At 46.0% G+C, this 144,179-nt stretch overlaps 2 protein-coding genes and 1 long non-coding RNA gene across 4 annotated transcripts; 1 reads left to right on the top strand and 2 right to left on the bottom strand.

Moving 5' to 3' along the window:
- Window positions 1–30,711: 30,711 nt before the first annotated feature.
- Klhl38 (kelch like family member 38) lies at window positions 30,712–42,470 on the bottom strand. Of its 2 annotated transcripts, none has more exons than XM_006990670.4 (4): window positions 42,242–42,470; window positions 40,291–41,603; window positions 33,982–34,087; window positions 30,712–32,947 (listed from the first exon to the last, which is right to left on the bottom strand). In XM_006990670.4, exons 2-4 carry the CDS (start codon window positions 41,600–41,602, stop codon window positions 32,791–32,793), a joined length of 1,575 nt encoding a protein of 524 aa, XP_006990732.1. In that variant the 5' UTR covers window position 41,603; window positions 42,242–42,470; the 3' UTR covers window positions 30,712–32,790. The 2 variants fall into 2 exon arrangements, with proteins under 2 accessions (XP_006990732.1, XP_006990731.1); XM_006990669.4 differs by having other exon boundaries at window positions 30,723–32,947; window positions 40,253–41,603; window positions 42,242–42,464.
- Window positions 42,471–54,561: 12,091 nt separating this feature from the next.
- On the top strand, window positions 54,562–85,100 carry LOC143269711 (uncharacterized). The gene is made up of 2 exons (XR_013046307.1): window positions 54,562–54,665; window positions 84,224–85,100. It is a non-coding gene; the product is annotated as an uncharacterized LOC143269711 (long non-coding RNA).
- Window positions 64,229–119,888, bottom strand: Anxa13 (annexin A13). Its single transcript, XM_006990668.3, has 11 exons — window positions 119,859–119,888; window positions 93,144–93,219; window positions 84,265–84,359; window positions 82,393–82,563; window positions 78,456–78,489; window positions 78,264–78,343; window positions 77,008–77,076; window positions 75,918–76,019; window positions 71,408–71,483; window positions 67,423–67,535; window positions 64,229–64,782 (listed from the first exon to the last, which is right to left on the bottom strand). The coding sequence occupies exons 1-11, from the start codon at window positions 119,871–119,873 to the stop codon at window positions 64,663–64,665; spliced, it is 951 nt and encodes a 316-aa protein (XP_006990730.1). The 5' UTR covers window positions 119,874–119,888; the 3' UTR covers window positions 64,229–64,662.
- Between the last annotated feature and the right edge of the window lie 24,291 nt (window positions 119,889–144,179).

Here is a 144,179-nt window from a genome sequence, read left to right as displayed (position 1 = left end):
GTTTTATCAATCCAGACTCGTTCTCAGCACATTAGCCCCTTCTGAAATCCTTTGAACTCTGCTGCAACCTATTTAGCCTGTATTTATTCTGTAACCTATAAACACACACACATACACACACTCATGCACGCTCACACACATGTGTGAGAGAGAAAGAGACAGAGAGATATTTACTACGTGCTGTGTGATATGAAAACTAATATTAGTAACTACAATTAAATTAAAAAAAAATCTTGCATTTACCTCAGCAAGGCTACCAAGATAGGTGGACTATATGTCAAGTTTCTATCGTCGAAGCCACCAGACCTTGTGAATTTATTGCTATCCAATAAACGTTGACATTGTGGAAAGACACAGCTGTGTTTTTGGCATAGTACACTCATGACCCTTCTTCATCCAGTTAGTTTTCTTCGGTGTTAGCATATTACATGGCCTTAGTACTACTCTAGGCTTGAGGAATCAGGGACTCCTCCCCCAGGACTACATTCTTTTGACTCAGACCCTCTTTAACCATAAAACACTGACTCCTCACTTGAGCCTACAAAGGTAAATTAATGCCAGACATTTTGAATCTGGCACATCGGGAGACTCCTGCTTTGCTCTGCATGCCAGCATGCTAATCACTCGAGAGGTGTCTAAGAACTGCTATCTACCCTAGCTCATCCCCTGCCCAGGACACAGATAAAGGCAGCAGGCATCTTACTGCCGGCCCTTCCAGTGTCCTGTCCCAGACACCCAGGAGGCATCAGAGTCCCCAGGGATTGTCCTAAAGCTGCAAGGATGTCACCTTGGTCTCCAGGAAAAGCAGAGCTTTGCTCAGGGCACTCCCACAAGCAGGAGCAGTCATCTCCTAGGAACTTGCTTATCTCCTGGAGCAGCAGGAGACTTCTGATCACCTTGCAGACCCAGAGTGACCGAGACTGCTTAGTTATTCACACCTCCTGCCAGCTGCCTCGTTTAAATCTAGAGCTCAAGTCAGCACTGGGAAGACGGTTGAAATGTGTACAATTTCTGTCTTCATGATAGAGTTTAGCTGTGTTGATTAAAATCCTTTCCTGCCTCTTCGCCATAGCTTTGTGTTTTCTTTCTCTGGGGCAAGTGGCTAGACCTCAAAAATTGAATTCCCTGGAGCTGGCATGTCTCAGAAAACTATGGGTAGTGATGGATCAGGTTTAGAGGCCTCAGATCTATCCTTTTTATTGGTTGTAGACATGTGGGCTTGTCTGGAGGTTAATAACACCAACCTCCTAGAAGACGGAAAATGGCAGTTGCTGAGATCAGGCTGTGCCACGCTCTAAGTTGTACCGTTTGTGTCAAATAGTGATCTTCTTAGACTGTGGCTTGCCTTGCGAGACTCCACTTTATGAGCGGCTTTTGACTCCTCATTGAGGATAGAAGATGACTCCTGTCTGGTCGTGGTAATCTGGAGCATGCCTGTCAACATCATATACTGTTAACCCTGGAATTCGTCAGGAAAAAACAAAACAAAACAAAACAAAAAAAAACAATTCCACCATTTCGGCCAAATTAAAGCAACCTTTTATTAATATTTTAAATATTGACCGAGATGGAATTTGGTCAGGACCACCACCTGGAAACTTTCCAGTTGAGTGGCCTTGAGACAAATATTGGCTTATATCGACAAAACCCATAGGCCACCATACTTTCCCATGAGGCGTTTTTTGTTTTTGTTTTGTTTGTTTTGTTATTTTCCAAGAACTACAACTCCCAGAATCCCAGGAAGTTACCTGTCCTTGGGAAGGCGGGGTTTACAGATTAATTTAGGGTCTAACAATACCTGAGATGAAACAGCCTGGGCCCAGAGCCAGAACAATCTGATTCCGGAAGTGAACTCTGGCGACACCACTGTAGCAGGAGACATAATCAATACAACAACCCCAAAGACAATGCTCTCGGCATGTGATCACTTTCTAGCGAGAGATGAGAAAAGAGGTGGAGACCATATTGTGAGGAATTACAAGTTGCTCCCGCTCTGTGTTGTTGCTATCACTGGATCCCTGCTGTACTTTTAAGGTAGGGGTGTGTGGGTAAATATGAATGGCATATTGGGCTCTAGATACCTAAAAATATTACAGCCTCATCTCATCACTTCTCCGGTGAAGGAGAAGTGTGCAGAGGCCATGACTCAAGGATCCAAGTGTTACTGGCGGCTCCTCAAAGATGCAGGCCATCCAGTGGATACCTGAAGGGACATTTACAGACACCAAAGTCTGACCCTAGGGCTTTCTGGCTGAGAAAAGAGACCTAATGAAGAGGGAGGGTCCTATGCCCTGTCTGGGGAAGTTCAGGAGATGAGAAATTTGATGAGTGCCACCCCTAGGAATAAAAGTACAGTTTTTTGTTTTGTTTTGTTTTTTAATGTCCAGAGGAACCTCCAATTCCCCAAACTCCAAAGGCAGTCCAAATATCCAGAAATGAGCTCAACATGGACTATAGGAAGACTTCCAGTAGTTAGATAAAAGCCAGCATTCCTCAAGAACTTGTCAAACTGGTTCCCATCTGTCAAAAGCAGGAGTCCCTCTGGCAGAAGGCCACCTGTGATGCCTATTAGTTACCAAAGCCCATGCTTGTGGGGGCCCACAAAGGTTTCCTAGTGAGATCTGAGCTTAGTTTACCCAGCAGAGCTGCATTAGAGGATTGCTTGACCATGTGCATGGTTACCAGGGGACTGGAAAGGGTCTGCACTTGGCTGTGTGCTGGGGGAGGTCTTTTGCTCCACCCCTTGGCATTCCTATAAAAATAGTCCTTTAGAAGAGACAGAAGGGGCCGGTGGATAAGGATCCAGGCCCTCTTGAGGCTATCCTGTGCTTCTATCTGTTTCTCTCCAATCTGTCCTTCTATCTAAATCTCTTATCCCTCACTCTTCAAGAGTACCCTGGGGTAAAATGTGGGAGCCAGTTGGCCTCCCACACATGCTGGCCTCCAGGCTTCCTCAGAATCTCAAGTACCTGTTGTCCATTTCAAAGCCCATGCTAGCGTCCTAACCTTCTCACCTCCTCCCCTACACTAAACTCGCTCCATCTCTCTGGCTTTCCTTATGCAGCTCCTCTTCCTTTTCCCCCATCTCACTTCTCTCTGCTTTCCCAGTACACAGCCATGGCAGTTTGGAATAAACTTTTCCTTTTCCAGGAACGGAGCAGCCATTTCTTTACGGCACCCCTTGCATACCGAGTGGAAAAGCATTAAGAAGATTCGGTGGACAATTACGGAGAGAAGCTGGAATGCTCAAGAATGCCCAAGAGCTTTGTGGCATTTTCTGTGTATTTTGGAAGATTGCTCTTGTTATCTGTTGCTTATTATTGGGGGGGGGGCAGCCAAGTGTTAGAACACAAAGTCATTCCCAGCCTTTGAAAGACATTCCCAGAACAAAAGAAAGGAAGTTCCTGGGTTAGGTAGGAAACACCAAGTTAGGTGAAGAGCTGACCTTGGGAAGTCTCCCTTGGTAAAGGAGGGCCTTGTTGGTCTGTCTGTAGCAACTCAGGCGGTACTCCCAACCTATTAATTCTAACTGTCTCTCACAGCTTGGTTGAAGACATCATTCTCTCTTAATATCCCAGGTAAGAAAGCCAAGTCATTTTTGAGATGTGCTTTGGTCCACAATGAATAAACTTATGGAGAGTCAGGGGACTGTATTAGAGGATTTTCAGATATTTTTACATATAACTTTTTAAAAATTTTATATGCATTTGTGTCTTGCCACGAGTGTTGGGTTCCTTGAAACTAGTTACAGACAGTTGTGAGCTGCCATGAGGATGCTGGGAATTGAACCCAGGTCCTCTGGAAGAGCAGTCAGTGCTCTTACCCACTGAGCCCTCTCTCCAGTGCCCCCATGTAATAACTTTTTAATAATTCCATAAGACAGGCCTTGTTACTCTATAATCTATATACTCTATCTATACTCTATAGTATAGTGATGAAGTCAATATTTTACGAAGGATGCAGCTCATGCTGAGATGAAATAACTGGTTCAAACTCAGGCTGTCTCCGCTGTCAGAGGCTGCGTTCTTCCCATAATGCACTTGGCTTCTTAGAGTGCTCTGTCATCCTGCAAGGTCACCCTGTAAGTCATCCTGTAAGGTCAGTGTTTCTCTAGGTGTGGCTCCGCAGCTGCCTGGCTCTTTGTGAAGAAGACTCATGGGCTGAGTCCAGATCTGCGGAGTCAGTCTACGGGAGCAGAGCCACCCCGGCTGTCCTCTGTGACAAATTCTATAGGTGGTTCCGAAGTTATTTATACCTGGCCGATGGGTATCTCAAATGCTCTAAAGGACTCCAAATATCGTTCCGGATATTGGAGTGCTGCTCTCTAGACCTGATCTTGACATGTTTGCCTCCTGCTCTGGATCCTGTGGTAACGAGGGATGGAAACCAGTGAGCCCAGACTGACTGACTAATCATGACTGCTTGTTATTATTTTTAAAAACTATCTTATTTTTAATTAGGTGTATATGCTTGTATCTGTGTGTAGTTTTGTGCACACGAGTGCAGTGCCCTTGGCTTCTAGAGGAGGGCTTTGGATCTTCTGAAACTGGAATAATGGTTGTGAGCCACGTTATATGAGTGCTGGGAACCAAACTCTGATCCTCTGCAAGAACAGCGTATTCTTTTAATCACTGATTCTTTTCAGGTGACAATAATCAGAGTGGGAGGGACAAGGTGACCCAGACAGGAGCATGGGTTCTCAGCGGCAAACACGGAGTAGTGGGCCTTTTAACTCCTCATCCTCACTAAGTAATCCTAGTCACTGTTTAGAAAAGATGAAACATGTGATTGAATTGGGCTTTGGGGGGCGTTAGAAGTTTTAGAGCAAACTTTGGTCCTTAGCAGTGACTAGTGAGAGAAGCCGACTGGCTGTCAGGCAACTTTGCTTTTGTTATCTAAAGCCTTATGAATTGGATCTATATTATTCTCATTTTGTTGGTATAGAAACAGATGTGAATAAAGGTTTCTTTTCCTTTCCTTTCTTTTTTTTTCCCCCTGAGGCAAGGTTTCATTGTGTACCCCTGGCTGTCCTGGAACTTACTCTGTAGCCCAGGCTGGTCTCGAACTCACAGAGATCCACCTGCCTCTGCTTCCCAAGTGCTGGGATTAAAGGTGTGCGCCACCACCGCCCGGCTAAACTATAAAAAGGTTTTAAGCAGTAAATTTAAAGTCACATAGCTTCTATGAACAGCATCACATGCCTTCCCAGCACTTGGGAGGTGGAAGCAAGGATAATCACGTGTTCAGGGCTAGCTTTGGCTATATAATGAGTTTCAGAATGTCATGGGCTATCCTAGAGCCTGTCTCCAAACAAGCAAACACATTGTAAGTGTGATGCTTTATATCAGGGTCTAATCACAGGGGCACATCAGGTCTTGAATCTATCTTCTTACAGTTTTAACTAAATGAATCAACCAACAGGTTTTTATGCAACAGTGCGTATATTGAACTGGATACTGCTAGATGCTTCAAGAACCTCCACAGTGTAAGCCAATCTGCTCCCCAGACTCATGGTGTGGTTAGGAAAATGCCTTGTATTTAAGAAACTTCAGTGGGTTAGATGAGCTTGCTGTGACACTTGCTCTGTGGGTCTGAGTTTGAGTATGAGAGGATATGAGTGTGTGTGCATGCATCTAATGAGGATGAGCAAGTTCAAGGCCAGCTTCAGCAACACAGTGACAAGAAAAGAAGGAAGATGGCAGGCTGGGGGCATGGGGACCTCAGTGTCCTGCCTGCCTGGAGAGATAAGAAACTTCCCTGAAACTCATTTTCAAAGTCAAGCACACAGTGCATTTGTCTGAGAAGCTTTTAAAAATAATGCTCAAGTCCTGTCTAAAGTCACTGATCTTATTGGGCTGAGGGCGGAAGATATAGGAGGCATGCTTGGAAGCCCCTTCTATGATACTTATGAGTATTTGGACTAAGAGCCAAGTGGGCACATGCTTGCTTTCCCCACACCCCTGTGCCCTCCCCTGCCAGTTTTGAATGCTAGCCACAGCGCTTTCAACAGACGTCTTGGTGCTGGGTCTCCCTGTTCTCTCTGCAGTGTGTACAAGAGGCCAGATGACCACGTCTACGCCTTCTCAGAGGCTACCACCTGTTGCTGTAAATCTGAGTCGATTTCATCATGCCTTTGCTCCATGTACTTTCAGTATCTTGTAACTACATCTGGATGAACAATCTGTTGTTTTCTGTCTTGTGGCAACTTGAACAGTCACAAGGGGATGTTTCCTGTGCTGTCACTGGGGGTTTGTGAATCCAAGCAGGGAGTTTATAGATGGGAAATTACAGTGATTAGCTTTGCTTGTTGTTGACTTGCTCATCTCTCCTTAATTTGTTTTTCTGGGAAAGACCTTAAAATAAATCACTGTTGTGAAGGCCACACAGATCCTCAGCACCTCAGGACACTTGCTTCTATGTGGGGTCTTTAGTGAGATCAACCCAGATGAATGATCAATCCCATCCCTAAAGTAATGGAGGATTTGGAAGGAAGAGCTTCGTGGATATATGCTTTACTTCCTCCTCCCTCTCTCTTTCTATAGATATGCATAATTTTTTATAACCACTTGAGGGTTAAGGGCAGATATCCCTTTACCCATAAACACTTTGGAGTATATTTCCTATAAGCAACGTAGGAGAGAAGTGGTTCTTAATCTCAATTGCATACATTAGAATGATTAAGAATCCTGGAGGTGGGGGAAGGCACTAAAAGGCAAGCAACCAAACCAAACATACAAGAACTCCCAGGCATTACCCCGGAACAGTTAAGTGTCTGGGGTTTAGGATCAGCACGAGTACTCTGTCAAGCTTCTTAGATAGCTCAGTGTACAGCCAAGGCAAGGAACTGAGGCACTAATAAGAGGAGCTCACACATAATAGAACAACTTAATATGTTGCAAGGTAGGAGGAAGGATCTGAAGGCCAGGTTATGGAATACATAGGTAACAACTCTGGAGGATGACAGTTATACTAGCTAGTTCCTAGAACTCATTTTTGTAGCTGGGGTTATCTCCTGGTCCTGCCTGGCCCATGGTCAGGACAAATCTCCCTCACCCACCAATCTCACAGCTACTTGGACCCAAATAAACACACAGATGCTTATATTATTTATAAACTGTATGGCTGTGTTGCTCAGGCTTTTTGCTATCTAGTTCTTATATCTTAAATTAACCCATTTCTATAAATCTATACCTTGCCATGTGCCTTGTGGCTTACTGATACTTTACATCTTGCTCCTCATGGCGGGAATTGGCAGTGGCTCCTGACCCAGGCTTCCACTTCCCAGAATTCTCCTCTTTCCTTATCCTGCCTACACTATACTTCCTGCCTGGCTACTGGCCAATCAGCATTTTATTTATCAATCAATCAGAGCAACACATTCACAGCATCCCCAGCACATTTTAACATTAACAAACTGATGGCCAGCCTCCAGATATCCTTGAAATGCCTAGTCTTCGAGATTTATGCATCACATAGTTTATGGCACACATGAGAGCTAATAATAAGAACAGCACCCTGGTGATTCTGTACCACAATGCTTTTGCACCCTTGGCCCAGAGAGAAAGGAGAAAAGGCTTGGAGATTCTCTATATCACTGGTTCTCAACTTGCTCAATGCTGCGGCCCTTTAATACAGTTCCTCATGTTGTGCTGACCCCCAACCATAAAATTATTTCATTGCTACTTCATAACTAATTGTGGTATTGTTATGAATCATAATGTCTAATATGCGGGATATCTGATATATGACCCCAAAGGGGTAGTGACCCACAGGTGGAGAAACATTGCTCTATGTGCTCAAAATATGAACAAATAACCAGCAAAGAGGTCAAGGCTTGCTGTGTGTAGGTGCTAGGATTGTACAAAGAGGTTTCATACCATTGGCCCAGATACATGAGTTGTTAGTCCATTGTCATACCTGCTTTATTTCTGTCTGTATAGACATATTTCTTTTCCTGAATAATTTGAGACTCTTTACAACCAATGCTTTGGCTCATGTTTCCAATAAACAGGGGTATTCCCATGGCATGGTGATGAGGCCATAAAAAAGGACCAGACAAGCCAGCAAAGCTAGGGCTACCTATTGTGTGGCAAGAGAGTGAAGCCCCATCATTTGGCAGAGACTACTTTGCACTGGAAAAAAGGGCAGATGGGATGAGATGGGGGAGCTGCAGGTGGCTCTGTCTGGTTGATCCTAAATGGGAACTAAGGCTTAAATCTAGGCAAGCTGTCAGTGATTCATCAAGACCTGGCCATTTGGGGCTCTTACGATTGCAGAAGCTACTTACTGTTTCATTTCTGTTGTGAGGGGTGGCCATGTGGCTCTGACAAGGTTGCATTGCGTGATTATATGACATCCCGGGCTGATGGTATGGGGTTGGTTTCCTGGGTAGACTGGGCTTGCAGTTTGGGGTTAAATTTCTGTTTTTATGCATGGTTTGGCCATTGCCATTTTGAACAGTCTTTCAGCATAATGTTCAAGCTGAGATTTAGCTTTGGGCTAACGCTGTTAGCTAACACTCCGTATTCAATTTTGCAATTGCCCGTCATATCCTCATAGGAATTCTCTCTTCCTCCTCCCCTCCTGGCCCAACTGCATCGAAGACCATCATGCATTTTGCATAGTGGCCATGCCTTTTAGGTTGGCACACCCCTTCCAGCTTTGTTTATTTCTCATAACCTTAGCTTGTGTGTGTATGTGTGTATTTGTATTCCTGTGTTTGTGTATGAACAAGCAGGTGTGTGCTAGAGCCTGTGTGTGTAGACACGTATGTGGAGGTCAGAGGTCCACATCAGGTATCTTCTTCAATTGCTCTCCATTTTATTTTATTTTGTTTTGTTTTTTTTTTGAGACAGGGTCTCACTGAATCGAAGTCTTGCTGATTGGATAGGCCGGCCGGCCAGCAAACCGAGCACAAGGATTACAGATGATCACTATTGTGCCATTTTATTTTGACATGGGTGCTGGGCATCTGAACTCAGGTCCTCATGCTTTACTGACTGGGCCCTCTTCCTAGTCCCTACATTAGCAGTTTGCAGCATACAGGCCAGCACTTTATGCTGGGCACACCCTGGCATGCTTGTATATACAAGTGGATGTGAAAGTCTACCCACAGACGGTCTCCTGTGGGCCTTCTTCCTAAAGTCTTGTCCTGGAGACTCGGGATTGTTTGGGTTTCTGCAGCCCAGGTAACAAGATCATCAGGTCTCATCTTGGATACAGAAAGTCACGTCTACATGGAGGGTAATGGGCAAACCTGTAAACAGAGTGGTACCCATAGCCCTGCTCCTTAACAGCTGACCCATCTCAAGGCCAAGAGAACTTCTGAAAAGTTTTGGTTCCAATTTTAGAATTAAGTCCTTTCACGAGTCCAGCTTCCTGCTGCACTGTCTATATGTAAACATTTGCATGCCAGCCCCCATCTCCCTCCTCCATTTTCTCATCTCTGCCAAGATGCCAGAAACATTTTCCAGGCCCCAAGCGGAGAGAGCCAGGGTGTTGTTCTTGTAGGAAAGGGTCCTGCGGCAGCCGTAGTCACGGGAGGCTTGAAATAGCATTGTGTCCTTTAAGAACATCAGAGATGATTGACCAGGAGCAGTTCATGATGACTGATTGCATTTTGGGGCCATGGGAGGAAACTGGGGGGGGGGGGAATGACATGTTGGTCTGTGTCACTGTAGAGCTTACCCCTTGGTAACCTCCAGATGCTGGCCAAGAGGCACCTCTCAGTTTATCAACCCCCTGGATTGCAGCTAAACTCTCCTGTCTCTGTCCTTCTTAGCACACTGAGCGAGAACAGGTTTTTATTTATGGCTGATTGAACTAAAATAAGTTTGCGATGTGCAGCGCTTAAGTCTCTGGTGTTGGGTATCAGATTGTCTGGCTTAAACCTTCGCTGCCTCCTCACTGGCTGTCCCCCAGGCAATAGGCTTAACTTCAGGTTCCTCCTAGTGAACCCAGGACAGTATTCGCTGTTTACAGCGTCGGAGTGAGGACTGAATGCCACAGTCAGTGACAGCTTTAGTTCAATGGCTGAGAAATCATAAACCTCCACTGAATGCTAACGTAATTAGTACTTTGCTTATCACTGAAGTAACAAGCTAAAACTTATTTTTGGTTTTTGGTGGCTATGACGGAAGGAGCATGGAGTTTGGTTTCCACCAGAGGGGAATTTAAACCCATCAGTTTCTGGCTGATATTGAGCGAGTGTTCTGAACATGTAGAATGGGAATGGTTAACGTCTTTGTAGCTTGTCTGAGAAGCTGACAGGAGCATCCATTCCATGTGTCCAGTACAGCGCCTTGTCCTGAGTGGGTGCCGAGTAAAAGCATCCCCTAGTCATTTGCTCCTTTTTCTCCCTCTCAACCCTGCCTGGCCCCACATGGGTTAGTATCGATTTTGGAACAGAAAGAGAGCAGTTATGATAACTGGTATCAAGGATTAACATTTTTTAGAATCATTATCACTGTGCCTATTTACCAACTAATGACTATCCATAAAGGTCTAGAAAGCTCTTATCAGGACAGACTCCTTGGAAGTTTTCTTAAGGCTTAGCCAAAGAGAGAGGAAACATTGTAGTATTTCCTCCCCTCGCTGCCTTCCCTTCTCATCTTCATCCCTCTTTTCCTTTCCCATTCCTTTCTTCTCTTTTCTCTCCTCCTCCCTTCCCCTCTCTTTCCCCTCTCCTCTTCTCTCATTTCCTCCCTGTACCTTCTTTTTCTCTCCATCCCCTCCACCCGTGTTAATTGGCATTGTTGATGCAGCCTCAGGCCTTAGATCCCCCTGCCTCCGAATAAAATAAAAACTTCAAGCTTGTCACTAGAGACACATCAAAAGCCTCCTAAATAGTGTTTGCTTCTTTGGACTGACTGTGGGAAGTGGTCAATAGACCACCAATTAACTCTTAGGTTTTTTTCTTTTCCTTGTTCCCAAATAAGTGCTTAAGCAGGAGAGAACACACAGACTGTGACCCTGTTCGTGTGTAACTTCACCAGAGCTGGGGCAGTCCCGTGCTTATAAATCAGTTTCCCTGTCTGAGTTCCTCAAAGCAAACCTCCCGAAACCTTCAGCCCCCACCAGAGTTCCCCCACACGGACAAGCCCTTTGAAATCTTATCTGCAGATAATGGCCGAGTCCCAGCAGCTCTGCCTTCCAGAAAGGCCCTGTTGTCTGTGACAGAATCCAGAAAAATCCCCAAGGTGTCTGAAGAGATTTGCCTTTTGGAGGAAGAATTATAATGAGGATTATAAAAGTTTTCATACTGTGTCTTAGACAGAGATCTTTAATCTTGCAGTCGTGGATATTTTAAGATTCTAAAATTAGAAGACAATTAAGTCTTCAGGTTCAATTTAGATTAAACTACCGGTTCATGAGGATCCAGGCTTTACCATCTCCTTTGGTGAGGTTTTTATTGACACAGGATTTTCTTAACTCTGAGACCTAACCAGACTGGAGGCTACAAATAGCCCACACTGAATTACTAGGGCTCAAGTCAAAGGCAGATTGGAGATATAGGATAAGAGAAATGTGAATGTGTGTGTGTTGGGTTTCCCTGTTGAATACGAAAATAGGAGTTTTAGTTCATGAAATCAGAATCATAGGACACTTGTTTACTAAGTGACTGCTGGGCTCACTCTAATCCTACTACAAGAGAGATTTGAGTGGGAGGTGGTCTAGAACTTTCCATCTTGCATAGATTGTCCATGCAATTCTAATGTACGGCAATGGCTTCTTTGAATGACATGTAGCTTCTAATATTTCTAATGGTTATTTATCTCCAACAAAACTGAAGAAAAAAAATTGTTTGGCTTCATGTTCCTGTCATCCACCACTGAGTGACAAAGTGTCCTGGAATAGTGATTTAAAGCAACAATTTCATTTTATTTATAATTTGTGGGCCCTGTGTTTGGACAGGACTTAGCTAGGTTAATCATCTCTGCTCCACACAGAATCGCTGGGCACTGTTGATTTGGGGGTCAAAGGATCCATTTCCAAATGATGCCTTCATATGACTAGCAGTTGTTGCATGGCCGGGTGGGAGCACTCAACTGGACAGTTGGTGCTCCCCAGCTGACTACTCCGTGGAGCTTCCTCATAGTGTGAGGCTAGTGTCCCATAGCCAGTATTTACTTGTAGTTTAGTTAAAGCAGCACTCAGCACTGTGGCCCCAGGTTAAAGCTTGCCTGCCACTTGATTTTATACATACATTTTTATTAGGACACAACTATGCTAATTCATCCCTTATTATCAGTGTCCTGAAGCAGCAGTGGTGAGCATGTGCAGCAGAGACTATGAAACAACCATAGGCTATTTGCTTCCTGGCTCTTTGCAGAAAATGTTTGCCGACCTGTAGTCAAGAGGTTGATCTGTGTAGACTTATCTCTTCCTTCTTGATTATTTCAGTGGGCAAGTTGAAGGCGTCTTATTTCCATATTTCTATGGTTTTAGATATTTCTCTCAACCAACGAGGTTCTCCCTTAGCTTGTCCATGGTGGAGACTCGAAGCATGCTGAACTTCTTATGCTGAGAAGGTTAACATCCTTGATTTTATTTGAGCAACTAGTAGAACAGATGATGGCCCAGTGTAAAGAGGCAAGAACTTTTAATTCAATGAAAAGATTAGAGGTTTGGGAACCATCAGATTTAAGTCCCAAGCAGACATTTATTGTTCTTTAGTTGTCTAGGACCTATTCTACCTTTCTGTAACAGCGATTTATTTCCTTCCCCCCATGACTAAGTGTTGTCTTGTGTTGTGTTGTCTTGGTTGACTCAAGGGACCTCTTCCTGTACCACCCTACACAAAATTAGACACGTGACCAAGGGGATGGACGGGTGGACTATTAAAGCGATTAATGGCAGTGGCAGTAGCCCGCAAGGCCACCATCTGTCCTGTCCTGTTGCCTAGAGCCCTGCGGATGCTTTGACCGTGGCTCATTTTCAGACATATTTTCTAATATTTCCTTTAACTTCCATGAGCTATCTGGCATGCTTTCAGTTCTGTAATTTACAACAAAAAGTAGTTAATTGGATTATTTCTAATGGAGAATCTTCTCTGTGGCCAAGAGAACAATCTACATCACTAAGAGACACCATGGAGAGTGGGGAGGAACACTTGTGAGCTCTCTGTCTGACAGGGGATTCATATCCAGAATATACGGAGAGAAAAAAAATCTTAGCGCAAGCATCCAGAGGAAGGAAAAAAATCCAATTAAAAATAGCCTAGAGATTTGAATAGACATTTCTCAGAAAAAGATAACTGAGTAGGAATATGGGAAAATGTTTAGTATCATTGATCCTTAGGGAAATGCAAATGAAAACCTATAGTGCGATATAACTTCAGCCTGGTTGGAATGGCTAGCATCAAAAGACAAAAGACAGCCAACCAAGAACCTAGACAAAAAAAAAAGTGCTGGCGAGATGCAGAGAAAAGGGAACCCAGACAGTGTTTATGAGAAGGTAGATTAGTATAGGAAACAGTATGGGAATCCCTTAAAAACAAAGATACAGTTATCATATGACCCAGCAATCCAGCTAATGAGTGAGTGTATATCCAAATGAAATAATATTTTTATGTTGAGAAAATGTTTGCATGCCTGTATTTATTGCAGCACCACTCACAATAGTCAATATATAATCAATCACGGTGCCTATTGGTAGATAAATGAGTAAGGAAAATGTGATACGCACACAAAATTGAATGTCATTTGCTACAAAAAGAAAGAAATACTGCATTTAATTTACATTAACATGGATGGATTTGGATGTTATCATGTTAAGTGCGATGAGTCAGACCCCAATACCACACATTTTTATTAATTTGTAGGGACTAATGTGTCCAACTCATAGAGGAGTGGAATGGAATTGTGGTCACTGGACTGGGGATGGCAGTAAAGGGGAGGCTAGAAGATCAGATGAGGGCCCCGAGACAAAGAGGAGGAGTTAGGGCTGGTGTTTCTAGCACACTAAAGCAACTATTATGTATGACAATCTATGATAGATTTAGAAGGAACTAGAAAGGAGCACGAAAGTTCCCAACATTGAAAAAAAAAATGCTTCCTACCCTAACAATAGAAGAGATAGATATAAATGGAGGATCTTCTTATCCTGATTTGCCTACCACACACTGTACACACATATAAAATTGTCATTCTGTCCTCCATCAACATGTACAAATATGTCTCAGTAAAAAGAGAAAAATTGGCTTCTTTTCCTTGTAATTGGTGCTCTTAAATGATTCCACTGTGTAAAATAAGCAAATGAAGAAATATTCAAAATGAAAATCAAAACAAGGGTTCGTAACCTATAAAATCCGTAGAAATTTGCCCAGAGATAATATCCACTGTGTGAGCTAGATGGGAGTCCACGTGGATTTTCGCTAAGGTTGTCTTTAGTGCTTCCTTTTTGGGGATTATATTTTTTTACAGTGTGTATCAACAGCATTAAAAAGGTCCACACAATTTGACCTAGCAATTGTGTCCTGCATGTTTGCTTGGGGCAATAACAAGAGATTAAGGAGGTCATATCAAGCTATATATAGCTAGAGTATGGGCTCTGGGGTTTGCCAGCCTGGCTACAGTCCTTGTTGGCAGTTGGTAAGGCACATAACCTCTGGCCAGTTCCTCGGACATCCAACCCAGATGTGGTTGCCATTCTTCCAAGGTTGTTCTTCACGTTGTGACTTATTTCCTGAAGTTCATGTCTGCTGGTCCACTTTCTGTTGTTATGACAAAATGCCCAAGGCTAGACACTGTTTAAAAAATGTCTATTTAGCTTTTGGAGATTGAAAGTCGAAGATGGGAAGAGTCTTGTTTGTCTCACCCAAGGGATCTGATATCATGGCAATGACAAGAAGAGGACATCGTGTGGAGGAGAGGTTGAACTTCGCGGTGGCTTTACTTTATAATCAACTCTTGAGAGAAGTAACTTACCCTGGGAGATTGGCACGACTTCTTTCCAAGGGCCGCCTCCTCCAGTGACTTAGTGACCTCGCTCTCCGTCTTACCTCTTCAAACCACCAAGCATCTAGCACAGGAATGCTTTGGGGGCAAACCACCTCCAGACTTTGGCATGTTCTGGTGTGGTTTCCTCCCATCTTAGAGAGGGTGACCTGTATTGCTAGTAAGATACTATGAATATGCTGGAATACGACCCTTGAGTGCAGGTGCATACTGTGGCTTCTGCTTCATTCTCTCTAACATTCTTCTATATGGGAGAGCCCAGGCACGCGGCTGGGATGGCACTCTAGCAGTTGTATGGAAGTATCCAAGAAGCTGGGATCCCCTGCGGTGTGGGGGAGTTGTCTTAGAAGCTCAGTTCAGTTGAATGTGGAGGCCCCAGATTGGTTTCTTCTCAAATAGCCACCCCTTCTCCTTTCTAGTTGGTTTCTGTTTCCACTTTCAATTATTTAGATTGACAGGAAGAGACTAACATGTCTTCCATTAGTCCCCAGAAACCCAAAGAGTTGGTAGGTTGGACCACTGGGAAAGCCGGAGTTCCAGTTACAGGAGCTCTTTCCCCTTAAGAATTTAGCTCTCATTTCTAGGGCAGCACCTGATAGTCATGACCCCAAAGATCAGTGACTCATGCAGTCATGGGGTCTGGAGATGATTCAGTAAGACTGAAAGTGGTGTCAGGAGTGCTTTGGCTGACATTCTCCGAGGTACTGATTACTCCTCCAATTATGCAACCAGCCCCTAGACCCGCACTGTGGTGAGATCTGAGTCTCACCCAAATTAAGCATGTGAGATCGGACTCTCACCTGGCACGGCGTGGTCTCCTGAAAGATCTCAGGTTCTTGTAGCCCAGGGAAATTATTCCAGCCAAGATGGTTCTCTTTGCTTTCTTCAGAGGAGGGACAATGAACCTATATCCACTCTTTCAATTACCCTCTTTTTCTGAACTAAGGTCAAGGATGGTTTGGGAGACCCATAATTGATTTCGTCTCATAGCTTATTGCTGTGTTGTTGGCCTTCATGGTACAGGAAAGTTGTCCTCAGGATTAATCAGCCACCAATGCCCTACATTCAGTAACTGTGGACACATAATATACAGAGTAAGATTTTGTCTCCTATTCTTGTAGGCAATGTAGGACACTAGAATAGAAGTAATGAACTTGGTTTCAGACCCCACCTCTGTAAAGAACATGTCATGAATATGGCCAAGTTATTATATCTTTCTGAGCTTAATTTTTATCAGCTGAGTGGGAGGATGGACGGTGTGGTGGTCTGAATGAGCATGGTCCCTATAGGCTTCTATGTTTGAATCCTTGGTCCCCAGTTAATGGAACTGTTTGGGAAGGATTAGGAGGTGTGGCCCACTGGAGGTGGGCTTTGGGGTTTGAAAAGCACACTCTAGGTCCAGTTTCTCTCTCCCTGCCCACTGCTTGTGGATCTGGATGTAAGCTCTCAGCCTCGTGTCTGCCCACCTGCCTCCATGCTTCCTGCCATGGTGACCATAGACTAATCCATGGTGTCTCTTCATAGCAATAGAACAGTAAGATGGAAGGGGTTCCCTTAGCTTTACTGTTTTGTAATTTTCTTTGCAAATGCTATCTACCAATGTTTTCCCTTCCACTCAACATCTTCCAACGAAGATTTTTTTTTGAATATTTTTGTGTCCAGCATTTTAGACATTAATAAATATATGAGCTCTGTTGTTAGCTTGTATTTTAGTACAAGGAGGAAGAAAGCACATCCTTTCCATGTATATACGTGTGTCTGTGTGAATGTCTGCCACATGCGTGTGGGTGTCCTCAGAGGCTAGAAGTGAGCGTCCAATCCCTGAGAGCTAGAATTACAGAGGGTTGTGAACTGCCTGGTGTGGGTGCTGGGATCCAAACTGGCTTCCTCTGGAAGGGCAGTACACACTCTTAACTGCTTCGCTGTTCTCCAGCCTCCCAGAAAACACATCTCAAGAGAGGAAGTGGGAGGGAACATGGGTGCTACAAGGGGCTGCCATGACTATACTCCCTGATGACTAAGAAAAGATCCTGATTTATTAGTAAAAGGGGGACCTGTAGGGTCCTAGCCCCTGTTTTGTGTAACTGTTGCCTTGCTTGCTGACCTTGACCTTGATATCCTCCCTATGCTAATTCCCTGCCAGGTTCCACCCTCCTGAATGCTTAAGGGAAGTTCCTTGTCTGTGTATCCTGCATAATGGGCGTTAACAGCTTAGATGCAAGATTGTAAAACATTGGTAGTGAACTTCTGCCCTCCGGGGTTCTCCCATTGTGCTGTAAGCCTGTATTTAAGACCTCCTCCCTCCTTCAATAAATGGCATTCAGCATTAACGGGAGGTAACATCTGAGAGGGAACCTGGTCACCCATGATAGTTCTTGATTGTATGGATGAACAGGAAGGAGTTTGCCACAGGAGTAACTAGAGAGAGAACATTTTAGGCAGGAAACAGGGAGCACAAAAATCTCAAGACAAGGGAGAACTTGAGCTTTGAACACTAGGAAGGAGTCAATAGGCTGGAGCACAGTGCTGTACAAGGAACACTTGGAGAGGAGGTCAGACATAATCTGCCCCTGCAGATGAGGTTTGGGAAGTTGGCTGTACAGTGTAGTGGCAGAACCACCTAATCTGATTTATATTTAAAAGTAAAACACTTTGCAATGTGATACCACTCCCGACCACCAAAATGGCCAGATAATACAAACGCTGAAGGTGTGGGGCAATGGTAACTCTCACACACTGCTGGTGGGAGTGTGGGCAACTGATTGGCTGATCTGTAAAGCTGAATCCCTGTATGCTTTCTGAGTCAGCCCTTTCATTCCCCATTTGGTACCGAATAGATCCACACACACACACCATTAAAGTTCTGCACGAGAGTGCTGTACTAACTCCAAATAAGAAACTGCATGAGTGCTTACTAAGATTAACACATGGATCTACAGTGCTGAGTTGCAAAGTTCAATGCTATAAGCAACAAGAATGAAGGAGCTTTAAGTGCATGCATACAACAACGTTAGTGAATTCTACAACTTAACGTTGAGCAAACTATGACAGGATGACAAACTCAAACCAACTCTGTACAGAATCCAGCACTTCTAACAAGCAAGAATTCAGGGCAGTAGTTACCTTTGGAGAACCTAGGGGCTCTCCCTAGGGGAGATATGGGGCCTGGGATCCCATATTGTCTTACTTCTTGATCTGGATGCTGGTCACAGGAATGTGTTTGGTGGATTTCTCTAAATATCCCCTTGTTCTTGGCATGCCTGAGCTACGTGGACTTTGACCTGGGAGATACAGAGTGATAAATATGGAGGAATATTTATTTGGAGCCATTGTTGCCCATCATGTACTTTTATGTTTATGATTAGAACTTCCTCAAGGGTTGTGGGCAGAGGAGATACATACATGAGGAGATCATAGCTTAGGGATCTTCTCAGGGTCCCATTCTTATTCCAGGGGGAGATGGATTTCAAACTCAAGGACTTCTTCTGAGGCTCCCTGGTGTTCCTATTTCTCCATGATGCCTCTCTGGACTGGAACAACTGGTCCCTCAGGCCCCCATCAGCTCCATGACTCAGAAAAGGCTACATTTGCATTTGAGCATTCCAGTCTTGAAACTAATCCAGGGCACTATGGAGTTCTGACCGCTATCTTTATTTATACAGCCTTATCTCTAATTACCTTTAAAAAACAAAAACAGTGTTTTTGATTAAGAGGGTAAAAATATTGTTAAGACGAAATCAGGTCGGAGGCCCACTAAACTCTCAGGGAGAAATGGTTATTTTTTCTGTCAGCTCTCCTCAGTTCCATTGCATGGACGTATGAAATTGTGTGTGACACATTTTTTTGCTGTAACCACAAAATTTCGTGAATTTCCAGTCACTGAATAATGGAATAAATCGTCATTCCAGACAAAGAGAAGGGGGCAATTTTGAGGGCAAAAGCATTTCCTTGAAGACTTATTGAGAAACAGAAGCCTTGGCCACATCCACAGGGAGCAAGCCTTTATGGAACCAGTGTCCTGTGCCTTAGGCATGAATGTGAAGGTCACATTGTCCCCTTTGGATGAAGAGCTGGAGGCCAAGTGTCAGACCTATTTAGCCTCTGTTTCTAGTTATCTATAGCTGCAGCTAATAGCTAAATGCTGTTTGTTGGTAGATAAGTAGGAAAGCATTTTGACCAGTTGAAGATTGTGGGGTCAGCTAGGAAAACTGCCTTCACTGAGTAATTATAGGGTGGGTCCTTTGCTACCATTTTATTTGGAATCTGTATCAATTACTATCATTTCGTTGATAAAATACCATGACCAAAAGGGATTTATGGAAGACAAGTTTACTTTGACTGACAGTTCCAGATGTGCAATCCATACCCTCAGGGTAGGCATGGCGGCAAGTTGGTGACCAGAGCTGGAAGCTGATAGGTCACATCTTCAACCTCCAAAAGGATAAAGAGAGAGCAAGCTAGAAGTGGAGTGAGACAGAAAACCCCGAAATCCACCCCCCTGTGACATTCATACTTCCTCCAGCAAGTCTCAACCTCCTAAAGGTTTGCAAACAGAGCAACCGACCAGGCACCAAGTGCTTACATGAGCTTATGGGGGACGTTTCTTACTCAGCCCACCACAGGATCGAATCCAGTGGAGACTGCTTCTTCTTCCACACATAAAAGGACTCATGGGTCTAGAAGCAGAGCCAGGATCTTTGAGGTAGGAAACCACTGAGGGGCTTAGACAGGGAGGAGATCATTAGATACATAAGTGGGTTTATTTTTTCGCCATCCCCAGTGGAATTGCCTGGCTGATCCTAGTGCCGGGAAAGAATGAGGAGAAGGGAGATGGAGCTGTGTTAGTTCCGGTGGTGTCGGTATGACTCAGTTACAGAAACAACGTATGGAAGGAAAGATTCTGACTCATGGGTTCATGGGGTTGAAGTCCACTGTAGTGGGAGATGTGGCTGTAGGGCAGTGCTGCCCATCACGGTTAGAGCATGTGGTGGAGATAAGTCATGTGTCTGCAGATGAGAGAGGAGAGGAAGCCGGCTGGAAACACAGAATGGGTTATCCCTTAAAGCCTTGCCCTTAGGGACCCACTTCTGCCACCCAGATCCTAACCTCCCAAAGGCCCCCAAAGCCTTCAAAAGAATACCATAAGCACCAAAGTGCGCAAACTCTGAGTTTCTTAGTTGCTTTTCAACTGCTGTGATAAACATGATGATTGAAACAACTTATGAAAGAGAGTGTTTAATTTGGAGCTTGTGGTTTCCAAGGTCCGTGATCATCATGGCAGAGAGAATGGCAGGCAGGCAGGCAGGCAGGCATGGTGCTGGAGCTGGAGCTGAAAGCTCACATCTTAATCCGTGAGCACGAGGCAGAGAGAGCTCATGGGGAGGGGTGTGGGCTTTTGAAACCTAAGTGACACACCTCCTCCAATAAGGCCACACCTTCTAGTCCTTCCCAAGCAGTCCACCAACTGGGGACCGAGTATTCAAATGTTTGAGGGAGCTTATGGAGGCCATTCTCATTCAGACTGCTGCAGTAAGCTTCCGAAGGATATTTCAAACCATAACATTCCAGGAGGGAAGAGTTAGGAGGCGACTGTGTGGTGTGGGTGAGAGACGGTGCACTTCTGCAACACCACCGTGAACCATTCATTTCTCCTCCCTCCCATTCTTTCTGCTACCTTCCCTATGCATTTCATGTGTGTATCTGCCGCCATTCATAGTTTGTTTTGTTTTGTTTTTGTTTTGCTAGTTGAGAGAGGATTTCATTATGTAGTTCAGGCTGGCCTGGTACTCTCCATATAGCCCGAGCTGGACTTGAACCCCAAACAGTCCTCCTGTTGCAGTCTCCTGGGTACTGAGGCTGGAGACATGCACCACCATAAGCCTAACCCCATAGCTACTACTTTGGTTTTCAATGTTCATATGAAGTTTCCCTCATGAGCCCCCGAGTAGGAGGGAGAGAATCTCATAATCCCTAAAATATTACTTTGGCAATTATGTATTTAGGGGTTGAAGGACTTGCCCAGGGACCTCTTTCACATTGGAAGACCGAGGGAGAGACTGTCCAGTGTGGTGCATTTTGTCTCCTCCAGTGAGGACCCGATGACAAGGACAGGTACCCACCATCCTCTGTGACAGATGGAGACATTTGAAGACCTGGGGACTCAGAGGAGTCTGTCTCAGAACTCAGCAAAGTGTGGAAAAGTTGGACAATGGCGCAGTCCTGTTTCTGGGAAGGATTTGAGTGGTGAAAGAGCTTGTGTGAGGGAACGAAAACTCTGGTGTCTTTGTCCTACATCCCACCCCACGGTGAGAAGAAAGATGGAGGCACAGGTAGGGGAAGGGAGTGGTACTCAACGCTACAGGGGTGGGGTGCTGGCTGCCGAAGCACAGGCTCTCTTTCAGCTCCCACAGACGTCCTGTGACGTGTGTGTGTGTGTGTGTGTGTGTGTGTGTGTGTGTGTGTGTGAGAGAGAGAGAGAGAGAGAGAGAGAGAGAGAGAGAGAGAGAGAGAGAGAGAGATTTCTGTGGCTGCTGTAATAAATCACCACAAGCTGGGCTTAGGACAACAGGGATGTACCTACTTACAGGAGTCCACAAGTCCAAACTGCAGGTGTCAGCAGGACCACATTCCCTCCAGAGTCGGTAAGGAGAGAATCGGTTGCCTCTTCCTGCTGTCTTCCAGTGGCTCCAGCATTCCCACACATCTCTGCTTCAGCTGTCTGTCACTCATACTGTGTCTCTTATCAAATATCTTCATTGGAACTGAGTTTCCCCCGGAGGGCTCCAGATGCTTTCTTCTTGAGGTCCTTCACTTGTTGTGTTCTAGTCTTAGGTATGCGTATGTGTGTACGTGGTGAGTGTGTATATGTGGTGTATGTGTGTGAGGAGGCCGGAAGTTGTGTTGGGTGTCTTCCTTGATCACTTTCTACCTTATTTCTTGAAATAGGGGTCTCTCACTGAACTAGAACTTGTCGTTGGCTGCACTGGCTGGACACCCAACCCCAAGTGTGGTGGCAGTTCTTGGTTGCCAACCTGACTACATCTGTATTAACTAAACCTGAAGTTACTGGATGTACATACCTTTGAGGGAGTTTTCTTAACTAAATCATTTGAGATTCGAGACCCACCCTAAATCTGGGCCACACCTTCTGGTGACAGCCTGTATAAAGAACACGGAAGAAAGGAGCTTTTGATCATTGCCTGTTGGCCTTGGCTCTTACTGCCAAGTTCATGCCTTCACAGGTACCAGAGTCTACATTTTCAGGATTCCAGAGAATACTGAAGACCAGCAGAGACATCCACCCTTATGGACTGAACAATTAATTATTGAATTCTTGGACTTTACTTTGAGAAACAGCCTTTGTTGGGGCAATCAAACCATAAACTGTAAGCCACTCTAATAAATCCTATTAATAAACATATGTATATGTATATATATATATATATATAAAACATACATCCCAGGAACTTCCTGTCTCTGCTTGTGTTTGAATTATTGGCATACACTACTTCTTTGGGCTTTTATGTGGCTGCTAGAGATTGAACCAAAGGCTCAACAGAGTTCCAACACTTCTCTCCACTGCTTTCAGCCTCCTTTCTCAATTGGGCTGTACCCTGGATGTTTGGTGAATTATTTACTTCAAGTCTCTGTGATCAAAATATCTGACAGAATCAACTCAAGGGAGGGTAGGTGAATCTTGGCGCACGGTTTCCTAGAGATTTCAGCCCATCATGGTGGGCAGAAAGCAGAGATGATGGCAGGAACCTTCAGGGCCCCGCGCCCTGTGACTCACTTCCTCCAGTTGCATCCCATCTCCCAAGAGCCCCACAGTCTTCAAAAGCAGATTTCACGAGTAGGGAACTAGGAACTCAAACCACGAGCTTACGAGGGACATTCACATTCAACTCACAGCGTCTGCACTGGTGTGCCTGCATGCATTTGGCTCTTGCTTCCTGATGGCTGGCTCTGTCTCTGGAGCCCCAGAAACAGACTTGCGAACATAGCAGGTCTGCTCCGCTTGACGTGAGGTGACCATTTGGGTCGCATGTCAACTACCTAAAGTCAGGGAAGAAAACAGATTCGTAAATAATTGTAATAAAAGGTCTGCAGGGAGGGAAGGAAGGTTGAGGGGGAATAATGCAGAGACAGGGCTGCTGCCCACAGGGCAGCCAGGGACAGGTGAGTGTGGGGTGCCGGAAGGCTGTCCTGTGACGTCCCATGCCTGGTCGAGCTAAATGAACAGTGATGTTTTCCGTTATCACTCTCTGATTTATTCACTCAGCAAGGTGTCCTCAGGGCAGATCGCCATAACTGTCACTCCTGTGTTGAGATTCTAGGTGTAGAGTCATGACCCCCTCAAACACATTAGCATTCTTCCTCCCCAGACAAGCAAGCCAAATAAAACACACCCAAATGGGGATTCATTCTGGTTTTTTTCTGTTGTTGTTGTTTGTTTGTTTGTTTGTTTTTCAAGACAGGATTTCTCTGTAGCTTTGCACCTTTCCTGGAACTCATTCTGTAGCCCAGGCTGGCTTCGAACTCACAGAGATCCACCTGGCTCTGCCTCCCGAGTGCTGGGATTAAAGGCGTGTGCCACCACTGCCTAGCTCATTCTGTTTTCTTGGCCAGCACTGGACAAAAGGTCCCACCTCTGAGGTCCTGCTAAGGACATGCCTGCTTTGCCCTGTGGTTCCACTTTCAGCCTGGACAGGACTCCTCTCCAGCTCCCTACACAGCCCTTTCCACGGGCCTTGATTTTTTTCATTGTCTGGAGGTGACTTTGTGGGTAGGGATGATGGGTCTTTTGGGGGAACTGCCAAGACAGCCTCTGGTTTTGAACAAGGCAGACCTCCAGGCTCATGTCTTCTTGAGTTATCATCTTTGTGGAGTCTTCCCTTCCCGGCTGTGTCCCGAAAGCTCCATTTTCTGGACCACTGACTTATTATGGGAAGGTGACTGGGGAATTGGAGTTCATAGGCCTTGACATTTTAATTCAGTCAAATAAATAGAACAAAAATGAAAAGAGACTCATGGAGATCTTTAGGGAAAACAGAAACCAAATTCCCCACATGAAGAGAGTGGAATGGCATTGGAACGGGTTTCTGCAATTTCTGAGCTTGCAGGGGAGCCAGCACTCCAGAAGCTGATCCCACCCCTTGCATCCCCCTGGACTAAGTTCTACTCTAGCATGCGATCACCCCAAAGGGTCACAGCGGAAAGACAAGAGCAGGCTGTGGTGGGCAACACTGTGAAAACGGAAGAGTCATCTCAGATAATTCCATGTGCCTGACCCTGTAACTTCTCACAGACCCCTACCTCTTCTTTATAAACAATGTTTTTATTGTATCTATCTATCTATCTATCTATCTATCTATCTATCTATCTATCTATCTATCTATCTATCTATCTTTCTATCATCCATCCATCCTTCCATCTATTGTGTGTGTGTGTGTGTGTGTGTGTGTGTGTGTGTGTGTGTGTGTGTGTGCATGTTTCCATGTGTGTAGTTGCAGGTGTGTGCGGGGCAGAGGGCAAACTGTTGGAATCAGTTCTCTCTATTATGTGGGTTCTGGGGATTGAACTCAGGTCACTGGACTTGGCAGCAAGTGCCTCTCCCTGCGGAAGCATCTCACTGTCCCTATACTCCCTTCTTGATGGACATTTGGCAGGTACTGGGGTTGTAGGAAGTTACTAAAAAGCTATGTCTTGTGCTCACATCCTCTCTGTCCTCTCAGTCTGTAAAATGACACTTGCTGAGTGTCTTCTTGGTGTCAGGCTCTATGCTAGGGGTGGAGGATCCAGAAAAGATGCCCCCGATGATCATGGAGATGTTGGGATGACTTAGTGTGCTAGTGGCCCTGCAGGGACAGAGTGGGATGAAGACCATTAAGAATTCTTGGAGCACAGGGTATCTGCAGTGGGTCAAGTTGTGCCTTCTCCCAAATTCATGTTCACACAGAAGCCCAGAATCTGGTCCTATTTGGAAGTAGAGACATAAAAGAGGCAAGCAGGCATAAAAGAGGAAACAGATGATGCCAGGCTGCATTTAGGCCCCTAAACCTGATGAGAAATCTTCCTAAAGATGGTTCAAGAGGAGAAAGCCATGTATATGAGGCAGGGGGCAGAGGCCAGAGAGAGTGAGGCATCTGCAGCCCTGGAACACTGAGCGTTCCTGGAGTCACAGAAAGAGAAGAAGCAGGAAAGACCTGGGCAGGGAGCATTGCCCCATCACACCTTAGTTTGGGACTTCCTTCTCCAGAACCATGAAGAATACACTCAATTCTTCTAAAATTCTCAACTGGTGTACCTTGTAAATGTAGCCCTAGGTAATGAGTGTCAACCCCAAGGACCCAAGACAGCCCTGAAGAAGAGCCACCAGGCTTCGGTCCCTGCTTCCTTGTCCCTTTTTATCTGAACAAGACGTGCTGGATAAACTCCATTGCTCTGTGGGCCCTGTATACGGATCAGTGGCTGGGATGGGGGAGGGTACTCCTCCTTGTTCACTCTGTGGTTCCCAGATAAGCATGATGCATGGAACACAGGTGATTCTGGGTACTATTTGCTGAGTTCCTAAATGAGTGTTTGAGTAGAACACCTGAGCAGAGGGGTAATATAGGCAGAGGTGGACCAGTCAGTGAGAGGAACTGTAGTGTGGACAGCCGTGGAAATGGAGTGGGAGAACTTTCCATCCGCAGGGCTAATTTCTGGCCCTTGGTAAAAGCAATTAGGGAGGTTTTTGTCATTGAGATCGTATAGATTAACCAGTAGCAAGGGCAGGCAGACAGATGAATTAACAAGAAGAAAAAGCCTGAGCTGTGTGCCCATTGCCCTTCTATGGCAGACACTCGATGGTCCAGGAAGACTCATTATCTGCTCAGGGGTTAAACACTCCATTTCCAGATGTGTACAGTGAGGCTTAGAGAGAGAAGGCAGCTGGGAAACTACTATCCCGCCAGCGAGGAACAGAACTGGAATCTGAGCCCCGGTCTTCTGCTCCCAAGTTCCTGTCCTCTACACTACATTGTCTGCTTACATCACCAGCTGTTTGGGAGAAGGGGTAGTCAGGGTCCCCGAGGCTGACATAGACGTTAATGCCTTCCAAAGTCTTAGATAACTAGAGGAGGAATTCTCTGGGAAAATGACCCGAGAAAAGAGTGAGCTGGTGGAGCACTGGGGTTCAGGGGACCAGTAGTGTTCGGGGCCAGTAGCTGTGTACCTCCAGCTGGCTTCCAGCAGGATTCTCTGGGCGAAGCTGTCGTTGTCTTCCTATTAGATTCCACTCCATTGCACAATGATGTTCATTATCCTCAGATCTTCAGTATCTGAAAACTTATTTTGATTTTATGTGTATGGGTGTTTTGCCTGCACGTATCCATGCACTAGCAAGTGTTCCTAACTCCTGAGCTCTCTCTCTAGCCCCATCTTTGATCAGTTTTAAAGGTCAGGCATCATCTGGGTTCCTACCTCCTTTAAGCCAGGCAGCCTGGTAATTAAGTCCTTGTTGCTACAGAGTTGCATGGACAATCCAAGGCCCTAGAGGCCAGTGCACTTCTTCATCTGCTCACTTATTCCACCAAACTGGTTGCCAAGGACTTAGTGAGCGTGACCCTGGGGTCTCCAAGGACTAAGACGCTGCTTTGCCCCCATGAAGAGCTTCTGTTCCAACTCATGTCAAGAAGATCTTGTGATGGGAGGGTTGGGAAGGTGGGTCAGTTGGTAAAATGCTTGCCATGCAAGGATGGGGATCTGAGTTCAATCCCCAGTGCCCATGTGAAAGGCTGGGCATGGCGGCTTGTGCTTGTAATCCTCGAACAGAGAATGAGATGGGGGCTGGGGGCGGTGCTGGGGACAGGAGGATCCCTGCAGCTTGTTAGCTGGCCACTCTAGGAATAGTCGAGCTCCAGGTCAGCGAGAGATCCTGTCTCAGAAAACAAGGTTATTCGGAGGTTTGAGGAAGAATGGCATTCACACACACACACACACACACACACACACACACACACACACACACACAAGTGTGCACTCCGACTTGTACATTTGCATGAATATCTGCATGCATGCATATGCACACACACAGAGACAAATAAAAGAAATAAGTTCCTGCGATGGTACCGTGTGGAAACGACTAGAACCAAGGAGGAAAGGCTGGGTAGGAAGGTTGGAGAAGGTGTCACAGAACAGAGGAGACGGAGGTGGAGAAAAGGCCCGCTAGGAAAGTCATCATGGCAGACGGAGCCATGGGTGCTAAGACACAGGGGCATGATGGGTATGGCATGGTGGGCATGGCATGATGGGGCTGGGGGAGATTTTAGATGCGGGAAAAATACAATGTGTGAGCAAATCCAGTCACAGGGTGTCCTCTGGGACATGCATATTTTGTTGGAGATGGTAAAGTCAGTCTGTCCTGTTTGGGGATTTGGTTGTAAGGGATAGGTACTTAAGACTCTATGTTCTTGGCCAGAGAGAGTAGCTGCAGAGGAGTAGTCACCTTCTGGAAGACGCTGGAGGTGAGTGTCACTTGGAACCCCTGGTGCTTATGAACAGAGAATCAGGCAGGGTCTGTGTGGGATGGGCCCATGACAGTGTCTGGTGGGTGCCCGACTCAGTATCTGGGTAGTCACTGCTGTGTGTGTCATGGTGACCCCGGGACAGCCAGACCTCCTTTCCAGACATCTACTGGGAATTGGGCTGTGTAGACCTTGCCCAGCCCTGAGGGCTGGCCTCCCCTCCAAGCCCGCTCCCTTTGCCCACACTCCCTGACTCAGTTTCTTCCTCTGCCACTGCCTTCTCTCTCCTGCTGGCTCTCTCATCATGGGATGGGCTGTTTGATATTTTCTTTGGTGTTTTCTTTGCTGGCCCTCGATCAGTTTCTTCTCCTACCCCTTCTCTTGCTGTCTGTGGAGATGATTAGTCAAGCCACTTGACTTTTTTTTTTTTTTTTTTTTTTTTACTTAAAACTTTTAGTGTAACTGCTGCTAGCTAAATATACTTTGACCTCAGCGGTGGCCTTCGAGGCTGTGCTCAGCCAGTGAGACCAAGGAAGACTCGTGCCAAAACCATCTTTCTCTTTCGCTTTGGACAGAGATTATCCTCTGCAGACTGGAAAGGATTGTTTGCACGCTGAGGGTTGCTTTGCAATGCAATCTGGATTTGGGGTTTGGTCAGCAGGGGGCTTAGAGGTGTAGGCGTGGAGACGCCCCTTCTCCACGAAGGCACCCTGGACTCACAGAGTTGGCCTGTGGCGGACCACCTTTCTTTATGAACCCTAGGAAGTGGTTCACATAGTTCTTCTGTACCCCAGGGAGACTTGGATGAACTTTAAATAACCACAGCTCAGGGCAGCTTATTAATGATTGGACTGAGAGGGGAGGGGAAGAAAGCCATGTCTCCTACAGGCTATTACAGACAGCATGACTTCCCCATCCCAGAAAACAGACATGTATAAAAGTATTTCAGTCTCTAGGCTCCTGGCCATGTCATGTCATGCCCACCTGGACCTACCAAATCCAGCTCTGGGTGAGAAAGGGGGCCAGAGGGAAGGACAGAATGATGCTTAGCTGAGGAGCTTGGGACTTTATCCAGTACTTATATGTCCTTTCCTCTGAGTCAGAGAGATCTCAGAGACGATGTGGATCTAACATCTTTCTTCACTTACCAAAATTTCAGTTTATTTATTGTATGTTTATGGAGGATCTACAATGTACATGACAGCCACTGAGAGAGCCCTGGGGAGGCAGAAGACAGCGGGACAGGTGTTGGGAGTGGGGGTGGGGGCAGGGAGTGTGGGAAGGTTCATCAACTCATTACAAATAAGATGAGGGTCTTTATTATTTACTTTTCTTGTTTTAATGACAACACATCTGGCCGAAACAACTTAAGGGAGAAGGGTTTGTTCTGGCTCACAGTCTGAAGGTGCAGTCCATTACGGTAGGGAAGTCACAGCAGCAGGAACATGAGGTACAGGTCACATGGTACCCACCATCAGGGACATGAGGTGCTGGTCACAGAGTACCCACCATCAGGGACATGAGTTACTGGTCACATGGTACCCACCATCAGGAACATGAGGTACTGGTCACACAGTACCCACCATCAGGGACATGAGTTACTGGTCACATGGTACCCACCATCAGGGACATGAGGTACTAGTCACATGGTACCCACCATCAGGGACATGAGGTACTGGTCACATGGTACCCACCATCAGGAACATGAGGTACTGGTCACACAGTACCCACCATCAGGAACATGACGTACTGGTCACACAGTATTTGCCATCAGGAAGCAGGAAGGAGTGAAGGCTGGTACTCAGTTGGCATTCTCCTTTTTAGTCAGTCCAGGACTCCAGCCCATGGACCACTGGTGTCCACACTTAGGATGAGTCTTCCCATTTCAATGAATCCAAGCTAGAAACTCCTTCACATACATGCCCAGAGGTTTGTCTACCAGATGATTCTAGATCCCATCAAGTTGACCATCAGCATTAAGTACCGTGGGGGTCTCAAGGAGAAGTATAAGAGACAATGGAGGCATTTAGAGAGTTGACCCCAGCCCCAGAGGGCCTCCTTGATTCAGAGCCTCTTAGTCTGCTGGGTAAAGTACGGATTGAAATCACAGCAGGTGAAGTTAGGAGCCTCTTTATCAGTGGAGGCAACTTCACATACAAAGACCTGGGGTTGGGGTGGAGGGTGTCCGTGGGGGGGGTACGGTAGGAAGGAAGGGAAGGAAAGACAGAGGGAGGTGGGGAAACAGAGGCAACCGCAGTGACGGACATGGCAAAGGCCGAAGCAGGCACCGTAGGATTCTTGAAGGCTATCGAGGACGGATAAAAGATTGGGAAATCTGAAGCATGTTAAGCTGGACAGTAACATGACCGGGAAAACAGAGCTGAACACATTCTTCAAGGAAAGATATAGGGAGGACTGGGAGGCTCCTGTCCCTCTAGGAGACGGGCCGGGAGATGAGGAAGGATGGATTGCCCCAGAGAAGCCACAAGGCGGGCACAGGGACTGGGGTATTTTTATCTGTTTTAGGGATGTCACCGGGAGGATGAATTGGTAGAGGGATGAAGGACAGTCAGGAAATGAAGACACTCTGAACAGAGATCTGGGGACATGGAAGTGAACCATGAAGGCTGAAGTCTGAGAGAAGGAAGAGGAACAGCAAGTGTGAGCGTGGGGAAGGGATGCCTGGGATGTACAACCCTGAAGAATAGATGCCTGGGATGTACAACCCTGAAGAGCAGATGCCTGGGATGTACAACCCTGAAGAGCAGATGCATGGGATGTACAACCCTGAAGAGCAGATGCCTGGGATGTACAACCCTGAAGAGCAGATGCCTGGGATGTACAACCCTGAAGAGCAGTATGGCTGCTGCTAAGTGAAAGATGAACCATGATGGCGGCGAGGTCTGAAACAAGAGTGGAGAGCCTGCACTGAGGTTTGAGGAATCTTACCAGTCTCTGGGGCTCACCTGCGTGAACTGGGAGGGCTTGGGGAAATTCTAAACAGGGGAATGACCTATTTTCAACACACACATGCATGCACTACACACACACACACACACACACACACACACACACACACACACACACACCCCACACACACCAAATACACCCACCTGCACCCCACACCCCACACACACCAAATACACCCACCTGCACCCACCCACACACACACCACACCATACCAAATACACCTACACACCCCCACACACAGCACATACAACACACACACACACACACACACACACACACACACACACATTTTATATGTATGCATGTTTTAGTTGCACATGTATGTGTATGAGCATCATGTACATGTCTGGTGCCTGCAGAGGTCAGAAGAGAATAATACACAATTACCTGTATTTTACGAATTTGGCCATCCAAGGAGAGAGGGGATGTGAGAAAGGGACTAAGAACTGAAACTTTCGTCATATCCCCATTTAACAGTCATGAAAATGAGGAGACAAAACTGAGTCACCGTGGGGAGAAGCAAGAGCAAGAGGCGTCGTGGAAGTCGGAAGACAGAAGCAGCTCAAGGTGGAGGATGGGCAGTGATGTGCTGTGTGGTCAGCCAACATGGGCAGGACATGAAATCGGACTGTATGGACAGCGTTTTGTCACTGGGTACCTTACCAAGTCCATGTTCAGGAAGAGATGGGACCAGGAGCCCGACTAAAGACTTCAAGGAGAATGGCTGGATTAGGGCCAGGGCTGTGGTTGGTAGAATGCTTGTCTAGCATGTGCGGTGCTTTGGGTTTGATCCCCAGTGAAGCATAGCCCAGGAATGGTGGCACGTACCTGTAATCTCAGAACTTGGGAGCTGAAGGCAGGAGGGTTAGAAGGTCAAGGCTACACAGTGTGTTTGAGGTCAACCTGGGTTACATGAAACCTTGTCTCAAAACGGGGGAGGGTCTAGAGAAAGGGGCAGCGTGTAGGCTGAGGGGCAGGGTCAATGGTGCTGGCAGAGTCCCTGGACCACAGTATTATCTCATGAAGAGAGCCTGAGGTGAACGCGGGAAGAAAGGAGAAGCCTTAGCAACACTGGGAAGGGAGAGAGACTCCAGCATGTACCACAGAATGGCCAATTTATTCCAGATGCTTCCGTGGGTGGGAAACAACTTTGCTTATACACTGAGATCGCCTAGCATTGGTCAGGACGGGATGGGAAAGAGTAGCCATGGTGGTCTTCAGTGCACACAGCAGAGCAGGGCTTCAATTCTCCACCACAGCTGAGTGACAGGGTCACCTTAGGATGCCTTTCGGAACTACAGAATTCTGGACCTCACCTCAGAGAACCCCTGTGCATCCATCTTGAATGGGACTCAGCGATGTTTCCAAACGTCTTCCCTGTGATCATGCCATCGGGGCCTCACTGAGAGCCTCTGATGCACTTCAGCTTTTCCGTGGGCCTGACATTGAGTGAGGGTGAGGGGCACTTGGACTTGAAGGGGCCACAGGGAGGGTCAGCCCTGATATCCGGAGGGAAGAGTTGCTGTTGCTGCTGAGGAATCTGTTGGCTTTCCCCAGAAAAGCCATTTTCCTAACACGTTGCTGAAATGAAACCCCAGCTTAATCCCGCAGCTTTAAAGGTCGTCTGGCACCGGCTGGCACGAGAAGCAGACACGGTTCTGTTCGTATGTTTTTCGTTGCAGGATAATTTTGTAGACCCTAGGTAGATACCGAACTGAACCCACTTTCAATGTGCTGTACCCATGAAACGTAGGGTCACAATCACAACAGTTTCACAAGCTGTCACCTGGCCTGAGTGATTGTAAGGCTCCTCTTGGGCTAACCCTCCCACTCTGGATGCAAAGGATGACGTGTGTGTGTGTGTGTGTGTGTGTGTGTGTGTGTGTGTGTGTGTGTGTGTGTGTCCATCCGTGTCCAGAATTCTTTCTTCCTCTGGGAAACATCTTCTGTCTGATTCCATGCAGTATGGGCCATCAATCAAGTCGTTAACCCTGCCTCCATCTGAAGGGGTGTGATGCAGACCTATCCAGTTATAATAGTGCAATTTCTGGCATTGGTTCAAGAGGTAGGGATGGAATCAAAAAAGCACCCACTGGCATTTTTTTAAAAAAGACTACTGTGTAGAGAGTGGAAGTTTTGACTTCCTTCAACTCTAGGCCTTTGGAACTGTTTTCCAATCTTTTGTGTTACACAGCATTTTGACCAACAAAGGTTCTTGTGGCCTTCATGTGAGGCTGGCCATGTGGGGTATGCACTGGAGTGTCAGGCAGGCGTGGTCAAAGAGTCTGTGAGGTAGCTGTCCCTGCGATGTCCAGGTGTCCGTCTCAGGGTCATAGCAGTCAAAGGAGGCTGAGTCCTCAATGTTGCAGTCTGTGGTCAGTCTCCGCCCACCTGTCACATACAGCTTGTTCCCCATCACTGTGGCCCCGTGGTGCATCCTTCGGTCTTTCATGTCCGCACATTTGACAAATTTGTTGGACCGAGGGTCGTAAGCAAGAATCCTCCTTGTGTAACCTGAAAATTGAATACCATATAAAACAGATGTGGGTGGCTTCCCCTGGGGCTGTGGGTGAGTGGTTGAAGCATGCTTCTGCTCCCTGCCCACACGAGGCTGGGACTCTGAACTAAAGCAGGCATGCCCAGGTTACCCTGCTGCAGCCTGGCATGTGGCAGAGCTGGGGCTGGCATCTGGATCTCTCTGGCTCCGGCCCAAATGTAGGCAGCCATGCAAGCCATTTGTAGAGGAGGGGCAGACTCTGCCTTCCAGTAGCCTTGGCAGCCCCGTTGGCCTGTTCAGCTCCCCTGTGTGACCCAAGAGCCATAGCATTCAAGGAAGGAGACCTTCTTTGGGAACACAGAAATGGATTCCCATGGCAGGCTACTGGGCAGTTATTTTAAAGGTCACTATTTTACTGACAGGCAAACCAAGACATAGAAAGTTGAATAACTTGCAAAAAGTATATAACCACTAAATGGTAGAGTTGGGATTTGAACCAAGGTCTCTTTGACCCCTAAACTAGCCCTCTTAACCATAATATATCATGCATTTACAGAGAAATGATACATTAGTTACCATTGTTGTTGTTGTTGGTAGTAGTATCATTATCATTATTATTCTGAGATGGGGTCTCACACTAGTCTGGTCTGGAACTCACTATGTAACACAGACTGACTTCAAACTAGTGACAATCCTCCTGTCTCAGCCTCCCAAGTGCTCAAATTTTAGGTGTGAGCCACCACACCTAGCTAGGGTTAACGGCAGGAAACATCTCTTCTTCATGTGTCTGAACAATCCCGCCGGCTTTAGCCACATAATACATTTTATCACACAACAGCTCTGCAGAACTCGTACAGTTCCATCCCTTGTTTATATAGAGAGACAGGAAGAAGCTTCCAGGTAAATAGCTTTTCCGGTTTTCCACGCTCTCCTCAGAGGATGGATGTGCTTTTCAGAAGACCTGCCCGTAGAGTAACACTCGCCTGCCAGCAGCCATTTTCCCCAGAAGCTGACAAGTTTGTTCCCGGCCAGTCATTCTCCGTTCACTCACCTCCCACAATGACAATCCTCTCCCCCAACACCACTGCGGGGGCACACACATTCTTTATCATCCTTGTCTCCATCTTGAACCACGTGTTTCTGGAAATGTGGTACACCTGGGGGGGAAACAGAATCATGGCATCAAATTTTAAAGTTAAATTCTTTAAAAGAGAAAAAACGTAGTTGTTTATTACAGAGAGAGAGAGGAGGGAGAGGGAGAGAGACCCTGTGGTGTGTGTGGTGTGTGTGGTGTGTGTGTGTGTGTGTTTATGTGTGGTGAATGTGTAGTGTGGTGTGTATGTGTGGTATATGTATAGTGGTGTGTGTGTGTGTGTGGTGTGTAGTATGTGTGGTATGTGGTGTGTGTGTGTGTCTGTATAGAATGTGGTGTGTGTGTATGTGTGGTATGTGGTGTGGTATGGTGTGTGCGTGTGTATGTGTTATGGTGTGGGTGTGGTATGTATATGTGTGTATGTGGTGCGGGGTGTGTGTGTGTGTGTGTGTGTGTGGTATGTGGTGTGGTGGTGTGTGTGTGTGTGTGGTATGTGGTGTGGTGTGTATGTGTGGTATGTGGTGTGGTGTGTATGTGTGGTATGTGGTATGGTGGATGTGGTGTGTGTGTGTGTGTGTGTGTGTGTGTGTGTGTGGTATGTGGTGTGGTGGTGTGTGTGTGTGTGTGGTATGTGGTGTGGTGTGTATGTGTGGTATGTGGTATGGTGGATGTGGTGTGTGTGTGTGTGTGTGTGTGTGTGTGTGGTATGTGGTGTGGTGGTGTGTGTGTGTGTATGTGTGGTATGTGGTGTGGTGTGTATGTGTGGTATGTGGTGTGGTGTGTATGTGTGGTATGTGGTATGGTGGATGTGGTGTGTGTGTGTGTGTGTGTGTGTGTGTGTGTGTGTGTGTGTGTGTGTAAGTGTGGAGTTCAGAGGACAACGTTTGGGTTTCTGTTCTCTTCTTCCGCCATGTGAGTTCCAGGGATTGAACTTAGGTCAACAGTCTTGGTGACAAACACCTTTACCTGCTGAGCCGTCTCACTGGCCCAAGTAGTCATTTACAAGGTGAATCAGAAATGAAATTTTTCTTTCTGTTTCTTTTTAGGTTTTAAAGTGTAGGTATTACTATCAATAAAAGAGCTCTGGCTGGCAGAAAGAAGGATGTATCGGAAATTACTCATGTGATCTCCATGAAACTAATGACTATATTTCCATTAACTGGACCAAGAGTTCTGCACTGGGGTAGGCATTTCACTTACCTTCTTGGGATATTTTATTATTTCAATGAGAAATGGAGCAACTTGGATATTTAGGAAACCAATCATTTTTTCCAATAGTTTTTATTTCTAGGTCATGTTTATATTTCTAAATGTCCCTGTGTAGCTAAGAGGGCCAAAGCACCAAGAATAAGTTTGAGGCTATGTAAGGAAGGCTTTGGAACAGTTTATGCCTGAGAGGAACTGGAGTTCTTGTGAAAGAAGATTAACAAGAGAAGAAGACAAACCAAAGAGAAGACTCATTAGCCATACTCTGAAATGCGGATCCAATCATGATTCTGTGGATTTCCTCAGTTTAAAATGCAAATATCAAATATAAGTTGGTTGATAATAGGCAAAATTTAGCACAGGAGCTGAAGGATGGACTCCACGTAGGAAAAGAAGAATCAAGATAGTCGTCTCTAGATAAAAATGACATAGTAGTTGTCACTGAAATCTTTTCCATATAAAATATAATTTCTAGCCTTATCAAAGACCTTATTCTTACCATTTGATAACAGTTTGGGGCTGAGGATGTAAGGAGGTTGGTAGAGTGCTTGCCTGGCATGTATGAGGCCTGTGTTGATCCCAGAACCCCATAAACTGGGTGTGGTGGGTGCTGTCTGTCATCCTAGCCATCAAGAGGTGGAGGCAGAAGATCTGAAGGTCAAGGTCAAGGTCATTCTTGACTACACAGGGAGGTCTGCCTGGGCTACATGAGACTTTGTCTCTAAAATAATAAACGGGAGCTGGAAAGGTGGCTCAGTGGTTAAGAGAACTGGCTATACTTCCCGAGGTTCTGGGTTCAATTCCCAGCAACTCACTTGGAGGCTCACAAATGTCTTGAACTCCAGTTCCAGAGAATTAGATGCCCTCTTCTGACCCCCAAGGCCACAGCATCCATGTGATACACTGATATCTATGTAGGCAGAACACCCATCGGCATAAAAATAAATACATCTTTAAAAGAAATCAGTAAGTATCATGAAGAAGTTGACATTCACAAACAAGTTATCAGGTAGCCACTATTTCTTCCTCGATTTTCAGATTAGACTGTTGAGGCTCACAGAAACTGACTTGCGCAGCTAGACTGAGTGGAAACGGTAGTTTCTGGTTCAATCCAGACCAACTTGATCACCAGTGTCATGGGTCTGTTGAGGGAGTGTGACATTTCCTGATAGTTTAAAAATTATTATGTTATTGTGGGTATGCATGTGTATATGTGTGTACACTCGTGCCGTGGCACATGTGGAGGCCAGGGATCAACGTTATGGAGTCTATTCTCTCCCTCCACTTTTCTTGGGTTCTGGGAGTCAAACTTAGTGTGGCTTTCATGGCAAGTCTCTTTACCTGTTGAGCTGTCTTAGGGTGCCCTGACGGACGCTTTTGAGACCGAGATTCCCCCCTGGGGTCTACATCAATTCCTTCTTCCTGTTGAAGCCTGGAGGAGGCTGAGTATAGTCACAATGGCTGGGAAGCCCCATGGCTTCATCTGAAAATACATTGGTGACACACTCCTTGAGAAGCAGCATCCTCGGTAGGAAGGCAAATGCTGGCTGCCTCCCGACCTTTCTGTTCTCTCAGCTTGGGGTTTGGTTTCAAAGACAGAGTTATCATTTCCTCTCGACCCTCACAGTACCTCAGAGAGACTGTGGCCAGGTAACAAAGGATGTGTTTGACCCAGGTAGGAAGTGATACTCCCTCATGGTATGGGATTTGTTTTACATCATCCAGCAGCAGAGGTGGAACAAAGGCCAGGTAGAAAGGGACTCTATATGTCCACCTTGTCTGGTGACACCGTTGAAAGACAGCTCTGGAAAGAACACTGGTTCCACTGACTCTGCCTGAAAACTCAACCTGCTCCGTAAGTGACTCTCAGCACTCATATTAAACTGTATTTAAGTGAGTAGAACGTCCACTTCAAAGCTAATGCTAGACCAGTAGGAAAAGCATGCAAATGAATGCATTCACCCACTTCCAGCTTTCCTTAGCTGTATTACAAAAGGATCACTCACAAAGTCTGTATTTGTTTGGCTTTGTGAAGATCTTGGTTTGGTTGCACTATGGATTTCTTGATCTGCTAGCTGGAAGTGTGTTTGTGCTTTGCGTTTTATTCTTAGGAAATTGGTGACCGTTTTGCCGTGTGAAGTCACCAGCCTATTTGTTGATGCTATTTGGGAAAACAGTCAAGAGAGGTGGGAGGAGGTCTAGCTTTCCACAGAAGCGCTCTGGCGGATCTCTTCTGGGCATCAGAGTCGAGCCTCTCCCAGTTCAAGTCAATGGGTGGGACTGAGATTGGTACTTCCGGGGGGAGTGAGGCTCTTCTTGATGGTCACGGGGAGTATGGGCTGCAGAAAGAAGGCGTGAAGGTACCCTCCCGTGCCACTCAATGTGCCTAAGCCACCAGCATCCTTTGCCTGGGCTTCTGGAAGCTCTCCTCCCTGGATCTCCTCCTCCGGTCCCTTCTCTAAAGCATCTAGGGCAGTGGTTCTCAACCTTCCTAATGCTGTGGCCCTTTAATACAGTTTCTCATGTTGTGGTGACCCCCCAACCATATTATTTCATTGCTGCTACTATATAACTATAATTTTGCTACTGTTATAAACTGTAATGTAAGTGTCTGATATGCAGGCTATCTGATATATGCCCCCTGTGAAAGGGTTGTTCAATACCCCCGAAGGAGTCATGACCCACGGGTTGAGAACCATGTGTCTGGAGGGGGTTAAAAATGCAAATCCGATTGCTTCTCCGCCATGCATGAAAAGCTTTGATGCTCTCTCTGGCCCTTCCTCTTAGGTTACCATCTCAGTCTCTTGACAAGATTTGCAAAGTCCAGCTGTAACGGCTTTGTCTTCAGTGGCCATTCTGGAACGTTCCAGAATTTTCATAGGAGGAGCTTGGAGGCAGCGTCTGGGTGGAGGAGGTTGCTGGGGTAGCTAGCATGGGGAGGGAATGATGAGGATTGCACGGGACTCACACCTGTTCGCTCCCCAGCTACCGTCTGACATGCAGCCTTCCTCCTCCTCGCTCTGCCTGGCAACTGTATGCCACGCTCTCAGTTCCTCCGGCAGCGCGCTGTGCCTCCTCCTTTTCTTCTGGGTCTTTCTACAAAGGACCCTTACCCAGGATCCGTCTCTCCCTCTGCAGATAACTGACTTCTTCAGCTGCCAGCTCTTTCGCGCCCAGTCAGGCCCTCTGCTACTTCCTGGTTCTAGCTTCTTACCATCTACTCTGCCGTCTCCCTCCTCTATCACCCTCTTCTTATCCGTCAGCTCTTCTCTGTGCTCAAATTAGCCAAACACAGCGTCCTCTGGACCCCCATGTTCTTTGCGATTCCCTCTGGTCCCCTTTAGGACACCCCCCCCCCAAGCGCTGAGCACCCATATCTTCAGATTCTGAACTGCAGCTGTCTTGGAAGCGGCTTGAAGATTAAATGTAATTTTCTGTTTCCTCCCAGGTCTCCAGAGCCTTTACAGCAGCCAGTGTTCAGTATAAGCATGTGGACGGACAGAATCCGCACCGTGGGGTCTTCTGCACAGCAGGAGAAGCTTGCCGCTTATGGAGCAGTTGTTAGACGCTCGCGCGAAGTGGGCAGCATCCGGGATTCTGAAGTCAGCCTCTGACGAACTTCTCAGGGACTGTGTGAGTGAGATGAATTTCTTCTGTCGGTTAAGGCCCAGGCTCCCAGACCCAGCCACGCTTTAGAGTCTCCTGAGGTTTTCAGAAAGCACAGATGCCGGCATCCCAAGCAGTGATCCGAGGTCAGGCTCCAGGGGATTTGTTGGCAGAGGCGTGGAGTAGGCGTGGAGTTGGGGGCTAATGGCGCCACTCCAGGACTGCTGTATGATTTTCAATGTTTCAGCCTGAACTTCTAGGTTATTTTTCCTTCAAGCGAAGACAAGGTCTTTGTGATGGGGAGTGTCCTTGACGTGACTTTGCGTTAGTCTCACAACAAAAATTCATAAATAAAAAAAACACTGAAAAGTTCCTTCCTCTCTTCATTCCCTGCACAAGGCAAATATGTGCATGTGTGTATGCATGCTATGTGCATGCTCATGTGTATGTGTGTGTGCCTGTGTGGGCATATACATGTACACATATGCGGGCATGTACATGTACACATATGCACATGCAAGCATAAATGTATTTGTTCTCATATACATATACTATTATATATGTCATGTGCATGCATATATGCACATGTGCATATTCCCTTATATATCTGCATGCATGCATATGTACAAAGGTATATATATAGTGTGCATAGATGTGTATATATATATATATGCATCTGTGCATAGATGTGTGTATACCATGATAAATAAGAGTGTATGGATATACACACAGATGCATACAGTTATGTATATGTATATGAATATATAAGAATGCATATATTCACAAACATATTTATGACATCTGTGCATACGTATGTGCCATTATGTATGTGCACATGAATGCATGTATACACAAGTATACACATACACATGCAAGTGTATAAACATATATAATATGCATGCACATGTGTGTACCCATGAATGTATACATGCATATGTATGTGTGCACATATATTTGTCATTATATGTGTGTATATGTGTATGTCTGCATATGAATGTCATGATATATGTGCATATATAATGTGCCATATAGTTATGTATATGCATATGTATGTATATATGCATATTTATACTGTTTGTTATACATGTTCATGTGGATAAATGTACACGGGACTGAATACATGCACATGTATGTGTGCATATGCATATATGTACATGTGCCTGTATGTGTGTATCTGTATATGATTATGTGTATGCATATATGTATATGTGTGCATGCTTATGCTGTTATATATGTGCATGTAAATGTATGTTCACATGACTGAAGACACACATATGAATATGTGTGTATATATGCCATTATATCAGGCATGTGTATTTATGTGTGTGTGTGTGCGCGTGCGTGCGAGCGTGCGTGCGTGCGTGCATGTGCACAAAGATACTTGGTACTAACACGGTAAGAAGGACCAGTCAATTACCTGGATAAGGCGCACAGGGTTCTGCATGATGTCCTCACCTCCAAAAAGATAGAGCCTTTGGTCCTTCACTGCAACAGCGGGATGGAGCACGGCCACGGGCATGTCAGCCATGCTCTCCCAGACGTCACGGATGCTGTCATACCTCTCCATGGACCCCAGGAGCTCCTGCCCTTCTCCAGTGCCCCCGATGGAGAAGATGAAGTTCCTGTGGCTGGTGCTCCTGTGGGAGTAGCGGGCTGCCAGCATGGGCTCCCCCGGCCTCCACTGGTTGAGTTTCAGAGAGAAGACATAGACTCCGCGGCTGAGGAGACTCTTGCCCTCGCTGACAGCCATGCCCCCGAGCACATACACACTGCGGTGCAAGGTGACAGCCGAGGCCTTGTACAGCCGGGCAGGGAGTTTGGCCAGGCTCTGCCACCGGCCAGTCTGTAGGCTGTAGAGCAAGACATCCCTGGTGGTCTGCTGGTTGTCCTTCCGGCCCCCCAGGAGGAGGAGGAAGTCTTGGTAGGAGCTCCTTGGGGGGATATGCCACAGGAGTTTGCAGTCCTGGGCACTGGGACCATACGAGGAGAAGATCTGCCTCCCGGCCACCTCCAGGATGGCCTGGCATGCAGGCGAGGACTGGAGGAGGGCGTCGTTGGCGATGAAGTGGTGGAAGAAGGCTGGGTGGATGTACGGCAGGCGGACCTGCTCCAGCAGCCCCTGCAGGTACGGCCACCGGGCCTTGAGGTCATGCTTGACCCAGGCCATGAGGGCCTCGAACACCGTTTCCTCCTCTCCGCAGAGCCTGTCATCTCCTAGGTAGCCTCTCAGCTCCACGGCACAGAGCTCCTTCAGGTCAGCCGAGGCCGCCACCTCTGGGAAGCGAGTCAGGGCCACCTCCCTGGCTTTCTTCTTCAGGCTTTCGCAGCTTAAGACTTCTGCGAGTCTGACCAGGCCCAGGCAGTTGCTGGGGTCCAGCTGACTCTGCAGGTATGATGAGCAGGCCTCAAACACCCTGGGGTACTGCAGCATGGCAGCCGCCTCCATCAGCGGGAGGACATTGGCCGCGGAGATGTGCACCTCTCCCGTGTATGCGTACGTGATGACCTGCTCGAGGGTGGTGGCGCTGATGCCTTTCAACTGTACCTTGGCCTCTCTGCTCTCCCGGAAGTGGCTGCAAAACATGGCCTTGAAGTAGGGGCTGCTGGAGGCCAGCACGTTGCGGTGGCAAGGGACCTCCCAGGCTCCGGAGCAGATGCTCACATCAGTCAGGAACTTGCTTTGCCTTAAGCCATTGAGCTGTCTCAACAAGTCAGAGGAGAAGTCGTGGTCTTTGAAGACAACCCCATCTGGTGACTCCTCATCCATCCTACAAAGAAGGAGGGAAGCCCCAAATGGAAGCAAGGTCAAGGCTTTCTGGCGGTGTCTACCGAAGGGGTTAGCTGTGGGGGCTCCAAGCCTCATTCTCCACTCATTTCCCACCACTATCTATTTTCCAAGTCCGTGGGCTCACAAACAGAGCACACTGAAGGCAGAAGAGGGAACCATCCTCACCCCAGACCACAAAGTGATCTACTTCAGACTGTGATTATCCTCAGAGATAAGAGACACATAGCATCTCCAGCAAATTTTAGGCATCTTTCACCTAAAGTTGATGGCCAGGGACTCACAGATTAGCCCGACACAAGAAAACAGTCCATGCATTTGGCAAGAAATATTTGCCTTTGTCCAGATCCTCAGCAGATTTGTCAGTAAATTCATCTATGAATCCCTTTCTGGGGGTGAGTTCTTCCCCAAGGCTGACATTCTGGGGGTGTGGTCTTCTGGTCACTGGACAGAAGTGAGGGGTCACAGTGGGCTGTTGCGAGATCTAGAGAGAAGGCTGCATGGTCTTTGGGCTTTGTTTTAAATATATAATTTATAGGGAACAAGGACCAAACACTTCTGTGGTTCTTTGGTGGCACAGGCAGTCTGCCTGCCGAGGAATGAAGTGTTAGGGACACTTACCTTGTTTGGCTGCAGTGACATCCACAGATGCTGGGTCTGTCTCGTCCCTTCAGGAGGTTTCTACCTTAGGCTCTGAATAAAATTTTTCCTTCTATTGGCAAATGCTCTGTCCTAGGAGAGTTCTGGATTTGTTTATGCTGCAGGCACTTTCACGGCTCTAGAGCGCTGTGCGAGGGCTGCCGGGCAGGCAGACAGTGTATACATTCCAAGCCTAAGAATAGCTGCATATGTACTTTCCAATGTTATGACATGTGACTTTCCAGTTGCCTTTTGCAGCCACCCCAGGGCCCGCAGGGCTGCGCATGCCCACATGCCTTGTTTCCCTGGCGAGTGTTTACACCGGCATAAATAGAAAGGGAGGAACGAATTCTCTGACCAAGGCTTTGCTGTCCATTTGGACGCATCCCGAGTCCCTTGTCCTGAGAGCGCCTTGGAACTCTAGCTGTCTGTAAACAGGTTGCTGTGACCTGTGCAGCATCACGGAAGACAGCTCCTGCTCACAGTACAGGTGGCAGATGGCCATAGGAGAGGCAGAGAATGGATGGGAGCCTGGGTGCTATTCAGTAGGTGTTCACCCACCACCTCCTGCCTGGCAGGATTGCTGTCAGGGCTGTAGTTTCCCTTCCAGGCCCAAGGCAAAGGAATCCAGAGCAAAGGCTGTAGTTTTCTTTTTTCAATTTGTCAGGCATTCTGGAGTTTTCTAGACTTGTGAAAGTCCTGACTATAATTGAGCCTTCTGTCTCTATGGTTCTCTCTCTCTCTCTCTCTCTCTCTCTCTCTCTCTCTCTCTCTCTCTCTCTCTCTCTCTCTCTCTCTCTCTCCTTGTGTGGGTGCATGCTCTGACTTGTAATAGCTGTTTCTCCCTGTCACCTGCCCCTTCTGGACATCTGGCAGCTGCTCTTCACCTGGGCTCTCTCAGACCCCAGACTTCCTTTTCTGTCTCCTCTCACCAGAGGGACGTGAGTTCGAAGCAGGAGGCAAGGCACATTGGTCCAGGGAGAAAGAGAACAATGAAGAATAGGATGAGGAGAAAGAAGAAGAAAAACAGGAGGAGGAGGGATAGAGGATAGTGAAGAGGAGAGAAGAAGGGAGGGTGGAGAAAGAAGGAAGAGGAAGAGAGCAAGAGGGAGGGGGAAGAGAAGATGAGAAGGAGGATATGGAGGAGGAAGAGAGGGAAGAGATACGGAGGAAGGGAGGGAGGAGGAAGAGAAGACAAGTTGGAGGGAGACAGAGAGAGACAGAAGGAAGAAGAGGATGAGGGGAGAGAAAAGGCAATATGGAGAGAAAGAGGGTAGGAAGAAAAGGAGGGGGAGGAAGAGGCGGACACGAAGGAAGGAGAGAAGTCCTGGCGGTGAGGGTGATGATGACGGTGACGGGGCAGGAGGCAGTCAGGTCCACTGTGATGAGCTTCCAAACACCGGAAGGATTGGGGGGAGGTATCGCCTCTCTCCTCACTGCTGGCCATTACTGCTCTGGCCATGTGTGGCAGCGAGGTCTCACTTCCTCTCCCCACACTGCTCAGACTTTCGCAGCAGCCTCTCGGGCTGGTTTTAGCCCTTGTTTGTAGTACCACCTCTACCATGTTACCACCGGGTAACCTGCCAGGCTCCAAAGCACAGCGCCGCTGGCTCTCCGTGTCAGAAGTGCTTCTTAGCAGGAGTCAGGTTGGTCTCTGGTTCTTTCATGTCTCCCACTTACGTGTTTTTATACTTGCTCCAGTAGACAATTTATAGATCCATGTACATGTCTGTCAGTGTCTCTGTTTGGGGCCTGGCTTTTAGGGGTACTCAGGGCCAGGGTAGAAGGAGTGTTCTCACTCTGTTATAGGTCACGCCCTCAAAGAATTCAGGTGGCCAAGGTCACGGCGTACATCCAAGAGACCAGGAGTAGTAGCAGCAGAGAGCCTATGCCAAAGGGGTCAGGACCCAAGAGACAGAGTGAAGGTTAGAGCTGAGGGCAGGGTGGGGGGGTGCTGCTTACTCCCTGGCTTCTGAGCCACGTACGATGATGTGTGATCAGGTGCAACTCTCAAAGGGGCCTGGGGACCCTCTGCTCCGTCCTCGGTGCTTTCATATGCATCCTTCGCCCGGCCCCCTCTCCTCTTCTCACTGCTCCCATCCATCCTTCAACCTACAGTCTGCGCGCCAGCTTTTCTGAAATTCTTCCCTGTCTGCACTGTCCTCACGCCTTCTGCACCTGGGAACAGCTGTGCCTCAGACTTCACGGCAGTCTGCTGGTCCACCTGTGTCCCTCCCCTCAGGGTGGAATCTCTGAAGGCAGAAAGCCTGATCTCGCCCCTCCCCCTCCCCAGAGTCCAGTGCAGGATGTGGCGTCTAGTGGGTGGGTTCTGTTCCGTTCCTGAACTGAGCGGGACTGAACAGAAGCAGGATGGAGAACAGGGGAGAGGGGAGCCCCCTGGAGAGTGTGAGGGTTAGCACTTGCAGCTTGTGTGTAGACAGCAATGTGACCCCGATGCCCTTTACTTTAATCAAATCCAATGATGCCGATAATGTGATACACTGGAGAGTCAAATAATCGCTGTGTATAATAGAATGAAAGTTGAATGTGGGTTAAGGCCAGGACTTTGGAAGCTTGAACAACGGAAACATCGCTTCCTCAGGGCTTTGGATGCCTGCATCACAGTTCTTCCAGCTGCTGAGCAAGCCGAGGATGTTCTGAGGGCAAGGAGCAGAGTGAATTTACTCAGCACTGGCCCCTGGAAAGGCTCCTCGGATTTCCCCTGCACCTTCTAATTAGCTAGGCCTTCCAGAACCCGTCCTGTCAAGTGTTTGGATGAGCCTGGGTATATATGGACGGTGTCTGACCAGCTACAATAAATCTTTTAGTTTCTAACACTTAGGAAAAAGCAAGCTCTATTCTGTCAGCCTGGCCAAGTCAAATTTGGGAAAAGACACAGAGCTGAGCTGTTTAACACATAGCAAACACACACACACACACACACACACACACACACACACACACACACACACACACACACACGAGTTTTCCCCCACCCACGAGTAATCTCAGCCAACTAGTTCATACATCAGTTTCTCTCTGACAACTTTTTCCTTTTTGTCTTAAATTTCCTTGAGAAGATATCTTAGTTTGGGGTTTGAGCATATGGTGACCCAAAATAAATGAGGACACCCAGCTCTGTGTCCTTCCTGAGGAAAGCCAGTGTCACAGTGAATCAAGGCCTAGATTTGGGGAGCAGGAGGGCTGGGGACCATCTTCTCACAGAATCCATGCAATCTCGGGCATATTATTTATGTTCTTCCAGCCTTGACTTCCCATGTGTTAAATGGGGCTCGGCATCCCTGTCACACACCAGTTACATGTGTGTAGTGCTGGCAATGTACCCGGCCTAATTAATATTATCTTATTGTTCTGAAGATAATATTACCAGAGTCTGGCAGATCACGGTGTCTGGCTTGCAGTTATGATTTGGTTTTCTGTTCACTGGAGCTGTTTATTTCAGTCCTGAGCAAAGAATCGATATGTTGCTCATCCTCTAGAGACTCAGCCTTTGGGGGTCTTGGAGTCTAGTCAGAGCTCTGTCATGAACTGGTTGCACGTCACTTGTAACTGGTAAGTCACAAGTCTCTGTATCCTTTTCCCCATCTGGCCTTGAAGGTGTGAACCCTGACCCTTCCAGCTTGAGCCGCTATGGTTTGTGCTTCAAGAATCCTCTTCGAGGTGAGGTACAGAAAAGGAACGGTGAAAGGCTGAGCCTCAGTGCTGAGGCCTCATCGGAGTTCTGGCTCCTCTCTGGCCCGAAGCCAAGGGTAGAGCAGAATGTCAGCCAGTCAGTGCCTTTTATAACCGTGCCCTTCTAAGTGAATCCAGGAGGCCTTTGCTTCCTGGTAGACTTCTGTACTGACTCTGGAGGGCTTTCTTTCTCATCTGTGTGTGCAGGGACTGGATTCCTGTGGGAAGGGTAGGCCAGTGCACCATCAGTAGGCTTTACTACTAGGACCTAGAACCAAGCAAGTACATACACGTACACATATGACCACAGGGACATGCATACATGTGCATACATGTACATATGTATATACACATGCACATGCCCTCTGGGTGTGTGCCATGCCTGCCTTTGGAGAACCCTGGTGGCAGTGACTTCAGGGAACTGTGGCTTTAGGACAGGCATTCTGCATGTGAAGACATTCACAGCAGCTACCCTCGCTGGAAGGGTGCTCCCAAGCGGTATTAGGGCACTTCCTGGTTCCACTAAGGGCAAGGAGAGGAGAGATGTGATGAGCAGATGTGGAGGCTTTGGACAACTGGACCTATAAGAGCTGCAGGATGAAACCTACCTTGCAGTGTGAGGCCAGCCACCCATAGCCACGGGTTCCACTCTGTGGGCCAACCACCTGCCATTAAAACACTGAGGAACAATTGCAGCTGTATTCACAGGGTGTGTGCGTATTTCTTCTCAAAGGCTGTGTGCAAATACTGCACAACTGTGTCTGAGGGACCTGAGCATTGGTGGATGTTGATATCCAGAAGGTCCTAGAACCAATCCCTAGCAGGTCCTGAGGGATGGCTATGTATGTAAGTCTGTCTATAGTAGTCTGTATTTCTCGTGCTCTGATTTGTTTTATACCTCCCAGCTTGTGGCAAGTTGAACAAGGACTTTGTAGTCACAACAATAGCTAAAGGAGAATATGTTCCTTGATCAGGGACATATTCTCTATGCATGCATGCACCCACACATCCATCCTTGACTCCTGTCCTCCGGGATCAAAGACCTGGTGTTGCTGTCACCGGCCCCAACTCTTCCTCCACGCCTCTCTCCTATTGCCAGAAATGGCTTCATATTTCCCTCCATGTGGAGGACAAGGGGAGAAAAGACTCAGAGAGATGACTTCAGCTCTGTGCGCAGACGTTATAGCCCGTACGCCTGGACCCATTCTTCTTGTAAACTGAAGTCTGACCTCACACATCTCTTATGCCACAGGACAGCTCTCCTGGCTTCCATTAAGGCAGCAAAGAAGAACGCACGTAAGCAAGGATGTGTCTTAAACTCTCCTGGCTTAGCTCTGTGAATAGAACGTGAAACATGCTGCTTGGGCTCTCTGTCTCCCACCAGGTACCCCCAGTGGTAAGACAGACACTTAGGCAGGTAAACTGCTTTCCTGCCAGTCGGCTCTTTACTCTCATGAGACTGAAGGCAAATGGCCTGAAAAAGAGGTCTGACTTGGAAAGTGAACTTTCTGATCTTAGAAATAGGATTAGGCTCCTTGGAGGAATTGGGAATTGACCAAGAATCTGACTAACCAAGAGTTGTGCATCCATCCATGCATCCATGCATCCATGCATCCATGCATCCATGCATCCACCCATCCATCCATCCATCCATCCATCCATCCATCCATCCATCCATCCATCCATCCATCCATCCAAGAAGACACTGGGGAGACAGAGATGATCTCTGTCCTCATAGCATCTGGTAGGGACCATAGAAAAATAATTCAAGAGCCCAAAGTGTTCTGAGAGGAAGCCTTTCCAACTCTCCTCCTCCTCACATGACTATCCTCCCTCACACCGATGAATTCTGGCTCCCTCTAGGAAAACTCACACACACACACACACACACACACACACACACACACACACACACACACACATCCTTGGTAAGCTCTCACAGCAGCCTGTTTTCAATCAATCAAGTCTTTCTTTACACACACACACACACACACACACACACACACTAATTTGGAGCCCCTTGAAGGCAAGGGTACTTCTGTCACTCCACCCACCATCGAGAAGTACACTGGAACTGTTAGCATGTGCTGATGCAGGAGATTGCTTACTTTGTTCCTTTAGACTGTTTATATTTTTACTATGTCTCTAAGATGTTCCAAAAACACTTTTTACTGATTAATTTCATTTTTGTCAATTTCATGCACACACGTATGTAGTATGTTCACATTTCTTGTCCTTTTGCACCCTTGTCCCTTCAATCTCTACCAATCCTGCCTCTTCCCTACCAGTCCCTTTGCCAGGTTCATGAGCTTTGGTTTTGTTTGGTGACTCATTAGGCCATCTGTGTGAGCACTGGATTGGGGCTATTCATTGGAGCCTGGTGAGCTCACTAGTGGGTACACAACCACCCCTCTCTGAATCTGTCCGTAGCAAATAGTTCAGTAGGGAGAGGTGGAACTCCTGAGCCCTTCCTCCATCCATGCCTGATTGTTGACGGGACTATTTGTTTAGAACCCAGAATATTTTTAATCTGTGCAACCTTTGTTTTTAAATTAAAAACCCTGCATTCACTCATTTATTTTTGTGTGTGTGTATCATATATGTGTGTGGAGTGTAATATATGTGCAAATGCGTATGTGTGTACAGGTGTGCATACCTCTGAATGTTCACTTAGATGCAAGAGGAGGATGTCCAGTGTCTTTCTCTATCACTCTACTTTGTTTTTTGACCTAGATTGTCTCACTGAGCCTGAAGCTTGTTGTTTCAGCTAGGCTGGCTGGCTAGGGAGCTCCTGAGATCTATGCCTCTGCCGAGAGAGAGAGAGAGAGAGAGAGAGAGAGAGAGAGAGAGAGAGAGAGAGAGAGAGAGAGAGAGAGAGAGAGAGAGATTGTAATCTGACTTCTTCCAAAGACTGGACAGTTTTAAAACTGTTGTGGCCATTTTGTCTCTGAGCCAAGGGGTACCCACATAGAAGAAATGAACTCTTCTTGTCCTGATTTAAGAGACGCAGAATTCCTCTTTTCTGTAAGGCAAAGCCTGATGGGGGTCACCCAGTAGTTTTCTCAAACCAGCCGCGACTTCTTTGTCATTATTTAATTGCTCCCAGATACAGGCTCTGGGGTGTGGTGAATACTCACCGTTCCTTGTAAATCATTTTTTATGGACAATGGAAACTATTATGAAATATATATATATATATATATAACTTTGTACTAGAACACAGCTTTACACACTGCTCCTGAGGTTGAGTCCGCAGGACCTACCAGGTTTTCAGGCTCCCCTGGGACAGGTAAAGGCTTCTCTTGTCGTCTCTTCACTTTCTCTTACACCTGAACAATCAAAAGGTAGGAGGAGTGGGCAAAGCCAAACATAGTTGATTTGGTAACCTCCATTCCGAGGAAAACTTGCCAAAGGCCCCAGGGCTTTGGATAAGGAAGCAGGAAACACCTTCGTGTGTTTTCACCCTAGCGGACAGGCTAGCACAGGCAGGGACTTTCAGGCATGAGCTGGAGGTCGGAGAGTCTGCTGTTTAAACTCTCCATCACACCCGGGGCTTTGACAGCTGCCCAGAGACATTGCACAACACCGGTGGTTATGCTTGCAACCAGGAATCTGCGATTCCACCTGGGACATTTGTGCATCATTCCTACGGTCATGTCCAGGGTTTTCTTTAATGCAACCCAAGTGACAGTCGGGGCATGGTCTCTGTTTGTGGCTGCTGACGTGGGACATTATGGAGTGAGTATAAGCTTCCAGTTGTCAGAGAATTCTTTAGTAATGGTAGTCACGGGAGGGCTATGTCCGAAAACTGGGGCACCACTATCCCCGATTCCGTCCCAAGCGATGTCATGGAATGCACACATACCATATTCACTGACCATGGAGTAGGTTTGGAGAAACAAAGATCCTACTTTTGGCAGGCCATGCAGTCAGTCACCTCTCTTTAATTCCCTTGGGAATCATCTGTTCCCCAAGTCAGATCAGATAATGACTTATACAACAACCGAGAGAAGTTCCAGGGATAAAGAAAAAAAAAAAAAGGTCGTTCCAAGAGGCATTATTAGGATGTGAAGTATCCCTAGAAAGAACATTCCAGACACATTCTTTGCTGGTCAGAAGAGCTGGTTGGGGTCTGGAAGGGAAATCCCTAGACAGGTAAACCAAGCAAAACCAAACCTTGGCTTCACAGATGCTCCTGGGGTTGTCTGGGGGCCTTTGAGGACCTTCTCCCTCCTTCCAGCTCACCACACAAGGTGCCCAGATGGTCCCATTTAGGCCGAACAGACCTTCCCCGCCTGACATTTCCCTCCACAGTTTCTTCATGCTTTCTCTCCCTAGGCACTGTTCTCCACTCCGCCCCTCTCTTATCTCCCCATCTCATTTTCTCCTTTTGCTCAGCCAAGTTCTTTTTCACTGGCAAAAGCAGTATGCACTTCTGTCTTTCATTGCCATTTCTTACGAGGAATTTTTAGGGACTTATGTGACGTGACCACCAGACTCAACCCCCCCTCCTTCTCCTTAGGTGCCCTCAATTACCCCTAAGTGCTGTGGACCTATGGAAAGGGCCACTGCTCTAACTGTAGGTTCTGCAGTGAAAGCTGTCTCTGGCCAACACAGAGAAACTCAAGGGGACAGAACAGTACTTTGGAGGCAAGGAGAGGGCAGTCCCACATAACACAGGTGTCATGTTTTCTTGAGCAAGTTCGCTTATTAAACTGAGAGTTAATATGCCATTTAAAAACCTACATAAGGAGTGTTTTGTAGATCTATCCATTAGGAACTATACCCATGAAGTCTCACCAACATGACTGCCCAAGTGTGAGCTAAACAAGGATGACAGCCATGGGCACCCCAGATTGGATGGAGAAAAGTCCACGAGGCCACAACTCTACACAAAGGACCACAGGCAACTGAGGAGAGCTGGGAGCAGGAGAGGCAGTCCTCCCTGGAGAAGAGCACACCGATGAGCTGTCCAGTGCCAAGCGGTCAGCCCTGAAAACACTCGTACAAGTGACATTATACAGACTGAACAGATTATATATAAGAATATGTGCACATATTATGGATTATATATGTATATGCATGCAATAACAATTAGTGCAAAAAGAGGCTATGAATATGAAGGAGAGTGGGGAGGGGTGTATGAGAAGGTTTGGAGTGAGGAAAGAGAAGAGGGAAATGTAATTATATTATAATCTCAAAAAAACCCTTAAAAAATGTCTATATGTATCCCGAATCATCCTCTTCTAGCTATCATATAGAGGAAGAAATAGTCTCTTTGAACAGGTCTAGCCTTGTTCAACCAAGCATGGTCAGCTGCTTGTCGTGTACCCGAGTTCTTGACAGTTAAGTTCTCATGATGATCCCGTGTGGTAGGTCACATTCACTAGGGTATTTAGTACGAGAAAGTTCTAAATAGCGTTCAGGATACACTTAGGTCCAGAATTTTCTGGAGTTTCACCGTGAGAGCATGTGTTCTGTATTTTGGTTTTCTAAACCTGCCTTAAACCTACTCTGTAGATGGCTGTGGGGTTTGCTCGGGCGCTCGATGCAGGTGGAGGGCAAGTTCTCGGTTGTCTCTTTCCCTTGTTTCTGCCACTCCAACAATCACGGAGAGAATGAGAAGGGTGAGACAAGGAGAAGGGGTGGATTACTAGAAATGAGCGGACATACTCTGACCTTCTGCCGCCTGGCATTTCCACGAGCATTTTCGGCCACCGTCAGGAGAAGTGTGAGTTTTGGACCCTCACTGCCCCACACCGTATAACCTCAATCCATGTCCATTCTCTTTCAAATTTTTGTTTCTTTATTTTAAAATCTAGAACAGGAGTACTAACCTTTGCTCTTTGTGAGCCTGGGTCATATAGTTTGGTATAGAATCTGATCCAAGACATATGTGGATTCAAATCTTAGCTGTGTGACCTGTGGCCAAGAGGCAGGATCTTCTTCAGACTTGGTTTCCTCATCTATAAAATGGAGATAATGATAGGCCGTGTGGTTTTGAGGCAAGGCTTGCTAATGAGCTCTTTCACTTAAACAAGCTCTTATTGACAACCTGGTCAAGCCCTCCTGTAAATAGCTTTGTTGGGGAGCTGGGAATGAATGCTTGGCCTGTTCTAGGAGAGACTGGAACTTCCAAAGGAGCCGGGAATCAGATCTATGTCCTGAAGGACCAGCAATCCGGAGACTAGTGCCCAGGTGAAACAACAAGACAGTAGAGTCGAGGGTGTGATGATTCACAACAAATTCAGGACATTGCCAAGGGGGCAAAACCGGCGGCGGCAATTACGTCTTCCGCGTCTATGCCCACTGTGGTTCACAGACGCTGCAGGTGGATTGGAACGGGCAGAGTGAGGAGCGGCTGCTTATGGAAAGCTTCTGGGGTGGGGTGGGGACAGATGTGGACAAGACAATGAATGGCCCCTGTGGTGGAGCAAATCACAAAGGCAGAGGCAGGGGATCCAGAGAAACCCTAACAGCAGAAGGAGAGCCGAAGGGAGGGCAAGGAGACACTCTGGAGGCTCTCGCGCTGTTCCTTCCGACTGGATGACATTTCTCTTAGCCGAGGCTAAGGCTGTCTCCTCCATGCTCAGGACTCAGTCTAGATAGTTTTATCCAGCGTTCTGAGCTGGAGGCAGCAGGAGCCTCACACCTGCCTCTCTATACCCATCACCCTTCTGCTTCATTACCCTTTGGGGTTTTGAAATGACTCAGGTATAATGTCTTACTGTTTATTCTCTGTGTCCCTTAACAGAAGAAAAACTCCGTGCAGACGGGAGTAGTAGGCCCATAGTGGGCACTCAGGACTATCTGATGGGTGAATACGTAGCAGACAGACAGACACCTCAAACCCTAACCTAAGGGATTAGGATTTTATAGAAAAAAGCATCAATGAAACCCAAGTGGGGAAATGCCGTAGGTCCTTCTGGACAACAGTTCCCTTCTTTGATTTACAGGAGTCTAGGCTGGGATGAAGGAGTGACAGGGGATCTTCTTGGAAAACTGCCGCCTGGGTTTTAGAACCTTCTCAACCCGAGCCTGTCAGGGCAGCAGTTACACGTGAAACTCCTCAGTTCTCAGGCTGTACCACATCCCAAATCTGAATCTTTGGGGGTGCAGTTGAGGCCTCAGCATTTTCTGAGCATCCCAGGAAGTCACTATGTAGCCAAGGGTAGGAACCTCTTTGCTGAGTACCACATGCATTTCCTAGCTACTGTAGGTGTGATTCATTGCTTCTCTGAGTTACATTAAGACAAGGAGTAAAAGCCATTGCCTTTTGGGATGCTTTCCACAGGTGTTTGAACATTTGGTCCTCATCTGGGAAATCTCTTTTGGGGAAGGTTATAGAGCCTCTGATACAGTAAGGATGGATGACAGACATGGGTCACAGGGGTCAAACAGTGAGAGTTGTAGCCTGGCTTACTTCTGGCCTGACCTCTATAAAGTCACCTGATCCACCAAGATGGAACAAACCACATTGCTGACAACTACTGCCACCGGCAGATTTCCCCCAGTTCTCTACCTTGATGAACTTGACCCTCTGAACTATGAGACCAAATAAGCCCCTCTTCCCTTAAGCTGATTCTATCAGGAGTTCTTTATAACGAGGAGGGGGCTAACTTCCCTTCTTGTCTTTGGCACGAAGACCTTATCCGGTGGTAAAGACCGTGAGTTAAGTCCTTGAATGCATTTCCAGATTTAACAGCCTGTTTTGGGAATCAGTCAGACACTTCCTTCTCCTCACATGGACCTATGACAGGCCACATGGCATCTTAATGAAACATTGGTTTGGGGACCAGCTATTGGCAGCCCTGAGCTAGCCTCTATTCTGATAACCCTGTGGGTTGGCTCAGGCCCAGTCTCTGTGTTGACTGTTCTTTGTGGCTTCCACGTTGTCAACTTGTATTGATCGTCCCTTCAGCAATACTGTGGATCCATATGACTGATATCATTGTGTGTGTTACATGCCATACGAGAGGCGCTAACCTGAGGCCACTGACAGATCTCACCTACTTGATAACCCACTGACCTGGATGAAGGCAGTTGCGGGGGCTCCCTCCCTGGAAGAGGCTGTTAAAAGCCCTCTGTTATTCTTGGAATCTGCATTGGAAACCTGTTTTCTGGATGTCCTCCCTCCTTCCTCTGCCTGCCAGCAATTTTGTTCATCTTCTTGGGGCAACTGCAGTGTACCCTCTGTTGAAACCAACAGCTAGGTGACTCCCTTAGGCCGATGGCTAAATGGTCTCATTGGACTGGAATTAAAAGAATAGTGGAGAGATTGAGGGATGCCTCTGCTCAGGCTCCTTTCTGCCAAATAAAAGAAGCAAGCATTCAGTAAGTCAGGCAGTAGGTGCCCCAGAGCCCCCCAAAACACATTTTCCTCATTAGCTACCTCTCTTCTTACCCTTTCTCTAATGTCTGTTTCGGAATGTGATTTTTATGACTCATGTTCCTGTGTCTTGTTTTGAAAAACATGAGTAATGACTGTAAGCATGACATTGAGTCTCCTGGCTTTTTGGGTACATTGTGGAGACTAATCAATTAATTATCCCTGTATTTAACAAATATGTCTGGTGATTCATTTATCCACCAGTGTGCCGTGAGTAACTACTACATCTCGGCTACTGTTCTAGGCACCAGGGAGACAGTGAAGGAGGCAGAGGAAAGATGAGTGAATGAAGTCAACCCGTCAGTGAGAACGTTGTGATTGAAGGTAAGTGCTGTGAAGTCAGCCTGTGAAGGAGAAGGGGCTGGAGGGGCCTGCTGTTTAATATTTGTATACTGTTCTGTTGCTCCAATTGTGACCAAACTATGACCAAAAGCAACTTAAGAAAAAAGGAGTTTATCTTGGCTTATGGTTCTAGAGGGATATGACAGGAAGGCATCAGGCATCAGACAGCTGGCTGATTACATTTCATTCATCTATAGGAGTCAGGAGAGAGAGAGAGAGAGAGAGAGAGAGAGAGAGAGAGAGAGGAAGGTAGAGAAGGAGAGAGAAAGGGATTTGAGGCTATAAACCCTCAAATCCCACTTGCAATGATGCATGTCCTTCAGCAAGGCTGCAACTTTTGAAGGTTTCATAATCGCCCCCAACAGCATCACTGGGTATCAAGGGTTCAAATCCATGAGCCAATGGGGAACATTTCTCATTCAAACCACCACAATTATCTTGTAGTTAAAGAAGGTAAGAAGGTGAGGTGAGAGATGGATGGAGAGAGTTGGTGTGTGCACTGGGGTAGAAAGGCTGAGTAACACACAGTCCTTACTGAGCCTTCAGTTACTTGGGCAAATGGATACAGATAGCGATGGAGAATTAAGAAGTAAGGACTATGATGGAGCTAGCTAAAAGGAAGCACACAGAGGGACTGAGGAAATTCATGGCAATGGGGAGGAAAGGCTTGTCTTCTGGGATCCTGGTGCTTGACCCATGACAGGAAGGCAAGGGATAAAGGATGGAGGAAGGGAAGATACACTATCCTGTGGGGGTTTATTTGGCCAACCACAGTTCACTGAACACCTATTCTATGTAAGTCAGCATTGTTCTAGGTGTGGGAGTTAAAGCCAGCCTTCTGGTGTTTATGTTCTAATAGTGGGGGCGGTAGACAATGAATAAGTGAAATGGGTGATAATTTCGAATGGTGACAGCTTCCAAGATAATATAAGATAATGTGTTGTTGTTGGTTTTTCCTTTTTTGGAGGGCCCACCACCCAGCTCCCAAATAAATCACATATTGAGGCTTGTTCTTAATTATAAATGCCTGGCATTAGCTTGGCTTGTTTCTTGCCAGCGTTTCTTAACTTTAAATTATCCTGGCTACCTTTTGCCTCTGGCTTTCCTTTTCTTACTTCTGTAATCTTACTTTCACTCTTACTCGGTGGTGGCTGTGTGGCTGGCCCCTAGCGTCTTCCTCCTTTTCTGGACACTTCTTCTCCTCCCATATTTCTCCTTTTATTAATTCTTTCTGCCTGCCAGCTCTGTATATCCTTTCTCCTGCCTTGCTTTAAGCCATTCAGTGCTTTATTAGATCATCAGGTGTTTTAGGCAGGCAAAGTAACACAGCTTTACAGAGTTAAACAAATGCAACATAAACAAAGGTAACACACCTTACAATAATATTCCCCAACAATAATGATGAAGGGAGAGTTGGGATGTGCTCTGAGAGCAGTCATGGGATGGGACTGGGCTTGGAAGAGGTGACATGTATGCTGAGATGGGACTGTGGGAATGCCTAGGAGAGGGGGGATACTAGGTAGAAGGACCCTCAAGCTCTGAATACTGGAGGCAGGAAGAAATGAACTAAGTTGGAACAAGAAGAAAATGCCCAAGGTGGCTTGTGCCTGATAGGGGAGAGAGAGACTGGCATTCCAGAAGAATCTAGAGATGATACACCTGGTGAAACAGGAAGCCTGGTCTTGAAGCCATAGTGGAATCCGGGCCTAGAGAGGATTCCATAGTCTCTCTGATTAAAGTAGTGGTTGCTATGGAGATCTGAAACATGGGAGCTCTAAGATATTCGGAGCAATAGAATAAATGACACTTTTGAAGAATCAAAGCTGATCCCTGAGCAATTGTTTGAGAAGATAACTCTCCATCGCTAAAAATGGTGACTGGGTGGGAAAGAGAGGGCAAGGAGCTGGTTTTGGAGACTGAGTTTTCCACTGGACCTGCGCACATATATAGGATGCTGACTGGACACTCTGGAGGAACGGAAACAACGATTTTTCATGAAAGCTTGAGATCTGAGAGTGGCAATCTCTCCTCATGGGAGGGATGCAGTTAGGCACCTGGCTGTGAGGTGGGAGATAGCCTGGAGGCAGGAGGTAACTAGGAAGGAAGAACAAGCTGGTCTGTTGAGTGAGTGGAGGAGGAAAGGACAAGGATCAGCACTCACCTGGCACCTGCTCCCTCCATGTGCCTCCTCCTGCAGTGGACTGATTCATGATTCCCATACCAGCGTTGGCTACCCAAGACCAAGGACGGGATGGCTTGGGTAGATAATAGTATGCCTAACACAGTAGATTCTTCATGACATGACTGCAGCCATCTTGAGTCATAACCACCGTGATCACCCCTGAATGACGCTAGTTGATTTTTGCTGCATGGTTTCCCAGGAAACTGTAACTATTTGTAAATAAAACCATTAGCGTGGCATGTGGGGCTTCACAACCCAAGCCTGGCTCCACGGATTCATCTGACTCTTTGGTGTTAAGATAAGCCAGGTGCATTCCAGCTAGGATGAAGTCATTGTTCCTGGACTTAGTATGCCTTTCTTTCTGACCCAGATTGCGAGGATGCAACTGGTTTGATGTCATCTAGGACCACACTTTTGTCAGGAAGTCTTCCAATAAATGACATTCTGTCAATCTCAGGTCTGCCTGCCTCTTTGCCTTTGGGCTGGTCTTCATTTACTAGGACTCAGTCGGTGAAGAGTGAAGGTATATGAAGTTCCTGGACCGTGTTTACCTCTGCAAAGTGCTTCCGCCTCTTTTTGCCATTTAGTCCACACAAAGATTCTAGACAAGGTGGGTGCAACTCATCTATCTAGCATCAGTGTGGTTGTTCTTGCTGTTGTTTTGTTAAATGCTAATGTGGTGGTATTGTGTTCCCCCAAAATATTGTGCACCCTAATAAACTTATCTGGGGTCAGAGACAGAACAGCCACTAGATACAAAGGCTAGAAAATGGTGGCACTCACACCTTTAATCCTAGCATATCAGAGGTAGAAATCCCTCTGGATCTCTGTGAGTTCAAGGCCACATTGGAAACAGCCAGGCATGGTGACACACGCCTTTAATCCCAGAAAGCGAGCCTTTAATCCCAGGGAGTGATGGTAGAAAGGAAAGATATATAAGGCGTGAAGACCAGAAACTAGAAGCATTTGGATGGTTAAGCTTTCAGGCTTTTGAGCAGCAGGTCAGCTGAGATTCATTCTGGATGAGGACTCAGAGGCATCCAGTCTGAGGAAACAGGACCAGCTGAGAAGTTGGCGAGGTGAGGTAGCTGTGGCTTGTTCTGTCTCTCTGATCTTCCAGCTTCACCCCAATAACTGGCCTCAGGTTTGATTTCATTAACAAGAACTTTTAAGATTCCCGCTACATGCCAAGAGACACTATGTGGGCTAGAGTGAGAGCTGAGTTGGTAGAGTGCTTGCCTTGTAGCTTGAGGATGTGAGTTCAATCCCTAGAGTCCACATTACACACACACACACACACACACACACACACACACACACACACACACACACAATCCAGGCATAGTGATATATGCTTGTTGTTCTAGACAGAGCTGGGGAGGGAGATGAAAGTGGATCTCTGGGACCAGCTTAGTCTATTTGCTCAACCCCAGGCCACAGAGTAATGATGTATCAAGGTAGATGGTGTTTGAAGAACAAGAGCTGAGGTTGTGCTCTGACCTCCACGCACATGCGTACCTGCACGTACATGCATATACACGAATACACAATACAACAAAAGGACATTAAATATTTATCTTATAAAGATATCTGTTGTCAGCCAAGAGAGTTGCCCTGTTTTCTCCGGAGGTTGTTTGTTCTCATCGATGAAGGTTCTTTTGCTTTGGACGCTTACGTAGGGGAGCTTCTGGAGTGTTCATCCCCACGTTACAGATAAGGAAGTTGGCTCTCAGAAGGGCAAGGTGTGTGGACAGACAGGTCCCTCTCCATGTCTTCTCATTCCTCCTCTGTTCTCACTCCAGTCAGGGCTAGGATGGGAGAGGGGGACCTGGTGACAGGGTCATGAGATCTTTGACCAGAAAAGGAGCTGGGGTGGCAATCACAGAGGAATTAATGTTTCAGGAGGATGAAAAGATGTGCACACAGTAGAAGCCTTCCCATCTAGCACAGGTAGATGAGGGGGGAATCTTTGTATTTTAGTGTATATCAGTGACTCAGGATAGAATATCAATAATTTTGTGTTTGAGATAAAAAAAAGTATATTGATTTATTGAGGGTTTTCATTGAAGAACAAGCTGCATATGGGCATGCAGTGTTTTTATTTCTTCTTTCTTGTGGTGACAGAAAAAATCAACTGAAGGAAGAGAGGGATTTAGGAAGGTTCACAGTTTGAGGGCATATTCCATCGTAGCGGTGAAGGCATAAAGGAAGGTGTGTGACCTAGCTGGCCACATTGTATACATAGTCAGGAAGCAGGGAGAGACGATTCTGGCACTCAGCCCGCTTCCTTCTTTGTACCCAGTCTGGGTCCCCAGCCTGTGGAATGCTGTGGCCCATATTCAGGGCAGGTCTCCCCTCCCTAGTTAAGACATCTCTGAAAATCCTCACACAGACATGTCTAGAGATGTGTTTCCTAGGTGATTTTCAATCTAGTCAAGTTGATCTCCATCATCCCCTCCTTCTCTTCCTCAGCGTATTCAATTTGGCTTTCTCAGGAACAAAACAGATCTTTCTCTTCATAGCTGATCAGCTTGTTTAAGAATTAATGACATTATTTTACAACAATGGCGAACACAGAAGGTATAAATAGGTTGGGACACAAATACAATCTGCTATTGCAAAATCCATAATCGTCCATAATCCAGAAGCTAGGGGACCCCCTACTCACACGCCACAGGCTGATAGCCCAGACAGCAACCCTGGACCCACCAACAGGTCTTTGCAGGGAGAATAGGTCAATAACTGTTCTGACAAATACATTAATAGGACTGAATGAGAAGAATATGTATTCAGTTCACACTGGTGTTTGACAAACACGTGAACACAATACTTGTGTGGAAATGATTTTGCTTTTATGGTTCTTCTTTTCTTTTTTCCTGGCCCAACCTTTTCAAAAGACTGGTTCTAATTTGAACTGGTTCAGTAGGATTTGAAAAACAACAACACTGATATTGTTTTCAGGGCAGTAAAAAAATTAATACTTGGGTCGGGTTTGGAGTTCAGTTAATTAGTGTCCATTTTGGTTGGTGAGTCATATTATCCTGGTCCACATTACTCCTCCCGTGAGAAGTGATTCAAAATCAGTTCTTGTCTTCTAGTTCAGAGTCTAAAAATGCCTCACGTTTCTTTTGTCTTGAGCTGTCTATATTCTAAGCAGTTCTAGTGTGCTACTCTATTAGACGCCCCACAATCACTAACAGGCAAGTGACCCTAAGCCCACTGAAGCTGACAGTGGCTGGTGGTTCATTGTATAGGTGTCCCACATACATGATTCTCATCCAGGTGCTCACAAAACAGACGGCTCCTCCCAGCTGTGGGCCTCTTCTGCTGGGAAGAGGCCCAGGCCCCTCCAGAAACTTTGTAAACTTTCCAGGGATTGGCCCTAATTTGAGTTTCCCTGATTTCTTTGGTTTGTACTTATCTCTCTGATTCTCCTCTCCTTCCGTGTGGAGTCATCATTGGCTGAACATGTTTTGAACTCAGGGAGTTGGTTGCTTTGAAAACAGAAGGTATCAGTGTCCTTATTTTAGTTACAAAGAAGCCATGGAACGTTCTCTTCAGAGCCTCAGATACCATCCCTTAGGTGTGTGAGGATGGAAGTCTGAGGACCATTCAGCGACAGCCCATCCTTTCTGTTACACACTGGACAAAGCTGCTGACGTCCACAAGTAAAATAGTGCGTCATCTATTTAATGTAAATGAAATTTATTCATGCAAATTCAATTCTCTCTGTGTGTGCACATGTATGTCGGTATACAGAAAGTTGATGTGTTTCCCCAGAGTCCATATACTAGATTCCTGGTCTGCAGTGTGGATTGATGACCTGCTGGGCTTTAGAGAAGGCGCCTAGTGGATTGGATCACAGGGGACTGTCTTGTAAGGACTAAGGCTTCTCATTCTCACGAGGAGTCCAGAGTAACCAGATTGCAGTAAGCTAGCCTGGCATCTACTTCTTGGCGTGCGCGCGCACACACACACACACACACACACACACACACACACACACACACACCCCTCCTATTTGCTCTTGGATTCCTTTCTGTGTCTCCTCCATGTTGTGATACAACCCCATGGCACTTCCTGGGCTCCAACAGAGCACTGCCTGATCATAGAGTGGAGATTTCTAGACTGTAAATTAAGTCAGAAGAAATCCTGCCACGTGGGATGGAAAGACAGTCACTAGCAACTGCTGGACGCTGTGTGTGTTTTCGCAATTCTTAGGACTTACTCTAGAAATTTCCCACCTACTCTCTCGCCCCATTGTGTTGTTTTCTAGATGTCAGCCTTCGCCTCCTAGCCAGAACCATATGGCCCTGTTGATAGCTGAAGACCCTGTATGGACTCATTTCATAGAAACACAAGCGGATTTTGATCTGCTTATGCCTACGTGTGTATTGTTATTTGCATATGTAGAGCCTGAGCATTGAGCATCATCTGAAATGTGTGAGACGACAGTTGGAAGTACCCAGCAGTAAGACCTGATACATAGCATCTACCAGTCCCCACATTTTCAATTTTCAGCTTGTTTCAAGACGCTGATGTGATGTCATGGAATGTGAGTTTTGGGGACAATAGTACATTAGCCTCTAGAAAGTCCCACCTCTCAAACACAGTGGGGGAAACGTGAGAGGTAGGCATGCATGGAAAGACTGCCCGAGACCTGCAAAGCTATTGAGAGAAATTTGGACAGTAGGGGCTAATGTCCCTAGAGCTTCTAATGAGTCTCCTTAGTTTTCGGAGGTGGATGAACATCTGCTTGATTTGCCTGGGCTAGACCCCCCCCAAATTGCTTACCCACAATGCCCCAAGAATCTCACTGGGGTAAGTAGCAGCATGGAGTGTCATCAGAACCTGAAGCAGAACTTCCTGGAAAAATGTATTCTGGGCTAACATAGACATGGAGGGGTGTGCTATCCTTTTGTAAGCTTGGAAGTGGGCTCAGGTGTATTCCCCAAGGTCTTGACTATTGGGGTGGCAGGAGGTAGCATTCCTCTGGTGGCCCTGGAGGACTGGTGGGGTGGGGAAAGGCCTGTGCAGCGGGGGCCAAGACAGAGTGTTCTCTTCTCTTTCTGTTTCTGTTTTTTTACATCCTCTCTCTCCACGGCCCCGGGTAGTTCCTCTCCTCCAACACTGAGGACACAGCAAGAATGAGGCAGGGTCTAGGTAGAACAGGAGTGTGAAAAAGAAAGAGAGAATTCCTTAGGTGGTCAGGGTACCAGAGGCTAGAGTGTGGGTGGCGATCCTTGGACAGAGCTGATAGTTTTCACTTAGTCAGACACGTAGAAACCCGCCCCGCTCATAAGGGGAGTGACTCTTCAGCGGTCACAGGGATGGGCATTTGGATGCTTCATTCAGCCAAACCCCGGACAAAAACGCTTGTGAGCCGTGAGCTGGTTCAGTGGGGAGGGGCACAGGCATTAGGGTCAGGAGGACTGGGGTGAAATTCCAGCCCTAACTTCGCCCTTGGATGACTTCGAGCAACTGACCTTGCTTTTCTGTCTTCTTCATACTGATTCTACAAAACATCTCTCTCTCTCTCTCTCTCTCTCTCTCTCTCTCTCTCTCTCTCTCTCTCTCTCTCTCTCTCTCTCTCTCTCTTCTGTATGCAAATCGTGCCGATTCTGACTGGGTCTCTTCTCAATCCACTCTTTTGTTTCTCTGTCCTGATTCCTAAGAACTGATGGCTTTGTTTCTGTTTGGGGTCAAGTAGATTCAGTATGTTATGTTACTAGATTTGGTCCTGGAAAGTAACTTTGTATGTGTAAAATCTCAGCTTTGACATGACTGTTAGGAAGGTATCGATGTTTACTTCTTGACTTGTGGGTCACCATTTTCTAAGTACTAAGAGGACATTCCACCACGTGACATCTGTCCTCGCACTGAATGTTTGGGCTATTTACTATAATGCTACTGAGGCGATTCCCAAAGGTCCAGACATGTTCTTTGCACATGTAGACATCGCTTATGACTGGCAGTGTCCAAAAGATAAAGTCCTACCTTGGGGGAACATCTATTGCTCCTGGAATTAACATAAAAACTCAGCAACCTTCCTGTAGACTTTCCAGCCTGTCCTTCTTTTCAAACAGACATCTGTCCACTAAGGCTCCTTGGCCTTTCAACCTGCTAGAGAGGACACCCATGAAGAAACTGTCCATGGGTCCTCAGCTAGGGATGGGGCTCATGTGCCGCTCCCCCATCTCTGCTGGAATGTTGAGTGCCTTGATCGTGTACAGACCTTATGCAGGCAACCACAGCTGCTGTGAGTTCAGAAGCGCAATTTTAAGTCACGTTCAGAAGACACTGTTTTCCCACAGTGGCCCCTACAATCTTTCCATCTCCGCATCTGGGATGTTACCTGAGCCTTGACGGGAGGATGTGTGACACAGGTGTCCCATTTACGTCTGAGTGCTCCACAGACACTTACTTATTCTCTGCATTTGACCCATCTGCTTCTCTTAGTGTTCTTACAATATTCTGGGCACTGTGGAGGCATCTGTTTTCAATACTGGTTTGGAAATATGCTACGTAAGAAACAGCCCATATCTTCTTACGTTTGGTTCAGTGGAGCCCACCACAGTGAATGGAAGATCGAAGATAAGCAGGTGAAGGATGACTGACTCATTCTCACACACATCCTTCAGGTTCCTTTTCTGAGGAACACGGTCAGTCGCATGGTCTCTGCCGCCATCCAGTTTGGGATATGAATCCTAATTCTGTTGCTCACAAATGGGCTTTAGCTGTGTTATTTGGCATCTTAGTTTCGTCAAGTCATATATGGAAGTCACACTAACCTCCTAGGGTTACGGATTAAGTATGAAATGGTGGTACTTAGCAGTGCCAGGCACAAATCTCATCCAGCGGAGGGCAGCTGTGATGGTTTGCCCAAGGTGTGCAAGTTACCTTGACAGTCTATGCTTGGCCCCATGAGGCTATAAGACCAGCATCTCGGAACAGAGACTCTATTATCACAGAATCAATCCACCTGAGAAGCAGGGCACTGACTGTGATCCTGTGGGCACTTTGCTTAGTATTTGTATTAGTAACTGTATTTGAAGATCAGAAGGAAGACTCAAGCCAGGCCCTGTGTCTTGAGAAGCAAGGAAACCCAACTGAACCAGGAACAGTCAGTGCATTTGACTTCTAGCATTGCACATAGGCAGGTCCTCTCTTTCCTCAATGCTGACCTTGACTGCCATCCTTGGTGACTGTTAATCAGTGTCACTGTTTGCAATTCCCCAGTACATTTGAGTTTCACAAACTCTATATTTCCCGAGCAAGAGCTCAAGCTCATCAAGCCAGTTTGGAAAAGCAGCTGATGGAGGCGCAAACCATGACTGTAATTAACAGAAAGACTTTGACCGAATACACAGAAGGGAGATGAACAAACCGTTTAATCTTGTCTTTACTCCGCTTTAGCCATTTAATCTCTGCTTTGGCTCGATACATCTGGGAGGCATATAATTTTCTAAACATTTTATTATGAATGTTCATGGTTTTTATCACCAACTGCTGATTTCGTATGTGCTTAGAAAGCATTCACTTATAGTGCTAAAGGAAGATTGAGAGGCAGTTTAGGTTCTTGCTAAGCCAGCATTCAAGGTGAACTGCTCAAGCATTTGGAGGATGCTGCCATTGACTTGAACTGTTTGGCCTTGGGGCACCTTACGGTGCCTGCTGAGGACACGAATCAGGAGGTGAAGGGTCTCTCGTAAAAGCCCCGTGTGTGCATTTGATGTGTTATGTTGAAGGATCCTGATGACGTGGCCTTTCCCCGAATTCCTGATGCTCTGGCTTGACTCAGTGCAGAAGAGCCACCAGCAGCTTCTGGAAGTCCCCAGAGGTGTCTGAGCGAACCATGTCCGAGAGAGACTTCTGATACTTCTCCTGGAACTTGGCTTTTATCCCCTGAAGGTCTACCTGTAGGAATAAAGACAACAGCGTGGGTGATAACACTGATGGTGGTTGTCGTAAAAGGCAGGCACTCTCCTAAGCCGGCATGCTCATTCACTGTAGCTTTCAACAGCCCTCAGGGGCTGAGCTGGCATTATTTACATCTTGAGGATAAGAAAAGCAAAGCCCACTTCAGCTTCCTGAAAGTAAAAGTGTCACACATGTATTCCATTAAAATTTTATCTATGGAAGCTAAAATTTAAATTGCATATACTCTCATGTGTTACAAAATAGTTTGCTTTTGAATTTTTCATAGGTATTTGAGAAGGAGTCGTTCTTGGGTAGCAGAGCTATACACATGCAGGGAGGAGGTGGGGCCCATTTGCCGACAGTATTTGGTAGAAGGGTAGGAAGATTTTCCAGATGGAGATTTGAAATTGAGCATTGCAGGCGGGAAAGATGGCTCAGCATTTACAAGCACTGGTTGCTCTTCCAAAGGACCCAGGTTCAATTCCCAGCACCCACATGGTGGCTCACAACTATCTGTAACTCCAGTTCCAAGGGATCCTGTGCCTTCTTCTGGCTTCCCTGCGCATCAGGAAGGATAATAGTTCCAGTTGACATGTTTTAAGCCAATCACCGTTTTTGGGGCTTATTTTTAGTCTAATTCGTAGAAAGCTTAAGGCCTGAAGGAAGATAGGAGGAAAATACTCCAAAGACTGTGCTGTTTCAGACTCCTTCAGCTGTAAAAGCGGGAGCTACACTAGGAAAAAACAAAACAAAACAAAACACTCCAGTCGAGACAAAACAAGTCCTGCAAAGAAACAAAGTTTTGTTTGCCGTGTTTGGGTTTTGGTTTGAACTCTGCCTTACACTCCAGACCTAGGAACCAGAGACAACCATCTGGGTCCCTTCTCTTGCTCCAGTGAGAGGCCAGGCTGAGACAGAGAGAAGAAGGAAAGCTAGGCGAGGGCCAGGGAGGAAGGGGTTGTTTGAAGAGGATGATGCTGATCTCCAGAGAGACTGCTGGAGGGCAGATGCTGTGAGTGACCCTGCTGCCCTGCTTGGGTGTCCTCTGCCTGGCTGGATGCCCAGTCCTGCGGGAGGGGTAGGATGGGTGGAGTACAGGATTGGGGCGGCTGGCATTTTGTTTTAGTGCGTATGGAAGATTAGCAGATCCCCTAAACATATATATGTGCCTGGGCCTGAAGCATCCCAAAGAGACTGGCCCCAGGTGGAGATTACCCACACTCACATGGGGTCCGTTCTGAGATGGGATTGAACATCCCATGGTCTATGTGCAAGTGAGCCACAATACCGACAAGCCTTCTGTTGGAATCCAGTCTCTCCAAGAGCCAATAGAACCCTGCTTCTCTCAAGACTTCTCTGCAACTTCGGCTAGGGGCTGTGTTACTGAGAGCTGGAGAGATAAAGAAGACAAGGCCCCCGAAAACAGAGAGAGAAAGAGAAGAGAGACAGACAGACAGACAGACAGACAGACTCACACCAGAGGAGAGAGTGCAAACTCCAGAGGAGGAACAGAGAGGCAGCTCACAGGAGTAAGCAGGAGGGGGGAGGGCACGGAGGAGGAAGAGGGGGAGGCAAAATTCCAGGAACAGAAATAAAAAGGAAAGAACTGCCTTGCCGTGGAGCTATATTTAAAAACAACGTCAGATGTTAAGTGTTTGTCGAAAGACGTGGATCAGAATTTGGGCTGGTACCTCTCCCTCTCCGCTGAACATTTTTTTTTGAAAGATGTCTGTGGTTTTCAGTTCTTTAGCTGCCTTCATTCTCCAAGGTTCCTTCCACGGCAGTGACACCCCTGCCGTTTCTCCTTTATTTCACATTCCCTTCTGACCACGGGTCGGACAGCCCAAGGCGGTCACTGTCAAGCCTGGTGGCTGCTTCCAGCTTCTGGCTACATCTTCCCCTCTCTTTCTGACACTCACGTTCTTCTCTGAGATGGGGTGTAAACTGGTCCTTAGGGGGTAAAAGAAGCCCGTTCTTTTTATGTGTAAGGCATTCATATGCATACAGTGCATAAACAGCCAGCCAGCATTATCTGTGCTGTTAAATTTGGGGGCAGGGGAAGAGATGGTAATTAGACGTAAGTCTGTCTAAAATGGCCCTTTGAGAAGGCCAGGATTGAGAAAAAGACCAAGAAACTGTTCTATTGTTTTGTTTTTGATTTTTCTTGTTGTTTTATCTTGTCTTGTCTTTCTCTGAGAAACGGTACTTCTAAGGTGTGCTCTGTTAAATAAAAGGACTGAGGACATCACTTGCGTATTATCTCCGTCTTGCTGAACGATGACCCCTTCCCATGTCTCTGGCTTGTCTTCCCTAAAATAGAGCAGGGCGTAGCTGCGCTACCTTGGAACAACTCCACCAGCTCCCCTTCACAGCGCCACCAGCCCTCTGGAGCCACAGATGACAAAAATAGAATCAACTCTTATTATTGTATTTTAATGAAAAGGAGAGAACTGAAGCAGAGTCCAACGTGTTCTGCATATTCTGGGAAGGGAAGGGCTGTCTTTGTCTTACATTTTTGATAAGTAGTCCCATCATCAATCATCATCATCATCATTATCATCACCATGTGATTTGCCAATGACATTAACTGGGGAAAAGACATTGAAGTCCCTTTTTTTAGAGTCCAGTGTATCTTACCTCAGCCCTGGTCACAATGATGCGAATTAGTGTCTCCTCGTCTGTCCCCACACCCTTCATGGCCTTGTACAGTAGTTCAGCAAAATAGCCCTCAAGGTCCTGGGCACATCTCACTGGGAGGGAGGGAAAAGGAGGATGTGAAATGTTCTCGTGGTTTGTCCAACAACCCAGGGACCCTGCATAGGCACAGAGTGTCCCAGCTGTCCGTGGGCCTTCTGGACTTGACAGGCAGAGGTTTGGAAGGACCTGACTTTATACTATTGTGAAATGAGATCTAGAAGGTTCCCTGGGTCAGGGTAGCATGGCTTTCCAACCAGAGCTGAGTCAAATCCACTATAGAATGAGGAGAATGGCCTCTATTCTCTGCAAGCTCTGGGAAAGGAGAGTGCCCCCCCCCCCACCCTCATACTGTGGAGGTCTGGAGTCTCACTCATGGACGCACTAACGTGCCACACAGGGGAACCTCTGGGGCTAAAGCGGGGCTCTGTGGGAAACACAGCTTGGCCAGCAGCCTTCCACAGCAGAACCTCTTATCTAGAAGGTTTGCTCAGCTGAACCACGCCCTGCTTTCTGTGTTCAGCAACCTCTACATCCTTTGTTTTCCTTACGGCATTTGTTTGGACATCTTTTGTATTATCCCCTGCAGGCCCCCAGCATCTTTCATCTGGTCCGTGGGGTAAAGATGTTTGTCCCCACTACTAAAGAGCCCCTCTTTATTTTCTGCTGTGCACTCCTTTCTGGTCTGCCCTAGCCTGTCAACTTTGCTCTGTTTGCAAACTGATGGGGCTTAGTGTCTGCTCATCAACCAGGCAATAGGGTGAACCTCCACACTGCAGGTAAGTGTGTGTTGGCTAGTTTTATGTCAACTTGACACAGGCTGGTGTCATCTGAGAGGAGGGAACCGCAATGAAGAAAGTGCCTCCATAAGACTGGGTTGTAGGCAAGCCTTTGGGGGCATTTTCTTAATTAGTACTTGATGTGGGAGGGTCCATCCCATTGTGAGTGGTGCTATCCCTGGGCTGGAGGTCCCATAGAATGGGAGAGCAGGCTGAGCAAGCCAAGGGAAGCAAGCCAGTAAGCAGCACTCCTCCATGGCCTCTGCTCAGCTCCTGCCTCCAGGTTCCTGCCCTGCTTGAGTTCCTGTCCTGATCCCTTTGATGATGGACTGTAATATGGAGGTGTAAGCCAAATAAACCCTTTCTTCCCCAAGTTGGTTTGGTTGTGGTATTTCATCACAGCAACAGAAACCCTAACTAAAGCAGTAAGGAAGCATTTCTCACCCCTCCTCCCAGGCTCCTAGGCATCCCCCACTACAAATGCTTAAGAAGAACGAACCACTTACTCTTTAGGTTGATGACATTTTCCTAGAAAGCTTACCAGTATTTAGGTTCTTTAAAATTAGTTTTCTGGGTTTTTTTGTTGTTATTATTGTTTTGTTTTTGTTTCTTTTTCTTTTTTCTATTCTTTTCTTTCTTTCTTTCTTTCTTTTTTTTTTTTTAGACAGGGGTTTGGTCTATAGCCTAGGCTAGCCTCAAACTCAAGAATCTTCCTGCCTCAGATAAGAGTTACAGTGCTAGAATTACAGCAGCTTTCCAATGTTAGTGATATTAATAAATTCAGTATAAGCCTGGAATGTGAGCTTTGATCTGTACTGGAGCAGTGATTTCATTTCCTAGGTCACTACCTGTATGGCTGATGTTTCTGGGTAAGAGAGAGGAGCAGAACCTAGGTTGGGAGCTAATTTCTTTTTTTTTTTTTTTTCTCAGTCCATACAGCAGCCACCTAAGTTTCAGTGGAGAACTGGAGGGCCAGGTGTTTGGTCACTTTATCGTAAGAACAGTTCCCAAATTCCTGGTTTGAGGTGGGTGGGAAGCCTGGTGTTACTCTGACAAGTGCATACTTGAGACACACTGGGGTCCCCAGGCTATTGGAGCTGCTGGCATCCACAGTTTTTCTATGCCACACAGAGCTGATGGATGTGCAAAGGTCATCTCTCTGTTAATAGGGAGTAGCAGGACTCCCTCAGAAGGTTGGGCCATGACAGCCAGGGAATATCGAAATATCGGTAATAAAACTGTTTATGTTGAGTGGAAGCCGTGACACCCGTGGCACTCCGTACTTTGATCCTCTTGCCTTCGAAGAGCAGGGCTTCGTAAACCTAACTGAGCACAAAGCCATCACCGGGGAGCTTGGGACAACGGTTTTCCAGGCTCCATCCCGTTTCTGGTTTCTCTGTGGTAAACCTGGGGTGGTGTCCAGGAAACTTTCCTCAAAGGGGATTTTGAGGCAGGTGGTTCATGGCCCTATGGAAGAAGTCTGCGTGGTGGTGATCACGGGATCTCAGCCCCTGTAGATACGAGTGGTCAAGAGATGTCTTTACAAGGTAAGTGGAGTAGGCTTGGGGCTATCGAGGAAACGCGGTCACGAAGCCATATGTATGCTCTGTGAGGTGGATGTGCACGGTCTTCTCTAATCACTTTTGCTATTGGAACCACAAGTCTATCAGCTCCTGTGGTTCACAGCGCCCAACTCTAGGGCCCGACTTTTTCCTTCCTCTTCACCATCCTTATTGTCTGTTTTCTGTCTTTCTTCAGTGTTACTTAATATATTTATTTGTGCGTGTCCTTTGTGGACATTCAGCTCCTCACAAGCAAGAACTGGGTCTTTCGTGCCTCTGATCCCACACTGAGAACAACTCAAGAAAGTGCTGTCCCGGAATGGTGGCACTGGTGTCTTCTGACTGTACTCTGGGGTCTTTCTGGTTCTCTGCCACAAGTTTAGGAAAGGTCTGGACCCTCGGGACTAGTCATCACTAACCAATGACTAGCATTCCATCCATCTGGGAGATCCTTCATGAAGCCCAAAGGACAGCTAAGGACAGCTGTTCGCACAGGGCCCAGGTGTGTTCAGTGTGGGGCGTGAGTAGTGTGGGTAACATTTGGAGTCCTGTACACCAGATTAATGTTTGCTAATCTGAATGTAAAATGAGCATAGTGGGACATTGTTTAAAATAAAGCACGTACCAAAAAAAAAAAAAAAATGTTCCCAACTCCACAAAGGGGCTTGGCAATGGGAGCACATTTTTTGGGTTCCAGGGCTACTAGTTTGGTTCTTCTTCTTCTGGGGGGAATATGTCTCTCCATTCCTGTGCCATTTGGGATGGTTCCCTGGACTCTCTACCACAGCAATGTGGACAATGGGCAGCGTCTTCATTCCAGGACTTGCAGAAAGGAAAACGGAGCATGCCAGACATGGCCCCATGCCCATCTCTCTGCTATTTCCTGCCTTTGGGCAACACCTGAAGAGAAGGTCCTGGGGTTGGCTTGGCATGGCCAAGATCTAGCCTCCCCCACTCTGTTTCTAAACAGACCTCATTCTTTGAGAACACTGAAGGGAATCCAGTGGGAAAAGGAAACCCTTTGGCCATCAGGCATGTGCAGAAACTTGTCCATGGGTCCTATCTGTGGGTGCTTTTCAGTGTGTGTCATATAAACTGTCATCATACTGCTACCTGAGCTTAGGTAATAGTCCTGGGCTTTGACAGATACTCTCCGAGACCCACACTCTCAGTACAACCACAGGAGATGCTGTGATGGACCACTTAGATGCTCTCTTTAGGATGAGGCGCTCAGGGCCAGGGGCGCTTGCTGAATGCTAACAGCTGGGTCCCTTCTCAGAAGTCACCCTCCAAGCAAGAGAGCCGGCTGCTCAGTGTCGCCAATGGTCCCACGGGTACAGACCATGTCCAGCGACTGGTTGGTGTACCGTCATTGACAGAGTGCGGAGACTTGGCTCCTTGCCTCACTTTGGACACCCCACCTTCAGAGCTCCCTGGAGAACAAAACTCCATCCCATCCATCTTCTGCCTTGCCCCATGCTGCTTAGATGTGCCACTTCCGAAATGACTCCTGTAAGGAGACCGCTGTCTCTCAGCATGGTTCCAGGGAACCCACCCTGGGGCAGCGCTCCCCTGATTTTACTTTACCTATAGTTAAATAGGCCTTCTTCAAGTCTCCCGATGTCTCTTCTTCGATGGATTCTTCCATGGCTTTGCCAATGAGCTGGAAAGACAAACACAACCCGGCTATTACTCCAGGGTTGCTCTGGCCTCAGCATCCTTCAGCTTCCTTCAAAAGAAGTGCTGCACTGTTCCAGACTTAATGCTGTGCCCTAAGAGTGCCTATCCTGCCTCTTGCATTGCAAGGTGGGATGGTTGCCCCACCCCATTCAAGGGGGGGGGCTCTCGCTGCTGAGGAGTTGACCAAGTTGACCCCAGCCAATGCCACCTCTTCAGCTTCCATTTTCTCATCTGTAAAATTAGAGAGTAGAGGGATAATGGATGTATACTACAGCAGTATTTTTTGTGTACGTGTGTGCCTGTGTGTGTTTGTGAGAGAGAGATCGGGGAGCGCACCCATTCACAGACAGTGTGTGCAGAGGCCAGTGGAGGACGACTGATGCCCTATCTTATCTCTCCACCTTATTCCTTTGAGACAGAGCCTCTTACTGAATGTAGGGAGTTAGGTTGACAGGCAGAAGCCCAAGCGATCCTTCCGTCTCTCCTCCTGCCCCCACCATAACTCTGGGGTTACAGGTACCTGTGGCCACTCCTGGTGGCTTTTTAAGTGGATATAAGATTCAAACTCAGATTCTCGTGCTCGCTCATCAAGAGCTCTTATCTATTGAGCCATATCCTCGGCCTACCACAATAATTCTTTACATGCTATAGCGTTATGTTTTCTACCTTTTCCATGGCAAGTTCCTGGGGGAAGCTGTGGTTGAAAGCCTGGCCTGTGTCTCCTTCTTCTCACCTGTCTTGGGACTGGAGACTCAGTCACTCACAGTTTGGGTAAAGAAAGGAGAGAGACTGTGAAGTTCATGATGAAACTTGATCTAATGGTTCACAACAGAATGGGGCTTCAAGGGCTGGAAGCCAGGGGCTGACCACATCAAAATGCCACTTTCCTTTACTGCTGGGTGATTGCTAATGGTCTTATACATTCGCTACTGGCTCACGTCGCTTGGCACAGTATTACACACTAGGTTTCTTTCCAAATATTTACAGAAACCAAAGTTAAAGTAAATTGTGCCTATCCTTAACACAAACACTGCGGGGCCAAGCTCAAAGAAGGCAAATAGAGAGAAAGGAATATGGTCTGCTGGGTTCGAGGGCTTTTGTCTCTTTCTTAGAAATTGTCTTTTGAAGACAGGACACAATTGGTCCTAAAAAATAATTGAGACATTTGAGTACACACTGATAGATTTGGGTTTTTTTTATTGGAAAAACAAAGGCAAACCAAACATTCTTTGTGATGTTAGGACAATATTTGTGTGTGAGTGGGTGGAGGAGAGATTTAGCAAAGCTCTTCCCACCATTCACATATCCAGAGGTCTTTTGTGACGCAGAGGACACCAGATCAGAAGGGGACAGGAGCTTTCGAGCTCCCCTCCCTGAGCTGCTAACCACCCATCTAGGGCTTGATGTGGGGAGTCAGTGCTTTAGAGGGAGGGCTATCGCTTTCCCGGAAACCGGGCTCTCATTGTGAAGACCGAGATTGTATTTCATGAGGATGTTTTGTTCACACAGGTCTGGGTTTAAAAAGCAAAAAAACCCACATTAAGCTACTTTTTGTTTCTTTTGTTAGGACAGAGCCAGAATGGTGACTTTCAGTTTTCTGTAGACTCTCAGCCTCCAGAGCGGACAAAAGTAGTGAAGTGCAATTCTAAAGAGGTGGAGGTGGGTTTCTTACCTGAGTTCTAGGCGTCAATGCCATGCTCTGACCTCCAGGGGGCGATACTCACACAATGCCTTTCTTCCTGCCTCACCCCATATTTGCTGCTCCCCAGGTAGGGATCTGTGTGGACTCGATGAACACAGTCTTGAAGACAGTGGGCTGGCCCATGCTATTAGACCCTCCTTTTCAAGCATTTCATATTAGTTCTTGAGATACCTGGTTCGTAAGGTGCTCTTTGGATGAATCTAGGTTTTCCGATCTTAACACCAAAGCAGTCTCAGGTAGATAAGTGGGTGATAGTGCCTGTATGGAGCTTACAGGAAGAGTGGAGGACACATGTTCTTCTTTTCAAATGTGTTCCCCCAAAGTGCCAGCGTGCTGGCAGTGAAAGGGCCAAAGCCTCTTGCGTGGACTTAGGGATATGTATGTATGTATGTATATATATATATGTATGTATATATATATGTATATGTATGTATGTATATGTATATGTATATGTATATGTATATGTATATGTATATGTATATGTATATATAGATATGATGACGCTAACTAGTGAGGTCCGTAACATAGAGGCCGCAAGGCTGTGCTGTGGGCATGTACACGTTCTGTTCTTACTGATCCCTGCTTGCAGAACTCACTGTGGCTCCCTAACTGTGTAAGTCTTTTGTGCTTAATAAAACCAGGACCGTGATCATTTTGCACAGTGTGGCAGTTTGAGAGGCTCTGTTGCTTGACCTGGAATCGTGGAAGGAGTCAGAAGTTAAGACTTAGGCTTAGAGGAGGTGGCAAAGGGTAAACCCCTGAGCTGTAGTGCCAAAGATTAAATCCACCTCTACTCCAGGACAGTGCACTGTGTAATGCTCTAGTAGTCACACGCTAGTATCTGTGTGCTTTTGGCCAGTGACTTATCAAAACCTTACAGGGCCTGGTTTCTAACAGCAGGGTAAGCTCTTAAAGAAAAATAACAGTAAAGCTCATCAACAGTCTAGCAATGCTTTGGGAGCTGATCTAGAGCTACTTTCCCATAAATGATTATGAAATCAGATAGCTCCCTAATTTGTCCATTGTCACTGTTGGTTACAAAGGGAAGCAACTAATAATTGCTGGTGTTTATTGAACACCAACCACATGCCAGGCACTAAGTGCTCTTGTTCATTCATTCAACCCTTGCGAATCCTAATCCTACCTAATACAATCAAACTCCTGCAGGTAGTATTAACTCTATTTTACAACTGGGGAAACCAAGGCACAGAGCTCCAATAAGCCTAGAGCTGACTTCTCAAACCTCAGCATGTGTCATATTCAAGACCCAGGCCCAAGGAAATGTGGTTCATCAGGACCAAAGAGAGGACTGAGAATTTTCATTTTAGTGGGTTCCCAAGGGATAACTGTTTATCGCTATTTGGGGATGAACTTTGTGGCCTAGATCCTAGATGCTTGTTTTTAGTAGTTTATTGAGGTAATCACTAATTCATGGAGAGAGAGAGAGACAGAGACAGAGACAGAGACAGAGAGATTCTATAGTGATCTCCAATGTTAGCCATCCTCAGAAACTCCATCTGTGGCCCTTGTGATGTGGAAAGAGGACATAGATCACATATAAGTCCTCCAGTTCAGTGGCCACGGGCTTCAGGCATGGAGAATGGGGAGGATGGGGTCAGCTGCCTTTGATCATGACACTGGGCATGATTTGAAAGCAGGAGGCTCTTAATGCTGACATACAGTAAGGCTACAATCCCAAAGCTTTGTCTTTTCATCTGGGGCCGCACACGCGTGAGGCTATTTTGAGTGAGGAGCAGCCAGCTCCGGCCGGCCAAGGTAGAGCTCAGCCGGGGAGTCCTGGAGTCCTCATCCACTTTCTGCTACTGACTTGCTGTGTGGTCCTGATAAGTTACAGATGGCTCCTTGCTCTGCAGACTGGCCTTGTCCAGCCGTTGCGGGCCACCATCAAATAACCATTCAGCCCATGCGATAGTGCTGATACTGTTGTGAAATTGAAATCAGGTGCAGAGCACAGAAATGTTTTTGAAGAGGTGAAAGCATTCCCCAGAAACAAAACAGAAGACAAAAGAAATCTGAAACTCCCTGTAGTCTTTTTGCAAATTACAGATTTTCTCTCAGAAAAGGACTTAATCACGAAGTACCTTGGAACAGCCAGCTCATTTTGTTGGCTCATGGCGACCGTGAGATTAAAAACATAATTTATGCATGTTTTTCTCAGGAGCCTTTTTCTGAGATATAGCACATCAGTCCTGTGAGGCCGACGGTAAATTGTAATCGTAAAAATGAAAGCAAACACTTGTATGCTTGCCACATGCCAGATATGGTCCTGAGCCTGCATCTGATCCCACACTTAAGATGACTCTGTGGGGATGATGATGCCCATGGTCTCTATCTCACAAAAGAGGAGGGGGAGGTTAGTCGTTGGCTCGTGGTAGATCCAGGATTTGCACCTGGACCCTCTGAGTCTAGAGCTTTGCTCCTAAACATGACACTTCTCTGCTGCCCTAGCCCTTCTGTAACCCGGAGTATCCCAACCTCAGCTCCACAATCGGGGCTGGTCAGTTCTGCACAGTTGAGCTGTTCTGTGTGTGTTTAGCAGTACCCTGGGCCTTCCTTCTCCCACCACTGAGAACCACTGATGTAAACGACCCCATCCCCGACGCTCAGTCCTACATCCCAGAGCTTGGCTTCCTTTAGGAATAGCTCCGGACCGTGTCAGAAGGAGCCCTTGAGCCTCAGGGCTTCTCTACTTACGATCTGATACGCTTGAAAGGTAGCACGCAACTGCTTGTAGCTCCTCTTGGCCAGGACCTCATTGAAGGCAAGCTCGTCCGTACCCCAGCGGCCTTCCCCTGCCTGACGGGCCAAGTGCAAACAGCGTGAAAAGAAACCAGGGGAGAAGACTGGGCAGATATTGCTGCTGACACTGGGCAGGCAGGCACTCAAATATAACGTGATGGAGAATGCTACCGCTGTCATGTCACACACAACGGCTACGCCTCCCGACTGCCAGAATGCCACTCGGTGGTTAAACACCCTTGAATTCATAGTTAGGTCATTCTCAACATATCAGAAACCGCTTTGCTATTGCTACACACGCACGCCAACTAAAGGCCTGTGTCCTCCAAAGCCCCTGACATTATTACACTATCACTTACATTGTGGTTTTCACTCTCTACCTTGTGGGCTTTTCTAGAGGTTCATGAGAAGACATACCCTAAAACAGAGATTGGTCCATCGTGATAAGAGAGAGAAAAGTTACTATCTCATCCCACGAGTGTGCCACCCATCTCATAAATACTCAACAAAACACCCTTAACACCTGCAAAGCAGACCCCACTTGGGGTATTCTCTTTTTGGGGAATCCCATTCCAATCTCTCTTTGGGGTACTTGCTTTATTAATAAACTTCTGCATATACTACCTATGCTTTTCAGCCGGATTCTTTTCTTTAAGAAGGCAAGAACCAAGAGACCCCCCTCATAAGACTGTGAGCAGGCCTCACATACAGTTATGTACAAAACATGCAGGCAATAGAAGTCTAGTGGTAGATGAGTACTTAAAGCTTCCCGCCCGCAGTATATATGTATATAACAATACCTATCTGCCTGCATTGTTATCTATTCCATCCTGTGTCCCCAAATGGATCACAGGTGGTTAACTCCAGAGTATAAGAACAGGAACAAGTCTTTATAATATGATCTAGGCAGATTGTAGCATATATTCACTTATCAAAGGACATATTTTATTCTAAAGAGACTCTCATTAAGAAATGCCTGTTAAAACAATGCCAATAAATGAAAAACCAAAAGAATGTGTGGAGCCAGGTGCATGCAAACACTTACATCATACAAATCTTTGGCATCCTGACCAGCCAGATCTTTGTCCACGGTATCTTCTTCATCTCGACTGGCCTACAAAGATGGATGTATTGCCATTAACTTAAGTACCTGCTTGACCACAGAAAAGCCGATGAGCCCTGTGATACAGGGGAGACTTTAGGGGAAAGAAGGGGGAGATGGCTGAAGCTCAGCTCAGTCTGGCAGAGCAGCAAGGACTGCTCTTTGCTGCCATCTTTTGGGAAAGACTGAAAACAGTCTAATTTCTGTGATCTCTCTCTCTCTCTCTCTCTCTCTCTCTCTCTCTCTCTCTCTCTCTCTCTCTCTCTCATACCTGATAATGGTAACTCACCAAATCTACAGTCTTCGGTGAAAGCTAATATAACTTCATATCCACTAAGAAGCAAGCATTCTGCCTCCCCAAATACCGCATTCAGTGGCCAATGCCAAAGAACTCTGAAAGTTGGTCGTGGGAGACTATGGACATCTAAAGAAAGCCCTGGGTGGGTGGGAGAGTGCTAAAATGACCCCAGTGACCTGAGTCCTGGTAGAATCCCCTTTCCTTGGGTGTGAATGGAGCAGTAAAGCAGATGAGATGGTGTCTCATGATGACATCGTGTCCGATAGCATGGCAGTGTTTGGCTGATGTAATCCAGGTCTCTAATCAGGCAAATGAATCCAAAGGGAAATTATCCTGGGTGACCCCTGGCCCAATCAGATGAGAGTTCTTAAAGGTCAGAGGTGGAGGCCCCGGAGGAACTCTTGCTGCTGGCTTTGGAGAAAGCAGGCAGCTGGGCTGTAAGCTGTAGGGAGCAGGAGAAAGTCCCCGGAACTGGCAATGGCCTCTGGGTGACAGCTAGCAGAGAACAGTCACATCAGGCAGAGGTCCCCAAGGAAGTGAATTCTTCCAAAGCCTTGGGTGGCTGCTAGGCTGCCAGGTTGATTTCACCGTGGTGAAACCCTCTGTGAAGGGCTCAGCTAACAGATATCTGGACCCTTGGCCCATGGGCATTGGTGGATAACGGGCCATGATGCATTGATCTGTGATGTTTGGAGCAGTGAAATGTAAGGGGATTATCCAGTCTTCCTTCTGTGGTTGAAATCTACACACTCATGTTCTCTGCCGTCAGTATGCCCAAGTGGGAGCAGTGAAATGGGGAGAGTGGACCGAGGTCTGTCAGTGAGAACTGGATGATGTCTCTCTGGAGCCTCAGGGGCCCATGTCACAGAAGATCTTAAAGACCCATTCTGTTTATTCTCACCTGGAGCAGAGACACCAGAATCTTTCTTAGATTTCCGCTTGTATCGTCTTTGACATCAGTTTCAAGGCTCTTGCCAAATACTTTTGAGGAAGAAAAAGGGAAAGAGGAAAGTGGATGACTGAGTTACCAGCAGTGTTAAAAACAAAAACAAACAACAAAACTTAATCCAAAGCTGGAACAAAAATTACTTACGCTTTTGGTAGGCTTCTTTGATGGCGACAATTTCCTAGGAAGATGGATGAAAAAATTAATGTCTATGCTGGGAGTCAATAGGAAACAGAGATGAGGCAGAGGTCCATCTCCAGATGCAGGAGGCCTTTGTGACTTTCTATTGAGGTGGTTGTCCCTACAGAGCAGGGCACACAGGCCCCTGGGGAATCTGCTAGTGTAAAATGACCTTCTCTGTGTAAGCACTTCAAACATGTAAGTAGTGTATGCATACAGTCTCCTTAGAAATGGAGTCAACTTGGGGGACCAGTCACCAGACAAATGAAGACAGTATAGTCTATTTATATTATGGGATAACATTCGTCCATAAAAAGAAAGAAATTCTGTCATCTGAGATAACATGGTTGACTCTGGAGTACAGTGAATGGAATAATCTAGACACAGAAAATCACGCACCCCGTGAACTCACTCATTTATGGAATATGAAAACGGCAACCTCATAGGTATGGAAAGTAGAATGGTGGTTACTAAAGGCTGGAGAGCCAGGGGTCAGGGAGGAGCCAATGGTACTACGTTACAGTGTGTGGTAGTTTGAATGAAAAATGTCCCACGTGACTCAGGCATTTAAACACTTGGTCCCCAGTTGCTGGCTCTGTTTGTGGAGGCTGTGGGTAAGTACAGCCTTGCTGGAAGAAGTATGTCACGGGGAGAGGCCTTCAAGAGTTTACAGCTTCATGCTATACTGCTGTTGAATGCAACTGAATACTTGTGCTGCTATGACATCCTGCCATGGTGGGCTTTTATCCCCCTGGAACCTTAAGTTACAATACCCCCCTCCTGCCATGAGTTGCTCTTGGTTTGGTATTTTATCACAGCTAAAGAAGCCCTGATACGCAGTGAGGCAGGAATGAGAAGTTCTAGTACGCACAGTAGAACAACTGAAGTTAACAAGAATATATTGGATATTTCAACACGGCTAGAAGAGAGGGCCTTGAATGTTCTCACCATAAAGGCAATGATGACTATTTAAGGTGAGGGATTCACTGGTTCTTCAAACTTGACCATGACGGTTTGTCTATATGTATCAAAATAACACACCTTAGCCCAAACATAGCTACGACGGTGACCGGCAATTAGTAAGCGGAAGGTAGGAATATTCCAGCTAAGCTAGGGCTCTGCCTGTCTCTTAACCCAGTCTCATTCCCTCATCTCCACCCACGCAGCCAAGGTTAGAGTTCAGAGTGTATTTCTCTGTCCTGGATACGTGTATATATGCTTACTGTGCTTCCTCCAAGCCAAACGCCAGCCATCTCTGTAAATTCAGCCATACCCGCTTGCAAAAGCTCACCAGAGCTCGGCTTGTGGACTGTGGACCTTCCCTCATGGGATAAGGGGTGTGGAGGATCATGGGGTCCTTACCTAACTATACAGCCACTCCTTCCAACCAGTTCTGTGTCATTCTGCCCCCATTGTAACGGTGACATCAAGGGAGCTGCCTCTGTGCAGCCGTAGCGGGGTGGACATCCATGATGCGTGCAGACCTTCCAGTGTGGCTGTTTTACGGCCACCCACACTCCAGCCTGTAACCCCGCACTGTCTGCTCTATAAGCAAGCCTAATAAACTCATTGGTTCCCCAGAGTGAATTCTGTGGAACTGTACTTCGGTTTGTCACTGGGACCCTAGCGGGAGGCGTTGTTCACATCTCCCCGAGGGAAGAAATCTTAGCAACAGGATTTCTAGAGCCATTTTGTATGCATCCTATGTCTAGACAGTGGAAAACAGGGCTTATTGTTTTTGTGGCTTGTTTTTAACTCCATGTTGCCTTGAAGGTTCGGCTACCATCAACTTTTTTTTTTTTTGGAAGAGACAGAAAGCGTCCCTTGCTAGCCTAAGCCACAGTTGATTCAGCCAACCTCCCACGGGTGGCTGCTTCGGTGGTTTCCAGTTTGCCTCTGTTTTAAACAACTTGCGGGGTCAGCGGTACAGGTTTCCCTCTAGAATGTGTACGGGCAGGAATCATTTTACATCTGTGTGGAGTCTCCCACCTCAGAGCGGTCTCAACTTACACTTGAGCCAGTGGTGGGTGATTAAGAACAGGCATTTCCCGGCAGCTCGGAAGTGAGTTAGAAGGAAAGTCAGAGAGGAGCAGGTGTGGGCTGCGGAGGGGAGGGGGGAGTGGGGGGGAGTGGGGGAGGGGAGGGAGGGCAGGCCAGGTGGTAGGGCCAGCTCATTTGTTTATGCAGCTCCCTCCCCTTTGTGTTTTCCACCTACCCAGCTCTCCCCACCTTCACGTGTGTGTGTGTGTGTGTGTGTGTGTGTGTGTGTGTGTGTGTGTGTGTGTTCATTCTTTTCACCACCAGGTCTATTTGATTGAAAGAAAGGCTTTACTGGTTGCTTGGATCTTAGAGGAACCGTGGTAAGATGAAGAAAACAATAATGTAAAGAACCATTTCACAAAAGCAGGTACTCCTTGCTCATGACATCGGGTGCTTCTTTGCAGGGACCTGGGCATCTCTGGGAAAGGTGGGCTTGAACAGAGAAAATGGAGTGACTTCAGATGGGGGTCTGTGCTAATCCTCCTCTGAGGTTCTACCCTAGCTCCTTGAGATGGAAGGGTTACAGGCTGGGGGTTTAGCTCATTGGTAGAGCACTGGCCTGGTAGGTGTGGGCTCTGAATTTAATTCCTAGCACCAAAAAGAAAAAAGAAATGGAGGGATTTTATTAACCCCAGGGTTTCAGAGGAGGACTGGTGATTTCGTCAGTGGCTTGGGTCATGGCGGTGCTGTGGGGCCATGAATGAGCCTGAGTCTCCATCAAGCAGAGGAAGCAGGCGGTCAGCAGGTCACGTCGTTACATCGAAGCATGGTGGCAGGGCAGTGCTTCAGACGTCCCTTGCTATCTGTCCTACCCACGGCCACTGTTCCCTCCCGGGAGCTTCAGGATGTTGGTTTTTCTCTGGCACGTTCTTTGCCACGCCTCCCCACTCTACTGGGAAGTTGTGGAGAAGGGCGGGTTCTCTAAGAATGATTTGTGGATCTTATTCTCGACCCTGTGGCTTGGGAACCAAAGATGAGTTGGCTTGTGCCTGCACCTTAACAAATGTGCTGCGCAGCCCCTAAAAGGGTGGTGCGTTCTCAAGGGTAAACGGGGAGACTGCTGATAGAAGGACCCAGGATCGGGCTTGGGGATGTGGCTCAGTTGACAGAGTGCTTGCCTAACACGTACGAAGCCCTCAGTTTGATCTCGAGGACCACATAAAACTGGGTTTGGAGATGGTGTGTGGATAATCCCAACACTCAGCAGACAGAGGTAGCAGGATTAGGAGTTCAGGGTCATGCTCAGCTACATTTAGATGAGCCCCTGTCTCAAAACAAAACAAAAACAACAAAAGAAAAGAAAAAGCCAAAAACAGCATCATCAAAACCCCCAAGCCCCAAACCCCAAAGAAAAACAACAAAAACCCCACTGACACAGAATTGCCCCGGAGATGCTAGTGGCCACTGGGGCCACTCACTGGAATCCCTGGAACTACCCACCTTTGCCCATTATTGAAGTTTTCTGCTCTATGCTAGGTGACAGCCATGTACGAGGCAGTGACACAAACATACCTAATGATATTCACAGCAGAAGGGCTACAAAGTCAGAGCGGGAACAGATAAAACAGAATCCTGCCTCCTGAAAACCACATCCATTAGAAAAACAAAACCTAGATGGATGCAGCTTCTCTGTCAAGCCAAGGGCAGCAACATGACGATGGACCTCCTGAGGACCAGAAGAGTCGTTCTTCTTGCTTGAGCTTAGCAGACGTATTTCTGCCCAGAATCTTACCCACTTATGGATACCATGTAGGGGATGAGCTTCCCCGGGGGTTGGAGGGCGTGGTTGCGGAGGCTCAGCCATCTCTGAGCAGGAGTGACCTGTCCTCCCGGAGCTGGGACCAAGGGCTCAAGCCAGACTGACCTTATTGCTCCTGGTGCACAGAATCTCTATGAGCAGAGCTTCATCGGTGCCCACGCCCTTCATGGCTTTCTGCAGCTGCCGGGCGGCGTACTCATTGGGGCGATCCAGAAGGGCCAAGGCTGTCTTCTCGAAGTTTCCACTCAGTTCACTCTTGAGCACTTTCTCTAAGTCCTGCAGGAAGCACAGAGCAGGTGACTGCAAGAGTCATGGGAAGAGAAGATGGGTGTAACCCACATTACTATGTGAGTTCCAGGGACAGGACACCTGCCCCAGACAGCCATAGCAATGATCCGGGCAAAAGCCACTTGATCCTGAGGACAGTGGTCACCACAATTGGCCATTCATCTCTCTCCTACGCCTAAATCTGGCCGAGAGGCACCTTGCTCAGGGCTGATGCCTCCCCACCCCGAGATGACTTGCAACAGCAAGAACATGTACAGAATATTTTTGAGTTCTGAGAGCTCCTCTCAGCTAAAGTTCCACACAGCCCCGCAAAGTTGGCAGGTGAACTGATGAATCACATTCTCTCCACCTAATAAACCTCAGAAAATGAAGAATGTGCCCTAAACATTAAGCTAGAAAAGACTCAACAATTTCCACTAATGGTCAGTGTTTTTATGGGGAAGAATAGCAAGACATGTCATAGGGTCATAGGGGAATGAGAATTCATGAAAAACTCAGCAGAGTGCCCACATTCAATGCTCAAAAATAAACAAAAAAAAAAAAAAACCCAAAACTCATGGTAATGTATATTATGTAAGAATATTATTATTCCATCCTGAAAAGAATTTTCTGAGAAAACACAAATTAACTATTTCTCTGACTGATCTCTGAGCTCTGGGTTTGGGAGGAAAAGCTAGAATATTTTATGCAAGGGGGTCTGCTTTGTTCAAAGGGGACTGTGATATGATGCCTCTGTTCCTGCTGTCACGTTCCCTAACACCGCGTCCTACCAAGGCAGGCCTTCCTCAAGACTATACAGTATGGGTCCACTGAGAAATTTGAAATATGTTTTTCCAGGTCAGAGAGGCATTGCTTAGGACGGCAGGGATGCCCAGCTCCTCGGTCTTTTGATCCACAGGCATGAAAGCCAAGCTGGTATTTTCTAGGCTTCTAAGCCCAAGAAGCAGGCACAGGAAGCCCTGACTTCTGTCCTGGCTTCTCTGATAACTAGCCGTGGGTCCATGCTGTCACTGTTCCCAGGGCAGCTGATGTGAGGACTTATGGTTGAGTGTTCAACCTCCTCTGGAGTTTTTTAGCATCTCTTTGGTGGTCTCAGCTCTGTGTATATAGATACACACACACACACACACACACACACACACACACACACACACACACACACACACACACGTGTATGGATCTATGTATGTAGCAACAATGAAAAAAGAGTCCATGAATTTGAAAGAAAAAAATGAGGATTATGTAGGAGAGTTGGAAGGGAAAAAAGGGAAAGAGAAAATGATATAATTATGTCATCTCAAAAGTAAAAGAAATAACTTTAAAGTTTTCTGAACCAATAATTTATGAAGAAGTATGAATCTCAAAGACAGCTGAATACAAGAATATTCCTCTATTAGGCCCCACTTGTGGAAACTGGTTTTCAAATCATTGTCCCATCTATAAGTTATTATGTGGGATTAGTCCAAATTGAATGAAAAATGAGTAAATGTAATAGAAAAACAAGGTTAATTAAAAAAAAACCCAGTGAGTTAAGGAGTACTGATTTATAGGCATTAATAGCAATGTTAGTCTTTTGTCTAGTCAATGAAAGGTTCCAAATGCCTTTTTCTCAGCCTGTGTTCTGACATCAACTGTGTTGTCCATCCAGGTGTGTGTAGAGGAGGTTGAGGCTGGCACAGCCCTGCATACCTTGCCGTACTTCTCCTTGTACTTCTGCTTTATCTGCTGCCTCTCCTCCGATGTCCTGATTGACAAGACTTCGATGATGGCCGCCTCATCCGTCCCTGAAGTGTAGAAGACAGACAAAGTTACAGTGATCAAGAAACGCGATGGACGTTGTTGTTATTCAGAGCCTAGAATGGGACTGGATGGGCCTGATGGCTTTACTGTCTGGTGCTGAAAACTGTGTTCTTTCCAATTACACAAATACCCATGGAGATTTCACCCTGAGCGCAGGGCAGTAAGAGGCATGGTTAGAAAGAGAAATGCCTATGGCATGTCCCCTAACTTAACTCCCAGGGGAATGAAAAAAATCTACACAATGTTCAGAGCAGCGTTGGCCAAAATTGGCCAAAGGCAGAAAAATCCCAAAGTCCATCAGGAGACAGATGGCTAAAGAGAATGTGGGGTATCCATATAATAGAGTACTACCATGTGGTGGTATTCTAATTGTACTGAAATGTGATTTTGATTGTATGTTAATAAATAAAGTTGCCCGGGGGTCAGAGCTATTAGAGCCATAGACAGAGTGTGGCGGTGGTGGCACACGCCTTTAATCCCATAGATCTCTGTGTGTTCAGGGATACAGCCAGCATTGGAGACATATGCCTTTAAGATCTGGGGGGCTGTACATACAGACAGTGATGAGGCAGTCACGTGTTTGGGTTTACAACCAATGAGAAGGCAGAATGACTATGAAACGACTTACACACAGGGAAATAGCTCTCTTTTGGGAAGCTGGGACCACCGCAGGAGGAAGGGTGAGATTTTAGCTCTGAGCTCTGACCTCTTGGCTTTCTCTTTTACATTGGTTCTGTATTTCTTATTTAATAAGATGGTTGGTTACATCTACACTACTAGGTCACAAGAAGGACTAGAGTACAGAAAAATATGAATGAACCTTGGAAATGTTAGACTAAGTAAAAGGAACCAATCACAAAAGACCACATATTGTATGATTCTATTCATATGAAAATCTAGAACAAGGTGGGTTAGGCATTGACAAGATGGACAGGGTGTATGCAAAGATGATAGTATTCTAAAATCAGTCAACTATCTATGGCCATATCATGCTGAATACATCCAGTCTCATCTAAAATCAATTAACTGTGGTAGGGCTGCATATATTTATGAATATAGAAAAACACTTGTAGGGGTTTGAAAGAAAATGGCCCCCAAAGGGAATGGCACTAAGGGGAGGTGTGGCCTTGTTGGAGTAGGTGTGGCCTTGTTGGAGTAGGTGTGGTCTTGTTGGAATAGGTGTGGTCTTGTTGGAGGAAGTATGTCACTGTGGGGGTGGGCTTTGAGGTCTCCTATGCTCAAGCTACACCCAGTGAGACAGACCACTTCCTGCATATCATGATATAGAACTCTGCGCTCCTTCCCCAGCACCATATCTGCCTGCAGGCTGCCATGTCCCACCATGATGATAATTGACTGAACCTCTAAACTGTAAGCCACCTAATTAAACGTTTACCTTTGTAAGAGTTGCTGTGGTTCATGGTGTCTCCTCACAGCAATAGAAACCCTAACTAAGACAACATTGAACTGTATATTTTCAATGGGTAAGTTATATGGTATATGAATTCTGTCTCAATCAAGTTATTTAAAGACCTAATAAGGAGTATGTTTTGTTCCTTATCCTGTGGGTACTTATAACTGAATAGATAATATTGAAACCCAAATTGACAGAATATTAATCTTATCCACAAATGTGTGTGTGTGTACATGCACACAAAAGACTTTGACACACCTCTAGTTCCTCACCTACAACCCGGTGTCATGTAGTTCCAAGGTATGTGAGAATGAAAAGAGTCCAAAGAGAGGTCCATGGTGTATATAGCAGCAAGCTGTATACCACAGACAACAAGCAACGTAAATGCCCAAGGACCTGGCACTGTCTCACGTCCACGGAAGGCTTGTGTCCAGGCCACCCTGCAAGGGATGCTCACCAATGATAGAGTATGCTAGGGTCCCACAACAACACTCAGCAGTTGTGAGCTCTACAAGGCACTTCTGAGGCCATCTAGTTCAGAGTCTTAATGATGGATGAGGAAACCGAGGAAGGAACATTTTATTGGTCCCTGTATACATCTTTCTGAACTACAAACACTGTACTAGTTTACCCCAGACTCCCATTAGTCTCTCCCCTCCCCTATCTTCTTCTTGGCATCATATGCTGACCTCCCTTTTGCCTCCCCTGTAAGCTCAGTTTCCAATTGGCCTTTCTGGTTGTGATCTTCCCATTCAGAGGACCACTGCTCTTTGCTAATGTGTTCCAGACCAACCAGTCTAGCCTAGCTCTCTCCTCTGAGTTCCCACCTTATTTCCAGCTGCCTGTAGCCACATTGTCATGGCTTTCCAAGGCATTTCTACTTGCAGGGTATTGTCGCTGGATTCCTTTGCTTAATTCTTAAGTCCATTCTCTGCCTTATTATTTCATTTCCATGCATGACGTCACCTTAGTTAGAAAATCTAAAGTCACCTAAGGGTTCACCCTGTTGCCTTTGCTTTCTGATGCCACTGCCAACAAGTTCTGACTGCCTTTATTGTCCCTGATGCAAGGTCCTGATTCCTGCAATGTCCAGATCATCTCAACCATAACCTAAATATCATGAGTCTTCATGACTCCTAGGGTTGGATCAGAATCCCCAAATGGAACAAGACTTCCTGCAACTTGGTCCCAAGCTGCTCTTCTAGATCCATCTCTATGATGACTAACACAAGGCTCACTTAGCTTATCTTAAAGATGTTTGTTGGTAGCTCAGTTACCTTCATAAGCCTTGAAGAGTCAATTTCCTGTTTTCTGTGTTTTTCCATAGTCAGTTATATCACCAGTGTTAGGACCAGTTAGAGGATTGCAGAGATGTGAAGTTGTGAGTCTGGGGTCTGGGCCCTGGGCAGTGGTCACTCAATGGTAGGGGCCACTGTTGGGTCGTCAATTACATCTATCTTGCTTGAGCCATAACTGGGAGCTTGGGGGAATCGAAGGTTCTGCCAGGTTCACTGACCTGTGTTCCCTATGTCATAGGACTGGAAGTGTGAAACTGACTTAAAAAGGCTGATCTATGACTATTTTTACATTTAGTAATTATGATTTAATTTTAATGTGAACTTATGTTTTGTGAAAGAACAAGAGTTAAGGATACATTGAATAAGAAGGAAATCCTAAGTCAATAATATTTGTATTGGCAAAATTTTGGGGAAGGTCAAACACTGGTGGTCCAGATCCCTTCTAATGGATTATTGATCCTTCAGGGATGTGGATGAGTATGACATAGCCTTGAGTCTCTTTACACAGTGGATTATGGTGGTTCTAGCATATTCTGTGAAAGTGCCTGTTGCATTGTCCTGCACTGATTTACTCAAAGAAAGTGATGCAAAGCTGAGCGCCTGTGAATTTGGGCTGGCATTTCTCCCACTCGGGCCGTTGCCTCTTCTGAAATGGCCACCGCCCATAGAAATGTAATGTGAGCCACAAATCCCTTCATGGGGGGCTTCTGCCATCCAGACCTGTAATATCAATACATTTCCATTGTTTGAAGCCATGTTATTTTGGGGGAGTCATTATGAGATTCTAAGACATGAATACAACCTCATTGCCTCCAGATTTTGTGGCAGGAAACAAGACCTCTCTCTATAACCCCAAACCCGGTGAGTCCTGCAGTTGCTGGTGACTACCTTCAGTTGAAGGGGAAGGGGACTGGCGCAGTGACCTGTGATCGGAGCTGAATGAATGAACTGGTGGGTGAATACTACCCTGCTAGGAGACTGGGATCCTAGGGGACCAGCAAATGGAGCTGACACATTTTGATGGAAGAGTTGGGAGCAGAAGAAGATGGAAAAGCTCTGGCTGGAGGGAAGAAGGTGGAGCCTGGCAAACACCTATGATGTTTTACCTTCACTTTGGCTTTGCATCAGCACTTTTACAACTGTCTTTGGAAAGACCCAGCCAGAACTTAGAAGGAGAGAGCCAGCACAGGGGACAGAGAGCCATGGGGTAGCTACCAGCTTTGTGTCCTTGGACCAGTCATTTCATCTCAGGGGTTGTTTCCACCTCTATAATTCTGGGAAGATTTTAGCTATTTGGGTCCAACCAGAAAAAGAGAAAATCTTAAAATGAGCTCACTTGCAAAAACAGCAGGAGTTAATTGCTGCCACTTTCTAGTTTGGTTCCAACACTGTCATTCCTGCCGTCCCTCTTGGTTTCCTCCAGGGCTTTCTCCTGGGTGACGTGGATCTGTGTATGATGTTTTCGTGACTAACTTTTAAATGTCTGAGTGCCAGAAATCTCACCCCAGAAAAGACTTTGTGTTCTTTGAAATATCATAGAATGTACCCTTTTGGACCTCCTTCTCTTGGGTCTCCTCCTGTCCCTGTCGAGGGCCTCGGTACTGTAGGATTAGGTCCTAGAGCCTCCCATGCCTTCCTGCCTCCATTTGGTATTTTCATGTCTTTCTGAATGAATGAATGAATGAATGAATGAATGAATGAATATTTGTATGTATGAATGGAAGGAGACGTTTGCACACCCTTAGGATAGAACTTGTCTCTGCATTGGTGTGAATTGGGTGTTATACTCAGAGGGACTGTATATAGCAAAGGCCAATAGCAAACATTCTCCTCCACTGTGATGTCACATGCATCCTATATCTGGATAATCAGGGAAACTGAGTTTATTAGAAAAATATCTAGTTCTCTGGATTTTCCTTGCTAGAAGGCTTTTAAACAAGAGAGATCTTAAGATGAACATATTGATATACCCCTGTAATTCAAGTACTAAGGAGGCTGAGGTAAGGGGATTACAGGTTGGAGATCAACCTGGGCTACATAATGAGTTCAAGGCCATCCTGGTTTATGCAAGACCTCATGTTTAAAAAAAAAGTAAAACAAACAGCAGAAACACAAACACAAGAGAGCAGAGTGGTCGTGGGATGGATGGTTCAACACCAGCCTGCCGGTGGGGGAAGGGCAGGACAATGGCACACAGATACCCTTGAAGCCATTTGAGACCAAGTCTCGGGTTGATCCTGGAAGCTGTTTTTGCAAAGAAGAAGCAGTTTGCTGAAGGTGACTTCACTCCAAATTTCACGGTCCATGTGTCTTAGAAGCAGGCTGTGCTGCTGAGCGATTTCCTGTAAACATTTGTAATGGTTTGATGCACTCGGGCCAGGCCACAGTGGTTCTGGGAACGATTTTAAAATTGAAAAAAAAAAAAAAAAGACCCTCCGTGCTGGCTGTATGGGGAGTAATTACATAGCTCTGTCAGAGCCAAAGTGATCACCAGCCTGGAAGTACCTGTGGGCATCTGTGGTATGCTTTCCCAGCAATTTTCTGGAGAGCAACTGGATGGTGTTGGAGTTTTGGCAGGATGGGACCACAGTGTTTGAAGGCCACAAGGTTCCGTGTTTCAGATAAACAATGCTAAACTGGTAGCAGAAACTCCAGCCCACGCTGACCTGGTTGACCCCAGAAGGCTGTGTTCTTAGATCTGGTGCTTGAGGCCAGGCCCCACATTCTCACATGGTGGGGAAGAAGGGCAGAGAGGAGGCGAGAGAGATGATGAGTGGGGCTGAATCCTGTCTGCCTGAGGGGACCACTGGCCTACACTTGTTCTCTGCATTCCTTTCCAGAGGTCATTGTGTCAATTACCACAAAGTCAATGCCTTTGAACAATACAGCTTGCACCCCTACAGTTCTGGATACTGGAAGTCTGAAGTCACTGTGTCAATAGGTCCAAAGTCCTGGTTCTCCCAGCTTCTTGGTATTCTTTGACCTGTGACTATATGAGACCTGTCTTCACATGTCCCCAACCCGCCGCCATCTTTCTCTTCTACCTTTTTGGAAGACACCGTCATTGGATTTAGAACCTACCCAGGTAACCCAGGGGGGCTCTCTTCCTAGCATCCTTAACTGAATCACATCTCCAAAGACCCCTTTTCCAAATAAAGACAAGACCACTCTCCGAGATTCTGGGGTCCTAAAGCTTCTAGAGGCCTCCCTTCAACCTTTTGTGATGGAGAACAAGTTGGGCATGCTTAATGCACAGGCTGACCTGATTGGATCTGAGCACACTGCTAAGGAATGGCTTAATGGTCACCATGAAGTGAGGGCCAATGGGGTGCTGTACACAACACATACTGGTAGTTACATAGTGTGGGGAAACAGTGCTGGGCTGAAAGTTAGGACCCGAGTTCTAGGCCAGAAGCATGCTCTGAAGCGGTTGAGCAGTTTAACCTCCGTGCACCTCAGTGGACCTGAGCGTGACCCTAAGATGTGGTCCCAGATTCTGCAGTGTTCTTACTGAGACCTATTGGAGATGCAACGTGGACAGTCCCCTGCTTCCCCATATCTCTCAAAGACAGCTTGATAACTAGTGTGCCTTTGAACATTTGAGAAGCCATGAATTAGACCACCTCTGGTGGCTTTGGTATCTAGGGGGCTGTTGGTCCACACACAGTTACATTAAGGCATTCTCTTTGGTGGTGTCAGTTCATGGTGATGACTCCATGAAGAGTAAGTCTAGGCAGAAGCTGGTGGAGGATGTGGTGTCTAGAACTGGGTTGGGGCAGCAGGGGAGGCCAGGCTGAGAAAGAGTGTCAGGGTTAGGGATAGGTTGGGGACCGTTTTGAGTTGCCCATAACCCAGATTGTCCACATACTTAGGGCATCATAAGACCCCAGGAAAGCAAAAGTGCCCCAAACTGGAATCTAAGTTTTGCACCATTGGGAGGAATAAACTATCATTTTACGAGGGACCATTACACTTTTGACTTGTCTGGGTGGAAATGCATGTAATCTTTGCTCTGCTCGGGGGCTTCCAGCCCTCCATTCAACCCATCAGTTACTGACTAATCATGACTAATCACCCTACTTGAAGGGTGATTGATACACATCATAATATTCTATAAGTACAGAGTACATGCCAAATTTCAGAGAATCAATACAAAACAAAGGAAGACAAATAAAAACAGAATGTAAAAACCTCATTCATAGTTTTGTCAATATTGGGGTAAAATGATAATTTTATATAAATTGAGATTAATGGGACTGTATCATCAAAATAATACATCACGTATTCTTTTTTCTTTTAAAATTTGGCTTCTTAAAAATTTAAAGTAAAACTGGGTGTGGTGGCACCTGCCTGTAACTCCAGCATTTGGGATGTAGAGGCAGGAAGATCAGTTCAGGCCAACCTTGGTTATATAATGAGTTCAAGGCCAGCCTAGACTGCATGAGCCTCTGACTTCAAAACAAAAACAGAGCTGGGAAGATTGCTCAGTGGGTAAAGTCCTCGCTGTGTTAAGCATGAGGACTTGAGTTCAGATGCCCAGCCCCCATGACAAACATGGTGTAGACCTGAAATATCGGTGCTTGGAAACAGGAGCATCCCGGGGCCTTGCTGGCCACCCAGTCTAGCCAATCAGTGAGCTCCGGATTCAGTGAGAGACCCTGTCTCCAAACAAGGTAAAGAGTGGTTGAAGAGGACACCCAACAGCAGTTGTTGGCCTGCACATCCACGACTGCACATAGCTGCAGATGAAACTTGCCATGCTGCATGGGATGGCGCACGCCTATGATCCCAGCACTGAGCAAGGAGAATGGCCACCAACTTGAGGCTATCCTGGGCTATACAGCAAGGCCTTATCTCAAAGAAACATTTGAAGTTAGTAAAGGGATCATATGACTCATGTGACCATTGGAGAATTTCACTCTAGACATTTAAATTCTGTTCTGGCAGGACTGTCCCACAAAGTCTTGAAGGCAAATTATCAATGATGTTTACTTCGGCGTGTACTTGTCAAAAGAGGTGAGAGTCAACACTTTCAACCAAATCAAAGACCTCTCGGATGGCCAAGTGTCTAAAGGCTCCACCCTTGTTTCATAATTTTATGATTTGGGGCAAATATTTAACACCAACCCTTTCATTCTCACCTGATAGTCTTTATAGTATATACTTTACAGGCTTGTTGGGGAGACTAAAAAGGACAATGATGGATGAGTGACACTGAGCTAGGCAATGGTCACACAGGCACTCTACACAGCAAGAGGCACCCTTGGTTCCATTCTGAGGTCACATACAAAAGGGACATGAGAACTCTGATTTTGGTATTCAATAGATGCTCAGCCCAGATGTTTTAAAATGAATTCTAGGTGAGGAAGTAAGAGTTCACGTTAAGCATGCTACATCATTACCGTACCCAATAACATACTCCTGTCTCCATCCCATGGCCAGGCATCTGGACTTCACCACAGAGCATCAGGAAAGTGTCAGCTGCCTGGAAAGTACCCTGGGGTTCCCTTCCACTCAGCAAACCTCAGGCATAAACATCCTGAGGCTTCCATAAAGGCCTTTCCTGGACAGCTGTCTGCCTGACATGAGACTAGAGATGAGCCGCAGCAGGATGTAAGCAGGAAGCTGCAACCTCTGTGCTTTTCTCTGATTTCCCCAAGCTGTCACTGCTGAGCAGGCCTGTCTACTTCTAGATGCCTCTTCCTTGCCCTGCACTCAGCTCTTGTCAGATCTGATCCCTCACGACCTCCCACGGAAAAGGCCAAAGTGATTGAGACAAGATTAAAATAGCATAAGCTTCGATCCTAATGAAGTTCCCCATAACTTCAAGGTCAAAGTAAATGCCACAAGATTTAGCTTCCAATACCCTTCAAAGTAATGAGCCCCTATGGTAACTTTGAGACCTCAAATAAAGAAGTTACTAGAAGAGATCAACTTGAATTAGCTTACAATGCATAGGACAGGTAGGTCACCTTCCTGCCACTATGGGAAAGTTGGTCATGACATCAAGCTTAATCAATTTCAAAAACAAATAAATGAACAAAATTATTTCATACCCATTCCTTTGCAGGCTTTGTACAGCTTTTTGGCATCTCGGTCTGCATCAAAACCCTGAGGGCTTTTCTCTTTGGCCTGGAGAGGAAATAATTCAAAAGGGGATAATGCGGTCATTCTTAAATTAGTTTTGCTGGAAGAGAAGACCAAGCCATCATCTCAAGAAAGGACAGATGCCACTCTACAAGTGGATGTTGGTGGAAATCAACTTGGGTAAGCTTTGGCCCCAGAGAGATGGCTGGTACTCTTTGGGGCCAGAGGGCCGTGGGTGATCAGGGGAGAAGAGTCTCCTCTGCTCTCAAGGACAATTGCTCAGGCCAGCTCTAAGGTAAATGATTTTCATATCAACCCATCTTTGTGTGTCCTTTTCTCTCAAACAAAGCATAACACAGTTGGCCACTGTCCCTGGAGTTTCTGTCCTCCATGACAGATGTAACAAATACATCTAGGGAACGGGGTTTGCAGGTCAAAGCTGAGGAAATCTTATTATAGATTCTTTCGCTGGCCTGGATTGGTGCCATCCACACAGGAAGAACATCATTAAGTTTGCCGGAGGCTCTATGTGAACCGACAAGAGAGTAGTTTTTAGTTTTTTCATTCTCTTGGGAGAGAAAAGTCCTATTTATATATTGAGCTGTATCTTGTATTTCAGTCTTTGGAATTAATGCATGCACTGATGAGGTCTTTTACGTATGCTGGTAGCCTTATTGTTTGCATAATAATAAGCTTGTGAGTGTATAGACTTTGCTTCACTCAGTCAACAGACTTTGTTATTTTAAAAAGACATTTTCATTAGCACTAAACTGGAAAACCAATATCATTTGCATAAATAACAGATCACCATAGAAGTAAACAGATCGTAACCAGGTGGTGGTGGTGGTGGTGGTGGCGCACACCTTTAATCCCAGCACTCAGGAGGCAGAGCCAGGTGGATCTCTATGAGTTCAAGGCCAGCCTGGTCTACAGAGCAAGATCCAGGGCAGGAACCAAAACTATACAGAGAAACCCTATCTCAAAAAACCAAAAAAAAAAAAAAAAAAAAAAAAAGGAAACAGATCATGATTAAAAATGTAAAGGTAGGCTAAATCGCCATTCTTCAGCTAATAGCCTTGAGTACACCTGAGTTCTCTCAACTCTTCGCCTTGCCTCACTCCACAAGGCATCTATGTATGTCCTTCAATGAAGCTGGCCTAGGGGACAGGGTCCACATCACCTTCACTCTACTTTCACTCCTTGCACAGAGGAAATGAAGAGCAAACTGCCCAAGGGACAACGGGCATGTGGCATTTATCTGCTTAGCATCACTGTTTCTTTGGTGGATTGCCCCACCTCCCACCCCCCCTTTCTCGATATCTCAAATGAGATTGTCAGTCATGAGGCCTGGTCGGCATCATTATTGGTCAGCAATATGGACACCTGCCCTGTCACTCTGGCTGTCATGACTGGTTCAGGGCTAAGGATGCAGCTGAAAGAGAGTCATTCAGTCCTTGCCTTAGTCAGTATACCGAGAGAGGAATGAGACGCCCTCTACTGGCCCGGTGGAGCAGAGTGGCTCTTAACTGAAAGCTGATGCCCATTACATACCACAGCCAGAAAGTGTGAGAGAGAAGATGAGAGCAGGACCTAGTGAAGAGTGAGGAGAATGGGCGGAGGAGGAGGAGGAGGAGGGCAGGAAGAAAACTACCCCCAGCATGGCAGTGCCTGGATCCTTGACTTTCTGTCTCATCAATGACAACCATAAACTCACCCTTGGCTCAAGAGAATATGATTTGGGTTTCTGCCCTTGTGACCCTAAGTGGCCTTACCAAGTCTGTGGTCTGACAGAGGTTTCCACGAATGGAGAATCATAGGTTCTGAGAGTCAAAAAGGGGGGCCTTTGGGCCACCCCTTACCTTTTTTGGGTTATGAAGCCATGGTCCATTATTTAAAAAAAAATAATTCCTATAGAATTTTCTTACATTTACTTACATATGAATTGATTTTATGTATTAACTGGTTATGTATTAATTAACTGATTGATTTTGTTTGTATATGTTTGTGGGTGTGGGCAGGTGAGTCTATGTAGAGGACAGGATGATTTGCAGTGTTCTTTCCTTCCATCATATAGGTCCTGGGGACCGAACTCAGGCCACCAGTCTTGGTGACAAGTGTCTTTACCCATTGAACAATCTTGCCAGCCTGACGTGACCTGTACGAAAGTATTTGAAACAAGCCAGGAGGTGGGCTGGCATGCTTAGAACACCCACTACATACCAGCCAGTTTATAGACCTTCTTTTGTTATCTATAGAGAATGGACACTACACTCACAGTGTTCATTATAGGCAAGGACACCTGGCCTCAGGCCATGCACCATCCTGCCGCTCAACCCACTTATGCCTCAGGCCTTCTGCTCAGGCAGAGGACGGACATTCCCACTCTCCTTATCCAAATCTCACATGGGGTTGAGAAAGCTTGCCTGCTGCTGTTGGAGGCTTGTTGGCAAGAACTGCCACAGTATTTTCAGGACTCACTACCAAGCGATGCTCAAAAGTGATGAATTCCAACATGATGTTATCAGAGTATTCAGGCAAATGTGGGGTTCTTTGAGCATGGTTCCCATGAGGCCACACAGACATACTCATGGAGCCCACTCTGCTTTTGAAGAGAAGTATGTGTGTATGTGCACATGATGTGTGCATGTGTATGCCTGCTTGTGTGTGTAAGGAGGGGCATGGATTTGCCATGTCACCAGTGAGGAGGATAGAAGTCAGCCTCTGGAGAGATGGCTCAGCCGTTAAGAGCACTGACTGCTCTTCCAGAGGTCCTGAGTTCAATCCCCAGCAACCACATGGTGGCTCACAACCATCTGTAATGCAATCTGGTGCCCTCCTCTGGCCTGTATACATAATAAATAAATAAATCTTTTTTTTTTTTTTTTTAAAGTCAGCCTCTAGTGTCAGCCTTCACCTTTCACCTTGTTTGAGACAGGTCTCTGTTTGCCATTTTGCTCCCCGGTTAGCTGGCTGGGAGCGTCCCTGGAGTCTTTCCTTTCGGTCTCCCATCTTGCCATCGGAGCGCTAGTGTTACAGATGGGTGTTACTGCATTTGATGTTATGTAGATTCTGGTGATCTGAACCCAGGTCTTCACACTTGTGAAGCAAAAGCTTCACCCACTGAGCCATCCCCCCAGCTACCCACCATAATTTTTTTTTTTAAATCAAACTCCAGGAAAAGGTGATTCTCTGCAGGTGGAAGTAGGAGTCTCAGAAGAGCACATGGTGTGCCTTGCTCTTCTTCAGGGGCAAGCCTGAACCTGGACAGCAGACTTGTCTCTTCAGGGGTCCATTCCAGACTGTTCCACGGGTCCTGTCACCCTCACCAGCACTCAGCACAGGTGTTAGCTGTCCCACTTCAAAACTAAGAGTGGAAGCTGAACCCAGGGCTTTGGAAATGGCTGTGGAGCTTAAGCTCTGCCTCAGGTCCCTATGTGTCAGGTCACACTTTGCAAGTGCTGGCAGGGTGGCTTACCCTCAAAGGGATGCCTTTTCCTCATTGGCACAAAGAATTTTCGAGGGCTATCAGAGGTCATGTGAAGATTTGTCTGAGACCTCCTGGTCAGGGAACGGCTGAGTGGGAACTAAGGCTAGAATCAGGACTTTCTGACCATGGAAGATAGTAAATGACATCCCTGTCCCCAGCCCTGTCCTGTTTACAAGTATCATGGAAGTATAACTGAGGGATGGGAAAAGCATCCCCTGTACTTGCCCAACAAGTTCAAGGGCAAAAGCTGATTCAAAGTGTCATTTGGTTCAAATTATGATACCTGGGGACTCAGTGAGAGGGTATGGAACCACGTGTTAGGAGTTGAGGTGATGCTCCATGTGGTGGTTTGAATGAGTATGGCCCCCATAGGCTTGTAGATTTGGATGTTGGGTCATCAGGGAGTGGCACTATTTGAAAAGGATCAGGAGGTGTGGGCTTATTGGAGGAAGTGTGTCACTGGGAGTGGGCTTTGAGGTTTTAGAAGCCCATACTAGCCAGGCCCAGGCTCTCTTGAGCCCCCCCCTCTCGTGTGTGTGTGTGTGTGTGTGTGTGTGTGTGCGCGCGCGCGCGCGTGTGTGTGCGTGTGTGTGTGCGCGCGCGTGCGCGCACTTAAGTGTCAGGAAGTAGGTCTCAGCAATTGCCCCAACATTTGACAGCATGCCTCCATGCTTCCTGACCTGATGATGATGATGGACTGAACCTCTGAAACTGTAAGCCAGCTCCAATTGCATATACTCCTTTATGAGAGTTCTTTGGTCATGGTGTCACTCAGCCTCCACATTCAAAGCAGGCAGGGTATCTATCTGTGCGCTCACTCAAAACCTGGGGAATATGGCCACCCCGGGCCGGCTTCCCCTGACACCAGCTCTGTCGCTGACCCACATTCCTCCCCTGTGAGACGTTCTGCCCCATGACCTTGGTTCCAAGACTGGAATCTCCTGGCTGACAAAAAGGACCAGGCCCCGAAGTCTGATGCCCATTTAACAATGAACAATGGCTATGGCAATGCCTGCTACCTGCACATTCCAGAGGAAAGTCTGCACCAGTGTCTCCAGAGGAGCCCCAGGACATCCTAGGATCAACCAAGGAGCCACTGACAGACGTCAATACCGTCATTGTGGAGACAGACCGAGCCACACAGAAGAAAAATCCAAACAGGCTGAGATTCCCTCTCTTTCTCCTTCCTCCTCACAGCAGTAGAACAGTTACTAAGACCCTGGGACTTCTTTTCGGGTGTGGATGCCTGGCATATAATGTAGAGTGGACTCCATGGCAGAAACACCATCACTGGCAGGGAAGGACAAGGACCCAGGCCCAGCTCCTTATAGGAATCGCTGTTAGCCATGCTGTCCTTTCCAACCTAGTTGAGAAGAGAATAGAGTCTTGTTCTTTGTAACAGCAGGGTTAATGTTGTTCCCTGTCATGATTTAAGAGAGAGAGAGGGAGAGAGAGAGAGAGAGAGAGAGAGAGAGAGAGAGAGAGAGAGAGAGAGAGAGAGGCAAAGGGGAAGGGGAGAGGGAGGAAGACAGACAGAGAAGAGGAGGGAAAGGGGGGAATCTCAGCCTGTTTGGATTTTTCTTCTGTGTGGCTCGGTCTGTCTCCACAATGACGGTATTGACGTCTGTCAGTGGCTCCTTGGTTGATCTTAGGATGTCCTGGGGCTCCTCTGGAGACACTGGTGCAGACTTTCCTCTGGAATGTGCAGGTAGCAGGCATTGCCATAGCCATTGTTCATTGTTAAATGGGCATCAGACTTCGGGGCCTGGTCCTGTTTGTCAGCCAGGAGATTCCAGTCTTGGAACCAAGGTCATGGGGCAGAACGTCTCACAGGGGAGGAATGTGGGTCAGCGACAGAGCTGGTGTCAGGGGATGCAGGCCTGGGGAGGCCATATTCCCCAGGTTTTGAGTGAGCGCACAGATAGATACTGCCTGCTTTGAATGCGGAGGCTGAGTGACATCCTTTGTGTTTTGATGGCTTTGTTTTGAGCAGCCCTGGCACCCACCGACACTCAGGAAACAAAGATGGCCCAAGAGATTAAATGCCAGCAACCATCAGTATGAGGGCTTGGGCCTGAGCCACAGGAATTCTGGTTCAACTCTGATTCGGCTGCTTGGCTGCTCACCTGTGAGTCAGTGTATGCCAGCTTTATACCACGTGACTGCTTCATGCCAGCACTAAATATTCCACTGTTACAGAGCGTCTGTGTGAGTCCTTCCCTGCTTCCTCAGTCACCTCTTGCCCTTCTGTCTTGCGGTGGTGTCTCCCAACATTTCAGAAAGTGATATTTAGGTAGCTACCAATTGCACATGTGTTTTCAAGACAGGATCTCACATATCCCAGGCTGTTTCCGAACTCACTAGGTAGCCAAGGATAGCCTTGATTCTTGAGATTCCAACCTTTACTTCCAAGTGCTGGGATTATAGGTGTTGCCACCATGCCATGCCTGGCTCAGTTATGCCTATTTCAGCAACAAGTCTGGGAAGTTAAATGTACATATATTATGATGATATGATGATACGTATATTTTGATTCACATATATTTGATATATGCAGCAGGCCCCAAGGATATATTATGGAGATTCAGCTATATATTAAAGCTATACCTAGAAAAGTCAAGGAATTTTTCTAGATGAAGCCATCTTTCAAGGAATATTTGGTGTTACTCAGTTTCAATATATACCAGCTGTCTTCTGCTATGAAGTTCTTGTGTACCCATATACTACTAGGCCATATGGCAAACAGTTAAGCTTCTCAGATCTACTACTGATCCACTAGGTAACACCCCTGCAGGGCCTAGGAGACTGTAGATGCATAGCTTTGTTTCTTGTACAAATGAAGCTCAGACCATCCCTTGCCTTCAGGCCTAGTAGCATTATACAGCTATTGACTCAGGACAATAGGGCTTTTTGCATCACCAGGTGCAGGAAAGACTGGAGTGGAATCCCTGGCCCAGGCAGAGTGGCCTGGCCAGAGAGAAAGGAACAAGGCAGATCTTTGTAGAGAATAGGAATCAGGTCAGGAGAGGAGAAGAGGAAGAAAAAATCGAGGATGAAGGAACAGGGGACGAAGAGGAGATCAAAAACATAAGGGCTTAGTTATTACTAGGGCTATGAGGGGACAGAAAAAGAAGGGACAGAGAGGATCTGAATGTGAGGAAGGAGCTGAAGCTGTATAGATAGAATATGTCTTAGAGAAATAAAGTATACAGACGAAAGAGCATGGTGTACATAGATTCTTTTCCCGAAAATAATTCTCACCATCCGTAGCCTGTCTTCTGGGCTCCTGGGAAGAATATTATTAAGGTTGGTCCTCAACAATACTCAAGAGACATACATCTGTGCATAAACACACACACACACACACACACACACACACACACACACACACACACACACACACACGTATGTATGTCTCTATATCACAGTGTCCAAACAGTATCATTTATTGCAGTTGGCCACTAAAGACCTAGTAGTTAAGGTACACAGATTGTGAAATGTTACCCATTACCAGCTGTATAATCCAACTCCTAGCAAACTATTCTAATTTACCACACTCTTTGTTGACTTTATCATATCATCTAACATTTAAGGAAGAGATTTTTTTTTTATTTATAGTAGAGCAATTGCTACTTTGCTTTAAAATTTTTTATGGGGCTAGAGAGGTGGCTCAGTGGTTAAGAACACTAGCTGCTCCTCCAGAGGAGTTGGATTTGATTCCCAGCACCCACACGGCAGCTCACAATGGTCTATACTTCCGATTTCATAGGATCAAGTGACCTCTTCTGGCCTCCTCAGGCACCAGGATCATATGTGGTGCAGAGACATACATGCATTCAAATGCCTGTCCCGTCCACCCTTGGTCCTGAACACTTGGGGAGAAAGAGAAGAAAGAAGGAGGAAGAAAAAAGGGTGAGAAAGGGAAGTACTGTTCAGAGGGGAGTTTAATGTGCTCTGATGTATTTTAATTAATTCATGTAGCTCTGACACAGCTATTTATTCCTTTTCAGTCTTTTGTTGTCCTTGTTGTTGGGTATTTTGTTTTGGAAATAGCCTCATTCTAGCTCAGGCTAGCCCGAAACTCACTCTATAGTACAGACGGGCCTCAAAGTCAGAGCAATCCTCGTGCCTCAGCCTCTGGAGTCCTAGGAGTGCCCAGTTCTATAACAGTGTACTCTTATTTTCCAACCCTGATGTTCCCTAAGCAGAGGATTGGGACTGAGAATGGACAAGTCTGAGTTACTGGAATTTGAATTCAGCCTGACTAGAAAGCCTTGCTCTTCAGCTTGGCTCGTCTTTTCCTCAGGAACAATACTTTCTTATTCATGTAATGAGAGTCACCAGCTCATCTTTAAAGCAGACATGCACCCGCTCATGTATCATTTGGTGTTCAGATGCTGTCGTGTCTCCAACAGAGCAGCACAGTGTTGGGTTACGGTCATCACTTGGCTGGCGGCACGTAGAAGGTGGGCTGCCTGGTGACGTAAGGATGCAAGGGTCATTTGTGACTCTGAAGTCTTGTTGAACTGTGATGGGAGCGGCCCTGGGATTTAATATTTCCACCACAGGTCTCTGGAGGTCTTGGCGTGGGGCACTCTGCTCAGTAAATATTTGAGAATGGTTGCCTGGTGTTCAGGCTCCGAGCCAGCAGGGCTCAGGAAACGCACAGGGCAGAGGGCTGCTGAGCTGCCAGGTGCTGCTGCTGGGGCCACTGTGAAGTAAATGAAGAAGCTGAGGATATTAAAAACAAGGGCTGGGATTAGAAGAAGGTAATTTCTGGGTCTAGGAAGCAGGAGCAAAGTGGAGGGTGGTTGTGCTGGGGACAGACCTGGGCATGCCTGGATCCTTCTCAGAGATAACAATTCCCATCGCCACCATTCATGGCACCATGACCAATGTTGACTATTCTGGCTGAACTTGCACTAGTTTTTAACAAACAATATCGTTGAAAAAAATCAGCAATTTGATTTAAGTGGACGTGGTTCAATACAACTTGATGCCTTTACACATAAACCCATGGAACTCTCACCATGATCAAGGGTTGAGATACACCCTCACCTCCCCAACTTTCTGTGTTCCCTTGAATGTGTGTCGAGAGCACTCTGCATTCGAGTCACCTGCCTGACTAATTTTAAGTGTGTGTTAGAATATCATTGACTAGTGGTTGCATGCTGCACAGTGCATTTCCAGAACTAGCTTGTTTTGCATGGCTGAGACTGTACCGTGGCTGACCAACACCCTGGTGCTGTGCCTTGACTCCTGGGAGCCACAGCTCCATGCATCATCCCTGTGAGTTTCACTATTGTAGGTACCTCCCCATAGTGGAGGGATACAGTGTTGATCTTTTAGTGATTGGCTTATTTTACTTAGCAGGGTGCTTTCTAGGCTCATTAAAGTTGATACAAATGGCACGATTGTTTTCTTTTTACATGCTGAATCCCATTCCATTGTCAAATTGCCTTGCATTGATTTTAAGAATGTTGTAAAGTTGAAAGAAGCAAGGTCTAACTTGGGAAAGCACTTCTCAGACAGCCTTGTTTCCCCCTCTGCTCTTGAAGATATTTATTCTTGATCCAGATACAAAGCTATCTCCCCTCTTGTCTTCTCTAAGTTTGTTTCCCCTCTGAAAGTTAGTAAGAATCCCACCTCTTACAGCCTGTTATAGGGACATGGACACAGAACCTTTGGCATAATGGTTGGCGTATGGTGAGCACGTGGTATTTTAGTTATCGCCTTCTGTTTTTACTTGGTTTACACTGGGTTGAGTGAATTCCTCCCCTGGTGCTTAGCCTGGACACTTCAGAATTGGAACTTGGGTTGTTGAGATAGCTTCTTTGGTAAAGCGCTTGCTTTGTAGGCACACAGATCTGAGTTCAATCCCTAAAGCCCACGTTAAAAAAAAGACTAGGTATGGTATTGCACACATGTACTCCTGGCACTGGGGAGGCAGGCGAGCATTCACTGGTCAGCCAGCCTAGCCTGACCTACCTGGAGAGATCCTGTCCTAACAAAACAAACAAAAATTAAAAACAATACATGGATAGCGCCTTAGAAATGACATTTGAGGCTGTCTGGTTGTCTTTTGGCCTTCACACACAAATGTGTACACACTTGAACCTTAAAATATAAACATTCGAGTGTGCATACACACATAAAAATAAAACCTACCTTGACCATAGTGAACTAAAAATTACTAATTGTACATTTTGTCAAACCTAAAACCATCTTATACTTTTAATTAGCATCAGGGACTAAAAGTCACAGAGAAATCTGTGGGAGGAAAACTTAGCCCTGAGATTGACAGCCAAGAACAGATCACTTGCTACATGGCAGGCTCTGGTCTAGATTAATTACATCAAACTCTTTTTTAATCCTTGCAGCAACTGTGGAGACAGGTGTTATGACTGGCCAAGTTAGAAGACTGAGAGGTAAATTACCCGTCCAAGGTCAAGTGATGGAATGAGTCTCCATGCCTACTCTCTGGGTCCAGAAACTCTGCTATTGACTTGCCATTATTGATTCTTTGGGCCCCTATTAAAATTAGTTTTCAGAATGGAAATTGCAGCCCAACTCTTTGAAAGGTCATCTTTTACAGAAACATCATTTGACACTTGTCCCCTGGCCAGAGAAGTCAAGAGCCTCTTGTCTAGTTAGCTGTGGGATCAAGAGATGTTGAATGGAGCAAAAATAGAAAGTGAAATGAAAACCGAAGACCGGGTACCAACTCTTTGCAAGGCAGTATGGGCTTCCATCTCTTCTTAGGCAGGCCGGGCATGCACGAGGGTCACTGTGGCCAGAACCTTCTCCCAGTGTTCCTTTCCACGGAAGCAGAATCGTGTGTTCTGCTTCTCAGTGGGAAACTGAGATTAACATTTGCCCTACCCAACAATCTCAGGGAGTTTAAATAGCGGCCATGTGGCATGATGACCCAGAGCTGACAGGGGAGAAATAAGTTTTTCCATCCTTCCATAAGTTCTGAGGACACTTCCTCCTCCTCCTCTCTCCATCTCACCCTACATTTGCAACTTTCTTCCAGAACAGGAAGTAGTACAGCATGGTGTGTGTGTGTGTGTGTGTGTGTGTGTGTGTGTGTGTGTAATTTTAGTGAAGATATTCTGGGGATTGGAAAGGTATGGCCAATAGAAGGCCACTTCTACTGTATTTATTTGGGGGTGGGTGAGAAGTGACTACCGCCAGCCTGACAAACTGTCCAATACTGACATAGTTAACATGTCATTGTCTGTCTGACAGAATCTATGTAAGTCTACGTGTTATTCCCAAGGGGTCATCACGGTGAGGCAGGGGAGGAAGAGGAAAGATATTTCGAGTGGATTCCTCACTGGAATTTATGGCTGGGACCGACTAGCAGAATGGAGCCTTGTGAACCTCCATTTTTGTTGTTGTTGCTGTTTTTGCTTTTTTGAGACAGGGTTTCTCTGTGTAGTCCTGGCTGTCCTAGAACTCGCTCTGTAGACCAGGCTGGCCTCGAACTCAGAGACCCACCCGCTTCTGCCTCCCCAGTGCTGGGATTAAAGACGTGCACCACCACCGCCCAGCTTCATTTTTTTAAAATAAGTGGTTGCCATGGCCATTGATTCTGTTCATAGTCATGAAGAATGTAATTGTATATGGGAATATACTAAAACTTCAGAGACTGATCTGCAACCATCTCTAACCTGTCTGCCTAGAACTGGGGATTTCTTGGGAGACAGGACTTTCGGTGTTAAGTCGGTGACAGTGCTGGGTAAACTGATGTTCACCATTTTGTCTGAAGCTGACTAGGTAAGTTTGCAAGGGCCTGTTGTGAGCATCTCTTCCGAACTCTGGGCCCAGAGAGGTCATTTGGGTTATGGGAAATCAGCCATATGATTGGCAAACCTATAAATTAGGCTTTTGATTATGGTCTCCTTTTCCAGCACACCGACTGATTTTGTCTTTTGTGGTTATAGTCTACATTAGGGACGTCTCGCCTAGTCCCTTCATGTAGACATTGACCAGCCTGGCCTTTTCATTTGACTGTAGACTCCTCGGTGGGAAGAGTCACTTCATGTCCACTGTCACATCCCCAGTACCCAGCACGATGGACACCCACTGAGGCGCTTGGTCAATGTGCGTGTATTCACGAAGGGAATGGGGACACATGCTGCCAGTTCCAAAGCATATGGCATGTGATGAACGGAGGAACTCTTTTAGGCCCACAAGACTTGTCTCTGTCTTTCCAGGAGAAGAGGCTCCTCTTCCTTATACAATGTATAGCTTGGCCTTGTTCATGTCATTGTCGGGGGTCAAGGACGAGGACAGGGGAAGGGAAGAGAAAATTTATCAACATAATATCCTGAGTTGAAAATGACATCAGCCTTCCTGGGGTGATGAGCAGGGAAGGGAAAGACAATGCTAGCTGAGAGGGGTTTCCCTCAGACCTTACCTGAGGGAAGATAAAACCAAGAAGGGAAAGCAAGGCCTCAGATATTCGGATGTGGGCCAGTTTGAGCTAAATTGTGCTTAGAGCTTCAGAATTAAGACCATACGGAGGGAATATGGGCTCTGAGGAAGACGGCTTGGCCAGGATAAAGGTGAGTAGTTCTTCAACCCTGGCTGCATAGCACCATCATTTTGGAGGTACAAAGTATACAAAGGACAGAGCCCCACTTTGGCCCTACTAAATCAAAAAAGGCGGGTATAGATCAGTCTTGTGTACATTTGAAATTCTCCAGATAGTTCTAATGGACAGCCAAGGTTGAGAGCCATTGGTCTAACAATTATTATCAACATTTCCTGGTCAGATTTCAATGAAGAAAAAAGAAGAATGGAAATGTACTGAGGGTTTGCATAGGTAAGAAAGCCTGGACCTTATTCAAAATGCTAAACACAGAGGGCAGAGGTTTAGCATAGAGTCTTATAGTGGAATATAACTAGAGGCTTTTCAAATAGGTGATATAGAACACCAAGGCTGAGAAGTCATTAGGACTCCCATTAGCAAAGGAATTCCCAGGCCTGGGAAATGACCCAGTGGGTGAATGTGACTGCCGTCAAGCCTAATGACTTGAGTTGGATCACTGGGACCAACATGATAGGAAAGAACTGACTCCCACAAGGTGGCTTTTGAAGTCTACACAAGTGCCTCTGACCTCCATATGTGTACTATGGCATGTGATTGTGCATGTACACACACACACACACACACACACACACACATACACACACACACACACACACACACTCACGTGTGCACGCGCACGCACGCACGCACGCACACATGCACACACCCCATAAAATAAATAACGATGTAATAAGAAAAAGAAAAACATTCCCTTTTAAGTTCTCTCTCACTTCTTCTGGTTGTCTTTGATAACATTAGGGTTTCACACCCTGCCAACCTAGCAGATGGACCATCATGGGCTGAGGGCCATCACCAACCCATCATTTGTTTTTGGAAATAAAGTTGCAACACTCAGCCTATCCAGGTATGTCTCCATGGCTACTTTTGGATGATAACAGGATGTAAGTATTTGCACAGCGGCCCTCAAGGCCTCTGATATTTACTGGGTCAACTACTATTCTGTTTCATGCAAACTTCTTTTTCCCCTTTACTTTAAAATCTGAGAGCAGGTGACAGGACCAGAGCCATTAGCAGGCAACACCAACCTTAGAATTTGATACTGTCTTTTGTTTTCTCTCATACATACACCGATGCTAGCTCACTATTCATGGGGCTAATCTAGAGTTTCCTCTTAAGGTAAATTCAGCGATGCAAAAAAGCAAACAGATTTAAAGGCGGTTATTAGTAGACCTGTTAGTCGATCAGGTGACATTGTATACAGCCGACATCACGGAGGCAGTATTTAGGTTTTGCACTTTAGGAAGCACTGAGGAATGTATCTAATCCTGTCCTTTTACAGGTAAAGAAACTGTGGTCTAGTTATCAAGTCACCTGCCTACGGTCACCTACTTGCTCATGGGGAGAAACTTCTGTCCCTGTAATGACCTCATACCTCTCAACGGTTAGTCATTTGTGCTTTGAGCCAGTTAGTCTGAACACAAATTACTGCAGAGCTAAAGTTCATGAATTCTGAGCCAGAAAATATTCTCGTGATGTATCCACAGACACGGATAGTAGAGGTTGGGAGACAACTTGAAACAATCAAGGGACCATTTGCGTTTTAAGTATGACATATTGGTTTCATTAAGTTGATTGTTTCTTGGTCATGGTTTCTTCTGGTTAATCAACTTGATCAAAAGTCTTATTTTTTTTTTAATCAAAATGCACTTAAGTGCTTTTATGGCAAACACCAAGGCTAGTAAACAGAAAACACTGTTTTTCTTTCTATTCTGCTGGGCACATTCAAGCACAGCTTGAATCTTACAGGAATATTTGGTATTCTGCCCTGTGGTTATTGCTTTATTTCTATCGGGGTTCTCCATGATCACACCAGCTCAGAGCAGGGCTTTCCTCGTCCCAGTGCCTCTTCCCACTGGTATCTGTAATTACTAATCTTGGGGTAAGTCAGAGAGCTAGGAGGTGCTTGTAGAAGCCTGAGCTCTGTCCACAGAGGGACACTGGAGTGTGACAGAGCCATGTATTGCCCTGGATTCTGCTTTCAGAGACTCAGTTTTGAAGTGACACTCTGATTATTAAGCAATTGGACATCACTCTACGTGAATAAGCTATTTGGATAATTTGACAAATAAGGTTGAAAGAAGACAAATGGGCTGGAAAGATAGCTCAATGGTTAAAGCGCTTGCCTCACAAACGTGAGGCCTGGGGTTGAGATCCCTAGCACACATGTAGCTGTCTGGTGGGTAAAATGGTCCTCCTGTAATTCCAGGGCTGGGAAAGCAGAGACAAGGGATCCCTGGAGCAGCCTGAGGAGGTAGATTAGGTGAAGCAGGCAAGCTCTGGGTTCATTTGTGTCTCTATGCACAAGGGGTGAGCAGTGAAGAAGATTCCTGATCTCAGCTTCAAGCCTCCACACACATGCACACTCATGTGTACCCATACACATGTGGATATGCATACATACACAACACACACACATGCAAAAGAAAAATAAAGACATCAATTTGGATCAGAACTCAACATGCCTTATTTACATGGATTGACTGTGTATTGAAAAAATGAGTGAAACTTCTTATATTAGAAATAAACTTGCATTTACATCTATTCTATATGTTGCTACTTTTTTTTAGTTGATTTTTTTGAGACAAGGCTTCTCTATGTAGCTAGCTGGCTGTCCTGGAACTCACTCTGTAGACCAGGCTGGCCTGGACCTCAACAGAGATCCCCCTGTCTCTGCCTCATAAGTGCTGGGATTAAAGTTGTGTATTACCATGCCCGCCTTACCCTTTAATGGCAATTAGCATAGTTAGGGCATTTTCTAGAAAGACACACATTCATAGGCTATATGTGTTGATGTGACATTTACCTATCAAAGGTGACTGTGGACTTGGCCAGAAGCAAGGAAGCCTGACCTAAGACTCTTCTACAGCCAGTACCTTGAAGTGGCAGGTACCATTGTTCCTCAAGGTGGCAGTGGACGTTTAGAAGTATAAATGTGTGGACAGCTTATCATGCTGAGTGAGGATACAGGGAGATGAAACTGGGGGACCTTTTGTGGGCTGCAACCAAGCAGGAGATGTGTGTAAATGAACTCGTGAGTGATTACACCAATGTCTTTCCCCATAGTGTCACTGTACTCAGGGACACCTGCAGCCTATCAGTCTGCCAGCCTCCTCATCGACTGTACAGTGAAGCCTCCCCTGGCCCCCGTAAATCATTGACGTCGAACACCTGCCGCCCCAGAGCTGCCATTGTCTTCATGTGGGGCACAAGGGGTGATCTTCAGGAGCTTTGCCCCTGTGATAAGAGACAGGGTCAATGTGAAGGCAAAAGGCAGCAGATACGACCGATGACGCAGATCCAGAGAGCTGAAGACATTATGGGGACAGATTGTGCTCCACGGTCTTGCTCTCTCAAAGGTGTGGAATAAATGCATTGGCTCTCAACTAACCAGGAATGATTTTTCCTTCTGGGCAATATTGGCACTGCCCAGAAACATTTACAATGATCCCAAACAGGGGACAGCTACTCTTACAGCTAAGGATAGAAGCCATAGCTTGCTAAACATTCTCCATTACATAGAAAACCCCTCACAACAAAGTGTTATCTGAGCTCAAATGTCAATAGTACCAAGGTCCTACGTGACCAGGGTCTAGACCAAGGCCTGCGCTTGTAATGATGCTGTCAACACATTACTTTAGTAGGTGTTGAGAGGCTGAGCTTCTAGTGGTAAATGGCACGCGGGTCCTGACTAAGGCAAGATCTCCAGGCACCAAAAGCAAACAACTGGGCTTTCATACAAGGGAAGATTAAAAGCGGGCTGTGTCTTTCTGAGGATAAATCTGAAAGAGGAATAACAGGATAAGGTAACTAGGAAGACAAATTGGAGCTGAGTAGAGATCTCAGCGAGAAGTCAGCTGTCACCTCCTGATCCTTTGTCTGCCTCCTGATATTGAGGGCACCATAGCCTGCATGGCAGGATGTCGTGACTGCGTGACACCTCTCCGTTGGCCCATTTTGGGTCTTTTAGTACTGTGTTGGGGCCCAAGAACACAGATTGACCGCTAGAAGGGGAATAGCATTAATTATCTAGAAACGAGATTTGTGTCATGGGGATAATGATGGTCTACTCAAAGGATGTCCGCAGATTGTTTTGGGAGCTGAGGACCTTGGAAGAGTGTTAAGCTTCTAGATATCCAGTTACCACTGGACTGCACCAAGGAAAGGAGCTTAGAGGGCAGAGTGGCTGCTGGGGAATGAAGGTTTTTTCTCAATGGTGGCAGGAGCCATGACTTCAGGGGTTATTGGCAAATGAAGCATGTTTTTCATTAGAAAGGAATGATCTACTTCCTTCTTATAATGCCAAAGACTGACTTTAGCCAATTCACCCAGAGTGAACACTTGGGATTCATTTCCTATAAGATAAAAAATAACTGGTGTATTCTAGAAACCTCAAGAGTCAAAGATAAGTGGGCAGTTGGAATCGAAGAGAGAAAATATTAGGGACCGAGGTAGGCAGTTGTGGTATTATATACACTGGACAGTGAGAGCTCTAAACACCAGTGAGGACAAGTTCTGATTTGCTAAAAAAGAAGCAAGGTGAAACAGCTGAATTCACTTTAGCAAATTCCTATCTCAGTCTGTATCAAAACAATGAATGTTATTCTTTCCCCCAGTAAGAGAGTTTGAATGTGCATTGGCTCCTGGCCTAGTAATTCTTTTCTTTAAAATTCCTTTTTGTGTGTTTCTTCTACTCCCCGCCCCCACTACAACTACTCAAATCCTCCATCACATGAAGAGGGAGTTGTTTTACTTCCTGTCTGTTCTTGGAGTTTTTATTGTCTCTAAGTCATCTGAAAGTTAGTATGAGTAGTGGGGGCATGAAGCATGGTATTAGTTTAAAAAAAAAAAAGCAAAAACAAAAACAAAAAACCACCACACTTTGAAGAAATCAGGCAATGCCCCCACTCCCAAAGGTAAACTCAGCCTTGGCCATGGCAATCATCCACCATGCAGGACATGACCCAAGCCAACCAGAATTCTTTGACATTTAAAAAGGACGCTTCATGTATCTGTGTGTATGTAAGTCTGTGTGTGTGTGGGGGGGTATGTGTGTCTTTGAAGGCAACACAGGGCACAGATGAGGGTGTTGGGTGTCCTCCTCTGTCAACCTCTGACTATTCTTTTGAGGCAGAGTCTCTCCTTGAACCTGGGACTTAGGTTTTTTTGGCTGAACCGGAATACAACAAGCCCTAGGGATCTTCATGCTTCTGCCTTCCTTGGGAGCTGGGATTGCAAACGTGCACAGGACACCTAGCTTGTTCCATGAGTACTGGGATTCAAACTCTCGTCTTCAGGATGGTTCAGCAAGCACCCCTGGTCACTGAGCTATCTCTCCATGCCCTCCCTGATGTATTATATATACAGATGCTGAGGGAAGACGATGTACAGTCTTTGTACATTGTCCATTGACTTTGCTTCTACAGATTCAACCAACCACAGGTAAAACATTATCTGGAAAATAATTGCCTCTGTCCAGAACATGTACAGGCATTTTTGTCGTTAAATTTCAAACAGTAGAGTGAACAACCGTTTACACTTCATATTTAATACAGTGCTATCCAGGCACTAATCTAGACAGGACTTAGTATGCAAAAGGATGTGCACAGGTTATATGCAAGTGTTAAGCAGTTTTGTATAAGGGACTTCAGAGCTTGTCTCTGTCTGTCTCTTTGTCTCTGTCTCTGTGTGTGTGTGCGTGCATGCGTGTGTGTGTGTGTGTGTGTGTGTGTGTGTGTGTGTGTGCGTGCGCGCGCAACATGCATACTTGTGTTGGAGTCAATATTCATGGACTCTGGGAGCAGACCTGTTTTCCTAGGTTGGACTGTCTGATCAGGCCTCCCTCTTACCGGTTCATTTGGGCTGTCACACCATTTCCAACAGCATGGAGCCAACTCTTCTCCTGCCCCAACCCTTCCTCTCTCCCCCTCTTTGTAAATGGATGGCTCACTCTATCCCAGGGACAAAGGACTCAACCCTCCAGTCTCCCTTTGCCAGTCTAGGGAGGATCTGTTGATCAGTCTGCCCTGTGACATGGGATGCTGGAAACTTCCAAAAAGATTTTCCTCGTATAGGAAGGTGGTACACAAGAAGAAAGATCTATTTTCCTCCTTCCTGTGACTCATGACCATCCTTTTGTGTCATGAGGAGGAGGTAGACATACATGGAGGTGGCAGGACAGAGAAGCAGCTATAGTGTGGTCTTTAATGGTGTTACTGAAACACCACATGTCTCCTTCCAGGCTGCCTGCTAAGGCTGTGTTGTGGAACGAGGTCCTCTGGGCATGACACTGCTGTTTCTATCTTGGAATCAGAGAAGCTGTGATTACCCTCATGAGAGCCTCATTAAACCAGGCCCCCTAACATTCTCTTGAAGACGTGAGAGAGGGCTCATAAAGCAGCCAGGTCATGGATTGTGCACTAGCACCCCAACTAGATTCTGCTCCTCCCCATGACATATTAATAGTTAACAATTGCCAAAGGGTGAAACCTGTTTTTAGTGCTATAGCTACCAATTCATACTCTTGCAGGTAAAAATCCACTCTCCTGTGTCCTTGTAAGTAACCCCAATTAAATCCATTGGTTCATGCTAAACTTGGGTAAAATCGTTGATTTGGTTTGTCTTCGGCGCCATATCTAGGGTGACTAGCTACTGGTTCATGTCTCCCCAAGAAAAATCATACAACAGACAGATCAATAAATGTGTTTGTTACTGAAACTATTTTTAGTCCTGCTTAAAATCAGATACCTACTAATTGCTCAAGGACAAACAGAGAAACTTACTGTGAGCTCATTCTCCCCCAGTTACCTCAAGCCTGTTTTTTGAGGTGTCGATCCAGGTGCCTGCTGGGTGTATGGAAGGTATCCCAAACTCAACAGACCCCAACACTGAGCTTACTCTGATTTTGCAAACCTCCATGTGGCCTTCCATCTCTGAGATGGATGGCCATCTACCTGGGTACACACGCCAGACGCTTAGACGTCATTGTATTCTCCTTTTTCCCCCCACAGGCAGTTAGCAAAGCACAGTGACTTGACCCTCTCACCTGCCCACTTCTCTTCGGCCCAATGTCATCGTTCTGGTTGCTGGAAGGGGTAAAGACTTTTCACTGTCTCAGGACCACTGCTTCCCTGTGCTGTCCTTGGTGACGATGGTCCATCTCCCAATCTTTCTCCCCCACATCTTAGCGTGGCCCATCTAAAGGCAGCCCCACGCTTGTTACTCCATGAAGTGGGATTGACTGGGGGTTCCCTATTGCCTAAAGCAGGGAGGGAGGCTGGAGCTAAGCAGACTTTGGGGGCCATTATCTGGGCATCCCTGGAGGCTTGGCACTGAGAATGGTCTGCAGAGAAAGCTGAGGCCCAGCTCTACCTTGGACCTGGAGGTTCATGCTTTGACCAGAGTTTTGGCAGTTAAGTGTGAAGGGCTCTGGCAGGCCTAAGCAGGGCAAACACAGGCCTAGAGGGCAAAACCTGTGGCAACATGTTTGCATGAAGTTGGCACAAAACACCCCAAGACCAAGTTCTCGGCAAAACCGCGATTTTCCCCCAGAGGGACAAAGGGCAGAGAGTAAGAGAGAAAGACAGGAGACAGAGGATGAGGGAGAAGGGGAAGGGAACAAGGGAAAAGGGAAGGGACCTTTGCTCTGGAGGGACAAAGGACTGCCTCTGGATAGAGAGCACACAGGTGTGGCACATAGGCAAATGGTACTCTATGAAGGTAAAGGGGGAAATCCTGTGTTAGGATGACGCGTTTAATTTCGATTGGGCATGTTAATTAGGTGAACCAAACAGGGCTTTTTTTTAATTTTTATTTATTTTTTTTTTTTAAGATTTATTTATTTATTATGTATAGTGTTCTGCCTGCACGTGTCCCTGTGGCCAGAAGAGGGCACTAGATCTCATTAAAAGTGGTTGTGAGCCACAATGTGGTGCTCTTAACCACTGAGCCATCTCTCCAGCCCCCAAAGAGGGCTTTTGATTGCTGGACTTCAGTACTTCGATAGCTGGACCTTGGTAGTCAGCCTTAGGAGGAGGAAGTGGTCAAATAAGGGAATGGGCCTTGGTGGCTAGCTTTAGGGACGTAACCTATTGTCTTTTTTTTTTTTTTAGCAAGGCAAAGGTGATGGGGAAGAAGTGGACAAGGCAAAACCTGTTTGCCAGGCTTGGACCTGTGTTTGCCATGCTTGGGCCTGTGGTGTTTGCCATGCTCGGGCCTGCTAAAACCATCCGAATCACCCACAGGACTCGTTCAGATGAGCTCACTGGGCTTTGCCTCTGCAGTTGCTAATTCAGTGGGTCCTATGTTATACCCATGATGCCGATCTGCAGATCCCACTTAGGGATCACCACTCTAGATGTACATCGGCCACCAGGCCCATGACTCTCATCTATGGTTAGTATAGAACCACTCGGGGGTCTGAAAACATATCATTGTTAGTGCCTCACTCATGAGTTGATCTGGGAATGGAGCTGGATAGAGAGATTTGGGCTACAATGATGTAGAATGTTGGCTTAATTTAGATGCATTTGGAAGTATTTGTGGTGGTTTGAACGATAATAGCTCCCATAGGCTCATGTATTCAACACATGGTTCCCAATTGGTAGTACTGTTTGCAGATGCTTAGGGGATTGCTGGAGGAGGTGAAGACTTAGGAAGAGGATGAAAGAAGGTGAAGAAGTGATGACCCTGTTTTCCCACTAGTTATGACAGTTAAGTTAGCTTCTACTACTAATATGAGCCTTAAATGAACCCAAGACACAGTATGAGAACTTGCTAAATCCAAATCCATGCTGGATCTTTTGTGTATGTACGTGTGTGTTGCATATATTTGTATGTGAGGGTGTGTTCACACTCCTGTGTGTGTGTGTGTGTGTGTGTGTGTGTGTGTGTGTGTATGGAGGCTAGAGGTCAATATTAGTGTCTCCCTTTATCATGCTCCACAGGGCCTCTTACTGAATCTGGGGCTCACTATTTTGCCTAGGTTGGCTGGCTAGCAAGCTCTTGGAATCTCCTGTCTGCATATCCCTCACCCAGTACTGAGGGTTCCAGATGCACACTGCCATGCTCACCTGTTACATGGGTTCTTGGAATCTGAACTCAGATCATTCTGTTCAGACAGCAGACACTTTACGCACAGAGCCATCTCCCCTGTTCCCCATGATGTATCTCTTAATGGATGTCTAAATCACCCCACTTTCTTTTGTTTCACTTTCTTTCTGTTTGAGAGAGGAATCCTACCAGCATCTCCCAGGACTGTTATGACGACTCTGTCCAGAGTGTGGTCCAGTGAAAGCTCCAACATCACAGATCACAGTGTGCACCCATGTAATTCCCATTCCGGTAAGCGCTGGAGAGACATTGGCTATCATCAACACTTCTGGGCCTTCTTCTCCTTCTTCTCCTTCTCCTCCTCCTCTTCCTCCTCCTTCTCCTCCTCCTCCTCTTCTTCTTTTTTCTTTTTGGTATTTCAAGACAGGGTTTCTCTGTCCTGAATGTCCTGGAACTTGCTTTGTAGACCAGGCTAGCCTCAAACTCACAGAGATACATCTGCCCCTGCCTCCTGAGTGCTGAGATTAAAGGCATGTGCCATCACTGCCCAGCTAAGTTTCAGTTCTTGCTTCTGTGCTGAGATCATGGATGCCAGGTTGTGCTGCCAGGTTGTGTATTAACATGTCTGCATTCTAAGTGGCTCCTGGTCTGAGTTTCATTTTCTTCCTTGTGTGAGTGTATCAATACTTGCCCTATGTGTTCCAAGCAGCCAAGCAGTTCACTACCTTTTCAATGTGGCTGCTTTTATCTGCCATTGACAAGAAATCCACAGAAGCCCAGGGCACATAATTTCACTTGAAAAGTATCTAGACCTTGAGTAAAAACCTGTCGGTAGGGGCTGGAAAGATGGCTCAGAAGTTAAGAGCAGTGGTCTAATCAATTCCCAGCAACCACATGGTGCCTCACAACCATCTATGATGAGATCTGGTGCCCTCTTATGGTGTGCAGGCATACATGCAGGTTGAACACTATATACATAATAAATAAATTAAAAAAGAAAGAAAACCTGTCTGTAAATAAAGATGGCATACTTTGTACATGGAGTATTTTGCTGTCATGGGTCCTTCTGAGAGCTTTCTATAATCAGTGTGGTGACCCCAAACACTAGCTTTCCACTATGAATGTTTTCCTGAGAAGGGAAGCTTGGTTGCAGGGTGTTTCTGCTGGGGGTCGTCTGTGGTACACTAGAGGAACAGGTCACAATTTAATGGACACACTTGGTTAAATGTGTACCTTCCTCCCTGAAACTCCCTACAAGATTTTCACCTGCCTCCAGAGCTTGCCTTCTTTCCCCAGAAATCTGGGCGTGTTCCTCCACCTGTTGCGCACCTCCCAAGTATCACTCGGTCCACCTTCGACCGGGGCTCCCTTGGTGTGCATCTGCCACTGGTCCCAAACTGTTCTCCACATTAGACAATGTTTACGTTGGCTAAATATTAGCACAAGCAAGTCATTCCCTTGGCATGTTCATGGGCAACACGGCAGGCCGCTGGACAGATGTGACATTTGCAAGCTGGTCTTCTTTCGTAGACACTCCCAGCGACTCTGCTTTCATCAGCAGTGTGCCGAGCTCTCCTCATGGTTAGGTGTATGCATGGGACCTAAGAGTCACTTGAGGGAACACTTAAAAGTCCTGATGTCTAAGACAACAGCCACAGCAATTCATTTCAAACCTCTAGGGTGGGGCCTGGACACCAGTGGATTTTAGAAATCTTCCATGTCCATCCAATGTTGGAAACTTGCACCCAAGACTGTAAGACTTTCATATGTATGAGACTCACTGATACAGATTGAAGTTCAGTAGCTTTGGGTGGCACTGAGATTCTGTGTGTGTGTGTGTGTGTGTGTGTGTGTGTGTGTGTGTGTGTGTGTGTGTGCCTGTGGAGGTCAGAGGTTGATAGTGTTTTCCTTAATCATTTCCCTATTTTTCTTTTATTAAGACAGGGTCTTACTATACTTGACTGGCCTGGAATTCACTGCGTACACTAGGTTGGCCTTGAACTCACAGAGGCCCACCTGGGATTATAGGGGTGTGCTACCATGCCTAGCCTGGCACCTTATTTTTGAGGCAGGGTCTCTCAGTGAACCTGGAACTCCCCGATTCATCTAAACTAACTGGCCAGAAATCTCTAGGGATCCCCCAGTCTCTGCCTGTGCAGCTCTGGGATTACAGACGTGTGCTGCCATGCCATGCCTAGCTTTTTATCTGGGTGCTGGGACTTTGAACTCAGGCACTCATGCCTGTGAAGCAAGTAGTTTACCAACTGAGCCTTCTCTATAGTCCCAGTTTCGCATTTATGATAAGTGTCCTGGTAATGCTGATTGATATATTTCTTCTAGGTCAAGGGCCCAGTGTTGAATAGCAAAGCTGTGGGTCTCTCTAGACTCTTCATCAGTGTTGCAAATAATTTCCCAGAAACCACTCATCCGTTTGGCTTCGTGAGCATTTCCACATTTTTAGTGTCCCTCCCAAGTCTTGCTTTCTGCCTCTTCATTATTTTGTCACACTTCAGTGGTCAGCTCAATTTTCTATTTTCCTCTAGATACCAGTTCTCTTGGAAACAACCCACACAACAAAGCAGAACTGATGAGCCGTCTAGCTCAACCTAAGCACGATTTTCTATGTATCTTATTTTTCTGTGTGTGGTGCTCAGCCGCACAGGGACAGCTTAGGCTGTGCAAACTCTTTGACTATGTATGGTGTGATGTTACTAATCCAGTATCTCGGTTACTTCTATTCCAAACAGATTAGTCACAAAGAATTATGTCTTTAGTGCCAATAAATCAATAAAGAAAGGAAGGAAAGGAGGGAGGGTGGGAAGGAGGGAGGGAGGGAGGAAGAAATGAAGGAAGGGAGGGAGGGAGAAAGAAAGGAAGGAAGGAAGGAAGAAAGGAAGAAAGGAAGAAAGGAAGAAAAGAAGTGAAAGGGGAAAAAAAAGAAACTCAGGCCAGGTGAGATGGCTCAGTAGGAAAAGGTGTTAGTGGTGGAAGTCTGGAGACCTAAGTTCGATCCTTGAAAGTCATGTAATGATGGAAGGAGAGAACTGACTCCACAGAGTTGTCCTCACACCTCTGGGCATGCATCATGACATGCATGCACACACATGCACACATACAAGAGTAATAAATAAAAATAAAAATAATAAAATCACTAATGGGGAGGAAAAAGAAAAGTACAAAGCAAAAGTCTAAGTGTTCTTCAGTTTCTGGCCTGGCTGAGATTCCAGCACTTGGAAGATGCATCTCCTGGCCATGGCTCTCTTGATTTTGCAAGAATATTGGTCTATGGGTGTGTTCTTAGGGATGTATGACTTTCTCAGTATTAAATGATAATGATAGCCTAAAACTTAGTGTACAGCACCCTGGATCATAAAGATGAGCAAATGCTGGTACATGAGTTCACTGTCTGCCTTTTTGTATGTATTTTAACGTTTTAGTAAGTCAAATTTCATTTCATAGTCTCGGGAGAGAAAGAACAAAGATCAGAGAGAGAGAAAGTGCACGCGTGTGCACATGCGTGCGTGTGTGCGTGCGTGCGTGCGTGTTGATGTGGAAATCAAGTATCAGAGCCAAGAGAGGGGCCCAATGGCATTGCAGGAAGTACCATGACTAAAACTTTCTCGCTAAATTGACTGGAGTAAGCACGACACCACATCCAATTTTAGGTTTGCAGGAACTAGTGTGTTAACTAGTATTTTACAGGAACATGCATTTTACTAGTATTTTGTGACTTAGTTTTGGCATTCAGGTTTTGGTTTGTAGATACTCAAGAAGCTTGCTAGGGCCATCAATTTGAGCCATTTCTGGGATAATACTTTGTTGTTTAAGTGGGTTTTACATCTACTCTTTTGGGATGTAGTCATCCCTTCTGCATCCCTTGTTAAATTTCCTTGCTGCATTGTAACTTAGCTTGGGGTAAAGCATCCTGGGGCTTGTTAATGGGATGCTGCTGGGAACTGTGAAGTCCTAGAAAGCTACATTTTCCCATTAGCTGCAAATATTGTAACAAGCCTTTTGCCTGTGTGGGTGCATAAGTGCTGGGTGCATGGGTGGGTCAAATGCATGTATGGGTACATGTGTGCATGGGTGCATGGGTGTGTGCATGCATGCGTGAGTGTGTGCATGCATGTGTGAGTGCATGTGTGTGTGTGTGTGTGTGTGTGTGTGTGTGTGTGTGTGTGTGTGATCCCTGCTTGCAAGTCATGCCTTATAATGAGGTTTTTCAGCCTGAAGCAAAAGACCATAACTGGGTGATACTTCATCTGTGAGAAATCTTATAATTAGAAAAGAAAACAAAGTGCCTATGGGCTGTACTTGAGTGGGTGCAGGGCTACTGAGGGTGGGATGGCCTTCTCCTTTGGACAACGGTTAATGGCCTTCTCAGAGGAGTAAGAAAGGGCCTGGGGATTCAAAAACGAAATCTATAAAAAATTCTGCTCCAGTCTCAAAAGGCAGCTACCCTAGTGAGGGGTGATTTTTTCAAGGAACAAAATTGTCCTTCAAAGTGCAGGTGTTGGGGCCAGTGGTCTCCTGAAGTCCCTTGTGTCCATTTGAAGAATGTATTATTATAAGTAGTTTTTGGCTTCTGGGAGAGACAGTGAATAGATAACTCATCACCCTGGCTAGCTTGAAAAGGCTATTTACATATGATTTAAAAGTTAATGACCCTCTGAAAGCAACACTTGTAGGTTTCTGACCACTAAGTGTCCCTTTCATACCAATAAAGGCAAACTCTTATACACAAAGATAGTTTGCAGGAAAAATTGGTGTTTCACTCCCTTTACCTATGACACGTTACCCTAATGCCATACTCTATAAATATCTATATTAAATATATTGTATATATGAAATCTTGCCACGAGAAGCTACAGCAGCTGGACACAACATTATTCAAATTCTTACTGGACTAGTTTAAGATATTCATATCTCAGCTTAAAAATCTGATTCAATTCTTATTTGCCTCATGCACCAAAGATTCCAAACCGTAAGTGTTTTTAGTCAGTTTTTACTCATTTCAGACATGATATTCGTAAGCCTAGACACGTCAGAAGGAAATAATGAAACGTTTCGTCTACACTGTGAACAATTGCAAATATCTGGGTGTTTGAAGCTGCTTGGAGGCAACCCTGGGAGATTTTCACCTTGTAGTCTAAATTATATGGCCACACAGGAGTATCTTACCTTGCTGTATTGATATTTTCAATAGGAACCCATCTATCACACACACTCTAAATAGGAATAGTCTATGAGGTTTTGTACAAACTAAAAGCTTTACTTATACATCCTACAAATACATGCAAGCCATTTGCCCTCTGCAAGGCAATCTTTATTGCATTATTTTTAAACACCTTTTAAAAGCCCCTCTTACAAGATTTTTACCCGGCAGGAAAGCAATATATTCCAAATAGCAAGAAGGGGGCCATCAAAGCAATGAAGCATGAGGGTATCAATCATGAGTTTAGAGATGAATTCTTTCCCTGGCTAAACAAAAAACAAAAAAACTGATTCCCAAAGGCAGTGAATACTTACGTGATGGCTCCCCATGTCCTCTTCTCTGAGATGGCGGTCCCGGGTTTCAGGAAGAGATCAGTTCTCCCACAGACAAAGTTTATAATGGGTTTCTCAGGGCACGATATCTCTTGTGTTTAATAAGTAACTTTTGGCATTGAATTTGAATACACTGGTGGGGATGGGTAGGGAGTGGTGATAGCTGTGAATGAGCTTTAGCTACCTGGGCTATGTGGGCCGGCCATTGAGAGAAAATACACCCAGAGAAATGAAGCTTGGACTTTTTAAGTTGAATTACTTAATCACAACTAAAAGGTTAAGCTCGCCTCACTTCTAATAGTTGAAAGAATTCGACAAGATTATTTTTTCTTTTCCCTTCTTGTTGGAAATAGGTTCTTGTTACATATATAGCCTGTACTATTCTTCAGCAGGATGCAATCCTGCTTCAGCTGGTATACAATCCTGTACTACCACTCTCGCCAAGAAGGGTTTTCTTAATTAAAATTTGTATGTATGTATATATGTATGTATTTTGTGGTACATCTGTGTGTGTGTGTGTGTGTGTGTGTGTGTGTGTGTGTGTGTGTGTGTGTGTGTATGTATACATGTGCATGCCATAGGGACCATATGCACATCAGAAGACAATTTGCAAGTCAGTTCTTTCCTTCTGATATGTGTGTCTGGGGGAAATCAAACAAATGCAGGTGATTACAACATCCCCAAGTTATTCTTGGATTTTTTGGAGATATATATATCTCAAAGGCATTGCTGGGTGTGGAGGCACACACCTTTAATCCCAGCACTTGAGAGGTAGGGACAGGCAGATCTCTGTGAGTTCAGAGCCAGCCTGGGCTACATAGTGAGCTCTAGAATAGTCAATGCTACATAATGAAAGTAACCCTGTCTCAAAACCCATCATCATCGTCGTCGTCGTCGTCGTCGTTGTCAGCAGCATTAACCAAGCAGTCTGAAAATTCCATTTTATTTGTATTACTATTGTTATTTTATTACAAATAATTTTTGATGGATACATTGAGTTGTACAGGGCTATATTTATATAATCTGAATAGTTTTTAAATTTAAAAAATTATAGCTGCAGATCTGGGTAAGTTTTTTTTTTTCACTAGAAAGATAACCATTAGATGTAAGCCTACTGATCTCTCAGTTCCTTCTTCTGGAAGCTTGCTTCTATGAATCTTCTCAAAAAATGATCTATACATATGCACCCATGTCTGTTTCCCTATTTGCATCCATACATCTATCTACCTCTCTGCCTGTCTATCTATCTATATCTATCTATCTATCTATCTATCTATCTATCTATCTATCTATCTATCTATCTATCTATCTATCTATATCTAACTATCTATATCTATCTATCTATCTATCTATCTATCTATCTATCTATCTATCTATCTATCTATCTATCTATCTATCTATCCATCCATCCATCCATCCATCCATCCATCCATCCATCCATCCATCCATCTATCTATCTATCTATCTATCTATCTATCTATCTATCATCTGGTATGTGCATCTACAACAAAAGGATTTCATGTTGCATCTTGCTCCATGCCTTGTCTGCTTCCTATACTAAAATATGCTAATCTGTTACAGGCACGAACTCAGCCTTATTTAATCAGTCCATCATTACAATCCATTTTAGGTTGTTTTGGGTCTTCTGCATCAATGTCTTACATCTTTGATTTTATTTGTCTGTTTGTTGACTCTTGAAATGAGATTGCTTATAAAGAGTACAGGTACTTAAAAATTCTAGTAATTAAGTTATCTTCTACTATAGGCATTGGAATGCTGACTACCGCTGAGGTCCGCTGAACCACCATCATGCCTTGTGCTGAAAGACAGAGCAGACGCCCTATCATGGCGCACGGTGCTCCTTCCAGCTTGCTGCCAGCACTCACACGGCTCCACTTTTCACTCCTGCCAATTTCAAAGAGGAAGAATGGTGGTTCGGTTTATATTTCTTTTGGTTCATATCTTTGAAAAATATATTCAGTTCCCTTGAAGCTGTTTCGTGAACTTTTCTGCTGTTTTCTTGGGCATGTTCCTGTTTTCTGTTCCAGTCGCTGGTCTTTGCATTTCTATCCGTGAAACACTTTATAGTAAGACTGAGACCATCGCCAAGTGGAACCATTGTTTTTCACCAGGTTTTTTTTTTTTTTTTTTTTGCCTTTGGTCTGGTTTGTTTTAAGCATGTAAATATATATGAGAGGAAATTGTGGCGTTTTAATTGTTTAAATATATAAATGTTTATTTTCTCTTGCTTGGAACTCCTTTTTCTGCATTGAGATGCTTAAATCTTGTGTTTTGCAAGGTTTGGATTGTTGTTTTGTTTTTTATTTGTTTCATTAACAGGGATTAAATTGAGGGCCACAGGTGCTGGGTCAGCCCCCTACAGCTGAGTGGGATCACTTGTTTCTTTTTACTTTTTATTTTGAGAGATTCTTGGTGGATTTCACATCATGTGTCTTGATTTCATTCGTCTCCCTGTCCCTTTTCATCTGCCCTCTAACCTTGCAACCCACCCCTCCAGGATAAAAACAAGATAAAATTTAAAAGAAAAGAAAAATCTTGGTGTGGAAGCTACAGTGTGACACAGTGAGTGAGTCACACAGCGCTTTAGTCCACATACTGTTACTTGCAAGTGTTCATTGTGTTGAATCATTGGTCTGGTTGGAGGTCTCCGGTTTTTGCTACCCTATCAATACTGGGTTCTCACTGGGGCTCCTCTTGGATTATCCCATTGTCCTATGTCATGGAGATCTTGGAACTTTGGGTCTGCAGCACCAACCCCTTCACGTGCTCCAGCAGATCACAGATTGAGTGGATGATGGGATGGACCAACTCATAGCTCTGGTTCTGGGTCTGGGTGGTTGCTGGGTTGGTCAGCCCACCCGCCAGCTCTCCTTCATCCTCAACACCAGGGTGAGCTCTCCAGTTCTGCCCCAGCTAGCTCACCCTATGTAGTAAGCAGCAAGGGGCGGGGCCGATTTTCCTGCTCTCCTGTCCTGGAGTTGGCTGGCCCACACCTACAACACCAGGGCCAGCTGTGTTGCCCAGTTGAGGTGTAGAGGCCACTCTGCCTAGGGCTGCAGCTAGTGAGAGGCAGGGCCAGCTCTCTCCTTCTAGTGACCTCAGGGACTCCCACCTACCACAGCTCTTGAGGGGCATAGGGAAGGAACTTCCCTCACTTGCCGACACCACTATATGATAGATGAGGGACGGCGCTGGTCTCTCACACTCACATTCTCACAGCCAGCTCACCCATGCCTCCATCAATGAGGTCAGCTCTACTGTGTTGCCCAAGTGAGGTGCAGGGCCCACTCTTCCTAGTTCTGCATCTGGTGAGGGCCAGGGGCAGCTCTCTCGTCCACCACTAGTAGCAAAGGTCAGGAGGGGGAGGCATCTTTCCCTCTCCCTCAGGTGGTTCACACTTTTAATCCCAGAATTTGGGAGGTAGAAGCAGAAGGATACACAGTTCAAGGCAAGCACTTGGGTACATAATGAGTTTGAAGACACCCTGACTACACGACACCCCTCCCTCCAAAAAACAAAACAAAAAAACCATTTGTGTTAGGTAATAAGATCCCCCTTCTGAAGCCATGGCTGGAGGGCTGTGAATGCATAGAGCCTTACCTCCAACTCTTGCACCCCACTCACTCTGTCTCAACTCTAACCAGCCAGGAAACACCATGAGAGAGCCAGGGTTGTGAAGACTTCTGCTGCTTTTTAAAAATATAAATAATGTGTGTCCCAAAACATGACGTGACAATCTTACTTCACGTCACAGAGAAGACGGCAAGGCTTTGTTATTCACATGAACAGGCATGCACCTTTTCCTCCTCCCTCAGATAAAAAGCCTAATCATCCTTCTCTAACATGCTACTCAGAAGGGACATGGCGTCCCCTCTCCCAACGTCTAATACCCATATTAGACATCTCACACGTGACGGGGCATGTTGAGAGAAGAAGAGGGAATGAGGGAGGAAGGGATAACCGAGTGTGTCCAGGGAAACCCAGCCTCTCCCTGTCAGCCGCCCTCGGATCCTTGCCTAGCTCTACTGACCCTGGGTGATAGCCGGGGCTGTCTGCCTGCCCAGGCCTCTGGGGTCAGGATGTCGATCCAGGGACACTTGAGTGTCTGAGGGCTCCTTGCATCACTCACTGCTTCAGACCAAGTCAGTCAGCAGCCCCGGTGTTGGCCACGGGGGTGGGCCGTGGTGGATGGTATATAGGTAGATAGTACAGCTGTGCAGGGTGGAGCTGGCTGGCAGGGTGGGCTCCGCTGCAGTCAGGCTTGGCTGTGGAGCAATGGCTTCCAGTATTTAGGGCCTACATCTTTGATCTGCTAGGAATTGATTTTGATAAGGATTCAAGAAGAAAGGGGTTGAGTTAGTTTTTAGTTAGGAAGTGGGGACTAGATAGCTTGTAAATAATTCATGTGCAAATGAGCCGGGAAACATGCAAAAGTTAACCAAAGGTCTAGGTTCTTTTGTGCACTGCCCTGCTGGGTTCCCAGACTCTTCCCCTCCGCTCTGGCCTGCTTCCTTCCTTTGAAGTGTCCTTTCTTAATAAATCCTCTCTCTTTGCTTGCTACTATCCATGTGTCTCTGACCGATCCCTTGCTCTGAGTCACAGGAACCTGGAAATATTGGCAGGTGTCCAATAAACCCCGATATCTGCCAGTATCAAAAAGAAGGTTCTAGATAAAGAAAGGATGTCATAATAGAGATTATCGTGTGTGTGTGTGTGTGTGTGTGTGTGTGTGTGTGTGTGTGTGTGTGTGTAATATTTCCTTTTAATGGGGACAGGATTTTCAAGGGGCCAACATTTATTTAACATATATATTTGAGACAGAGTGTTTCCATGTAGTCCAGGGTGATTTTGTGAATTGAAGTTTCCAGAATTAAAAAAAAAAAAAAAGTGTCTTACTTGTGCTAAAGATTCTACTAGGCTGAATAGCTGGTTAGAACTTCATGATTATGGAGATATGGAAAGTCGCAGATCCAGAGCCCAATCAATCATCTTGGCTGTCTTTCGGTTCCTTAATAGCCGTCCATTGCCCATCTCTACATCTGATCTAATGTGACTTGTCCACCAACTCAAAGGCTAGGAAGTACGTCACCAAATGACATCAGAGGCCTGTAGCAGAGATGTCTCCACTTTGCTATAACCTGCTTACCTAATGTTCCCACCATGCTATTCCAAAAACACATTTATCAATGCTTTTCTTACATTCTGTAGCTATAAAAAACTATGCACGTAGAACACAGCATTTGGGATACCCTAAATTGGTATTCCCAGGACATTGGTGAATTTCCTTTGGCCCTGGAATCTGGTATCACCTCTTATTGCCTTTGTGGTGAGAGGTGCATTTTTCTGTACCTTGAGGTGAAATCCTACCTCCCAAACACTGGGATTAGCCAGCTAGAGAGCTAACATCTAAACTATGAATCAAAGGACAAGGTGTTCTCATTTGAAAATACAGTATTCCAGACTGGATGGTAGTAGCTTGTGTTAAGGTTCAAAACAGGAAAGAGCTCTACAAATTGGAGGAAATGAAAGATTGGAGACTAACCGGGTTCCAGGTAGAGTGTTAGGTCTTAGGGATACAAAAGTCTCTTGTCTCCAAGAGACTCATTGTGGGAAGAAGACAGGAGACAAGAATGACCCACGCATTGGCTCTTTGCTATTTTTTTTTTCTAATTGTTGTGCCTAATTTCTGCTTTATTGTCCAAGCCTCCTTGAACAGCTTGAGGCTTCTCAGGGCCTAGTCCTCTCTGCCCCACCTCTGCACTGGCTTGGGAGTCACACCCTATACATCCCTCACCCCTCCTAGAAACTTCCAGGGAATCCGTGTTGGTTCCTGGTCCCTCCCTCTTTCAAGTTTGGCTTTGGAAACTCAAAGGTCAGGAGAATGAACAGAGCGATTAGATACACATCTCACTGTGGCGATAAGTTGTGTCCAAGGGTGCCTAGTTACTGAGCACGTCAATACCGGTTATGAATTTATGGCCCTGAGGGAGGTGAAAGATAGAAGCGGAGAGGTTAAGTCGTCACAGCTTTCTAATTTTCCAGATCACCGCCACCAAGAGCAATCTTGATTTTCTAGATGTACCCATAGTCAGATTTCCATCTGGTTGAAATTAAACTCTCCTAGGTGTCTCCTTCTCCTTCTCCAGATGGACAGAGGTGGCTGGGATACACCCAGCAGCTGCAGCCTTGGGGACTGAAGGCATTTCTGTGATTTCTGGGCTCCAGGGGAGAGGGAGCTAGCTATCTTGACAAAAAGAATGAGGGAACATAATCTGTAGGAGTAAAGGTCACTAGCCCAGTGACGAGAGTTTTCCTGTGTCATCATAAATAATTAATTATTATAAGTCATAATAGGTGTTGCACAAGAGAGAGGGTGTGTTTATTTGTCTTTTGGAATTTGAGGGTTCATAAAGTGGAGGTACTGCACACCGAGGGGGCTGTCGGCAATGGGTGGGATTATCGAGGTTGTCATGGTGACCGGTAGAGTTGGAATCTGGCTGCCTTTCTCCTTCCACAGTCCAAACACCACAGTGGTCCCCCAGGATTGGTACACTAACATGTCTCCCAGTTTCTGTCTTTATTCCCTCTAGTCGGAGTACACATGAGCCTGGGAACATTCTGGGTTACCTTGCTCTCCTGGCTATGACGCTCCGGCGGCTTTCCCATGCTCTCAGGGAAGGCCAGTCTTTACAATCACCTTCGTATCAGGCCCTATGATGCTCGGCGTCTCCCTCATTCCCATTTCTCTCTCGTAGATTCTCTCCCATTCTCTTCCCCTTATCCTGTGTGTTCTGGGTGGAGCAGCCTCCTTGCTGTTCCTTAAACGCAGCAGTGACGCTCTGGCCTCGGCACCTCCCCCACACCGTCCCCTCTGCCTGGGGAAGCTCTTCCTGCAGTTGTCTCTATGGCTTGCGCTTCCCTTCCTCTGGGCGTCTGATGGCGTGTTACCCCGGAATAGTCTTCACTGACCATCTTTTAAAATCTGCAGCCCTCCCTGCTTCCAAGCCACACCCCTTCCTGAAGCTCCTACTCCTCTGTTGATTTCCTCCCCCCTCCCTTGGATTTAACTATCATCAGATCAGTATTTTAATTAATTTCTTCTGCTTTTTTTTTCATTTTTTATTATTAAGAAATTTTCTATTCACTTTACATACCAACCACAGATCCTACCTCTTCCCTCTTCCCACTCCCCATCCCCACTTTTTCCAAACCAAGGTCTCCCATGGGGAGTCAGCAGAGCCCAGCACACTCAAGCTGAGGCAGGTCCAAGCCCCTCCCCGCTGCACCAAGGCTGTGTAAGGTGTCACACCCACGGTAGGCACTGGGCTCCAAAAAGCCTGCCCATGCACCAGGGATGGATCCCAATCCCCCTGCCTGGGTGTCCCCTAAACAGTTCGAGCTAAACAACTGTCTCCCGTATCCAGAGGGCCTAGTCTAGTCCTATGGGGGCTCCATAGCTATTGGTCCACAGCTCATGGGCTTCCACCAGTGTGGCTGGTCATCTCTGCACGTCTTCCCATCATGAGCTTGATGTTCCCCTGCCCACAGAATCCCTCCTCTCTCTCATCGATTGGATTCCCGGAGCTCAGCCTGGTGCCTGGCTGTGGATCTCTGCATCCATCAGTCACTGGATGAAGGCTCTATGATGGCGGTAAAGATATTCACTAGACCGATCACCAGAGTAGAACAGACCAGGCACTCCCTCGATCATTACCAGCAGTCCAAGGTGGGGTCATCCTTGTGGATTCCTGAGAGCCTCCCCAGCACCCTGCCTCTTCCTATTCCCATGATGTCTTCATTTATCATGGTATCTCTTTCCTTGCTCTCCCACTCTGTCCCTGTTCCTTTTAAAAAGTGGTACCAGGCATTGAACACAAGGCCATTCACATACTAGGCAAGTGATTTACTCATGAGCCGTTTGTTTTGTTTTGTTTTTAGTATATATTACTTAAAATAATGGCATTATGACCGATACATACAGTATTTTGATTATATTCCTCCCTATGACTCTTTTCTAACTCTCTTCCCTCACCCTTTTGCGTCCATAGTAGCTGCCTTTTAGATCATGACTTAGCTTTACACCTCTACGCCTCCACCCCTTTTATACATACAAGAGAAAACCTGATGGCCTCAATGTATTTGTGATAGTTAATTTTTATTGTCAAGGTAAGTGGACTAAGAGACACCTAGGGGATTAGAGCGGCCAACTTCAGTTGTGTTTATGAGGGCATTTCCAGATCTGATTAGATAACGAGGCCTTGGCGTCATCGTGGGTTAGTCCCCTGAGGGAGCCGTGCTGGGGTGGTATCACAGAGAGGCTAAAGGTTGGAGATGGGTCATGGGGGGCATGTCTGAGGGGTTGCGCCCTACTCTGCTCCTTCCTGTGTTCCCTCTTCTCTACTTCCTGTCAGCCAGGATGTGAGCTCCTCTGCTCCTCCATGCCCTCCCTCCCTGACAGGATGGATCCTCTGAGACTGGGCCAAAGCAATCCCTCCACCTTTGAAGGTGCTTTCTCAGGGATTTGGGTCACAGCGATGGCAAAAGTATCAATACAGTATTATTCCTTTGCACATCCTTCTCCACCTCACTAGGACAAACCTCAAGGGGACAGGGAGGTTTTCTGTCCACTGCAGTACCCTCAGCACGTAGGACAGCAGCTGCCTCTCACTCAGTAAGTACAAGACAGTTCTCAACTTACCATAGTAAGACCGCTTATGTCTCAGGTTTTTTCAGCCACCTGGTCTCAGTTAAAATAGCAAAGTATACATAGACTCTAATTTTCTGAAGCTGAACACTTGCTCAGTCTTTCTTAGTGCAGAGAGAATAAAAAAAATTTTCATTTATGTAGTGTTGATTTTTGGACTGACATCTTCCTCCACATAAACAAAAGCAAAAATGTTAGTGTTTCTGTCGTGTTTGTTTACACATTCCCCCTTCATGTTAGTTAACAAAGTCTCCAGGGCTTTATTAACTGAGACAGGGTTATTGTTTGACACACACATGTGTCTGCATGCAGAGGTTACTTCATAAAATAGTCACTTGACAAAGACAAAAATGTTGGCATTAACAGGAAGGGGTTTTAGTTGTTGGAGGCAGTACATGACTCTACTCCTCCACTGTCCAATAAACACCCTGAAAGCCATATGTGCATCTCCCCAGCACCGAACCCCAGATCTGACATAGCGAAATGCTTTCTTCAACTCCAGCGTGTGTGAGCAGGAACTTAATCTATATGCACACTGCTGCTGGACTAGAGGACACGCGACAGATGGATAGGAATGGGATGGCTCCTGCCGTTCTCATGCTCCAGAAGGGAAAATAATGCATCTGTATCAGGAAATGCACCTCAATCCAATTTGCAGTTTGCATCACAGAGAAACACTGAGAGAACAAAGCTCCCATTTTGGGACCGGTACTTATATCAGAGTCATTTCTGCCATGCTTCTCAGGTTTCTGTTATGAAAACCTAGCAGCTAGACTTCATCTCTCCATTTGCTGGCAGACCTAAAACACAAAAGACAGCTGCTTTTAGGAAGATGTATCAGAGTAGGACCTGATGGGAGCATGCCTGCCATTGCAGCTCCTTGGGATGCTGAGGAGGGAGGATTTTCAGTTCAAGGTCTGCTGGTCTACAGAAGAAGTCAGTGGGATCCTTTCAGTTGCTAGTGACTAGAAACTTAACCCTCAATAATTTAAGCAAACAAGTAATCATTTCCTAAAATTCAAAAGGGCTGCTAACTTTAGGCACAACTGGATTTAGGTAATCAACTAACAGTGTCTCCATCTGCATGGTCTCTCTGCAATTCCTAGGGCTGGTTTATCACCTTGCAGAGGGATTCCCTGTCTCAAGGGAAAGATGTCTACTTCTGGATTCTCATTTTCAATCTCACAATTCCAAGACTATTGGAGAGAAAACGAAAGCTTTCCCTTCCTGTAAGTTTAAATATGTGTCCTGATCGGATCCTCAGGCTTAAACTGAAACTCAGGCTTATCTCCGAACTGGTCTCCCCTGTGTGTTTGTGTGTGTGTGTGTATGTGTGTGTGTGTAGGTGTGTGTGTGTAGGGGTGCGTGTGTGTATGTAGGGGTGTGTGTGTGTGTGTGTGTGTGTGTGTGTGTGTGTGTGTGTGTGTGTAGGGGTGTGTGTGTGTATGGCTAGGTTGTGAGGACCCAGGGTCCCATCTGCCACTGCAGCTGTAAGATTCAGTCTTCCAGAGAGAGTGAGTGAAGGGTGCTGCTTGGAAGAAATCAGCGGGCGTTTAATTAAAGAAGGGCGGATGTGATGTCAAATTCGCCTGATAAAGAAAAATCTACTATAGAAGGGGGGAAAAAACAGAGTTAGGGAGGCGAGGGAAGAGAAAAGAGCAGGAAAGATGGAGAGAAATCGGAGGACAGGAAGAGGAGGTAGAAAACACTTCCGGTCCAACTGCCGAATCCCATTAACACATAGGCATCGATGTGGGACGCTCCAGCAAACACTGTGTTCAGAATTAACAGGCAGAAGAAACGAAGCTAACAGCAAGGGTGCTTGCCCACCAGGACCTCTAGATCCCCCTGGGTGGTCGAAGATGCTCAAGTGTGTAATGTGAAGACAGGATAGAACTTGTTACTGGCAAAGGCTGCTACAGAGTTGGGAAAGGAGAAACAGTAGCCACGGTGAAGGAAGAGTTCCTGGGGAGTATGTATACCATACCTTGAGATTAGTGAAGAGGCAGGGGTGGGAAGGAGTGGCCAATACCCCTGAAGTGATGAGGAGCTGGTTAGGCGGGTGGTGTGTTGAGGGGACTTGAGGAGATGTTAAAATGAGGGATTTGTTGAGATAAGAATGCTTCCCTTTGGATGTTCACAAACTGATCAGAAAGAAACCAGAGGCAATCAAGGGTGTCCCTGCAGACCTTGGCTCTGGCATCTCCTGGGAGGCGATGGCATTCACCAAAGTGAGGAAGGCAGCCAGGGAAAAGATGGTGGAGCCGGGAGACAAAGGTTCTAGTTCTGTGGTAAATCTGAGGCTTTTTATTAGACATTCAGGGAGAGATGTCGAACTGGCCACTGAGTGGGAAGGACAAAAGGTTAGAGATGAGTTGGGAGTCGGTGTTGTGCATGTGTCAAAAGCTAGGTTGGCTGGTTTTGCTCTGGAAAGTGGGCGGAGAGAAGATGGGAAGGTGAAGGCCTGTGGGGTGGGGGATGGGGGAGGGTACTGGAGGCAGGCTTCAGTGTGCCGGTGCCTTGTAAGGAGTGAGGAGACTGCAAAGGAGGAGTCAAGGGCAGATGAATGTGGCACCCAGAAAGCAAGGTGAGGGATGACAGAAGACAGAAAGTAGCTCGTGGGATTCAGTACTCTCGAATCCTACGAGAGAGCAAAGCACCCTAAATATACTTTATTTTTAAAAACCAACCTTTCTGCTTTTTAGAAATGTGTGTATCATCTGAACAGAAGCCAACTTTTCTCAGGTGAATTTTATTTTTTAAATTAAAATAAATTCTTAATTGATTGAGTTTTTTTTTTTTTTTAAATCAATCAGTTTGGTTTGATTTAGGCAAAGAGGTTTGATGAGAATCAGCGTTGGCTCAGTGGGAATGAGGAAGAGCAGGTGGCTGGCCAGAGGTCCCCAGGGAGGTCTCCCTCTGTCTTTGGCCACCTCATGACACCTCCATTAGTTTCTGTAGTTAGCTGAGTGACTAATGACCAGTCAGTTCATTCCACTTATAGCGCCCATGTGTATACCTCTAAAGGTAAAGAACAGACCATATGGCGGCATATGAGCCCACTTCCACCTCAAGGTCACTTGGGTTCTGTGATCCCAACTAGAAGCACTCATGGAGCCCTTTCTTAGTGAGATGTATTTCCATCAATACAAAACACTACATTTGGTTAAGAAACTGTGCTTACTTGCCTGTCGTGTTGTGCGGAAGAATATTTTTATTACTGACTTTTTGTTTCATGATGCTATGCAAAGCAATGCCAATACCGAGAGGCAACAGCCTCATTTGCAGAATCCTATGATTTTTTTAATGGCTTTTAAAGGCCTGATCTATGTTCAAAATGTTTCACTTTATGAGGGGATCCTGGGGTTGGGATGCCTGAGATAAGAGTTGCTTGTCTTTTGAACTTCCCCATGCTTTGGCTCTGTGTGGCTGGCCCACCCGAGCTCAGCACTTTGGAAAGAAGGCACACGTTGAAAGTTCCCTGTGAGGCCACCGCTCTCCCCCAGACACACACAGCCTGTGTGGGCTCCACTCAGGAGCCTTGCTGAGATTTGACTGTCCACTTATGGTAAACTATCAAGACCAAGTCATACAACTCCACAGAACGCCTTCCGCAGCCTGCTTCAGATGGTATGCGCATTCCCAGATGCTCCTTCAATGGAGACTGGAGGAAGCTGTAATATCAGCGTGCAGAGCAATAACAGATAAATGATTAATAGAACAGGAAGCAGTAAATCACCTGCTGACTAATGTGCCGGTGGAAATGTCATTGCCAAGTGGTGCGATGAGGAGGGGACTCATCACTGTCCCCCGCTTCTTGTTGTTTCCTTATCGTTGAGACTTTCAGAGTCAATGCAGGGAAACAACAAATGGATCGAATATGACTAGGAATTGATTCAGGCACATGCTTTATTTTACTTCTCAGAACTCATTTTTTTAAAAATTCCTCTTTTAATCCTGTTCTTAACTTTGTGGTCACCTTGAGAGGAGTAAGCTGAAGGTTCTCTGATTTTACTTTGGGGGGCATGGTGAGGGGCTAGAAACATGAAGCCCCTTAAAAGTCATTGTTGAAGTGAGGGAAGATGTATAAGATGTCTAACCTGCTGCTCTGCAGCTAGGGAAAGCTTGGCAGACAGCTGACCAAACAAACACTTGGACAAAAGTTGCTTATATATTAAGGGGTTGTGCAAGATCATGGTCCTCCTAGCAAATATAACTATATGGACAGGGGCTTCTTTCTATCTCAATATTTTTCTCTCCACACTTCCTATGATTGTCTGATGGTATGTATGTGTGTATATGCATTCTTGCATGTGTGTGAGTGCATGCACGTGGGTGTGCATGCATGTGTATGTGTGTGCCTGTAGAGGTCCAAGTCTGATGTCAGGAATCATCCTCCATTGCTCTCTCACCTTTTTCATTGAGGCAGGGTCTCTCAGTCAAACCTAGAGCTTGCCAATATGGCTAGTCTTGCTAAGTTTCTCGAGGGTGTTTCTCAGTGTACTGTTGGGTTGGTAAAGGTGTGGCATTGATCTGAAAGATAGGTTTAATACTTCAAAGTTGTCACAACAACCCATCTCTGTGTTCCAAGCCCCTTAACAACCTGCAGATCCCCTGTGTCTACCTTCTGAAGCTGGAGTTATAAACTGGCCACAATACCCAAGTGGCATTTAAGGGGGTTCTGGGGACCCTATCTCCAGGCCTCACATTGGTCTGTCTAGTACTTCAATCTGAGTCATCTCCCCAGCCCATCTAAAATTTTTCCGGTATCTATTTAAAGTAGACAGCACTATGTTTTGACCTACATAAGCACCAGGAGAGGATTACTGCAGTGAGAGAGCTAACCATCCATCGTCTCACACAACCACACATTAGTGTGTAGTTAGAGCTCTTAAAATCAACTCCAGAGGGTGACGCAATAGTATTTGCTCTGGTTCTCCAGTTGAACGTCGGTTAGATCTCTAGGTTTGTGCATTCTACAACTACAACTTTGTACTCTTTGACCTATACTGCTCATTTCTCTGTTCTCTTGGCGTCTAGTCTGTGTTGATTTGTATTTAATTTTTTAAAAAAGACTCCATAAGCATGAGGACATGAGCTTGGATGTTCAGAACCTGTGTGAAAGCTGGGTGTGTTCCCATAGCTCCAGCACTGGGGGTGGGGTAGAAACAGATGAATCCCCCAGCTCATGGCCAGCCAGTGTAGGCAAATTGAAGAGCTCCAGGTTAAGCAAGAGAACATTTTTAAAAGCAATAGATAGAAAGCAATGGAGGAAGACATGTTGGCATCTGGTCTACATCACACACATAGACATAGACACAGGCACACACACCTACATGTGAGTGAGATCATGTAGTACTTCTCTTCTTGTATCTGGTTAATTTCACACAGAGAAATCTTTACTTCCGTGTTCACAGCATCTAAGAGAGGGAAGCAACCTCAGTGCTTGCCAATGTATTAAAGAAATTTACATGAAAATTTATAAACATCTATAGTGGAGTACCATTCAAACTTAAAAAACAAAGAAGGGTATCTTGAACCTCTGGGCCCTTTTCTATACCACAGTTTTATTTATTGTTGACTCAGCTCTATTGCAGAGGGTATGGTGGAAAGATTCATTAGAAATAAACTGTACAACAAAGACTGTTAAAGAAATAGTTTTGATTGAAGAGATATGCTAAAACCTTCTTGTAAAAATCAAAGTGCTCAGTATAAGCATGAGACCAGGCCTCAGCATCAGCAGCAGGAAGATTCCAGATGCCTGAGTTTAGACTTGCTGAGTGTTTAACTTGAGGCCATTTTGTCTACCCCACCTGTCCAGATGGAGGCTGTCCTGTGACACTTCCTGAGAAGGCCAGCAGAGGTTGGAATGCAGAGGAAGGCCAGAAGTCAGTGTACCGTTGGGTTGGTAAAGGTGTGGCATTGATCTGAAAGATAGGCTTGATCCTTCAGAGTTGTCACAACAACCCATCTCTGCGTCCATGGCCCTGACAATGTGCCGTCCTATGACTGCCTGCTGAACTATAGAGTCTGCCTCCCCCTTCCCCGCTCTGTGCTGAGCAGTAGAGAATGCCATATACATCAACGACGAGGATGTCACCGTCATCAATTGGTACTTGTTGCACAGCATCCTTTCCTGCAGCACAGTGCTGTGGTAGAGGCATCTCTGTTGCAGACTATGCACACCAGGAAGTGCATTTGGGGAGGAGGGTTAGTATCTCAGCACTCAAATTTTGACCAAAAGGAGGTTGAGAGCAGGAAAGAATCAACCAAGAGATAGATACCTTCCTCCTCCTTCCTCCTCTCGGTAAATGTTTTGAGTACAATGGCTTCATAGCGCTCTTGAGAGATATTAACCAGGACTAACAAGCTGGCCTTTGCGGAGAAGCTACGGCTTCAGTAACAGATCATTTGCTTGTTGTCCTTCTCTGCCTCATAGTCCTCCCCTTCCCTCTTGCTGTCCTAAGGTGTATGCAGCCCACCCCAACCAACCCCAGCACCCTATCATGTAAATTTAGCCATCTGTATTCTAGGAGACTAGGGCTAAGGGACTAGTTTTTAAGTGGTTGGATTTTACCCCTGGGTGCAATAGGCTATCTAACCTAATGTGGATGTTTTAAGAAGTGGGCAGAGTGGGGGAGGATGAAATGAGGAAGGGCTTCCAGAAGGAGATGACCTTATGGTAGGATCTAGGAGAAGCGAGCTATAGTCAGACAAAATGAGGTTGATAAGATAAAACAACAAAGGGCTGGAGAGATGGCTCAGTGGTTAAGAGCCCTTGTTGCTCATGCAGAGAACCCAGGTTGGATTCCAGCACCAACATGCTGGCTTATAACCATTTATAAGTCCAGTTCCAGGGCATCTGATGCCCTCTTCTGACCTCTAGGGGCACCAGTCATGCATGTAGTGCATATACTTACATGCAGGCAAAACATTCATATGCATAGAAATACATTTTTAAAAACCTTAAAGGGTGAAACAACACAAGCAAGAATATTGAAGTGAGATACCATGCCATAGTCAGGCAATAAGGCTGCCTCTTGGATAGCAAGCAGAAGAGGGTGTCTGAAGTCTGACCACTATCATGGGGCGGGGGGTAGACAGAGGCTACTCTATCCTCTCTCAAACAAGCTTTCCAGTGAGAAGGGGTGAGAGGGGGGCAGTTGAAGACTCTGAAGATTGGGCTGGGGTGGTGGCTCAGTCAATAAAATGTTTACCTTGTAGTCATGGAACTCGTTTGATTCCCCTAGAGTGCAGGCTTTAAAAAGTTGGACATGGTGGTGTGTGCTTGAAAGCTTGGCGCAGGAGAGGTGAGCAGGAGATCTATGGGGCTCATTGTCAAGCCAGCCCAGCCTACTTGGTGACTTCCAGGTCCCAGGGAGAGAGTCTGTCTCAAAAACTAAGGTGGGTGGGGGGTTATGGAGATAGTTCAACAGTTAATAGCACTCAATGCTCTTACAGAGCACTGCAATTTACTATGCAGCCAGGAATGACCTTGAACCCATGATCCTTCTTCCTCTATCCCCCCCAAGTGCTGAGGTTACAGATATGTGCTACAAGGCAGGCTTCCTTTCTCTGTTTCAGCAACAGGAAATACCTTCAGACACCGACAAATGCGCCCTGGGAACAAAACTGCCACCTGTGAAGAAATACTGGTCTAGAGAACGCTGTGGTCTCTTAGGGAGCAACCCATTAGTAACCATCGTCGTGGTCGTGATGAAGTGACATGTCCAATCAGCTCAGGTCTATTTCCTTGGGTATACGCCCACAGTATCGGGTCACTATTTGCTCATGGTAGGCGTGTCTAGTTTCTCCTATCAGTAATAAATGGATGGTACCAGCTTGTACCAGCACCTGGGGTTTCATGCAATGTGCAGTAAATCTTTAACTTCCGCGTGCTCATAAACTGGACAGCATGCGTCTTAGTATTCTAGAATCCAGTGACCACACCAGAAGCCAGAATATTTGGTATTTATAGTTTGGCAAGAAACTGTTAAGTATCGTCAATTGTTGTAAATATTTAAGGCAGTGTGTTTCTTTCTTGACTGGGAGTGTGGAGATATGGAGGGTTTTTTGTAGCATGAATATTAAAGAGTCTTATTAATAAAATCAAACCCAGGGCCAGTTATTGGGGTGAATACTGGAAGATCAGAGAGACAGAACGAGCCACAGCTAACCTCACCTGGCCAACTTCTCAGCTGGTCCTGTTTCCTCAGACTGGAAGCGTCTGTGTCCTCATCCCAATGGCTCTCAGCTGAACTGTACCACTCAAAAACCAAAAACCTTGAACAGATGGATTTCTGCCTCTAGAATGTTAGGATTAAAGGCGTGTGCTACCACTGCCTATCCTAAGTATCTAGTGGGTTTTCTGTTCTCTGACCCCAGATAAGTTTATTAGGGTACACAATATTTTGGGGAACACAATACCACAGTTCTTGGTTTTGTTTTGTTTGTAAATATAGGACAGATTATAAACCAGGTTCATTCTGTCTATCTGAATATAGTCATAGGTTTTAAAAGAAAGCAAAATCAGTGTGTGTGTGTGTGTGTGTGTGTGTGTGTGTGTGCATATGTGTACATACAGTTACATTGTTATACATATGTATACATATGTATACATTGTATACATATGTGTACATACAGTTAAATTGTTAAAGAAAAGATTTAGCCAAGCTTGGTAGTATGCTTATAATTCCTGCACTTGAGACACAGAGGCAGAAGGATCAGTAGTTCAAGGCTAACCTGGGCTACCTGAGACTCTGTCAAAAACAACTGACAATTTATCTCTAGATAACTGAATTGAGTCTAGCGGCAGCATCACTCTGTTTCTTTTAATTTCTTGACACAGCATTTCATGATGTAACCCAAGCTTGTTCAAACTCATAATCCTCCTGGTTCAGCCTCTTGAGCTGTGTGGTTATGGGCATGTACCACCACATCTGGATATTAAAAAAATTTTTTTTCAGGTACTATTTCCTTTCATGATATCTTCTACATAATTCTTGGCTGCAAAAAGTCCTTTGATGTGTGGTTCTGATCTATTCCAGCATTAATGTTCAGCAGAAAAGGACTTCTTCTGTAAGTCTTTAATGAGAAGATTTATTTCCTTGCTCTAGTGTCTTGTACCCACTCCTACATTATACTTTACAGCATATTAAGTCACGTACCTGGATTCTCAAACCTACTCAGTTGTTCCGTACTTGAAGGTAGCTTCATGCCTTGAGTGCTTAAATAGTGCTTGGGACACGTTGAAACTACTTGGTCCACATTAGCTGAAAAACTCTATTAATTAAGTCAATGCTTTTTAGCTGAGTTTCAGTTCTAGATTTGAGAGTTCAGTATTTGCCAGCAGAGAAGAATCAGTTGTTAATACTCTTTCTATTGCTGGCCTGTGAGGCTTGGGGTTAGCATAGAATTCTGATATAGAGCTTTTTATTCTCTTCCCCTATTTATAGAATAAGATATTTCCCTTTTTATCCCTAGATATAATAAATGAGCTTCTTTTGCACTTGGAAATTAATCATACATTTCACATTAATTTCACTGATGGTGTCCATGAAATAGCCTTGATCCTTAGCCTCTTCCCAGGATGGGTCAGAATTATCTGCCTGAAGGAGCCACACAGACTCTTTATTTAGAAATGTGAAGTCCTCTCACATAGAAATCACACTTGGGGTCCTCTGAGTTATTCTTCCTTCCTTGTGTCCATGGAAACTTTTCTTGTTCAACCGTGGCAGGCCCTGATGTTCCTGAGGTCTTGCCCTGTGGTCCTGATGTCTCAGAACATAAACAGCAAAGGACTATCACTTCGGTTCAATCTCACCCCTTACCTCCTGTGCAGAAAATAAGTCTTAGTTCAGATCCAACCAGGCTATTATTTGACAATGGCCATGTGTGACTATTTCCATACACAAGAAAATCTGCTGCTGCATCTTCTGGGGTCGGCATAACTTTCCCTGTGCCCTTACCCCACAGGGTAAGGGGGTGGGTGTACATGAGCATGTGTGTGCTTGTGTGTGACTTAACTGTACCAACTGAAAGACTGGATTTGGCCTGTTAAAATGCTGCCATCTCTTTGGGGTAGTGATTTTTGCTGGGAAGTTTTGGGAAGCCCTGAAGGCTTCATGCTCGTCCCTGTTTCCTCTCAAGATCTGGCATGGGAGCTAAGTAAATTCTGAAAGCCCCCTGCTAGCCAAGCCCAGGTTTCAACATGACTAGCTGGCCAAGACTCAAAAACCCTATTTCATATCCAAAAGTTGAACCTTAGATTTCTTTATAACAATTCATATTTTCTCAAAGGCAGTATAGATATCTCTGGACTTTTAAATTAATTTTTAACTGATTTTTTGCCCCCCCCCAGCATATTTTTACTAGGTATATGATTCAAAAGATTTCCTATATTGAAAAAAAAGAGAGAAAGGAAAAAAGAAAAATTAATGTGTACTATGGTTGTATAGTTCCTTAAAAGACATTAGTTAAACCCATAGGAAAGAGAATTTCACGTTTCTGTGAAGTGAGGAGCAGGAAGCAGCCACTGACATTTTCCTAGAGTCAGTTGTAGCCATAGCCAATAACGTTCCCTATCTGCCCCTCATATCTCATTTATAGAGATCACAGAACCATCCTGCTCTACTTGAACTTGGTCTCTGATCACAGTCCACACTAGCGGACAAACTTGTATTTCTTGCTCAAGGATGGAGAGTTACTTGTTGCTAAAGGCATAAACTTTGAATGATATAATGAGAAGGAAACAAAAAATATTTCCACCAAGTCCCAAGCCACAGCCAAATAAGCTAAAAAGACCAAAATGGACCATGCATAAATAAAACACAAACTCAGGTAGTTTCCATATTGGCTCCAAAGTGTATACTTCTGATTGCTGTAAAGGATGGAAAAATATTTCCTTGGTCTTCATGGGGTGCTAAATGATGAGTGGTTTTGAAGATATTTATTTCTTATAGTAGGAGGCCTAGATTGAGTAGACCTTGCACATGCAAATGAAGTATTATATTTGTCCAGGCATAAATTTTTGATTATTGTGTATTATATGATAGATTTGGTTATTATATCTGATCAGTAGAATCATTGCCTTAGAGAATTAGAATCGGATATTATTAATCTTTGTCCAATCTCCTCCATATTTTACAAGTTCATGTAACCAATGCTTAAAGATGTTTATAGGTGGTTGCCAAACCTTCCTGCACATCAGAGCTCCTGGAGATATTTTATAAACACACTGCACCTGGTTTCCAACCTCAGGGATTTTGATATTTTCCTTCTGGTTCGAAGTCTGATTAATCTGGTGTGAGGTCTGAATGCTGGTAATTAAACAAAACAAAACAAAACAAACTTCTCAAGTGCTTCTTGTGGTATTAGGACTACCTCCCTATTTAAAAATAGTATTAACATTTTAAAATTCTGTGTTTTATCTCCCTCAACACTGTCTACATATTTCAGTTAGTTAATTTGCTGAAGCAATGGTGACAGGTTAGAGGAACTTTCCAGAGACTCCTTCATTGTCATTGCTTTCAACAGCCCATCTCTTTTGTCTCCATTTTTTCCAAGCAGGTAGGGTGGCTCACACCGTAACCCCAGCTCTTGAGAGAGTGAGCTGAAAGAAGGATTGCTGCAGGTTCAAAGCTAATCCTGGAACCCAGAACCAAAACAAAATTAAAATAAAAAAGCCCAAACATCACAGGATGTTCATTCATTCTCAATGTGACTTTACTTCTCCTCGTGGATGCTGTGAAAATATGCTCAGCTAAGAATAACGTGCTCTTTATAGCTGGCTAGCTTGTCCTGTGGTTGAGAGCTACTTAAAGGTTTGCATGGGGACCTTGATGCCAGACTGACTTCAGCTGGAACCCTGCCCAGTGAGCCCAAGCGACATGATTTTGAAAGGACTGAATTGACAGAATTTGGTGCTATTGACTACTGAAGATGAATTTGAGGAGGAGTTTCAAGGCCGGCCAGGCCCATAAGAATGAGTTAGATGAAAGGCAATTGGCAGAAGCCAGAGGTTTTAAATGTAGAAATGCTGTATGAGATCAACCCCTGGTGGCCACCTTCACTACTACAATTGTCAAGCTTTGGGGTGGAGGCCGTTTGGTTTGACACATGAGACTGAGAGTGTTTGGAACAAAAACTGACTCCAGATGGTTGACATAGAGAAGGCCCTGTTTATACATAGACATGGAGTATTGGCTTTTTTTTTTTAAAGGTTGTATGTCAGAGCACCTATCTGCTTCTCTCTAAAATAAGTTGTATCTCTTCAGCTGTTGCCATCATTTGCAAAAGAAACAGCCCAGAAACTCCTTTGCTTGTTCCTTTTGAGAGAGGGTCTCATCGTCATTATCTCAGGCTAGCCTTGAACTCACTATGTAGCTCAAGCTGGTCTAGAATTTTCACAATCCTTTCTCAGCCCCTTGAGTGCCAGAATTACAGATGTGAACTGCAACTCCACAATGCAAAAGGAACCATTACTCTGCTCTTTCCACCTTCTCCAAAATTGCATTTGGTTTCTTTAGAATCCCATTCAGTGCCACTGCGGTTTTCCAGGTAGAGAAATGGGACTGAGCATCACAGAGATGGGCATTTTGTACCCCAAACCCCAAAGGGAATAAACGGTAGGATCAGTAAATGAGTTGCAACTGTGTTAATATTTCTGAGGGGTTGGGGATTTAGCTCAGTGGCAGAGCGCTTGCCTAGCAAGGGCAAGGCCCTGGGTTCGGACCTCAGCTCCAGAAAAAAAAAAAAAAAATCCGAAGAAGGTACGCAGGAGAGGATGGCTGGCTGGGATGTCCTGTCTAGCTGACATTTCCTGCTCTTTTGATACAGACAAAGGTTCAGAAGCACTTCTCCACTTCAGCATAGAGTGCTGATGATTTCCACCATGAACAACCACCACAGAGGGCAGTAGGAACCACAGGCAGGGGTGGTTGGGAGGTGGGGGTGTTTCTGGTCCACGTCTTAGAAAGGTAGCCTTTGTCCAGCTCCACTGGTTGGTGTTGGAAATGCTGAGGACTCCCCAAATTTCCAAGAGTCCTTTAATCTGGATTTTAATCAGAATTCTGCTCCACAGGTCCATTCAGTGTTTATTTTGTGCCTGCTATCAACTAATGTAAGCTTGAACTCGAAGCAGACTAAAGCCCCCAACTTTGGGAGGCTTCTGTTCTAAGGGATGATAGGCCCAGGAAAAGTGTGAAATTTAAAATACACACAGTTGTAGCTTGAGTTTTCCTGCCTTGCCCACAGTCAGGACAAATCTCTGTCACCCGCCAGTCCCACAGCCGCTCAGACCCAACCAAGCAAACACAGAGACTTATATTGCTTACAAACTGTATGGCCGTGGCAGGCTTCTTGCTAACTGTTCCTATATCTCAAAGTAATGCATTTCTACAAATCTATACCTTGCCACGCGGCTCGTGGCTCACCAGCATCTTCACATGCTGCTTGTCCTGGCAGTGGCTGGCTGCCTGGCGGGTGGCTAGCCATGTCTCCTTCTGCCTTCCTGCTCTTTTATCTCTCCTCTCTGTTAGTCCCGCCCATACCTCCTGCCTAGCCATGACCAATCAGAGCAACTTGACATACAGACCATCCCCCAATACAGCCAAGTGCAGACCATCTCAGACACCTGCACTCAGGCCCATGGTCCTAATCATCCTCTATGCAAACCTGCTGGGTAACGCCACAAGGAACCCAAGAAGGGCTCCCACAGGACATACATTAACATCCCACAGCACACAGTGGCTTCCTTCTTTCTTAGAAACTATTTCCTGACCCCCATTTAACCCCTGAGTATTTTTTTCTTTCAAATTACTCTCTGAAAAGGATATGATATGATAACTAATTTGTTCCTCAAATATTAATGCTAAGAAAGGATTACTCCTCCAAAGGGTATTTTTGCATTTTGAACTGGAGGACTGTAATTATAAATTTTTATACATCACTTGTTTGGGTATGGGAGTACTGTTAGGGTTCAGCATCGAAAGAGCATCTTGGCAGATCAGGGCCCAGGAACGCCACTCACAAGTATTTTGTTGGGAGAGTATAGTCATGTCCTGTTGCTCTTGTAACAAATCACCACATTAGAAGCTTGGAATTAAGAAGCTATTATCTTATAGACTAGGAGGCTGGAAACTCAAATGTTTTGGTAGGGTTCTTGAGGTTTAGGGGAGAATTTATTTCCTTTTTCAGCTCCTAGTAGCTTTTCACAGCCTGGGCTGTGATCCCAAATCACTGGCTCCCCCTTCCATCATTCATTCACTCCCCCTTCTATCATTCACTCACTCCCACTTCTATCATTCATTCACTCACTTCCATAGTTCATTCACTCCCCTTCCATCATTCATTCATTTCCCTTCCATCATTCCTTCATCCCTTCTTTAACTCAGACTCTGCTTTCCTAGGGCCCTGTGATGACCCTATGCCTATTTAGATAGCTCCAGATAATCTCCCTGTCTTAAGTGTATCTTCATTTAATCAACTGTCACAAAGGAAGCACCTCTAGGTCCTAGACATGGGCATCTTTGGGAGCCATAGGGCACGCTAATCTGGGGTCTGTGAGTGGGATTCTCCAACTGCTCCTCAGTTAAAACTTGCTGCTTCTCATTATTTCTGTTGAAATGTTGGGAACAAAATAACTGGATAGTCTTTCTAAAGAGTAGACTGCCAGGACAGGTATGGAGTCACACGCCTGTAATCCCAGTGCGAGAGAGGCAAAGACAGGAGGATCAGAAGTTCAACGACCTGAGCTACATAGTGAGTTCAAGACCAGGCTGAACCACATGAGGTCTACCACTATTCCCCTCCCCCCACCCCAAAACAGGTTTTCTCTGTGTAACAGTCCTGGCTGTCCTGGAACTCACTCTGTAGATCAGGCTGGCCTTGAACTCAGAGCTCCTAGTGCCTCTGCCTCTTGAGTGTTGGGATTAAAAGCGTGTGCCACCACTGCCCAGCTATTATCATTACTTTTAAAAAACAATCTCAAGTTGCTCAAGCCAGTTGGTTAATTTTCCTTTATTAGATCTAGTATAGCTGGTTGAGAAGGCAGCTTACCTCGTTTACATGTCTGAACCTATTGTTTACCCAGAAGGTGTCTTTGGAAGGTAGCTTGTAGAATGGGTCCTGCAACAACACTCTGTAGTTTCAGATCTCTCTAGAATTTGAAATAGTAAATGGGCAGAGGCCCAAGTCAGGAACTTAAAAGAATGGGTATTATTGTTTTCCAAAAAGGACCAATGAAGTCACCAGCGCTGTCCATGGAACCCATTTAGTAGGTGGTTTTGTTTGTTTGTTGTTTGTTTTTTTCATTCCTGATGCCTAGGGAGCTCAAGTCACGGCACCAAATGATAGTTAAATGGTGCTGGTTGGTGGCGGAAAGGTCATGATCACGACAGAACCCAGTGGTGATTTTAGAGCTTTATTAGGAGGGAAAGGTGGGGAAGAGAGAGAAAGAGGTGAGCCAGGCCTGGTGGGGGAGGGAAACGGGGAGGAGAGCAGAGAGAGACTGGGGGAGAGGGGGGACCTGCCTCCGGCTTTTTAAGGTAGGTACATAGTCGCTCATACCCACTGATGAC

Source organism: Peromyscus maniculatus, chromosome 20 (assembly GCF_049852395.1).
Source record: "Peromyscus maniculatus bairdii isolate BWxNUB_F1_BW_parent chromosome 20, HU_Pman_BW_mat_3.1, whole genome shotgun sequence".
Lineage (NCBI taxonomy): Eukaryota > Metazoa > Chordata > Mammalia > Rodentia > Cricetidae > Peromyscus > Peromyscus maniculatus.
The sequence above is the reverse complement of the archived record's forward strand: the minus strand, read 5'-3'. Positions and strand labels throughout refer to the sequence as shown.

Excerpts from the sequence above, each read along its gene's own strand:
- Klhl38 (XM_006990669.4), bottom strand. The coding sequence starts at position 41,602 with ATGGATGAGGAGTCACCAGATGGGGTTGTCTTCAAAGACCACGACTTC. Across the intron at positions 34,088-40,252 it reads ACCCTGTGCGCCTTATCCAG|GTGTACCACATTTCCAGAAA; the intron begins GTAATTGACTGG and ends TTTCCCCCCCAG. Across the intron at positions 32,948-33,981 it reads GAGGATTGTCATTGTGGGAG|GTTACACAAGGAGGATTCTT; the intron begins GTGAGTGAACGG and ends TTCAATTTTCAG.
- Anxa13 (XM_006990668.3), bottom strand. Across the intron at positions 78,344-78,455 it reads CAAAGAAGCCTACCAAAAGC|TATTTGGCAAGAGCCTTGAA; the intron begins GTAAGTAATTTT and ends CTTCCTCAAAAG. Across the intron at positions 64,783-67,422 it reads TCATTGTGACCAGGGCTGAG|GTAGACCTTCAGGGGATAAA; the intron begins GTAAGATACACT and ends TTATTCCTACAG.